Source organism: Blennius ocellaris (genome assembly GCF_963422515.1).
Source record: "Blennius ocellaris genome assembly, chromosome: 10".
In the NCBI taxonomy this organism is placed as follows: Eukaryota; Metazoa; Chordata; class Actinopteri; order Blenniiformes; family Blenniidae; genus Blennius; species Blennius ocellaris.
In genome coordinates this window covers 7519301-7663479 of record NC_137659.1, presented here as the reverse complement: position 1 = coordinate 7663479, position 144179 = coordinate 7519301, and the positions used below count along the sequence as shown (strand labels likewise).

The 144179-nt window shown below is 39.6% G+C and overlaps 1 protein-coding gene across 1 annotated transcript; it reads left to right on the top strand.

Moving 5' to 3' along the window:
• Positions 1 to 79295: 79295 nt before the first annotated feature.
• Positions 79296 to 136400, top strand: LOC308135903 (cadherin-12-like; the record flags this gene model as incomplete). Its single annotated transcript, XM_080504056.1, has 12 exons — positions 79296 to 79586; positions 95700 to 95824; positions 96851 to 97020; positions 101075 to 101194; positions 105365 to 105532; positions 105657 to 105844; positions 118352 to 118605; positions 120281 to 120417; positions 122542 to 122663; positions 123395 to 123509; positions 126054 to 126305; positions 135787 to 136400. The coding sequence occupies 12 exons, from the start codon at positions 79296 to 79298 to the stop codon at positions 136398 to 136400; spliced, it is 2556 nt and encodes an 851-aa protein (XP_080360182.1).
• Between the last annotated feature and the right edge of the window lie 7779 nt (positions 136401 to 144179).

Below are 144179 nucleotides of genomic sequence, written 5' to 3'. Positions count from 1 at the left end.
AGGCATTGTCTTTCCATGGAACACATCTAAAATAGTTAGTTCACGTGGTTGAAACTGCTACTGCTGTTGGAAACGGATCTACAATCGTAGAAATGAGAGGAAATAATCTGTGGGGGTGTTTCACAAGAGCTGTTTCTAACTTGTATTGAACATTTCATTGGTCCTCGCACCGCCCGAGAATACTGTTTGGCAATGTAGCCCACACTTTATTAAATCTGTGAGCTTTCCTACCCGTGCAGGCGCATTCGTGGCAATATAGATAATCAATAACAGAGCAGTCTTCTCCGTAACAGCCTTCCGTTTTAGAAATCCATCATCAGACGGCGAGACGGTACAGTCCTAGCTCATATCAGCTGCACAATGAATCGCTCAGCGAGGCTTCTTCAGGAGAGATTTATACCGAGGCTTTCACAGCCCCATCACTCACGATGCACTGTTTTGACTATCACACAGAGGTGGGAATAATCTTAAAAAGAAATGGTGGTAAATTGAACTGTCAAAGCCAGAATATGAGGGGTAACTTATCAAGCAGATGGAAATGCCAGGGAACTGTCTGCCACGTGAAAGTAGCACGGGCTCACCTGAAAAACATTGCGGCCCGCCGGCGCTGACTTGTTAGTCTTTATACATCTTGTTTCAGCTTGTTTCTTTTTTGGAACTATGAAACTATAATTCTCACTCAGAACAGTGGGAAAGAACGAAGTTGTCTGTGGTCTTCAGATATGGCTGACCCACAGTGGTTTTACAGCACACAGAGAGAAGCTGATCAGAAAAGACAAGGCTGACTTTCCACAAACAGAATCTCAGACTCACTCTAAATGAAACTCAAAAGAATGTGTTTGTTTAAAAAAAGAATGTAATGTTTGAAGGCAGTTTCCATCGCTCATCAGAGGCCGTGGGTACACTCGTGTTGCACCAACTTGTACCAACAATAATGATGCGAGTAACTGTGTTAGTGTTGAAAGACGATGGAGTTTGAGAGAAATGCTCACACTACTTACTTCCACACCCCCACACACAGTTGGTGTCCCGTACTTCACGTCTGAATCATCCTGCTTTTAGAAACCTACAAACACAAGTATTCTGCTATAGCTTGTCTGACCTGAGAAGACCGTCAAGTCTCAAGAAACTTATTATAGAAGCACAATGACATGTTCATATGTCTTTTTTAAAGGAGAAGTACATGCACTAACTTTTAGCTACTCTTCAATACTGAATACCGATAACAGTACTTATTAAATGCCATTAAGCCTAATTTACTCCATATGAGAACAATAACAAACAGCATCGAGCTAATTACCGATAATTTACAGTCTGCATCACCCCAGTCATTCTCTTTAATATTAAAGAATCTCAAAACTGCTGACATGGCTCATGCTCTCTTGTCTACCTGCTGCTGATTTTACTGATGGAAGTACGCCGCGTAATACTCGCCTGCTTGCATTAGGGTTCTTTAACAGATTATTCATCCAAAACAAATAGGGAGGAGCAGCTCCCTTGTGGTTTTCTTGATGTGTTGTCACTTTAAACATTAAACGTGAAAACGGGACCAAAATGAAGTCCAAGAGCATCAACATTTGAAGTGAAAATACTCCATCGTACTGCACTATCTCTATTTGTTTTTACCAGCTCTTAAAATAAGTGCCCAAAAATATCTCCCTGATGTGCAAAAACAGCCACCTTGAACCAACGCTTTTGCTTGAGCGTCACTTAGAGCTACACCTGCATTTGTTTTCTTGAAACTTTGCTCCAGTGACCATTGTTGGTTGTGGTGTCCTCCCCTCCCCATCGTGCCTCTTTAACCTCCAACCCTCCCCCATTGGTGCATCATCTTACACGGTCAGACGTCTCATCATCGGCTTGTCTCACCTGCTTTCTAGTCGGATTAGACAGCACATTGCGGGAAAGTGAAGCTGACAGCTCGAGTGGGGCGGATGAGATGAAAAGGGGGAAGAAAGAGCAGAGGGGTTACCAGTTCCGAAAATCCTGACTTCAATACCCCCTCCCACCACCACCACCACCAGACCTCCCCCCAAACCTGTTCATGCCTTCAATCTCCTGCCTGGTTTTCTTTTCATGCAGACCCTTTTTATTTGACATTCAGCTTTTCAAAGTGGAGAAATCTCGTGACAGGCCTCGTGAAAAGATGCTTTCATGTTTAAGGTGGATTTTCCCATTGAATGTTTTTTTTTTTTTTATGCTTGTACAAGAAAACATTTTTTTAAGAAGAGCACCTGGATTTAATTTTGTAAGCAAGAGGAGTGGTGCAGTCAAATACAGCAGCGCTCACATGTTCAATACGTGAAAACGAGAATCCATGTAGTTCATTATCAATTTACACGCCGTCAAAGAATAGACATTTTCACATTTCATTTTCAACCTTTCATTTGCGGCTTTCATCGGATCACATCTCTCTTTCCTATCTGCTTCTCATTGTTTGAAAACTGTGAAAGCTGCTAATTACCAAAGTAGAATCAGGCACCACTGAGCATGATGGATCAGCATCAGATTGGAGAGTAGCGATTTCTGAGAGCAAGCACAACCAATATGATGAAGATAAATCATAAAGGAATCTAACAGCAATTAAAACAAGCCTTTCCTCACTTGTGTAATCATTAACTTGTGATGAACCTCCCTGTTTTCTGCCGAATCTGCCTGCATTGGGCTTGCTTTGCCATATGCTCTCTTTTGGTCAGTAAGGGTCTTCTGCGTGTGTGTTAGTGCAGGTCATCTTACACAAAGAGACAATTTGAGTTTAAAAACGGAGGTGTGATATGATGTGATAATCATTTTTCAATGTTAACTGAGCTTTAGTCAAACAACCCTGACGACTTGAAAAATTATGGTTGACGACAACACGCTGAAAAATACACGTCTCACCCCTCTGTCAACCCATGAACTGATATTTGAAATGCATAGAGGGTAATGCAGTTGGTGTTTTTTCAGTTAAAATTATTTACCTTTATTGCTGCATCATTGAATGAATGCAGGCAAATGATTCTCAATGTGGAGCTTCAAAAATGATCCTAAATTCAAAAAAAATAAAAAATAAAAAAGGAAAAACCTACAAAGTTGGAGCTACAAATTAAAGGTTAAGAGCGAACAGAACGACTGCATGGTTCCATTACACTCATGGCCTAAATTTTTGGCATAAAAACTCCTCAATATAACATCTAATCACCATTGTAGAAATTGTCCTCTAAACAAGGCAATTTTTACTGGATTCAGCAACTGTTGGTCTGCTTTACTCCATCAACTCAATACAGCAAAACCCAGCCAGCAACATGTCGGAGAAACCAATGGTAGGCAGAGGGCAGATGGATTGACAGGGAGAACATTGTGAATGTGGCATTTACCTTAGTATGTTATCATCGTCATAAATGAGTATGATCATCCTTCTGGTCTGAGTGAACCTCATCCCACGGGACAAACTCCAACCATGTGACCACCAGCTGGTGGCTTCAGAGGAGAAAAGAGACCATCCCCTATCAATGAGTTTGGTTCCAGAGCCAATGCTCTGCATGGAGGTCAGCCCAACTATATTTAGCTGGTACTTCTCAGTCTCCCAGCTCTGGCTCCGGCTCCTTCCCCAGCTCCTTCCCCCCAGTGATGTGAGGTTCCACATCCAGACAGACAGTTTCTATTCCACGTGGCTTACCGCTCTCGTACTGCGTGGGCAATGCCCCACGACTCCATGTTAGACTTTGAGGGGTCGCAGGCCCTCATTCCCGTCACATGTGGCTTGTTTTCGGCCGGTGTCCAACTGGGATGCGTGGGCTACCCCACCATCATGTGCTGACTGGTCAACACCAATCCCAGGGCGGGATGAATATTTGAGAGAGAAACAAACAGGAAGTTAGACAACCAAGTTTGTATCAGAATATAAAGACGGTAAATCGTAGACAGATTTAGGTTGTCAAATACAAAACAAAGGATATACTCACGCCTGTGTAAGAATGCAAACATACACTGCAGCCATCGGGCGGACAGATGAGGTGTCAGAGCAATAACAAAGCAAGCCGGGTGAACAGGCAAACCATCGGACAGATGTTCACTTGGTGCTGCTGCTGAAATATTGGTATTGATTTACTCTCTTTGATCCACATCAAAGGTGCAGATCCAGCCAGACAGGACAGAAACAGAAATGCAATATTTTCTTGGCCTTTTCCCTCACCTCTCACTTTTTTTTTTGTTGGAAAAGAAAATGCCCCCACCTCGTTTCTTTTCCCTCCTTGACCCCGTTCCCACCCCCAGCCCCCATAAATTCCTCCATGAAAACATTAAGGATGTCATTGCATCAGCCTATTCCTGGATTTTTGTCTGCCAGGAAATACATGCAGTTAAAGAGGGAGGGAGAGGAGGGAAACACTGCTGTGAGCCAATTACAGTGGTAGACCGTGTTGTTAGTTTGTTTTGGTGCACACCTTACAGGAAGGGGGTTTTTGTGCGAGACAAGCTCAGTTATCAGTTATATTCAGGATGTGATTTTCTTGGTGAAAGAGAGGGAAATAACCCCTCTCTGGTCTATTCATCCCCTCTTCTGTTGTAGTGAGGGATAGCTTTTCTGATCAATAGCAGATCCATGGGAAATAATGACTGTTGGAAAACCATTAGAAAATGAATTTTGCATAACATGACCTGTTTAAATAGTAGTATGTGGCCCCTCCTCCGGCACAGAATTGCAGAGAAAGTCTTAAACCTCTATGTGAGCGGGCTGCAATGAATTGTGACCAGTGGGCAAAGGCAAAATAACTGAAAAAAATAGCAACAATTTTATTGTGGAATCCTATTGAATCGGTAGTGTCCTTTATGTCAAATATATTGGAAAAATGTTGCATGATCTCCATTTCTATCCTCTAACCCCAACTGGACCAGCAGAAACTTTCCACCGCTGAGTCTGGTTCTACACATTTCTTCCTGTTAAATACAAGTTGTTTTAATTTCTTCACTTGCTCATGTAAAATTGTTGGGGGGTTTTTCTCTGCAAAAGTGCTCTAGAAATAAAATAAAATTGAATTGATTCAGAAGAATACTCGGCCGCTTAAGAGTGAGTGGCCCATTTAGTAACCTTAAATGGTCTGACCCTTGATGAAGACATTGTATCTGTCATTCCTCAATATTGACAGTAGATGTTGGAATATACTGAAGCAATTAAATATCGTCAACTGACTTGTTAAAGTGGTTGCTTTCCATTCCAGTGCCATATTAAAATAGAGAAATACGTGTGTCCGTAATTGGGGTACTCATTAGAGAACATCTCAGATTCTCAATATAACATAGTTATCAGAGGGCCCTGGCTAGAAAACCTTACACCTGACACTATGAAAACATTTTATAGAAAAATCGAAAGCACTGAGTTGTGGTATTACTAAATCTCCTGGCCATGAAGGTTAATCAGAACAGTAAAAAAAGAAAGAAAAAGAGGCCATTGATGTTTATCTTTTCACAAAGCTTATGGGAAAATCTGAGTGTCAAAAAGAGCCTTCAAAAGCTTTTATTCAGCTTTTTGCCTCTCCAACCCCTGAAGGATAATTCATTGTATTTGTCTAAGATCTCACCAGACTACAGTCTGTACTCTGGAGACAGAAACCCAAGGGATTGTCGTTCTCTGAATGCTCCCACATTTTGATCCATATACCATATATTATTTGTCATGTTGGGTTCCCTTGTAGCACTCACTCAGTACCAAAGTAACTTTCAGTTGAATTTTGATAACTTCAAGTGTAAATCTGAGCTTTTTCTCAATTTTTCGATCCAAGTCCAGAGGGATGCCTGTCCTTCATGTTTAAGAAGTCTCCTATCCTCCAACACACCTAATTCAAACGAACGGCTCCTCATCAAACTCAGCAGTCGCCTGGGCTGCCCGTTCTGAGGAGGCATGTAATTTGTCAAATGCCCCTGGCTAACACTGTGGGAGCACAGCCATTACTGTGTGACAGCTGACAGCTGTGACGGCCAGCCGTGAATTATTTTGAACACCGGCAGAAAATAGGTGAGCTGGGCCTGACTCGTCATTCCACTTCATTAGCTGTTCCCTGCATTCCTGACAATAGTGTAAATATGATTGTCCTGTGGGGTGCAACTAATTAACTTGTGCTGCTGCCAGCATTTCTTTATGCTATTTGGCTATTACAAGCTTGTCAATTAGAGGCAGAGCAGGTTGGAGAACAAAAATATCGCTGGTTGTAACTCCATGCCCAGCTCGAAAACAGGAAAATGAAGTGGTAAAACGTTTAAAGCATTTTGATCTTTGGTGAGACATTTAGCCTACGTTTTCAGAAGCTGGTCGAAGATTTGTGCAACCTGTAATGATCTCCTTTCTGACTGTCTATCACTTCAATCTGACAGTGTGAACAAAAGAACTTAATATGCAACATTTTGTAGTATCCAAATAGCCAATTTATAATATGCTAGATTAGCGCAGAGGTTTTAAACTGACTGAAGTAATACTGAGGTTCTGCATTGCATTGGCAAGAAATAAAAAACCTGCTTATAGACACGTGCCTGCCGAACATACATGGATGTGACAGAATGCTCGATGTCCCCGAGACGACTTGGAGTTTGTTTCGTTTATACATAGCACTCTTCCTTTCTATCCGGATGAGATCACTACCTTACCATGGTGTGATAGTTTGTGTGTCTCTCGGACCTCTACAGATAAGTGGGCTGTAGCCAAACCCTATCTTCCTGGTGCGGTCACCCATTCCCAACAGATGGAAGCGTGGTGACCAGACGATCAGTTGGTGAGCTAATATTCCACTCCCGCAAAACTAATTATAGAAGCTGAAACTAATAGTCGGACACCCGGCCTACACCCTACGGTGGAGGAGCTCAAGGACAATATGTTAATTAAAACATTTCCTTTGTAGATAATTCTATACACAATTCTGTAATACAATTATCAGTGCTTGCTAAAAAGGCTTTATGAGACATAAAACTACATATCCTCCATTTTCCCTGAAATTAAATCATATTTATTCCTGAAATAGTATGCAATGACAAGTTGGAACAAATCTATAGAATCAGACTAAGCAGGCATTACTATTTACACTGTATTATTTCTTACTTAAACAATATAGAAATTGTGATCTTTGTTATTATGTACACCTACTATCATTACAGTTAGCTCTTCAAAGATTCTCATAGATGAAATTCTCAATTTCAAATGTGACATTGACCATCAAACATGCAGCATTGGCTCACCCACTTTTTGGTGTTTTGATTCAAAACTTCATACAGCCTTATATACATCACTGCAACATAATATGGGGCAACACATTCTCACCTTAAAAAAGCCGTATATTTTCCCTCTCAATTCAGACTCAGACTTCCTCCCTTTGTGCGAATTTCCCACCACCGTGACTGTCTTACTCACTCCTGACTGGTTTCACCTGTTCTCTCCGGCATATGTTTTTTGTTTTCATATGATTTTATTGTTTTAATATGTTTGTAACCTTGTATAGTTTTATGTGCAACAATGGATGGAAATTAACCTTGTGCTAAATCCAGCATATTTACAGTAACCTCATGAAGAGATGGCTTGTTCATTATTATGCACTGTCCCGGCAAAATAAAATAAATAAATGAAATAAATAGTCCTTGTCTAACTTTGGCTTGTTTTCCAGTTTGTCTTGTTCTGTCCAAAACTATAATGTTCCAGCCATTTTTCCATGTTTTTTCAAGCTTGTGTATTTTTAAATCTCCATTTGTTTTGGACTTGGTGCCAAATAAATTACTTTTGGATAAATCACTGTGAGTTATTAGTTGTGCATTTGCCTACTACCAGTTCTGTGTCATTACAGTGCCTTATCATAGTCACAGTTTAAGTCCCCCACTGGAGTAATTTTTCCACTGTCATAATCTTTCTGTGTACAGTTACCATCAGAAGACTTTTATAATGAACCAAACTTTTGTCAAAATCAATCAGAAACTGTGTGACCTCATTCTAGTCCACTAACAGAATCACAATCACGTTACGAGGAAGGTTCATTCGCTTTAGTATTGTGTGGAGATGATTGCCACTTGCTTATTACAGTTTGGAAGATCTAAACAGTTTGGTGAGTTGATTGATACTCCGCTATCCCTTTATCATTGTTATTGTACTCCATTTATGATTTTCAAGAATTTGATGCGATGTTTTGAATACAACTACCAATCTAATATGACTTGAATGCTGGGAATGATCTACAGTTGCCACCAGCAGAGCCAGGGACCTCCTGTGGCTATCCTGTTACCACCAGGCCCATGCCAAAGCTACAGCTACAGCCAGCGGCAGAGCTCCAGTTACAACAAGCAGCAGAGCAGAAAAACTGCAGCCAGTAGCAGGTCCAGGTGCCACCTGCGGCCACCAACAGGCCCGTGCCAAAGCTCCAGCTACATGCAGCAGCAGAGCTTGCCCAAAAACCTAGAGCAACAGATCTAGGTAAAACTAGCCGGTACCACCTGTGCCCACCACTGGCATCAGGCCAAAAATCCACAACCACTTACGTTACCCAGACTTCACCACCATCATTGACTGCTAATCTGAACAAAACTGAAAATATCTCCTCAGAGTCCCAATATGCCACCTGAATTAGATGAAAACTATTTGACAAAACTGACTATGTCATTTGTTTTATTTATTAAACATTCAGCTGTATGTGTAATCAGGCTGATAAAGAGGAAAGAGACTGATATTTAGAACTGACTTTCAATTTCACCGGTTTGTTAACAGTGTGCCGTAGTTCTGTTTTAAAGGTCAGCGAGAAAGAGGAAAACATTTATTTATTTTTTACACCATCAAATTGATCCGGTGTACAGAATAATAGTCATACTTGTGTGATTAGTGTGAACAATGACAAACCTTCTGAGCAGGGATTGTAATTTGAGTAATGTCTTGTTAAATCCGATTTTCGGCATCACTTAATAACTTAATTGAGGTCTGAGCCTGTGACTCAGGAGTTAATTATTTCATGATTACCTATTGTATACTCCCTTCTCACAAATGGAACAAAAATACAAATTTATAAAATATGAAGGAAAGAGGTTCATTTTGAGCAGGAGTGTGTAACAGCTTGTTTTATGGTTGAAGTTATGTACATCATATGTAGCCGATGGTGCAAGTATATTTAGGTATATCTGAATCCAGTAATGCTGTTGTGATGATGAACATTCATCTTCAAGTAAAGTGGAGACTTAGTTTTTATATAGTTAAAATGTATATTAACCCCCTAAATTGAAATAAATGTTTTTTTAAATCTAAATTACATTAAAATACAATAAGTTCAATTGTATTTATTTAGTGCAAAAATATTGTTCTCTGAAGGTACTTGCAGAGAAAACTCTTCCGCACGAGCAAGCTCGGGGGGGGGGGGGGGGCGACGTCTAAAGATAGTAATTATCCGAATTCAAATTGCTGGTTGATTGTTTTGTTGCTCTCTAAATTATCAACACTGTGTCCTTCTAAAAGACTAAACAAGTTGAAAATTCAAGGAGACTAATACCTTGGAAATACTTGCAAATGTACTCTTCAAAACAAACATCAAGATGACTGTGAAGCAACCAAGTCAAAATAAGAAAGTGAAGGTTAAAGAATTTTGAAGAGTTTTATCTGGGTGAGTCAGCCTTGCTTTTATAAAAGGTCTTAGAATAATACAAAGATTGCATTCAAGTCATCATTAACATGAAAAACATTAAATCTGAGTTTGTTCTCAACTCTGAGGTCAGCCTAATGAATCCAGCTACAATAAGTAGAAACTTAAACTGTCACATGAGCTTCTTCGCTGTGCAATAGATTTGGAAACACCCAAAAGACCTGATTTCTGTTTCTCTTCCAGAGTTCTCCTCATAACGACTTCGCCATTTACCTCAACTGAAGCGTCAACACATCTTTGGACATGATCCCAATTAAACGGCTCGAGGATGTTTTATTCTTAATGAAGAACATTAAGTTTGATCAGGCTATATGCATTAACACAGGCTGCATACCGCAGGGTTTGTGAGGCTGCTCTAATTAAAGCACTGCTAAAATGCTCACTCTATCTAACCTAATCTTTTTTTTTTTTCTTCAACAAAGCTGCTGCCTCTCAACTGTACCACCATGTATGTCAGAGTAGTTTGTTTGAAGATTGAAGAATAAAAACTGCAACCTTCCGATTGGGAGACGACCACTCTACCAACCAAGCCACGCCACATGGGACAAGGTGCTGGTTGAGTCTGCATTCTGTCAGGACGTGTGAGGATGGACTCAAGCGCAGACTCCCAACTTTCCATAAAAACAGAGTGTATTGTAGAAAAAAATTCCGGGAACACAAGAACCGCAGGGGAAACAGAAGTGACAAGATGAGACAACAGGGAGAGAGCGATTAAATGCACAGGACTGGGGCACCACAGGTGCTGCACATTAGCGCTGAGCAGCGGAAGAAGACGATAGGATAATTGAAAACGTGAGGTGAGACACACAGGGGCAGACAGACACAGAGACATGGCACAGGATCTGTGCGTGAGAGTGTGTGAGTCTGGGGCCCCAGTTACACAACCTTTCAAGTGAAAATACATTGTTTTGTGTTTTCATTTTAAAAAGTTTGTTTTTTACTGTGATTCTTAACTACAAAACTACCAAGACCCTGGAGAATATGGAATGGGAGTCATGACACCGCCATTGTTGTTACTGTCCACCTACTGATGCAATTTCAAAACAACTATTTATTATGGTCGTGATGTTCATGTGCAGGACCAGCGGTTCCGAATAGCTGCGTCTTCGTCCGTCTACACAGTGATGGAGTTTGAGCATTTTAGTAAAGTCCCACCTTGAGACCTGTTTTCAAAAAGTTGAGTTTTTAGTGACTCTGAAAATTTACGGCAAGTTTTGCATTCTCACCGGAAAACGTAAACATGACCCAAAATGTGAACTCCCAAAACTGTGATCGTCAAGTGGACTCAACACATCACCTGTTCTCTAACATGTATTTGCTGCACTTGTGCAAATCTTTCGCGTTTCTCCGTATCGGACCCCTCCCAATGCAAACAGAATCAGGTCAACTGGAGTTGTTTTTGTGTCTTGGAGGACTTTTTTTTGCCAGTTATTATTGTTGTATTTACGTTCGTCTATACTTTTCCAGACACAATGTTGGAGAAGTTACTATCTCACCAGAACAAGGTGTGAAGTTGAATATACGTTACTTGTACTTGTCTGCAGTAACAGAGGGCATCAGACAGCACTGGGAAGCAGTTGAAATCAGAACAGAGCATTGTCTCATCAAATAATGAAGGCTCATGCAGAAACAGTAAGCATCACCACACTGGTATTTTTATGTACCTTTTGGATGCCAAAAATTGTTATTTGACTCTTTTCACAGCGTCAACATTTCATCTTTTTCATACAAAGATGCTCATTTGGCTTTGTTGCTGCAGAGAAGAATCCTCAAGAGAGAACCCGGCAGAGTTTTGGCTCAGAGTGAGTCGCGAAACTATGTTAAAATAGAAATATGCACATTTGTAATAGTGGGGACAGAAAGTGAGAATGGAGTTGTCCAAATTCAATCGGAGTCCAGAAAACAAGAGGTGGGGTACTCGTGTGATGCAAAGACACTCCAATGCCATTTAAATTCCCAGCTGGTGTGGGCTTTTATAAAGTGTTAAGCGTATTTGAATGAACTGTGCAGTACAGCAAAGACTTCTATCTGTGTGCCCTGCACAGTTTGGCAGGAATATATTAGCATATATTATTTAGATATATAGGAAGTGTTTGAAGGTGCAGCATGTAAGATTTTAACAATGACGCGTTTGCCACTTTGTTGGTAGAACTCAGTTACTGTAGAGCCAAACCTCTCCTCATTCTGCCTCTCCGAATTCATAATCAGTTGGCTGTTGTTTTGACTGCGACATCTACCACTGTTGGCAATTAAGGCTTCTTCAATTATTGCTGAGGATGAACTCATTACTTCAGTGACTTTGTTGTACTGAGGTTTGGTTCAAAGTAGAGATGGGCAAATGAAGCTTCAAAGCAGATTCATGAACCACTTTCTATATGTTTTGAAGCCACTAGATGGCACTCTCTGTTCAATAAATGTTTGAAAACACACTTCATTGACAGTCTTTCAGCCTCTATCTTCAAACCAAGAGTGCCACCTGGTGGAGTCAGAAAATATAGAAAGTGGTTCATGAATCTGCTTTGAATCTTCATTTGCCCATCTCTAGTTCAAAGTCTTTTAACATTATGATCTTATTCTACAAAGTGATGAGGTGTTGTACAGTTCTGTCCGTCCTCAGTTTGAATCTTCGAAGTTTAGTCGCTTCTTTTTTAGTAAGTGCCAAAAGCTTCAGCCATTCTTGTGTTTACTTCAATCTCTCCTTGATCATACTTTCTGTTTTACAAGATCAGAAGCATTTGCATGGCCACTTTGTCATCTCTATGATAGATTTTTTTTTTTTCTGATTGATCAGATTGTTATGCATGTTTTAATATATCGAGAAAATCATCTCATCCGGTTAGTGGATCAATCCCAGGGTGCTTTGCATTGTTCCTATAAGTGCTGCTGCATCATTATTATTAGCCTTAGATATCAAAGTCTTCGAAATGAGGAATTTATAAATAATAATAATAATAATAATAATAATAATAAATGAAATAATTAGTTGAAGCTTAAGACATGAAACTTGATTTAATTGATGCAAAGTGAATGTATTCAACATGACTTCCTTGCAGTGGGACACACACGCTACTAAGCTCGTTTCATTCATTCATTCATTCATTGAGAGAAGTTTGCGATTGTTATGTCATCAAAGTTATTGTTGCTAAACAGATCATGATATAAGTGGTATGCACTCAAGAACCTCCATCCACAGCAAGCACCCAATGAGGTATATTGTTTTGATGCGTTTAATGTATATTGCAGTTGCAAAGAGAAATCTTGTATTGTTCTGTTTCTGCATGCTTATGTAGAGAATTGAACAATAAACCCCCGTTTCATTGACCAACCTGTGTTTGTGTTGTTGTGGAAAGAGCTGCAATGTAATTGGCTGTGACATGTGCTCATGATCCCACATCCAGTGTCACTCAGAATGTGGAATTTTTCATCTTGGCTAATTGACCTTGTTGTGTGCTTTATTTTTTCTTGTTGTTTTTCTTTAAACTGAGACTTAGCAGAAGAGTGTAAATGTCACTAATTTTACACTTCCATGCCTCTCGAGCATTTTAGCATTTAATCCACCAGATTGACAGCGATGGTCTGTAAACAACTTGAGATGTTGTAACGCCATTTTCCAACCACTTGTGCAATTTTTTATTTGCTTGTCATGTCAACACTGCTTCCATTTCTTTAAAAAAAAGGTACTGCTGCTGCTTTTCTTCTGTCTTCATCAATTTACAGGAGATCAGAAATAGAGACTCAATGCAAAAGAGATTGTACCCCAGTGGTAGAAACCTCAACATGATATCTGGAAGACTCATTGGCTCTGGAACTTTTTGTACATCTCACACATGGAACTATCATTAGCATGGATTAATAAACCAGGACAAACAACTGTATCGATGTGATACATATTACATCTGACTTGAAAGAATGTTGGTCAAAAGAAAACTGCTAAAGTGAGTTGTTGCTGGTAGGATGCTGTTGGAGTGAGGTTGAAAAACTTAATTGTAGGTTTCATTTTGGTGGCTTTCAGTCAACTTGTTATTGTTCTAATAAAAGAAAAGAAATGCTCAAAAAATGTGAAATGCAACAAATGTCAAAGTAAAGAACAAAAATGTCTATGTATATAGCATTCAATGCATGAATGGGCCTTGAAGCTGGATAAACATGTGTCCATTAATGGTTTCTGTTGATGGGAATAGACAACCCCTCGCTGTTGTTGTTGTTGTTGTTGTTGTTGTAGTAAGTAATTAAGTAAGTAAAATTTATTAATATGGACACTTATAAAAATCAAAAAGTACTTTACATCAATTAAACCAGACATGATAAACTCAGTAAAAACATAAGTATATCTATTGATATAAACACAGGACTTACAGCTAAGATAAAGACCAGTAAAAACATACATGAACAAAACAATAAAATAAATAGAATCAAGCGGCTACAGATCAACCAAAGGTCTGTCCGAATAAAAACATAGAGTCAACGCACTTCATAAAACCCGCTAGGGAAATTATTTTGACCGCATTTACCTCTTTCTAAGATGCAGGGTTCAGCCACATTCTGGCGCTCCAGGGAGCAGATGGAGGTCAAGTGTCTTGCCCAGCGAACGGCAGTGGTAACCTGTGTGGCCTCGAGACTGCATCCCCAGTCTCTAGGCCACTCACTGCCTCAAGTGACCTGTAAACCTTGTGAACACTTCAACAGCACCAAACCTCTCACGGACAGCAGATTCAATCCAGTAAAACCTTACAAAACACAAGGTGTTGATTCAGATCACTGATGTTGTGTTGCAGTATTTTCCAATCCCATATACGAGCTATTGGACATCTTGCATATTCAGACAGCTTCAATTATGAGACATCTGCAAGCACATCGTCAATAAATTGACCTGTGTCCGTTTTTTCCTTGTGGCGACAGAATGAGAGCCTCAGACTGGGTGAGCTTAAGAGAGGCTGCTGTGACAGTGCTTGACTGCCACCTGGTGGTCATGGGCAGGTAATGCAGCGACCAGTGTTCATTTGTTCTGACGATTGAGAAATGCATGTGATGCACTCTTTTAAGCACATTGTGTCCAAATGCATTTATTTGAAAGACAGCGTTTCAATTTGTTAACTGATGTAAATCATGCAAAGAAACGAACATCAGCGAGAGAGGGAGGCAGCATTTCCTAAAGAGGCTCTGCTCCTTTGGAGTGAGTAAAAACGCTCTTCTCCAGACATTCTATTATTCCTTCGCAGAGAACGCCACCACCTTTTCCATCACCTGCTGGTTCTACGCTATTAGTCTCCACAACAGAAAGTGCTTGCAGAGGACCGTTACTGTCTGTTCTAATATAATAGGACAAACTCTCAGAAGTCTGTCTGCAGTACAATCAAACCTCAAGGTTTAAACTAGTTTGACATTTGAGACTTTAATTTAGACTAGTTTAAGGTTTAATTTTAGACTAGTTTAAGATTTACTTTGAAACTTGTTTGAGTCTTTATTTTAGACGAGCTTAAGATTTGATTTGACACTAGTTTGAGACTTTATTACACCTTAAACTAGACTAAATTAAAGTCTCAAACGCATCTGAAATTAAACCTTAAACTAGTCTAAAACGAATTCTCACACTCGTCTAAAATCAAACCTTGAACTCGTCTAAAATGAAGTCTTGACCTCGTCTTAAATGTCAGGGCCCTGGCTCTCCAGGCCCGTGTGGGAAGGTGGGGTTTGTGTTTACCTCCAGTTGCTCCTCCATCTCTTCCTGTGTGTGCAGGTCACGCCCATGGTTTGGCCCCACCCCATGCCTCTGTCAGGCTGGCTGATAAAGCCCAAGTGGATTCAGCTGTGGGGGAGCTAATGAAGGCCACTGACAACTACTGAGAGCTGCTGCTGACTGCTTCCTGCTTGCCTGCCTGTGTTCTGACTCCACTACCACCAAAGCCCTTCTTTTTCCTTTAAATACTGTATATATTGTAAATAAACGGTGTTCACTCACCACCGTCACTGCAAGCGCCTTGCTTACTGTTGCTGACTTGAGCCAGTTGTGACAAAAATTGAACCTGAAGTGGTCTAAAAGGATCGAACTAGTCTAACATTAAACCTTAAACTAATCTAAAATCAAACCTTAAACTAGTCTGTTTAAGGTTTGATTTTGTTTAAGGTAACTTGAATTCTTCCATGTAGTAGAGACAATAGCTTCGCTTTCATACATGTGCTTTTTCCTCCGTTTTCTACCATGTGGCTTTGCCATGTATACACATACCTGGGTTTTTACAAAAACTTACATTTCCACCTCTCCCTTTAAAAAAAAAAAAAAATATATATATATATATAGCTTCATTTACATGTACCAGCATAAATGTCTTAAATATGTCCACCTTCCCTCCTTTAAATTCAAACAGAATACAAACAGAGACAGGAATCGTCATTTGTGGTGAGTTGTAGCTGCATTTATGTGTAAATGCACGGCCCAAACACAAAGAAATACCACCATTTTTTTTTTTTTAAGTACCCATGTATATGTATACGTGGCCTTTGTACACATAAACTGGGTGTGACCTTAACACTAATACCACCTAATGTCCTTAGATTCAACAATTCAATGAAGTCATAGTTGAAACTCATCATCAAGCCTGTTGAATTCATACACATTCACTTTTTTGGTGTCATTGACAAAGTCAGAATAAATTCCGAGTGAATATTATCAGTTTGTTCTGTTAAACTGGGATCAGTTCAAGGATCATCAAAAGATTCATTTCTTTACACCGCACTCAAAGTGTTGAGAATCAAATTACTTTCCTGCTCATTGCAGGAAAAGTAGACATCCGCCGTTGAATTGATTCTCAGCCAAATGCAACTAAAGTAGATACAATGAACAGAAAAACAGCCAAAGGTTAATTGTCTATCAATTACTTTAGAGTTTGAATCTCAGTAAGTCTGATTAAATAAGTAGATGGGAACACTATTGGAACACTTGTTCCACCTCCTGTAAGCAGCATCGCCACACCTTAATATCTTTCTGCAGAACATCTTATAGTAACAGGTGTTTATCTATATTATGCTCAATACAACACAGTCAAGAATCCACCCATTCTGATTCTATTTAATTGACCACCTCTGCATCTTTTTTTTTTTCGATTTGCTTCCTGCTCCGTGTAGTTGAGTCTGTGTTTGTCTATGTAGTGATGAATTGTATTAAGAGAGAATGTTTTTTAGAAGACTTCCTGAATGTCTGACTTTCTTGTTGCTTCAGTCATGCAATTACTATGTTTTTGATGCAGCACTGTTTGACAATTTTTTGAGAAACTGGCCATATTTACTCACTTTTGTATTTAAGAATACTTTAGAGTAATGTTTTTTCAAACATTCACCCACAATGCATCGAGTAACTCAGATTGATCCTCCACTGTTGCCAATTACACACATATGACAGAGAGACCAGAGGGAGTTTGAAATCAATCCAATGAGAAATACTTTGGATCTAATTTACATCACACTAATGAGGGAATATGTTTGATATTTGTGAATCCACACACATTTTCTAATATATTGATGGAGCATATTGATTTAAGTTTACAAACCTGAAAATGTCAATTATGCTTTAGCATCATTTTATGAAATCCTTTGATGATTTCATGCACAATTTCACTCAATACTGTTTTAGACTCTCTAAAATGTTATTTTTAAATGCAATCACGATAGTGACATGTTACCAACAAACTATATTAGGTTTTTAACCCTTTGTTTACCCAATCCAAACTCTTTCGCAGACATATTTCTCTCATCAATGTCAAAATGGACAAATATTCTAATTGCATTGTAACTGTACTGCATGAATATACCACTTCATGCACCCATCTCTCTCTCTCTCTCTCTCTCTCTCTCTCTCTCTCTCTGCAGTACTCCTACCATCTCAGTCGTGGCCACCAGATGGCAGACTGGCACATGTAAGCCTTGGCTTCTCAGTCATCTTTTCAGCAGCCACGTTCACACTGATTGTTTATTTCACGCTCGAGTTGAATTTGATCCACTGTCTCCTGAGAAAAAGACCAAAGCTGAATCGGGACAGATGTATTGGTTGTAACGGCAAATTCTTGGAGGAATGCAAAAAAAAAAAAAAAAATAGAAAAGAAAAGAAAAAAAAAATGCACACACAAAGATATGCTGATCCTCAGGGAAGTACGAGGATAATACCTGTACCCATAGGACTGTATCCAGTCATCCATGTATGTTCTACACCCGTTTATTCCAAGAAACCAGACTTTACTCACAGAAACATGACACTCAACCTCACAGACATCAATGAACTAAAAAAGAATGTCCTTGAATTGTGATAGGAAGACAGTGTACCTGGAGATAACTCAGGTTTGTATGCAGGTAAATGGAGAACGCTGTGTTTCCCCCATCATGGTTATTAAACAAAAATCATGACTATTCATGATCTATAAGTGCATTCATTTCAAACCAGACAGTTGCGGTCAATGGTAATGGTTTGTCGAGCTGCGAGAAGATTGAAATTATAAAAAACAAAAAGTTGTAAAAAGCAAATAATATCAGTGTTCTATCATCAATTCACCTAACAAATAATTCTCAGGACTTTTTCTTGTGGCTGCAGCCTGGAATCCAACTCACGTCCCCCTGTTGTGACAGCACCCTGCACTAAACCATCAGATCTTCATAATACTTACTTGAAATAAGACTATAAATGTTGTGACACAACAGTTTAAAAAGACTTATCGTTTCCAACGTGCACTTGATGAGGAGAGATGACGATCTGTCTGAGGAATGAGCTTCGACTTCATCATTAAGGAATGTCACTGTCTCACTTCAGCGCTCCTCGCTGCTGCGTGTGTGTGTGTGTGTGTGTGTGTGTGTGTGTGTGTGTGTGTGTGTGTGTGTGTGTGTGTGTGTGTGTGTGTGTGTGTGTGTGTGTGTGTGTGTGTGTGTTCAGCTTGAATTGTTTTTGCTTGCATAAATCAGCATATGATTTTCAACACTGCAAGTTCGTCAAGTGATTCAGTGAAGCATTCCTCCACACAGTGACAGGCTGAAGGTGGCCCCCTTGACCAGGGTAATTATCTCACTCATTTCTACGGTGTCACACCAACACATTCAGAAGGCATCTGCACTCAGTTCCCGAAGCTGACAAAACCCCTTACCAAGAGTACTACCGTCTGTCAATGATATCGTTTGTAAAAATTTAAGTAATTCCACTTACATGCATCATTGGGAAGGCGTTGTTGTGTCTAATATGACCTCGTAATTTAGTATCAGGTTAAAAAAGGTGCAGGTATTACCAGAAGCTTTATCTAGAATTATGGAGTGACTCCCAGTATGACATTGTGGTACAAAATAGAATTGCAGTTTAATTCAAATCAAAATGAAATTGTATGTCAATATTGCGTCAAATACAACTGAGTCATTTCAAGGCACTTCTCCAGAGAAAACAACAATTCCATATGAGCAGGAAGAGGAGCTGGTGGAAAAGAAAAACTCAATTTGAACCAAAGCACAAAGATTACTGCAGTCTGGAGTTCTTTGTGTTTTATTGTTTAATGTCTTCACATTATGCTGCAGCATTATTGGGCCAGTGATGCAGGTGAGAACTGAGAAGTTGGAAAAGTCCCAATGCCAAGTTTACGGTGTTCAAATGACAATGACATACAAGCAACATGGCTGCCACCTGCCAAGTAGTCCAGGGAACGACACAAACAAGGTTGTCTTCTCATACATCAACCACAAGGAGGATGAAACAAAGCTCAGGAGGTGCACTTTATTGTCACGCTACATTTATTCGTATTCGCTTTACTTGTTTTGTTAGTGATGATGCCCGTTACTATCAACCTTCATATAACGGCAAGTCTTTTCACTGAAGTGGTGAAAGGGAGTGCTATAAGTTGTCACTCACGAACACAAGCTAAACACAGGTGAAAATAATGTGTTTGTCCATGAAGTGGTTTTAAAGCACAACTTCAATAAACGTCAGTTACGTTTCTCAGGTTATAGAGCCATTAAACCAGCTGGGTCAAACACATTTGAGTTCAGGGGTCACATATGTACCAATATGTCTTCTTTCTTCCACAGCCTAAATGTATAAGAAGCAGCACCAACAATAACAGAACAAGGGGGGAGTTTTAAGGGAAAAAACAGATTTCAACTCTAATTGAGGAGAAGGAATTGATTATATCTGCTGTTTATGATTGAGGTGTCATTCATGCACATTCAAATCCCCTAAATCCTGCTTATGGGATTTGTTGAATCCCTGTTCAGCGACGCCTTCGGGGAAAAAACAAAACAAAAACAAAGCACATCTATGTACCAAGCAAAAAAATAACTCACAACAACACAAAAATGAAAGAACTGAAACTACTCAGATGTCGAACGGAGCCAGATCTCTTGTAGTTTCCTATAAGCAGCCTGTCATGTGAGAAATAATCCTAACCCTTGCGAATGGATGTGCCACCAGGCACTGCTGTATGTGTGTGTGTGTGTATATATATATATATACATACATACATATATATATATATATATATATATATATATACTTTTTTTAATACACCCCATGATGGGAGAAGATGAGTAAGGATGGATGTGTGATTGCACAGCTGTAAACACCGGCTGCATATAACAAGACAAGATAAATTCTTCACCTTCCTTTTCGTCCTTCATACTCCAGTGCATTTGTCTGCAGCCCTTAATCTCTGTATGTCTTTATTGGACCCCCCCCCACCACTGCGAGTGCACATGTGTACACAAACATGTGCCGTTTGGTCGACTCCTTTATGTACATGCTGCCTCTCACCAATGTGAGTGCTTGTATTTTTAGTGTTGGTGGTTCCAGTGGGAATCCAATTCTCGGCCCACTCAAAGTCTTGTTGTGTTCTTCAACCTACACAAGACCGTGCGGCAATGAATTATGAATATAGAGACAATGTGTATGTATGGAATCATGTAACATTGACAACATTTCTTTGCTCTGTGCCGGATCCCTCTAATGGCGTGTCTTACAGTGCACATGCAGCATTTCATATTATCTCCAGCATGCAGTCGGGTTAACAGCTTTCTCTGAATACAAATGACACAAGGGAATTGCTTTCTCTCTATTGTACTGGAAGGTCTTGTGATTTGGTGCTATAGGAATGAATGTGAACTGACTTGACAGAATCTGGTGAACCCAGCATACTAACACCTGAAATTAGGATGCAGAAAACCACTGAGCACAGTCACCGCATGGCTCAAAGTGCACCACTGAGCTGTTGTTTTCCTGGGCTGCACTTTTATGAATTCCTCAGCCGCTATAGTTTGCAAATTCCAGTGCATAACATCATCATTAAAAGTTCCCTTTGGTTTTCAGTCACTCGACACGACTACAGATCATGAGGAAGGGTTGAAATTGATTATTGGAAACAGGTGACGCACGTCCACACGAATCAGAAGTAGCCTAAAAGCAAACTTTAAGGTTCGACATCAGCAGGTCTGCAACTAAACTGCCAATTGTTCTCAGTGTTGTGGGGCTGTTTCTAGGTGCAGGGGATGTATGAGAGAATTTCCCATGATTGCCTAGAGCTATTATTTCATTAAAGTAGACACATTTACAGACTGTCCTTGTGGGTAACAAATGTCTTGGTTAATTAATACAAAAAAGATCAATGTGCACAGATATCAGTGACCAGAAAAAAATATAATGGGCAGTGAACGCTTCAGACAAGTAAAAGGCCTGAGGCAATGTACATTTATTTATACATCTATCACTCTGTCAATCCCTCCATCCATGATACAGCACAGTCCTTACTCATCATGATGTTATATTATCTCATGCCGGCAACACACTGTTCGATTTAAAAAAAAAAAAATTTTTTAGTTCACAGCTTGTGACATTGTATGATATGAATCTAACAAACTTTGGGCAAGGATAAAATGTCATAAAACAGGTGATGTGAGTTCGTTAATTATTCCCAGCCAGTGATCACGAGTTCTGTTAACAGCCCGTGGCACGCCCACCTGGAGACAAAAGAGAGGGAAAAAACTCAAAATCGGTGCAACAGTGCCCCTATGTGGCCGCTGCAGTGCAGTGCGTAACACACGATCGTTATCTATTGTCTGAGAAATCACAGTGTGTCGCGGGCATTGAGCTTTCCTAGTGTTCTTCTGGATATCATTATAAGATTTTTCCAAATTTCAATTTCATTACATGAGTATATAAGCACTATATGTTCTCATTGAGCTTGGCTACTTCTGCCAAGTCGCTAGACCCAATTTTCATTCAATTGAGGATTTCCCAGTGACCCCCTGGGGGCCAGTGAAGCTGAGCTTGAAGATCACATATAAGCACAGTCATGGAAGTCATGCTTTATAAAATAATGCATTACTGTGTTAGTAACACATCCTATAGTGAAATTAGTGGTTGTTTAATTAGTTTTGGCATATTTTCTCAGTTAACAATATTTGCCTCATCATGACCCACCCTGCTCTGCCTCTGATAGGTTCGTCAGCAGTCATGCTGTACTGTAATTATAGACATTAACCAATTAAATCACTGAATGCAGGGCTTACAAGCCAGTTAGAGGCAGAGTAGGGTTGACCATGGCCTCATCATCCTGGAGGGGAAAAAATGCAATCTGGCATACTGCTACTGCATACTTTTGAGTGGGGCATCATGGGAGATTTAATTAGAAGTGGAGGTACGGAATGCTGACTGAAAAAATAAAGTGGCTATATATGCTATATACCTGCGTATACTCTAGACTACACCACTGCCGCTAATCCAACATAGCAGTTTACCTTTGTGGAAGAATAGCTGTTAGTATTTCCCTGGAGCCCATTTTTCTGGAGGAGACTGATCCTGAACCAACAGCATCCAGTTTAATATAACAAACAATTATTGGGTTCTTTGCACAGTCATTTGCATTTATTATTGAATAAGTTATCGGTGCAGTGTTTTACTTGCAACTATTTGCTGAAATGAACGAAACAGTCATTATTGAATCACACAGCACTGACAGCAAATCTAATCTGTGGCTGTTATGCAATGATAACACTAATGATTTTTTTTTTTTTTAACCAGTCAATACACTTCTTTTGAAGAATCAATTATTAATATCTGTTAACTTGCTCAACGTTGCAAAAGACGAGGTCCAAAAAAAGTGAAATGGGCTTTGAAGGCAGTACTGTCTCCACTCAGTGAGATATCTGAGCTGCTGCATTAATATTTGAAACTGAGTACCTCCCAAACAGCATCAGGTTTCTTCTAAATGAGGCTCAAACTGTCAGTGCACCATGGCTGAAGAACTCACAGAGGATGAAAGTAGTGAATATGATGGGCTCTGGTTGTAAAGGTTCTATCACTTTAACTTAAATATCCCATGGTACCATATTCCTGTCAGCATTAGAAGTTAATTTAATTCCAAATTTGTTTGAGATATGTTTTGCATTTTATTGTAATTATGCACAATTAGCGTTACTGAAGGTAGGCTTGCATGTATGCATGTCTTCTCAGCCCACAACAAAAAATGTCAGTGTTTCAACATGTGCCCTTGTTGCTTCATTCCAAACTCAGGGATATTATGACTTACTATAAAACACAATGTAAGTTCTTTTCTTTCTTTTCTTTTTGTTTTTGTTTTTATGTGGAACAGATTGATCTGCCTTTGGACAATGCAAGCAGGAAAAAGACTTGTGCATTTAGACATTTTGAGATCGGATACAGGCCGGATTCATATATGGAAATACATTATGTATGTGTTGAGTAAGTGCCAATGCGACCACTGTGTAAGCAGAGCAATTGGATTTTCTTAATATTGCATCTCTAATGTCATCAAATCTGCATTTAATAAAGATCAAGCCTGGAGGCAATGCGACAGGAGAAACATCCTGCACAGTGGTCAGTAGAAGAGACTTCTCAGTCTTTAGGGAAAGAAGGAAATAATTGCTGTATATTGTAACGGCGGCTGTGGGACACTGATGTTGTGATGATGATGATGCCTATGAGTTCACCTTAATAAAGTCCAGATTATAATTTGTAACACGAAATCTCTTGTTGATACCTTTAAAGCATGCCCTGTCGGCACTACAACAAGCACAAGATGCAATTATGGCCCTTTTTGTCCTTCTCTGCCATAAAATCTATCCATAGCTTCTCAGATAGGGATTGCTTGAGAAGTCACCTGAAGTTTGTACACACTACAAGTATGTATGCACAATATTTCAGACGTTGTAGGTAAATGTAATTGCGAGAATTCGGCATGGATCACTTGATTAAAAGATATATGTAACTGCACGGTCAAAAAAATCCGATTTAGTCAACAAATTCGATCTGAGCATCAATACTTAAAGCATAAATAAAGCCTTTGTCTCTGAAATTGGATCCATGCATACTTTGTATGCCCCTGCTGAGATAATCAGGAAAAATATCTTTACAAATGCCTCAATGTGGGGGTCATGAATGGAATGAAAGTCCAGTTGTGTTGAAAATGATTTACAATCCTATGGATATAATATAAGGTACATTGACCCGTTGACATTTTCTAACTGTCAGAAAATGTATAGTTGGATTGGCAGATTGGCAGCCTTTCTTTGATTAAATATTATAATTTGATTATAATTTGATATTCGTAGGTATGCTAGTGAAGTATCCTATATCACTTTGAAAGGGTGATGGACTTCCATCCCCATAGTGATTAGTGTATTTCAGTTCTATTGGGGAATGTGTTCATCTGCTCTCAGACACAAAATTCTGACAAAACGTGATGCTGATCCGACTTCAGTATAATCAGCTAAAGTATTCTTAGATAAAGTCAGAGCTGTACAAGTTTTATGCATCCAAGTTCTCGTGTGAGCTGGAGACTTCTGCAAAAGATCAGACAGCACACAAATAAACCCTTCCTCACCTTTCGTCACCACTAATTGTATCGGTTTTTGAGCGTAACCCATCGAGGCTTGGCATCCTTTTGCCCTAAAGCCCTTCTGTAATTGGAGCGTGCTCTTATGTGAGCTGAGACCCTGGCGTGGAAACTCTTTCCTCAGCTCGTCTTGACTTGACGATAATGATGCAGAGTCATTACCCATCCTTCATGGCACCTTTTAGAGGATTTCACACACACTCAAGTATTTCAAAGGAGCTGCATCTTGAGAGGGCAGTGAACTGTGATGAATCCAGGCTTACACAGGCTAATTTATGAATGGAAATGTGAGTTATATTCTCTCTTCTTTTTTTTTTTTTGAGATGATTTAGTCACGTAATCAGAATGATTTGTCTCTTCCATCAAGGACATGAGAGCAAGATACTGTTCCCCATGAAACAGGAAAGTTATAAAGGAAACTTTACTCTGAATACACAAACTACAGTTACTACTACAATTAGGTGGCAGTGGATCGCTTGCTGGACTGGTTATCTCTCAGTCAGAAGGCTAGAGATTCAATTCCCCATCTCTCTAACTCCTCCTGTCCACATGCTCAAGTGTCATTGAGCGAGACAATAGCTGAACTGAATGTGTTGCATGGCATTGGGGTGAGTGCATGAGTGAATGGGTGAATGTGGTTACCAGTGTTAACTGCCTTAGGGAATCCTCAAGCTGTGCAAAAGCGCTATATAAATAAAATCTGTTTACCATTTTTATCAAACTGTGAGTGATGAGAAGGTTTTCACATAGGCTGTGTGACCATATGGCGTCTCGCTTAAACTCAATGCAAAGTGTAGATGCCGTTCTAGCAAATGCTTAATTTAATCTGCTTTGTATTTAAATGTGAGTAGGTGCCATCTCACAGGACAATCTATGAATAGAAGAAGGAGATGAGGGTGTAGCGCTTGCAGTTGCAGAGTTACTGGCTTCATTGGATTTTATTTTGTGCAACACGCAAACAACAAGCATGACAAGATTGCCCAGTCTTCACCAGCAGTGGCTCACAAAGGAAATAAAGCAGAGTAAATGGTCAATACACAACTGTACACAACCCTCATTGATTGAAGATAGAATACACAGTCATACCTTAACCAAGCAGGTTCGAACATCTTCAGAAGAACTGTAAACAATTCTGAATATATCAGTCCCGCTTTGTTTATCCTTGTTTTTTCTATGGTGGGACATTTTATAAGACTGTGGAACACATGTTCTGTCTGAAATGAATTGGTACTCTTTTGATTTTTTGTTGTTGATTGTCTCTGTTAATACAAGCAGCAAAGCAGACCAACAGCATATCTCCACCATGTTCACCAGTTAGTTGGCTTGACTTTTCTATTTCTGATTTAATTTGCTGGCCAATAAGCAAAACAATTCTCTCCTTTCTGTGTTGCTTTGTTGCCTTTCTGTGCTTTGTTTTCAGTAGTCCTGTCCTCTTTGACCTTTGCCCATGGTATCCTGCTTGGTTTAGTGTGTGGTGTATGATATAGACTGAAAGTGACACTCTTGCAGTGTTCCTGCTCAGCCTGAAGCTCGTTACATGTTCTGTGTGCTGTTTGGAAACTTTTTCTTTGAGCCACATCTCAAAGGAGATATGGCCCAGTTTCATCTTTTGTAGACCAGACCAGTAAAATAGTGAAAGAATCATCTTTAAAATTTCAACTTTAAAGTTTTTCTTTGTTGTGGCGTAAAGTATACATCATGCAAATGTCTGCATTTTTTCACAAAACCAAACAATTACTATTCAACCAATCACTACATTCTCAACCTAAAGGTATTTTTAATGATGAAAACCAAAGAGTTTTCAACCATTATGACATCATGTTAGTGTTGTAATACTCAAAATTAGTCTCAAGACCACAATTTCAAGGTCTTGGACTTGACTTGATCACAGGCTCTTAAAGTGTCATTCTTGTCTTGGTCTTTGGAGGTTCTGGTCTTGGTCTTGACACGGTCTTTGGCCTCGGTCAACACTACGTCATGAAGGTGATTGTGATGCTGACATAACAGTTCCTGCTGTAACTGAACCTGTTCTTGGAATACTGACAATAGATTGAATTTAGAGGTTTCAAATATAAAGCATGTGGGTCAAAACTGGCCTTTGAAAGTATCTAGTCTGGCCTGTGTGATTTATATAAATTTTTGTTTATTGAGGGCATGAACTTAACACATAACTGAGACCCAGAACTGAACAGTCAATGGTAGCAGTGGCTGTCGTTATCTCAGCAGTTGCCTTATTACGAGTAAAGTGGTTTTACCATGAAACTCAAACTGTCATAGAAAGATGCACTTTAAAGCTTTATGCTTTCACAACGTAGCTCCTTTTCTTTACTTTGATACTACTAATATTTTCTGGTCATTAGCCATTGGGGTCCCATCAAGGTCAAACTTGACTTTATGTGGCCGCTGAACTAAAATGAATTTGACAACCGTGACTAATAAATGGATTTTGGATTCTGTATCAATGGACGGTTTACAGACTCTTTTTCAGAGTGCCGTTTTTATACAGTTCAGCCAACAACTCACTGCTTCATAACTCAGCAGCTCCCAAGTGTTGGATTTGCTTCTCAAAAGATATATGACCTCGACAAATTACTGTATCCACCAAATGAAATCATAGGAAATCCTAGAAGCTTCTGAGAGGAGAGATTTTGCTCCTCTTTGATACTGATGAATCTGTTAAATGCTGTACTACCAAGGCTGAATGTGTCTTTCCTGAATGTTTTTACTTTCTCCTCCCTGTTGTGCATAGTCGTGCCAGAAATGATTATTTATGTACCCACATTACTGTGAGGGATTGATCTTTTGTAGGCCAATTCAGCTTTGGTTTTTGAAAATATAAATGAATACTTCTCTCAGCTGTGTTTGGATGCAAATTCACTGCTTTGCCAATCAAAACCCCCTTAATAAGTACATGATGCACTACACGATTCAACCAAAGTCATAAATGTTGTCTTTCTACTACATGAAAGGTACTTGAGCAGGCAGCGCGTATTCACTTTAAAATTTGGCTCTCATGGAGTAGTAGCAGCAAGAGAAATTTGTTGGGCGCAAACATTGTCAAGTCAATTAAAAGTCAAAGTGAGCTTTAGTGTCAATTTACATTTAAGACCTGCTTGCACTCCCAATGGTGTCAACATATATCACCGCCAAAAATAGAAAGAAAAAAAAAAAAGACAAAATGTGTTACATGCAACACAAGGCAGTCTTAGCATAGCTATAATTGTTAATGGAAAAGAAATGTGCATAAGACCAGGTCAGATGTTCAGTGGGATTTCAATCAGTGTCCACTGCAGAAGCAGAAAGTCATTTAGAGTGACTGGTGCCAGTGTGGTGGGCAATCGTTGTCTGTGTGTGTTGATGCATAAGCTTTGTTGTGTATAGTGCTTGTTATTCATCAAGCAAGACTACTGTGGTTATTTTAAAGAAGCGAATCGGTATTGAAAACAGACATTCTTTTGATAAAGTCCTTGGTTGTCGTTCAACGTTTGCATTTGCATTTGCAGTTGTCATTTTGCATTTGTCTTAATTTCTGCAGGCAATGGCTGGAAGGCTGAAGCGGAACACATACAACAGGCTACCTACAATACAGATCACACACATGTCCTGATGCCATGAAAAGGAATATGAAGAACAAGAAAAGGCCGTATTGTTGGAGGGAATGCTGGGCAAATAGAGATCACATGTCAAAAACATGAGAGCACGACTGCAGGAAAAAGATTTAGATTCAGACTGACAGGGTGACTGTATCAGACATGGGTCAACAGGACAACTACAGCTTCAAAAAAATGCTGCAACACTGGATCAAATACATAAAATGTCAAATGTAATGATTCGTAAAAGTCATTTTACAGCATTGCAACTTTCCATGTATCACAATGTGTGGATGTGTTGGTTGGTCCTGTCAGTCAATTGTGTGTCAGTGTGCTAATCATGACAGACATTTGTCAGCATGGCCAGTTTTTTTGTTTTTTTTATAATGGCAGCCAAGTTATGTAAACACTAAATGTACATTTGTGTATAAATACTCTGCAAAGGCATGGCACAGAAATTGGATCTAATGATGGTACCTCTAACATGTTTTCAAGTTAGAAGACTGGGAACATCACTGTGAACACGTGCAGTTGAATGTACAGAGAAGAACTCCAATTATTTTTCCTGAATGGTTGAATGACCAAAATGTGTGTAGATCACCATTTCGATTCCAATAAATGATTGTAGTATGTAATTTTTTAGTTGGGGTATCAAAATATACACTTCATGATAAATAGATCCGAACTGAGGCTTTCACTGAAAACTTTCTTCAATATTCAATAGGTAGACTGCTAAATAGACGTTTTAATTGTTTAGGGTTCGATTATTTTGTTCTCTTTGGTTGTGCATGTTCTCCTTGGTTACACTGTCCTCTTATCCAACAGCTTGAAGTTAAGCTATTCAACAAAATCAATTCAATTCAATTTGATTTCTATAGTGCAGACTACGACACAGTCATTTCACAGCAATCGGTGAGCAACATGGTCAGTTGTTCCTGCCTTTTCCACTTAATGAGCAAATCAGTCATTCAACTGACCCACATAATGCCGACAGCTCAGTTCATATGTCACCGCAACACCACAATGAGACATCTATGTGCTATTCCCTCCCCCCCCACCCCCCCCCCCCCACCCCCCCCCCCCCCCCCCCCCCACCCTGTAAGGTGGATGGTTGAGGTAATTGGATGGTACCTGTGGACGTCTTACTCGCCTATATAAGTCAACCAGGTCTCACTATCTGCCTCTTTCCTCTCAGGCGCTACACCTCACACATCTTTGCTGTTCAACCACACTGATCCATGCTCCACACTCACTCTGATTACATTTAACCACATTTCAGTTGTTAACACAGCCGCTTTAGTTAAGATTGCTGGCTGCCCTCCGTCACCAACTCAGAGCTAGTTTGTGACATTGTTCGTGTGAATAACGACAAAATAATGCCTGTAAATGAGAGCAACATTTAAAAAGGAGCTGACATTTATACAATGAAAACAAAGCATTATTTTAGCGCATGCACATTAACAGTGACTCAGTAAGCCCTGTAGAAATATATTGATTCAGCTTGAAGAGAAAAAGATTGCATGCGAAAAGTCAAAATCTCTCCTGGGAATCGGCAAAGGGGGATTTTGTCGAGCAAATAGGATGTGCAGTTCAAAGCACAGCGCTGAGTGCAAATACAGAGTCTGAAGAGGTGCTGTTGTCGCAAGTGGTCCCTGCCGGGGTGACAAACTGAGAACATCTAAGGGCTATGGTGCCGCCACTGCTTTAGGAAACCCTGTGGATCTTGTTAGGACAGAGGTGATGCGTAGAGAAACTCTAATTGGGACATCGCTGATGGGGAACAGGAACCTTTTTTGTTGTTAAAAGAAGAAGGAAGGGAAAAAAAGCTTGCTTTTCCTTGTTACCAGAAGAACAGACAACCCAAAGGTATGAAACAAGACGGCAATTGTTTTTTTTTTGTTTTTTTTTTAAAGAAAACGGTGGATCTGGAAGGACTGATGTGTGAGGCAGCTGAAAACGGCCCACATGAAAGATTCAGCTTCAAAAACACTTAATGGATTCTTCCCTCATTTATGTATTTTTCTTCCCGTAACTCGCACATCAAACATCTGCTTTGGTGTGTAAAAGAGAGGCCAACAATGAAGAGGCAACACTCAATTGTCACAATGTGTGCTGTCGATTTATCTCATAGGAACAAAGTGATCAAAGAGGTGCAGCAGAGTAGGTTGGGTGTGGAGTGGGAGAACATTTGCACACACTGGCTCTGCAGTAGCATATATGTCGAAAATCTAGTTCTTCCAAACTCACAATATCAAGTTAATGACAGTCACAGAAAACATTAAAATTGTACTAACCTGGGCCTCACACTTCTCATTATGACATATTTGGGAATTTTTTACTACTTTGCTGTGGTAAAGCTTTTTTTTTCCTAATGTGTACCAGTACACCGAAACAAAAAGTGTCAACTTATCTCATTACATGCAAACAAAACTAGTGTCATAATTAGAATTGGTTTTTGGATAAATATCTTATTTGTCTAAAGACATGACAACTATAAATATTTCAACAATAACATTGCTGATAAAAACCTGATGAAAGTCTGATAAAAAGTCACATCATCCACCGCCACTGGATAAAATTCAGTATGAAGACGGGAGAATCCTGTCAAACCGTGTCAAAGGTCCCATACAAAATTCTATAACAACAGAGAAAATATTTATTTAAAACAAACTAAAGTCAAAGTGAACTTAATTAAATTAGCTAATTCCTTGGATCTCCATCATTTGTGCATTGTACAGGTTGTCTGATATTCCTATTCTGCAAAGATTTCTGGAAAGTTCACGTCTGTTTGTCAACTTCTCACCATAACACAACAAAAATGTCCATGATAGTGACTTATTCTGACTTAGAGTTAAGGTTGGAATTAAAACTCATTATAATGGCTCCATATCAGTCATGATGATATTATGGCTGATTGGTGTATAATTTGACGACATGCCTTTCCTACAGTGTGCGTGTGTGCATGCGTACGTGCGTGCGTACATGCGAAAACCCATACACTCTATACTTTTTCCTCTATATGTCTGATGTATTTTCTTCATGACATTTGCCATTTCATTGTAAGATGCTCTGAGTCCGCTCCGAGTCAAACCTCCTAATCCTCTGCATCAATATTCGAAGGGCAGTCGTGAATATTAAGCCCCGTTGACAGACCAATACTTTTAAGTGAAAACGGACTACTTTTGCAGCATTTGGGTGCTCGCAACCACTGAGAACATAACCTTTGGAAAACGGTTACCAAGGTGAAACTCTTTATAAATGGGGGTAAACACAACTTTTCCCAAAATGCCGATTTTGTGCTTGAAAGGTTGTGTAAACTGCTAATCTAATGCTTTTGAAAAGATTAAACTATACAGTCGTATCTTGGTTGTTCCAGCCGAATCATTACATATGAATGAAATATGTAAATTAATAAGAGTCAGCAGCCATGACCGAGACAAACTGGACACATTGCGTCGTCTTTCTAACTCAAACATAATCCAGACATTTCAGTTTGCTTTCGCATCTGCATCACTGAGTTTTGCCCTGACAACCAAATCTCTTCACAGCAGGAGTCCAATATTGCAGTTTCCAGTCTGAATAGTTGTCATGTTGTAGGAAAATGGTTCAATTATACGATAAACAGAAATACCTTCAAAAACTCTTTGAGGTGCCATTGATTAAATGATTGCAACACCCTTTCAAGCACTCAATTAAATAAAGAAAGTATGAGTCTCACAGAAAAAAAAAATCAGAACATGGCACAAATTGTACTGCCTGAAGAAATATGATTTCAAGTCAAAAAGAACATAATCTGCCCTTGGCGGCATGCCATCTGTATCCAAGGACATCAGCACCCTCTTGGGGGAAAAAAAAAAGCGTCTTTCCATAGCAGCCTGCCTGCTCTCCTCATCCATTACGAAACTGTCAGAGACACCCAGCAGGGAGCACAACCCAAGTAGAACGGAACAGGGAGGTGAGCTGATTGGTGGAGACTGATGACTGGACTCTTCCTCTCATCAGAATGCCGATTTGACTTCCATCGCTTTAAATGTAAATGAGACAATGGGACTAATGAGGAGGGATTCCCACACATCATGTCATGAAGAGTTCAACCTCAGCTGGAAGTGGTTGTGCATGAAAACATCACTTTTATGACATTATCTGATAGATGAATATGTAATTTTAAACAAGTCAGTTTGTTCAAGTTATTCTTTGATTTTAATTTTTTTTTCTATTCGTAGTACTTGGAAATAATGTGAATCACTTGTGTCAAGACCTTTGGTAACATACTGCCTACATTAAAAAAAGAAAAAGTGTTAATTTGTGTAGAATTTATTGTGTGATCCTCCATAGCAGTTTCTGTGTGTGTGTGTGTGTGTGTGTGTGTGTGTGTGTGTGTGTGTGTGTGTGTGTGTGTGTGTGTGTGTGTGTGTGTGTCCCACTCCAGAAAATGAAACGTCCGCAGCGATTTATTCCATCCAACCACCATTATCTATCAAGATTAATACATGAAACACATGAAAAGAAGACGTCATCGCAAAGATCCCTGCTTATTGGCCAACGTGTTGCAGCCCATCCATATTCTCCAAACCACTCAGTAATGATGTGGTGAATCTATCATGTTCTATGCCTGCTTCATCTAGACTTCAGCTGTACGGCTGTCTTTATGAAGTTTTCCCAACTCATAATAAGAAGAAACAAATTTCACCCGCATGTCTCCATTATATTTCTCTTTTTTTCCAGATTAGTATTGAGTGAACTCGTGATGTACTCTAGACTGATCTGGGCACTTGGTATCGACCTTCTTAAACTATACAATATTGCACCAACTGTATCTATAAAGCATTTTAAAACAACCACAGTGGACTAAAGTGCTGTAAATGAAAAGTAAAAGCTCATAGTTCACATGTTACATAAAACAAATAAAAACAATGCAAATAAAACAAACACAGTTAAAACAGATCAGCAGGTTAGAAGCATGGGTAATACTGTATATATAAAGCATTAAAAAGATCAGTAAAACCATGTAGAATATAATATCAACAGCATCACATGGTGTTGAAGGCCAAAGAGAAAAGATGGGTTTTAAGATGGGGAAAGGGACCTGTCTATATAGAGGACTCAACATGTCTAAATTAAATAAATAAAAACATACATACATACATACATACATACATACATACATACATACATACATACATACATACATACATACATACATACATACATACATACATACATACATACATACAAAACATAATTCAATTCAATTCAACTTTAGATGTGTCATTAATTTATTGAAATACCACTTAATTTCATGTTAAAAAAATAAGCATATATAATTCTTTCACTATTTAATTAATTGTGTCATGGTCTGGTGTTGCACTGCTTCATACATTTACTTTATCTGTCAAATTTGCCCATCAAAGTCAAAGTGAGTAGTTGGAGCTGGTACAGACATGGTGAACTTATTCTGACACACTAGGTGGTGCTATATGTTAAAGTCTGTGCCCTACTCACAGTAAAACTTCATATGTGTCTTGTATCCACCAGGCAGGTATAGAGCTTTAATTCTTGACTTCTGCACATGAGGCTACATTCAGCTTAGTCAAATATCCTCGGCGTCACACACTTACATGTCCCAGCAACACACAATAAACAATAGTTCTAATTATTACAACTTGCCTCCAAGTTGGTTTGGATATTTTATTTAACAAAACTTTGTTGTAATGTGTTTTGGTGTCTGTAATTTTCCGTTTTTACCTCTTTTTTTTTCATGCAACTTGGTGCAAAACAAACAACGCTTGGTGCATTTGCGTCTTCTGTCCACGCTTCCTGAAACTCCTTTCAGCAGTATTGATCATGTAAAATGTAAATCCAACCGCTACGCCCACGACCCTTCAGCTGCTCTGGCCTCACTACTTTAATTCACTCTTGGCTTCTCACTCCTAATTCAGTCAGCAGTTCCTGCAATCAATTCTCAGCTGCTTCGCCAAGCCCTACTCAATCTCACAATTGTCTGTCGTGGATGACATTGCATTTTGTTGCAATGAAATGGTGAAAATATATCTTAACACTGAGGAATTTTCTGTGAAGAAGAGAGACCCAGCGGTAAAAATTCATATTGAATCCTTAAAAGCTTTTAGAAAAAGGAACGAGGTACTCAAATGTTCAAGTCAAATTATGAGTAATAGCTACAATCCCAAGGCTTGATTTTAAGCAATCAAATTATGTGTTACTCCCCATTTGAGTCAGCATTGAAAAGTATCCAGACCATTATCCTTCTATCTATCTTCCATGAAAATTGGAGCCAATCTCAGCTGAGTGGGCGAAGGCAGGATAGGTTGTCAGTCCATCACGGGAAAAGACAGAGACATGAGAGGTGAGTTTGATCACATGTTTTTGGACTGTTGGAGAAAACCAAAGTACCCACTAGAAACCTGCACACATGACATCTCAGCCTGGACTTCAAATGGGTATATTCTTGGGTTTTTCTCTTCTGTTTTTACATTTTGTAAGCAGAGGAGACAAACCTCTAGTAAATAATAACTTTCACTCATCAATCACATTATACTGCTTCAGCAGATTTAATGCGCTATAAATGACCCATCTCATCCCCCTGTATGTTCACAGAAAGACACAAGATACTGTGCTTGACAAAAACATAAAAGAAATATATTAAAGCAAGAAAGTAGGAATCTTAATCTTAAGTGATTAAATATAACTATATAGAGTAAGAAATACTTTAAAACTTCTCACATTATCCTTTTCATTGGATCGACTTTACTTTGCATTTTTTCCATATTGGTATTTGTCATCCCAAATCACCTACAAACATTAAGTCCTCTCATCAGAGAACTCCATATTTCACGCTGTTCCAGGGCACCTTTGCAAACAATGGACTCGCTCTGCGCATTCAACACAGAATTAACACTTTTCTACATGAGCATAAAAAGTGATTAACTTCATCACTTCAAAAATGAATCTTCAAATAATTTCATCAATCTTCAACTTATTTTAAACTTCACTTATAACAGCATTTTGTTTATCAGGAGAGGAGCCTATACACGTATGCTGTAAACATTCAAGAGCCTGCAAAGGTCTTTCTTTGTCAGTTTGGTCAAGTCAGTATCGGTATTCAATAAAAAAAGAAGAAAAATGTCTTTACATGTGAACCAGATGATGGTGTAGTAAATGTACATTATATTACAGAAGCACTCTTATATGTTAGAGTCAAGCACACACACTGCATTCATTGTTATGAATGAATCAGATTTACTACAAACTGTAGTGTTGTGTCAGCAAATGTTACGACTTCCTTTTTGAGAAATGATTTACCCTTATTAGATAACAGCCAACTTCTGAGCCAAATATCAATTAAAAAATGTTTTTTCAAGTTGTCACTTTTCATCATAATTCTGGCAGATAAGACATTTCTCCACAAAGCTAGATAGATAGATTGTCATTCAATACATATGCCCTTAGGCGCATACAAGAACGAATTGTTTCTGCACAAGGCTCAAAACTAGGCTTTTAAAAATGTCTAAAAAAAAAAAAGCAGGAACAGTAAAAATATAAATACACACAGTAAAAGGTATAAAAACACACAATAAAATGCCAACGATGCCAACGATGCATACGATGACGGAAATCGCCCTGGATTATAATTCTTGCACTGGACTATTGCATCATCCTCAGACCTGAACGCAGACTATTTGCAGTTCAATAGTCTTGTGGCCTGAAGAATGAAGCTGTTGCAGAACTTGGTTGTTCTACACTTCAGGCTGCGGTTCCTCCTCCCGAGAACTGGCCATGATGTGGGTGTTTTGCAGTCTCTGACAATGTTTTTAACTCGTGACAGACAGCATTTAACACCCGAGTCTTTGATGGAAGTAAGAGAAGTCCCAATGATCTTCTCTGCTGTCCTCACCGTTCTCTGGAGGCCCGTCCAGTCTGCAGCTGAACAGCTGCCACTGGTCAGTACACTGTCTATAGGTACACTCTCTACGGTGCTCCGATAGAAAGTGATGAGGATGCTGGCAGGCAGATGTGTGCTTCTCATACTGCAGAGGAAGTGTGAACACTGCTGCGCTCGCTTTGTCAGAGACAGGGTGTTCAGGGACCAGCATAGATTGTTAGTTATCTGCACTCCCCAGGAACTTGGTGCTTTCCACCACCTCCACTGCTGTGTTGGTAATAGTCATTGGAGAGCGGCAGGGTGAGCTTCTCCTGATGCCAACAATTACTTATTTTGTTTTGTCGACATTCATGACAAGATTGTTCCTCAGCCTGAAGCACAGAACTATAACATGCACCCATGACAACACAACATTTCCCACAATCCCTTGCACCGCCCCTCTGTCCACTAGGGTCACTACAATGTATTTATTTATTTATTTGATCTATTTTACATGTATTCTTTATATGTGGTGGACTGACCTTCTATTTTTTTTTGGTCTTTTGCCTAATTTGTAATGATACACAAAGTGAGCAGCACCGGTTTCATTATATAAACTGATAATAACAAATAAAGCTATCTATCTATCTATCTATCTATCTATCTATCTATCTATCTGTCTGTCGGTCGGTCGGTCGGTCGGTCGGTCGGTCGGTCGGTCGGTCGGTCGGTCGGTCGGTCGGTCGGTCGGTCGGTCGGTCGGTCGGTCGGTCGGTCGGTCAGTCAGTCAGTCAGTCAGTCAGTCAGTCAGTCAGTCAGTCAGTCAGTCTGTCTGTCTGTCTGTCTGTCTGTCTGTCTGTCTGTCTGTCTGTCTGTCTCTCTCTCTCTCTCTCTCTCTCTCTCTATCTATCTATGGTTTTTGTGCTTTCATTGTCCTCAGATTAAATGAGCTATATGGAGATTTACAGTCATTTCAGCTCATCTGTAACTCATCGAAAAGCTGTTGATTGAAAGATTTGGAATAAATATTTGTCTTACACTTGTCCTCTGCTCTTTCTTTCATGTTGTGCTCCTGCACCACAGCCAGAAAGCATATGGGTTTAAGGTTTAAGGTTTTCCTTTTGTTTTAGATCTGAGAGTGTGTATGGGTTTGCTGTTGTTGTTGTTGTTGTTGTTGTTGTTGTTGTTGTTGTTGTTGTTGTTGTTGTTGTTGTTTATGCCAGAGGGCTTTAGGGTGATCTTCTTTGCCTCAGACCAATATGAAATAAAGTAAGAAAAATGTAATGTAATGTTTTACATTATGCAGAATTTAACCAGATAGCTTTAAAATGTAAACATGAGGATTGAAACAAGAGCTGAACCACACATAAAATCTACATATACACAAGCGCATTAAAATGCCAGACACAACAATGTGCCAAACTATTGAGATACTACTATAATTCACCATGGTTACGGTAATGTATATGTTGGAAACTCAAAGAAGAAATCACAACAAAGACCTGAATAGGTCAAAATAGTCATCACAGCTTTACATCAATAGACAAGAATAGTCATATTTGAAGCTTTGTTGGTTGCTAAATTATATGTTGTCAGTAGAGAAAACACAAAAATTTGGAAAAATATGACCGACTGAGTGAGCAATCAGCATATTCTCTCTTTAATATGCAAGAAAAACTACAACACAAGACATGACCCACACAAACATATCACCGCCCTTTATTTTATTCAAACAGAAGAACAAATAAACAGCCAGATATATTAGTTATTTTACAATTTTGTTCATTGATATTTGACAGAAAACAACATTTTCACTGAAGAGAAGCTGTTGCTCTATGTTGGACTCTTGCCTTTTCATTTCAGTACATCCATTTTTTTTCCTGTGTAAATCCAGCCGGTGTTGTGAACTCGAGTCCACTTCTTTTCTTTCTTCTTTTTTCCAAGATGTACTATAATGATCCTTATCAGTCTGGGGTTGGCAGCTGCGTCTTACCTCTCACATAATCAAAGTTCTCTCCCCATGCACATGCATGAACACTCTATGAAAGTGAACTCCCTGGTAGTTTTGGTTCTGCATCTATTTCTTTGGCATCGGGGGAGCAATGCAGGAGTGTGCCCTTGTGTGAGCAAGAGAGAGTGACACTGGAAGAGCACTTTTGCACCTGTGACTCTCTGCAATATGCAGCAGTCTGCTTTTCTGTTACATACACAGACCAGCCACAACATTCCGGTCACTGACAGGTAAAGTGAATGAATGCGATCCTAATGGCACCAGTTAGTGGGTGGAATTTACTTGAGGGCACATATGTCTTTATGTCACAAGCTGAAGAATGTGGAAGCATAATGATTTGAACAGGAAAATAATGTGTTTGCAATGCAATGGTGATTATCTATCAGAAGTGGTCCACGGAAAAGTGTTGAACTTGCTCATGGATGGCCAAGACTCATGGATGAACCTTGGTTGGTCGCAGACAAGTCAGGATGCCATGCTGTCACATGGCCATAGCCAAGATATCAGACCATGGTGCAATAGAAACAGATCTGTTGCATCCATTTCCAAGTTTATTTCTAAAGCGCCAAATACACCATTCCTGTCATTCCAAGGTACAACCACAGACAAAAACTGCCACAATTCAACATGAGCTACCACAAGTGACAGTGGAAAGGCAAAAAATGCCTTTTAACAGGAAGAAACCTGCAGAAACAGGCTCAGAGGTGGAGACCTCTGAGTTGCAGTGTTGTGGAAACACAGCACTGCTAATATCTTGCCAGATACCAGAGCACATCTTCAGATGTTTTCGACTCAATATTTAGTGATATTGTTATAGTCACATGTATCTGATTTCAATTTGTTTTATAAACTGAAGCAAGTCTAGACCTTTCTGTTCTGTGATGCAGGAATGCACACAGCTGAGACAAAGAGGTCTTAAAAGCCGATACAAAAGAATGCATACCTAACAAAGACTGTGCCTGATTAGACCTTGTCTGAAGTTTGTGCGGGGGCAAACAGACGTGCCTGATTGGCGTCAGTCTGATTTGGCTCTGTTGGTCCTGCTTGAGTGGAAGATCCTACTTTTTTTTTTCTTTTTCTGAGAATTGTAGTTGCATTTATTCTAATTAAAATGTGATTAGGCAGCATGAGCAGAGACCAGTGTGTGGGTGGAGATTCTTTAAGGCCCACTGAATATTTCAGTTGGTACTGTTGATTTTATTCAAAGCTGTGCTAAGAAACGATAGCTCAGTGAAGTTAAATTTGAGTGTAGCTTTCAATTACCTGCCTATTTGTTTTAATAGTCACAACTTCAAGCAAACAGCATCTGATTTCAACCAGATCACCCATTATACCCAATTTTTCATACTTTTATTTTGTCAAACGCATTATAATGCATGTCATCAGACTGGGGGCTGTGTTGAAATGTGTCACATTTTGTCTGGTTAAACAATTGGTGGGGTGGTTCATTTAGAAGTGTTAATGATGCCATCACACTGGTGTGTGTGCACAACTGTGCAAAAAGTAGAGTTCAGTACGCTATACTCTGGTGTCGTTCAATCAAAGCCTGATGGAAGCGTGAAGACAGAGTGCGGAGCTGTCAGTAAGCCAAACACAAGAAGTGATGGACTTTAAAAGCTTTGCCTCTTTGCGGTTCATTGGGAGAAAAGCACTTTACAAGGGAATACCTGCTGCTGTTTAGACTGATTTATGTTTGACTTCTGAGCTGTTAAAAATTCCAGCACAATAATAGTACATGAATTGTATTGTGACTAGCCCAGAATGCAGCGATGTCAAAGTCATGCCACAGAATATAATTCATTTCAATCCATTTGTTTTCTTCCCAATTCAGTTTTGCTTTGATCTCCATTTCATCACCAGTCAACGTGGAAAGAATAGAATATATAATAAAGAAATAAATTAGTTGTTTTCATCCAGTGGTTTTAATTCAATTAATCAAGTTAAATCAATTATGTTTCAAAACCTGTAGTTGTTACTTTGAATGCTTGAAGTTAAAATGGCGGAGCAATACATGGGGGACTGGTCAAGCTAGAATAGTTTAACAGGAAGCAACATATGGCCATATGCTCAACAGTCAACTCAATGATCTTAAAGAGAAGAGGTGCCAGGTGAGGCAAGCAGTTCTTCAGCCTTATGGTAGGGAGCGCACGTGAGTCCTGAGACTTATATTCTGCAGTTTTACTGTCAAACTGTGGTGTTTCCTGGGTGACGCACATCTATCCGTCTGTCGAGTTATCTATCTGTTAAGAATGCTCATATGAGATCTGAAACAAAACATGTTAACTGCTGCTAAAGAAATAGTGAATAATCAATTCTTTATGCTTCATAAATATGTAAATCTAAAACTTCCTCACCATGAATTTCACATTTCACATGAAACATTGTGTAACTGGGGCCTCGATAATCATGATAAAATGGGAGAACAAAGCAAGTGACAAACAAATTCAAATGCACTTCAATCAGGTCACCTTTACAGAAGGCTTTTAGCTGACATAAACTATAGTAGATATCGAACTTTTTTTTCATTAACTCAAAAGCTGTCCTGTTGTTGTCAGACATGTACTTCATGTTCAACACTGGCGCACAGATGATTGTGGAAACTACACTGACTGTAAAATTACATAATGGCTTAAAGCTTCTGAATGGTTGGTTTAAGTCCATTCGAAGTCGATGATGAGGTAGTCAGAGTTTTCATGATTTCTATCATTTCAGATGTTCTCTATTTCTTCAGAAGGCTTTATATGTCACTGTCTGACAAATGTGACTTGGTCAGTCATGTGGAACAACCACTGATGTGTGTTTCTTTTCAACTGAGATCACTTGGAAAAGTAATAAACCTCACGGACTGAACGCCTTTAGGCAGCAGACCCATCTTTTTGCTATCCAGTCTTTTTTCTTTTTATCCTTTCGTACTTTTGTGTTTGTTAGCAAAAGCGTAACTTTTGTTTGAATTGGTGGATCCTTCTGAGCCTCTGTTACCAATTCATTACATACAATGGTGCAATAATAGAGATTTCTTGCTAAATACTTTGTGCCAACTCTTTTAGCACAGTCTGAATTTGCATAATTTATGTGAATTTAATTAAATTCTTTCTCTGTTTTACAGTATGACTTTACAGCGTGTAATGCCTCTGAGAGCTGATAATGTATAATTAGTAGAGTTTTCTCTTGGTGGTAGAGTTTTCTCTTGGTGGTGAATCAGGAGATGACAGGGTTAGTCTCAAGCTTTCCTTGGCTCTAGGATTGTCAAAATATGATTTGTATAGAGTATGCCAGAGTAAACCATAAACAGACACTACACAGCAGCAGACTCGCAGAACTGAGTGCTGCTTTCATTTTGAGGCTCTTGCTTTGGTATGTTGATGAGAGTGGATCTGTCTGCCAGCACTTGGCTTTAGTAGAATGTTTTTGCCCATCAAAGTAAGAAGAGGGGGTCCGCAGTCTTTCTCAGAAGCTCTTAGACGTATGACTGCAGTGTCTGGAAGTGTTGAGTCTTTATAGAACTAACATTGCACCTGTGCTTTACAAAAAAAAAAAAAAAAAAGCTCTTCCTCAAGTCTGTTTTGTAAGGCAATGAAAGGAAAGTGGTAACTATTTTAAATAATAAGAAATAGTATGCAAACCTGATTCATATATTATTAAGTCTTCAGATCTTTTATCTCCAAAAAAAAACCCTGACATGGCACACACCTATGAGACTGTTTTGGGATGTTTATAGTCAATGGTTCTATCCTGAAGGGATCCCAACCTTACCCTGGTGGGATTTTATGGTAGAGCTGTGTGTGGATGAGGGGAGCTCCAGGGGAGAGCTGGAGGAGGCGCGAGGGAGAGAGGTATCACAACACAACCATAGGGGACTAATTACCGCTCTCCCCTCTTCCATGATGGCATGCTGGGACATAAAAGAGAAAATGCTCAACGAATGAGGAGGAAGAACAACCTGAAAAGGCAATAAGGACGAACGAGTAATAAATTGTCAAAAATGAACTGTCTGTGTTAGACAACTTACAGTAGGAAGAGTCTAATGTTACTGACAGTTTGTGTGTCTCTCGGGACTCTCTATCGGCTGGAGTATTTCAATATCAGTCGAACGGTTGAGACCAGAGGAAGAGTGATCTGCTGGCCCTCCAGGTTGGGGGTTGTTTGTTGGGATAATTACCTCCTCCAAATAAACCTTCTGATTACAGAAACCAAAACTGGCATTGCCACTGCGCCCCCTACTGTGGGGATGTAGAGGTATAAGACATTAATGTCTGGTTGGATCAAAGTACAAAGCAAAGAAACTGCCGATAAAATTTCTGTGACCAAAAGTGTGTGAGAAGTTTGGACAGTGAAATGTAAGGAAGGATAGTTGATCTTCAAAGTCATGGATTTTTTAAAACAGGGCTTTCATGGATATAAATGCTCTCTTCAACCCATGTCAAAGATTCACCATTGAGGAGCTTCTTCCCTCAGGGTGTCCGCCCGCTGAACTGAAAAACATAGACCCGACAAATTGCCTTGTATATACTGTTTATTTGCACTTGTCTATGCATATTTATTTATCTATTTATCTTTTATTGTGTGCCTAAATTGTCTTATCTTTTTTTAAATTATTGTTAATGTCATATAGTGTGTTATTTTGTCTGCTATTATCATTATGTGTGTTGTATTTTTTATTTGTATTCTTCCATCCCATAAAAACTGTTGTTTTGGTGCGGAACGGGTACTTAAAACATTTCACTGCACATTATACTATGCTTGATTGTTGTTTGCGACAAATGAATAAATAAATCACTTGATTCACATTCAGTGGTGAGGACCCACGTATTCTGACAAATCGAGTGTCTGTGTTTTTATGTAATTTGCGAAAGCAAAACTTTACATTTGCCTTTGTAGAAAATGTTCAGTGGGTGTGAAATACATTATGTTGTATGTAACCACTCCAAGGTGCTTTTCTATGTTTGAGCTTATCTAAACAATGGGCGAGTTCAAGCTGAGGCATGTCGGCAAAACAGACATGCATTATCACACTTACACATCTGTTCTGAATTTGAGATGGATTGAAAGAGAAAACCTGTATAACACTGCCAGTGGTGCAGCAGCGGTTCTACAATAATGCTATACGTATTAGACGGTGGATTTTGTAAGGTGTTTTTTTTGTCGTCTGTTAAGGTATGTGTTCAGACTTGTACAGTACATGTATTGAATGCTTCCCACTTTTCGTTCATGTATTATGTGGGAAAGGGGTACAACTTATGGGAACTGGTGGATTTTGTATGTTTTTCTGTTGTCTCTTATTTCAAAATGGAGATGGACTCCAAAAAAGCTCCATGTTTCAGCTGACATCACGCAAAGCAATACAGAATCCACCGGTTGGATCTGCACAGGTGAAACAATTCCATAAAAAGGTCCCATCCAAGAAGTTGCAATGTTTTCATCGTCATGAAATATAAACAAAAATAAAGTATTTTGACAGAACACAAAATATTGAAGAACCTAAGTAAACAGCATCAAAATCCATGGATGCCTTGTGAGTATGAGGCAAGTGTTTTTCAAATAGAAACTGACATCAGCAGAACATCACTTGGCATGCAGGAGAGAAGACTCACACATCATGACACCATAAACACATCAACATCAGGGAGGTCAAACAATGTTCTGCATTCCTGCTTCTTTTCATTTTCTGGTTTTAATCTAGAAAAAAAAAAAAAAGATTAAGAAAAAAGATTATTGAAATTTGTGGTTGCAGCACACAGACAATGGTTTACAGAAATACAAACTTCCTGCTATTCGGGTGTATTGTTTATATATAGCGCAGCAGGGGGGGGGCTGAAGACCACAGCTTTTAAACAGGATTTACTTCTTGCGCAGAGCTTTCGCTGTATTTTCAAAATATTATTAAAGCTGTTTCTTACCGTTGTCCTTGAAAAGGAATGTTCTAAACTGACAATTATTCTTGAAGTGTTGCGCTATTGACCAATAGTTTTTTTTTCCACAGTGTTTCATATCTATTTGTGTTTACTTCTGAAAGACTCCATCATTATGGGATGTTCCGTTAATCACCTTTGCACTAAAATGGTAAATATAAACAAAGTATTCATCTTGCATGTATATTTGCTTGTATGAAACAAAAATGACCCTATAAAGATGAGTAAAGCAAAACACAAGTGCACACACTCCTGGTGTTGTCATGGTGATCAAGGCACATCATCTCTCTCGGACAGAGAGTGATGATCACACGGATTCTTGAATGGATAAAATCAGGTAAAATTTGTAGGAGGAATAGTGACAAAGTGCGATTCTCTTCCTCTTTATATTGTTTCCATGCAGAAAGCCACTGAATAAAAATAAAATGACATAAATGCTCCAACAACAAAAGGTAAAAGTTGAACAACTTCGTCTCCACTTCAAAAGACTCAAGAACAGACGCGACTGATGAAATGTGAATCTGTGTGGGAGTTCAAGGTGCCAAAAAATAAGACATTACTCTGTCTGGTGCGATGAGGAGTTGAATCATAACAGCTTAGAGGGCGTGTTTACCTCCAATACACGGCTGTCTTTGCAACAAAGCACAATAACAGAGCCCAGAAAGCTCTTCCATCAGGATGACACTGTACCTGCCGGGAGGACACTTCAGGTCAAGAGGCCGAGACGTACAAATACAGTGCAAGACAAGCTGGGAGGGAGGCTTGAAGGCTTAGGCACCGGAAAAGTCATATTTGGAGAAGCAGATATGTGGAGGAAAAAAAAAAGTGATGACTCTCTCGAGGATTTACCAGTCAGAAAAAGTACAATGTCTAACCTGAGAAAGAAGCATTTTTTTCTCTCTTTTTCCCCGAGGTCCAATTAAATCTTCGTTCAGTGTGACCAATTATATTTGAGGCAAATTCATTGTGAACAAACTGATACTGATGCAGATTTTCACTTTCATTATGACAATGTTGACCAACAATTGAACAGTAATTTTCATCATGGAGACATTCCACCTCTTTGAAAGTCATGCGACCAATCTACAATCTGTCACAATTATAATCTTTTTACAATTCCCAGTGTTAAGTGTTTTCTCCTGTCTTTTGTCATTTGGATATGCTGTTAAATGTTTTTATTCTATTTTCATCAGTAATGTGTGTCATTTCCAGACTGTGATTATTGTTATTTGAAGCGACTGGTTCCTGTATCATGATCGTAGATCTACTTCATCAGTGTGTAACATTTAGTTCTCTTCACTCGTTCATGCAGTGTGTTAAAAACTGTGATCTGGACATTGATTGCATGTAATTAATCAGCTCAACAATCTATTTTTCCCCTTGGAATGGCAAATTGTGAATTCTCTATTTGGACCTATGAAGTGCTTTCACAGATCTAAAAGGATTTAATTAAATATTTGGCGAGAGAATATACAAGGTCAAAATACAATGGATATCAGAGGGACATATACTGAAGTTGTATGTCAGGTGTGTTATAATGGAAGTTCCCTTTGTGTACCTCGGGAGACCTATATTTCTGACTTGAATCATGGATATATAAATTAGTGCCGGCAATAAATATCACTCATTTTTAATATTAATCTCGCTTCATTAAGCATGAGCAAACAACCTCAAGAAAGAAGGGAATATGTGCAGATATGCACATAGCCAGCCAAAGTCTCCAAGAGGCACTAAGCAAAACATGATTTTTGGGGCCCTACATTAATGTCGATAATACTGATCAATAATCATTCACGCACCTACTATAAACTTATTTCATTTTATATTTCTTTATTACAAGTACACTTGTAAAACTCGATGTGAGACTTCCTGTTGTTAGATGGTAATCCACTGTGATAACGGTCATGGACACAGATTTGCAAATTAGCAGATTACAATTAATATTTGGCAAAATTCAAACTTCCCCTATTGTCTGCACTTTTGTTTACAGCCATTTACAGTTTATGATCTAAAATGGTAGGACATTTTCTAATGCTGTCAAAAATAACGCGTAAATTTAATTAATTGATTTGAAGCGTTTCATTCGTAAAAATAAGAAACAAAAACAAAACAAAAAACAAACAGAAAAAACATAATTAACCTTGTTTTGTTTACTTCCGGGTTTTTTTTTTTTTAACTCTTACCGGAGAAGCAGCATGTGTGAAACGTGTCTGGATGCAGCACCGTGACTACAGAGGAGCATAGTACCAAGTGGAATAATATCAAGTCATTAGTATTACTTTGTAAAGCCAAGTTTAACGACCACAAAAGTAATTCTGGAGCAAAACAGCAGATTACCATATTGGATGACCAGAAGCAACCATACTTGCAGGTAAAATATTAATTTCTCCTTTCTCTCTTTGGCTCTCCGCTATACTGTGTGTGTGTGTGTGTGTGTGTGTGTGTGTGTGTGTGTGTGTGTGTGTGTGTGTGTGTGTGTGTGTGTGTGTGTGCGTATTACAGTATATTATTGCCACTTTGTTCATGTAATAAGTTGTTTCTATAAATACTAAAATTCTCAAAGTGGTGGACCTGCACTCTAACGAAATGACCGGTTTAACGTTTATAATTCTATGACGTGGAACTGAGATGAGTTGGATTGCTATTGTACAGATGCATAGATCTGTACAATCTTCAGTAATGGCTCCAGCTGTATAAAAAGTCCAGTTTAGCCACAAAGCGGCCACAAAGTGGCCAAACTGTTCATGGAAATGGCAGAAATGCTGAAAACAATATAGTGAGCATGCCAGGCCATGAGTTGGTGCTGCTGGTTTCCACACACAAACACATGGGCACAGAGAACAATAACTACACAGATATTTGTACGAGCAGATGACCAAGTTGGATTGTTATTAACGGCAACTGTCAACTATAAAACCATCATGTCCCAGAATAATACGGACTGGGAGTCATGACACTCTGGAGGCAAGCATTGTTTGTTATTTCAGATCAGGACACATATATGTGTAGTGTTTGATTGGCATGAAATCTTGTTGCTTTGCAATCTTAACTGCATGCAATTTTCAAGACATAGAAAGCAGCAGTTCTTACATTGTGTATACAAAGACTTACCATTCCTGTTGCTAAGTAACAGGTGGTGACAGTGCTCTCACATCAATCTAAAGCAGTGGCTACAGCCGAAGGTAATGTTCTCACAGTGCACACAGGTGAGTGTGTTGCAAGGTCACATCTGAGATGCACCGAGACACCTGACAGATGGGTGAGGACACACAAACACACAACCTGGGCAATAAAGTGCATCAGCGCAAATGACAGAGGTGCTGTCCTCGCCGCATTTACAGCTTTCAAACACCTCACACAGCGAGGCTTCTGAACCCCACACCACAAATTCTCAGCTATTCAGCTGACAGTCCAGTGCTGCATTCATTTTGGCCGCAGTCGTACCGGATGGGCTTTTTACGGCTTTTATCACGCTCCTTTAAAAACAACCTGGAGAACCTCAAGCAATCGTTGAAAAGTGTCCATTGCTTTGAAATTTAAAGGCTGTTGTTGATACTGTGTTCTGAAAAATCAGTGGCTGGGTAGGGAATTTCTCAATCTTATTCATTTGAATCTTATTCAACACTTTTCATCCAATAAAACCGTACCTCAAAGGCTCTGTTCTCACTAAAGCGTTCCATGTGAAGTCGCATCGTTTCTGCATTTTCAATTTTGTAAACATTTTGTGTTTACATGGCAAACTTTTGAAAACAATGTCCATGTACACAGCAATGTCACTGAAAACAACGTAGTCGCTTTATTTCAAGAACATATAAGGATTTAAATGGATCATACATAAATGCATTTTGTATTTATTTATTTATCAATTTTCTCACTTGTTTCAGCAAAATTATGGCCACGTGATGCTCAAAACCACAAATTCACATTTTCTTGTGTCATTCATGGAATTTTTTTTTTTTTATAGCTTACTGACACACACACACACACACACACACACACACACACACACACACACACACACACACACACACACACACACACACACACACACACACACACACACACACACACACACATATACATACAGACATACTCACTCCGATTAAGCCCACCATGTGTTTGAAGGATTAGGTTGTGCATCTCTGAAGGGGCACGCCATACCATCTGTCAGGGGCTGGCTAAAGAACACACACACACACACACACACACACACACACACACACACACACACACACACACACACACACACACACACACACACACACACACACACACTCAGACGCGCACAGCTGAGTCTGATTAAATTCACTTGGCTGCAGACCACCTCAACCACCTCAACTGGCCCTGCAGGGATGGTAAAACAACAATGGGATGCGCAGCTTTGCTCTGGATTGTGTGTTAAGTGCTCAACAGATACGTTGTAGTTGTGGATGGCGTTTGCAAACAGAGACACACAACTGCAGGGACTTTGCAGTAAGGCTTAGAGTGTGATCTACAGGCCGCTTTTAATTCATTTACGCTGATGGAGTAAAGAGGGTATTTGATTTACAAATGCTTTTCAGAGATGTTTTATACAATAACCCACTATGCCGCAGCATGACTTAATATATACCTCGTGGGATTTTCCTTGTTTTGATTTTTTTTTCTTTGCTTCGGTCAGAGTGTGTGATTGTGCAGCGAACATGTTAATATGGCCGTGTTTGATTTAAAAGCCAGTAAATCATTCTTGCACAAAGACTATTAGCTCACAAGCCTCTTTTTCACACAGGGTTTTGGTCCCAATTAAAAATAGGGATTAGTCTTAATTAGAAGCAAAAACAGTGCAAAGCTTGGGTGGAAAAAATTAGAGAGTATTAACTCACAAACCCCTAAAATGTTGTAGGGGTCTGACTTGTTTCCTCCTCATTTCTAAGAAAGCAAATGTTTCTTAACACCCTCCATGTTGTGGGTCACAATTCAGCCACGTAGTCTTCTACACTGTATGAATAAAGAAATGGCAAGCTTTTTGTTTTTTTGTTGTTGTTTTTTTTCCTCTTGATTTGATTGTAGCTAGCTAGACCTTTGTTCCCAGGAGCCTCATTTATTCCTCTGTCAGCTTCTTTCCTGCTGATGATAACGCAGATAGTAAATTACCTCAGTAGCCAGCAACAAGTTTCAAAACAGCTGAGACTAAAGGCAACTAAAGTTGCAAAACACTGAACTGATGGGGCAGCTCACAATATGGCTAAGGCCCCATAGACGTTGTCTTCAAGGAAATGGAGAACATTCTTTTACTTTTTTGAATTATTTTGAATCCATAAGTGCAACACGATGGTAATAAATAGTTCTTCTGCACCTGCGCGAGTAGATGGACAATAACAATGTTTGCCTCAATAGTAACATGACTCCCATTCCAGATTCTCCTGGGTAGTTTTATAGTTGAGAGTCTCCCATAATAGAAATCCAAGTTTGTCTCTCCGAACGAATGGACTGGTACTTACCACTGCTAATGTTTATAGTGAGCGAATGAGAGTCTCCTGTAATATCAGTCCAACTTTGACTTTGACGTCCGTCAATACAAATATCTGTGTGCTCATTGTTCATGTTTACAGTGTATCGTTCTCTACGGCGTGTGTGTGGTTTCATTAGAAAAACAAACAGTGCCCACTAGTGGCCCTACATGAAAACGTCATTTTCAGCATTTCAGCCCTTTAAACTGACACCATTCTCAAAATGTTGTTGTGTAAAAGTGAAACTTTTCTGACACAAAAATGCAAAAATTATACATTTTCACTCAAAACATTGTCATGTAATTGGGGCCCGAGATCAACGGATGCACACTTCAGACACAACTCCACGCAACAGAAAGAATGTCCACATAAAAGTTATGAGCCCTTTACACTTGTCACAGCGTCCTATCCATTATGCAAATGAGGTTGGATGTTTTATGGTTCTGTCATGTGCAGGTTTTTATACTTTGTACACGTGCTGGTCACACCTGCAGCCTTAACTTGTTTGGAAAAAGTCAAAGCGAGTGCATGGGCATCCATCAGTCCAACCTCTGCAGCTGAACTCTTCACCTGCCCATGTACAGGAAACGCTCCTTCATGAAAAGCCTTTCTACAGTGACCATTCATTACATGCGGGTTGCCTTCCTTTTTTTTGAGTAATTGCTTCACAGTAAGTAAGCCTTTTTTTTGTATATTTCTAGAGGTGTTCGGTCCTTTGGGACTCATCAGGCAACATGCAGCTCCGGCTATCAAAGGCAGTGACCCGGCGCTCTGGAACAGCTGTCCTGCTTTGTACGGCTCCATGTGTTGATCGATCACTCCACAGAAACGGAGCCAGCTGGAACCAAGAGGACCTGCCACAAGCTTCTTTCCAACACGTGAGAAAGTCTGCATAAAGTAGCCGTCAAGCTGTTTCAATGTGTTTCCCGTGATTTAATGGTTGACAAAGTAATTTTGATGACTGAGATTTTGAAGCTGTTTGATCAGGAATGTAATGAGAGTGGTGGTGGTGGGGGGTGCACAGGCATTATGCAGAGGTTATTTAATTCATTCTAATGCAGCTCATGAAAATGATAAGAGAAAATGCATTAATAAATTTAAATCTATTAACATTACAGTATGTAAGACATGAGTATTCCCACTCTTCTCTGGGTTGTAGTAGTTGGTCGATCTTTCATGCCAATTGTTGGTAGTAACTACAACATCCATCATATGTTTTTTTTTTAAGTGTCAGAAAGCATGCCAGTATCAACACATTGTCCCAAGTTCATAACAATGGTTCTTTGAACCATTATACATACAATCAGAAAATGATGTAGTTACCATGCTAGGCCACGAGTTGGTGATGTTGGTACCTTTTACGTTTGTGCCAAAGACATTGATATTGGAGAGCACACAGACATTCAAATGGAAAGACAAGGAAGTTGAATTGCTATTCCAGCTGACTCTGAACTATAAAACTATCAAGCCCCAGGAGAATATGGAATATGCACATAGCGGTGTTTCAGAAAAGCTGCGATTCCCCAGTTTCCATTGAGACAAAGTCAAATTATTTACAAGTTCCCCTGTGGAAGTTGTTTTCAAAATTTTCATTTTCAGTGGCTCTGTGCACCGTTGTCACATCAACGGTGCATCAACAAAGGTTTTCGGCTTGCACTGGTCAGACGTTCCAAACGCATTTCAGTTCAGGGTCAACCTGCTTTGATCTCATTTGGGTTGGACCAGTGAAAGTATAGTAACCAATACATCCTGACAACTTCTGAGTTTTCCCTTAGTTTTAGTTGAAATAAAACGCATGCAAATCTTGAAAGTGTTCACATTTGACACAAGCATTTTTTTTAAATTTAAAATGTAATGCCTTTTGTCTCTAATATTGTTACTTTTCAAATCAAAGGATTACTACAGGCTTTGTTATCCATATATCATACCTTGATGCTAGTGCTATTTTGTTTATATTGAGAACTGCAGTCCCTTTTATTGACAGATCAAACCTTTAGTTTCTTTCAATTTACATTGAGCAGTCATTACACGGGCCGGATTGGCCCTTCTGGTGGACCGCATGTTTGAAACCCCTGAACCAAGGTGAATTTGCAGCTTGGAGCCTTGCTTGTACGAGGGCATACTCGCTAAGTGGCAGATTCTCTGCAGAGATAACAAAGCTGCTTCAGCTTTAAGTCAAACTAGGTGGAAGATGAGAAGAAATGAATAAATGAAAATCATTACTGAATAATTAAGCAAGCAAGTAAGTCGGTAAATAAGTAAACAAATAAAATCCAGTAAATAAGAGAGCAGTGTGTTGTGAGAATGCTGTAATGGATAATTACTTTTAGGAATTGATTTATAACTTGGAACTCAATGGAAGACAGGTGATTCCAAAGTCAAGAAACCCATTTTTAAGTAAATAATGACGATACTCTTGTGAATATCCCCTCAACCATTGCGCTTTAGAGACACAAACAAAGACTCTGCTGCAGAGGCTGAAAAACTAACAATTTTTTGCTCCTCGATTTTTGGCACTCTTCTTTGCAACAAGCAAAGTGTTTGTGTCCATCTGTGAACAAAACCCTGTATTTGTACTATTACTCAAATTGCCCTCATGTATAATAATAGTTATTATGTTTGACATTTGCAAAATCTTATATGTTGGGCCCTGATTCCATGCTGCGCCAATTTCGTGTTGGTATTAAATTGTGAACACGTGGCCTAAAAACGTGACAGACTCCTCAAAATAGATACATTCAGTGGTTTTCAATTTTTGTTTCGAGAAAATGTGAAAAGGAGAGAGAAAAGTGTGTTGTAGTCATACAGAGAGGGTTTAGGAAAGAAACGTGAAAAGATTGTGTGGTACTTTTCATAATTTAGCAAACATGAAATAAAAGGTTGCTGAACGTGTCTTTGACTACATGCCGTCAAATACCAGCAGCAGTTCATATGTGTATGCAGCGCCTGATACCTGTTATGTGACAGTGATGTATGTGGCACTCCCTCTCCCTTGAAATGACTCTGAGATTCATATTTTTTCAAATTTGGTTTTTGTATTTAAGTCCAGCTTTGCAATACCAACTTCCACCACAAGCTGGTGTTTTGAGTAGGGTTTATTCTTTTCAAGAGAATAAGTAACAGATTTGTACGTTAATGTATGATTTAGGAGCAGTGGTGGGCATGAGGCAAAAGAAAGAAACTTGGGATTGGGAGGTTGCGAGATTGAAACCCATAGCAGACATGTCCCAAGTGTGGTTCCCTGACCTAGGCCTTCATCAGCTGTCAAGAGTATTGTACCGTACTCCAAAGTACTTCTATGGACTCAAGGTGAAGCTAGCCATTTACTTAACTGGACACAACAGTGACTCACCAACACCAATGTGGCATCGCTTGAATTTTACATACTGGCCCTTTAATACATTAGTATGGACAATGTGATGGATGTGGATATATATAATGGTTTGTGGATTGATTTCAGCCGTCATTGCAGAACTAGATGAATGTAATTTTAAGCTTGACAGTAATTATTGCAATAATAAAATCACTAGTTCTTGAAGTTGCCCAAATCAATATTTTCTCTTAAAATGTATATTTGTCCTTTTCACCTGCCTCTGACTCTGTCTCCATTTTGAAAAAAAACAAAACAAAAAAAACAACAGCAAACAGGAGGGAGCCAGGCAGATAAGGGAGAGACAAAGTGGAGGTAGCACAGAAAGAGAGGGAGGGACACTACGGTTGTCCATCAACCAGATAAAAGGAGACAGGGAAAGAGAGTCAGACAGAAAAATGGCAGGAGCGATACAAAAGTGAGTTGGGAGCGTTTGCATGCGGGTCAGTCGACAAGGAGAGACGACATTCGTCAAGATTGCGTCAAAAATGCAAGAGCTGCCTCTTTGTTTGATTTGCAGATACATTAAAGACACACATGGAATGGCTCTGATCTCCACGCAGCTTGACAGGTGATCACTGTCGAGAAGTGACACACACACACACGCACACACACACACACACACACACACACAAAACGGCTCAACCCGACTCCTCCCTGCAAACACACCACCACCAACACAGCATCTAATCACATGTTAAGTCGGTAATTAGTGCAGATAGGGGCCAGATGCAGGGCTTTGTGGCACCACAGACCCCTGTAGTGTCAAGCTTTAGCGTTAAGATATATGGGGGTTTGGGGGGGGGGGGGGTAATCTGTGATCTGTGTGTGCACCTGCTACAAGTTATGCTTTTGCATGCTTCAGCCTCGGAAGGATGTTTTGGTAACTTCACTCATGCTCATGTTTGTTGAAGTGCAAAACAAGATGTCTTTAGTTGCGTGTGCCTCTGTGTTCCCCTGCACAACTGCACTCCCTGCTAAAGCCATCCAGTGTTTGTGCTAATATTCATGCAGGAGCGCTGCTTGTGCACTCGGCTGTCATGGCAAGAATTACTTCCAAGGGTGTGCTTCTTGTCGGGGGAAAAAAAATGCACCCTCTAATGTAAATCATTCAATCTTCAGTTAATCAAATGTTTTAATGTGAGACTACAGTCCAAGTCATAATTGGGATGAGTTTTGGCAATTACAAGTTGTGATGGAGTTAAATTTTGCAGGGAAATTAATGTAAACTAATATGTGTGCCTTCTTGTTTACATACTTTACAGGGATCCTATCGGCATTCGACCCAACTTGCAGGGACCGTATTGTTGTATGGACAAAGTTATTCCATATTTTTAGAGTTACGATCATGTATAAATGTGTGAAGGTCAAGATGATTGTTAAACTGCTTGTTAAGGGGAAGGTTAAGAACAAGCAGAAGATTTAAGAATTGCATGATGGGAGTAAGTTGGCACTGTGTGTGTGTGTGTGTGTGTGTGTGTGTGTGTGTGTGTGTGTGTGTGTGTGTGTGCGTGCGTGCGTGCGTGCGTGCGTGCGTGCGTGCGTGCGTGCGTGCGTGTGTGATTAAGTGCTGGTGAGGAGCTCAGGGGAGATGCAGTCAGATAGCGTCTTTGCCACAATGCAGTGAAAAAACAGCCAGCAGAGAGAAATAGACCATTTGCCTGGAAACCTCCCGACTGATACTCTGTCAACAAACTCTGAACTATCTTTTACCAGGAGGGATAAGAGAGGGGAGGGTGGGCGAGGTGGAGAGTGTGGGAAGGAGGAGGGGCGGAGAAGATGGGGTTGGGGGATGGAAGTAGAGGAGGAGGAGGAGGAGGAGGAGGGAGCAAGGGAATAAGATAAAGTGAGAGGGAAAGGAGGAGGCAGAGGGAGATGCTCTGCTGGAGCAGAGAAAAATAAGAAGTTGGTGACATTTTCGACAACAAGCTGAGCAGATAGAAAAACAGCAACAGGAACAGACAGTGAGAATACATCACATTAATAATATATTATATCTTAACCATGATTTGCCTTGACGATCTGCTTGCAGTCATTTCTATTACCTCAAAAGGCCAATGCAATATTGTAATAGTTACAGTATTCTCCACTGAAATGAGACGACTGGTATCGCTGTGTACACTGGCGTACAATTTTGGAGTAATGAAACGGTTGGACATTCCCAGCATCTTGATCTGTGTGGATACTCCTGGTCCCAGAGGAAACTGTCCTGTCTGCACGGTTTTGATGCCTTCCTGCACCAACGCAGATGTAACGAGAGGCTTGCAATCAGGGCTTCTGCGGAGCTTTATGATGACACATTCAGGTGTGTTGAGGCTGAAAGAGATTGAAAGCATTAGGATTGTGGACCTCCAGGACGAGGAGCGGCTCCCTCTGATCTAGAGTGATGCAGCATGAGACAAATAGCCTTGATCATTTTCAAACCACTGAAATTCTCGGAATGCTGGGTAGCACCTCTGGATCAAAGACCCGAGTTTCAGCACTGAAAATTCAGTTATGTAGAATTAAACAAGACTTTCCATTTTGGATTCAGTTCATCTTATTATGTTTATCGAAAGAAACTGTCTTCATTAGGCTTTTTTTTTTGCCGTGGAAGATCTATATATAGACTTCTAAACTGAGACTTTTGTTTTGTGGAGATTATTTTATGTTGGGCAATAGTAGAATTTTTCGCCTTTTACTGACATTACCAGCTTTGGCTTTGTCGATGGAGGTTTGATTCCCTTCCCTTGAGCAAGACACTGAACCCCCAATTGCTCCCAAAGCATGGACGCAGTGCCTTGAATGGCACCCGCCGCTTGTCGGTGTGTGAATGTGTGTGTGAATAGGAGTATGTGATTAAGAAAAGCGTATTGGGACTGCTCAAGCAGTAGAAAAGCACTATGAAAGCAAAATTCATATACCACATTGGAATGTCACGATAAAGACAACAGTTATCTTAAGAACATTTAGACATTTTTATTTTTGGTCAAAAATCTATTTAAACATTTTCTGAATAACAAAGAACACTGATATACAGTCTATACAATACAAGTACAAGAACATTATAAACCATGTTCAAGATGGGCTTTGCATCTACTTCCATGGGTGGTCTTCAAGTTAATTATCTACCCACATGTTTACTGTGTGCACCAATCTGTAAACACCTATTGTTATCACTTGGTTATCCTCACCTGCAATTTGCTTGCTGGGTGACATCACTAAGGTTAAAATAGAAGAAAATAATCATTGTATCTCCAAGCCTGGCAAAAAAGACAAACCGTACTCACACAAAAACTGTTTAGTTTAAATCATTGCTCACAAAAATATTATTAATTTCTATGCTTGTTGTTTTTATGTATTTAGACATGTACTTGTTTTTCTATTTCCACATTTGATAAATGCTGCTCATGATTATTAGGTTATATAACTTTTAATGTCTTTCAATGTTGTGAATACACAAATAACAACAATATAATCAGCTAAGTTGTGTCTGTCTGACCAGATTCCTCACTGCTTGCATAGAGCGTCTAATTGTTGTGCTTTGCACTTGAACCCCAATGTAGTGGTCATCCAAACAGTCTCAAATTATCCACAATACTACCACTTACGCTCTTCATTTTTCGTTGCCTTCATACTGTTATTCACTTTCTGTCTTTCCATTAATCTTTTAAGGAATTCATCAGTTACCCAGTGCTGCCTGACATGTTTGCTCTGACCTGTAACCTTCTGGATTGGCCCCATAAAATACTCTGAACTTTTTACCCCTCTATCAGCAAAACATCGCCATTATTACAAACAATACCCAAGTCAGAGCTGTAAAAATACAATTAAATGTTTGATTTCCCATGTTTGCTTTAGATTTGTATAAACCTAGTTTTACTATGTGATATTAGGTGCTCCTATTAGACATACTGGAGATCAAGTTGGGAAACAATGAAAAAGGCAGCCAGGGGTATTCTAATTGTTAAATGCCCAAACTGAAGAAAGGAGAGACTATTCAAATGGCTGAACTACCAATCTGGTGGCACCCTCACCATCTTGTGAAGAAAACTATTTCCTTTGAAAACAAAGTTGGCCGAGAAGGTTATGACTTTGCGTGCATGTGTTTATTAATTTTTTTCATTGGTCTGTATGTCTGTCTGTAAGTAAGTATATATTATACCACCTTTTCAGGGGTGATTTTTCGTCATCCAAGAAATAATCATTGGCCATATGATGTCGGGACATTAATGGATAACCATTTCCAATTAAATCCCCTAAAAAAGCGAAACATTTTCCCATACAGAGCAAATGAGAGAGGCACCTCCTGGAGGAGACCAAAGGAGATCAGCATCTGTTGCCTTGGAGATGCTCCCTGCTCAGTGTTTCACACAGAGACGCAGCTACCTGACCTACCTAGTTAGCATTGATACAAGCTAACGGCTATCATGCTTGCGATGCTACCTCGGTTCCGCAAACAAATATATGGTATTGGCGAAGGTATGTGCGCTACCGAGTGCCCATTCTAGTTTCATCATGTTGTCACCATGATCTCATTACTAAGAGTTCACAATCTTCGGTGAGAGTTAGGATGTGACCCAGGTGATCAACAGAGACGTTGGCTTACTTTCTCTTCACTCATTACATTTGGAGCATATTTTGTGCTTCCCATTCTGTTCAAAAGCATCAATATTGCATATGGTGGTACCCACATTCTCTTATTCATGTCTTCTCCTACATGCTTTGTGTTGCTAACATCTGGAAAACATCACTGTGAGGGAATCAAATGTAATTCAAATGTCAGTCTCATGCTCCATTGTCCTCTCGCATGTGAACAAGAGTTGACCTACCTCAACTCTTTCAGAGTGAGCAGCAATAATCCCCTGCAGCCCAAAGCGTGGACGCGTCGACTCTCATCTGAGCAATTTCTATGCTGATTGCACAACACCCCAGTGCATGTTAAAGGTCACGGGCTTTGTTTTACCATCCTGAGGCACACGACCTGAGGTGCAAGTCCATTTTGGTGTGTCCGAAGGGGAACAAATCAAAATGTATGATCCCAGCCCTTGCACTGTGGTGCTTTGATACCTTAAGGGCAGATTTGTGTAAAACAAATCTTACCCTGGAAAAGTGAGAGCAACTGATGTGCTCAGAGTGGAGGTGAAGCAGATAAACCATGTCCGTGTGAAAGCTCACCTGGATGAGTCAAATAAAACTGGGCAAGCTCATCAACTTGTCAAATTTCGGACACACCTTGGACAAGGAAAGAAAAAAAGCTTTTGCCTATCACATTGCGCCAGCTGTAAGATGCAGCATGTACTGTTAATAGACCAAACACTACTCAGATCCTAAATTAAGAGACAAATTCATTAACCTCCCAAACATAATACAATAGTATCCACTGATGAGGTTCTGTCACAAATATAGATAAGGATCTTAGGGACTGTTACCACAAATAAAATATACTGCTGCTGCACTTTTCTCAAAGCACAAATACGAAATGTAAACTGGGTGAGACGATTCCCTTGGAAATTTAAAAAGTATTTTTGCATTGCTTCTCCTCAGATGGTATGTTTTCAAAGATTGCTCAGAGACTTCCTTCCAGCGCCATAGCAAAATGTGTCCAGGAAACAGCTCACGGTGTGATTCCTCAGTAAGTGGAACACACCCTTCACCTACTGCCTTTGAAATTGGGAAGCGCTATCGTGTTTTGGTGGTCCCCAGAGTCCGTGCAGCATTGATGAAGCATGTGAGTCAAGGCATCCAAACGATGCTCAGAACTATCAGCATCCCAGTGTGAACCTCATCTTCACCTGTCACCCTGCCTCTAAGGAATTTTCCTCAACTACCTCAGGGAAGGATGCTTTTCATCTCTGCATCCCAGATTATTATTTTTTAAATGATTTAACATTACCAACCTGGCAAAGGTCCTGCCAATCAGGTGAAGCTGACTTGGTATGGAGAGTGGAGCAATGGATAGATATACAGCAAGGGACACGGACAGAGATGGAGTGGGAAATGAGGGGGGAGGGGGTGGGGGGGGGTGGGGTGGGGGGGGGGGGTCAAGTGATGTGTGAGCGAGAAAGGCTGAGAGAGGGAGGGAGGGACTTAGAGGGAAAAAGAGAGATAGAGAACTGCGAGGCTACACAGAGAGGAGAGAAGGGAAGCGAGAGGGAGGGGGGAAAGGCAGATAGAGGAAGCTTTTAGTTCAACAGGGCGAAGTACCAGCGAGAGGCGAATCGCCACAGAGTGAGTTGCGTGAAATATTTGGACTTAAATGACTTGGCGGCACCACAGAGGGACACTGGGAGGCTTTATGCGAGGTAACTGTTCTGCTTTTCACTCCTGAAGCTGCTCATTGATGAGAAAACATACAAAAAAGGCAACGGTTCCACACGTGAATTATCCAATGAAGTTTCTATAGATCTTGTCAGTCTGAAGGGTTTATTTGCTCGTGCTGCCGAGTATCAGGGATATTCCCTGAAGTATTTAACGTGGGAGGTGGGACAGTAAACCAGCTGGGGAGCTCTCCAGGCTCCCTTAAATCAATTAAAGAAGTGACAGCTACAGTAGGAGAGCTGCAACCAGGACATGTTGCGCATTCTTAAACAGCAAAGGCTGATCACTTTCTGTAGAAGAACCAGACAGGTCAGTCAAAGGGCTTTGATCACGGTACTATTGAATGACTGAACGGCATACACTTAGCAGGTTAAAAGGGTACGCTAAGAGGGTTAACAGATTGGCTGGTGAAGCGCTGACACATTGCCCAACTAAATCTTGCACATGTTGGGGCAGTTCCTTTTAAAGTCACTTTTGTGTTTCTTTTATTGTCTGAAACATTGATGATTAGTTACAACCAAAGTAAAAAAAAAAAAAAAAAGAATATCTACAAGCTTGTTTAATAAATGAATTATTTTTATATATCCTGTTTGTATTTCTTGGTTGTTAATATTCTTCGTAGTTATCTTACTTAAACAAACAGAAGCACAAAGTGAATCAGGATGCACTGCAATCATTGAACTGTTACATTCAATAATTGATGACTATAACATTGCATCACTCCCGTAAGATGACTCACGGAGGAGATATGTTATTCTCTGCACAGAATGGTGGTAAATGTCAAAGTAACTGTCGAATGTAACTTGCCTCTGAAGAGGACATTACATCCTCACATATTTTTTGATGCAGTTAGTAATGTTATTCAGCTGAGGGGGGGTGGAAGAAGTAAAGTATGCAGGATTGCTGACTGGGGACAGTTTGTTAGTATTCATGAGAAAATAATTATCACCCAAACCGACACAAGTGTTTAGCAGCAGTAAATATTTATTCTACGTACACACGCAACTCTAATTCTGCGGATGTCTGAGCAATCTGAATAATGTAAAGATGAACAGAATACAAAGATGTGGAAATTGTGTTTTCCTTTTATTTCATTTCTATCAGTCAAATGTAATCTGCTCGTTTAGAAGAGAATCTTCACCTTTGTGTTGCAGCATCTGTTTTTTTTTTTTAACTTAAACTCTGTAAATGTTTGGGAACTGAGACCGAAAGGAAAAAGTCAATGATGATAATTCGTTTCTTGCGTGGGGTAGGATTTAATCTTCTCAAAAGTGCAGTGGATTCTCACTGCTGTTTTTGTCTTGCAGTGAATCAAATATTCACAGCACGTGAAAGCTGTAGACTGCAGGCAGGTCACAACACACTCTTTAACGATGGAGCCACGTTTGTAGAATACATACAGAATGTGGTTTTAAAATATCTTGTTGAAAGTAAAAAGTGTGTATTCTGTGGCCACATACATGTTTGTAACATTTTTGTTTTGTTTTGCATGGGGTTTAGACAGAATGAACAGTGTTAAGGGGGACATTAGATCAGTGGTTACTGTTTTCTTGAGGGATCCATATTTTTACCATTGTAATTTCACTATATGTGAAATAGCTTCTTTCTTATATTCTCTAATGATAAGTTCTTTTTCTGTGACTATAGACTGGGTTAATGCGGCGTCTTGGGGTGTTTGTTGCACTGTAGCTGCTTCTGCTTGCAGTGTCAAACTTACATTTACCAGTTTTTAACCACAAAAGATGCATTCAAATCTAATCCTATTAATTAACTATCAAAATCACTTCTAATCATGACATTCGTAAAAAAAAAACCTCATGTAGACAGTTTGGTGGTAAAGAGAGTAAGAGAGACTGAGATGGACTGATTATGTGTGATTGCTCTGTAGAGAAAGAAAAAAAAACCTACTGTGCTGGAAGCAAAGAGGGGGAAGGGAAGACCTGCAAGTTTCACAAATGTAATGAAAATGGAAATGTCTTTATCTACATATCAAAGACAGTCGCTTGTTTGTCTTTCTGAGGGTTGGATTGAGGCCCACATTACACAATGATTTTAAGTGAAAATGGAAAACTTTTGGTGCATCTTGGGTGTTTGTTTACTAAACAACGTCGCCCAGAGTCAATGAAAAAGCAACATTATGCAACAATAGGTTTTGCCTTAAAATGTTTCGTTGTCAAGTCATTCACTGCAAACAAACAGTTTTACGTTTTAAGCAGCTAGTTTGTTTCACTCTTTCCAAGGAAGCTGCATCTGTTGTCTCAGGGTCACCGGCTTTTTGTTCAAACTGTACGAATGCTCCACATGATTTATCATTGAGAATCTTTTATAGAATACTCTGTTATTATGATTGTTTACAATCTTGGGGTGCTTTTCTCCTTGGAGCATTTGGACACAAACCATTAAATTTTTTTTCTGGGATGCTGAGGCAAAATGCCAAAGAGATTAGAGAGCCTGTTGTAAATTCACTGAGGGTTTGATGTTGGTTGGACTTGAAAACATTGGCCCAGTGTTACTTTCCGAAAAGATCTCTAATCGACACTTCTGTAGTGAAACTGTTTGGAAAAAAATGTATGTTACAGTAAACCTTTAGTTGTTTTTCTGCAATAATGGAGTGTTATGTTATTTCATACAACTGAAATGCAATGATTGCTATGATCAGCCAGTACTTTAATGTCAGACTTTTCTCTCTTTGTTTGTTTTCTTTGGATTTTTGTCAGAGTCAATTTAGACATTCATGGTATTCTCAGTTTCATATATTCAACAGTTTCAACATATGATGCACTTGTTAATGATCCTTTAAAAGTGAGCTAAAGTACACAAGATTTGCAGTGAGCATTTATGGTCTTTTAATCCTTTTACAGGAAGAACCAAGCATTGTTGCAATTACATTTGTACATTTGTGTGTATATATTTCGATAACAATACAATGATTCTAGTATATCATTCTAGTATATTATTCAAAAAATCTTCAATCTTCAATCTACACTGGTAGGGGTCATCAACCACTTGGAATGGAGAAATATGTAATATGTAATAAGCACTGTACTGCTACAGCGATGCACTCTTAATTCTAATTATCTGCATACGCTAAGAGATTTTGACAATTTGTCACAGAAGCAATCATCCCTATATGTGTAGAACAGCTGCTCATCAGCTGTCACCTTAAATTAAAATAACAACTAAAAGCCTCTCAATGTAGTGTTTGAGCAGAGTACCAAGTTACATGTCCACCACAAGTTGAGAAATATTCATTCTCATCATCGGAAGTTGAAAAATTCCTTAATTACAAAAAAGAATCAAATTTGTCTTTGTGAGTATGAGAGAACATCTGGGATTTCTTATGACCAGATCATCTTAACCCTGCTTGGGACAAACTTCCTCTTGCATTGCATTTTCTTCATTCGTGACTCTGAGCTTATAGCCATGCTCTCTGTTTTCGTCTCAACACCCACGGCGAAATACCTTTATTAGTGCTTTCGCCTAAAAAAAAAAGGAAAAAAATATACTTGACTTACTCTTTCAGAAAGAAGAATGCAACCAATTTGCATCCAATGCAACAGAGGCCTGCAACCCATACCAACCACGCACTGGCCAGTCGTCACCTGCAAGGAACACATGCCAGGCAGATACGTTCTTTTGAAGCTCCTTTCTAGAAAGCCACAACGAAATAAATTACTATAAAGGTGGAAAGAAAACAAATTACATCTCAATTTGTAAAACCATTTGACTGGATATGTTAGCTACAACAGCAATGTGGGATATGCACTTCATTATTTTCAACACTTGTGGGGATAAAAGGATTAAATATACTTATCAAGTGAGTTGGACCAAACAAATCAAATGTATTTAAATCCAGTTAAAGTAGAGATGTCAATTCTCATGCATCTCATGTGAGACACTATAAACACACTGATGCTATGCAATGTTTCTCCTTGAGGACTCCTGCAGGTCCTTGTCTAGTAAGTCCAAATAAGTTGTTGGCTTGATGTCCCATTTTGCTCATCAGTCAAGAGTTCTAAGGCAGTACAATGCGCTACTTTGAGGGACTTTGACAAGTATGTCCGATCTCTCTGGAATTGCAACTTTTAAGAGGTGCGCCTGGTTTGCAATTTCTATCAAATATAGAAAAATGTGGGAAATTGATGAACCAGCGACAGGCTGAACCATGTGTCTTTGATGTAAGTTGGGAGTGAAGACAAACACATGTAATCCAGCTCCAAAAGAGTGCTGGAAAAGAGAGTGAAAAGTGATCCGAAAACACACTTTATTGCTGCAAAGCAGTGGACCCATCACAATGCTAACTGACATTCTGCTGGGAGATCTCCCATCCATATGGATGTTACACTGACATATACACCTCCATAATGATGCTTTAGACTATGTATTGGGACATCATGGAAACAGAATGGATGGCAATGACCTTTTTTCTTTTTTCGCTGGATATACACCCTGCCATTATGGAGAAAGGCTTCAGGAATTAGTTAAAGAACTTCACAATCTATTTGAAATGTTACCTTGGTCTCCAAGGCCCCATGATCTCAACATGTGTGGTGAATGCTCAACAATCATACAGGCTCAGCCTCAGAAATTGAGGGTCATAATACCATCTCAGCTCACATAATGGCACCAGATACACAGGCTTATCTGTAAGAGTTGTGGAGTCCTTGCCTTGATGGATCATGGCTGTTTGGGCAGTACAATTGCACAGATGATTAGGCTGCTTGTATAATGTTATGGCTGACTATCATGGTTGTAGCCACTACATGATTATAGGGAATTATGAAAACTCCAAATGCCAAAAAACAAACAGTATAGAGATTTAAATGAATGTCAATGTGATGCACCTAGATGCCAGATTTGTCTAAAAATACAGATGTGATGAAACATATTGTTAAATTTTACCCAAACACAAAATCTCAAGGAGCACGTTCTCCTCACTGTGGAATTCTACAACCTTTGCCAGGTGTGAACACAACTGCTAGTTCAGTAGTGTTTAGCCTCCTGTGAGAGGGGAACACTAATGTGTTATTTCATCATGGAATTAATTATGTTAGACAAAGATGTAACGGAGTGTGGCCACATGTGCAAATTCACCTTCAGCAGAAATATCACAGTCTCAGGAGGAGGTCTCTGTCACAAGACATACATGTACCTTTACTGGTTATGTCCTGAAGCACCAATGGTTGATTAGAGTAAAGATGTGATTCACGACCTGGGAAAAGACTTGTATGTAGAAAAGGTGGGAGCTTATCTTAGGAAACACTCATTTGGAGCCCCAGAGTGCAAATCCCCATTAGCTATCCTATATTCCAGTTCTATTATTTAAAATACGCCTTAATTAAGTCACAAATCACTGTAACACCATTACCTTTGGATGTAAAACACTACAAGATGTTTACTATAATAAACACTGTTAGAACAACTGAGATTTCTATAACTTTTTTTTAAATCTTTGCAGGACATAAAAACAGCTGTGGAACTTCTGCCTCTTTGCGGTTGTTAGTTTACTGGAGGAAGAGAGTCTTGTTAGTTATTACCTCGGCTCAGTTGGGAGAATCACTATTGATTTAGAATATTCAAGTGTGAGACTTCCTTGAGTCACCACTGTCAGAAGGGTCAAACTGCTCTGATGTTAGATGAGTTTATGAGGCATCATAAAGTCTGATTTGTGGATGTCCCCTGACTTCAGGTGCCATGGGGAATTGTTTTTCTCTGTATAACATGAAGAAAGACCAGAAATGGCAGAGTTCTGCTCAGGCCTGCTGCCTTCGTCTCAGTCAGCTGACTTGAGCTTGTATTTTTTGCAACTCTAAAGAAACCAAAATGTGTCGAAACTCTGACTCCCCATCTTTGTCATTAAATTCCACAACTGTTGTGATTTAATTAACAGTTTGACCTCCTCTCTTGTTCATATGTCAAAATGTCTTTGAACAAGTCATCTGTCCATCTTCCACGCCACCAATTTAAGTATCCATCTTTTATACACCACTGAAATTGGATGCTTTTTCCAGTTCAGGTAGCAGGAGGCAATCCCAGTTGACTGTGTGACGGCGGGGTATATCTCCAACACGTTTCTAGTCTTAAGATGTTGAACCACACATTGCTCCCAGTGGCTGTCACCCTCTTGCATGGCAGCTATCTCCATTGGTAGTTGGCAATTGTAGCGCTCAATAAATCATGACACTGATAGTCAGACGCCAACTATTTTTGAGGATCACTAATTTCAGCCGTCATTTTCATTTCAAAGGAGCAGCATGACTTCACATGCACAGAATACACTGCAGCGGATGTGTATGCGTCAAGAAATGTCAGAAAAAGGAGGAGAAATGTTGATGTTCTGTAGACCAACAATTCTAACTTGTCACTTTGACATCTCAGGAGACTCGGAGCTGTCCAGAGTTTACCTTCAAGTGGTCCTTTTATTACTTCTGCTCTGTAACCTTGCAAAAGGCTTGAATTACAAGCCCTGAGGCAACTGGAAAGAAGCATAACTCAACCATTTGGAAGGATCATTAAATGTGCCCAGACATAAATATTAGCCTTTATGTACATCATCCTCATCTTCTTCTCCATTTACATTTGGAAAAGTTAGAAATCCTCAGTAGACTTTTTTTCCCCCAAAAGTGACATCTGTGGAAGTTCATGAAACTCATGACAGTGTGAAGATTATGTATTTGCAGTCCGTAATGAACATTAGCTTACCTTATAAAGAGCTGACTGCTTCATGCTGTAATTGGTTTATAAATCTATTTCACTGAACAACAGGTGTTGTGTTGAGTTGCATATGGCTGCAGACAGACTTTATTATCCTCTGATTAATTAAAACAGAACAAAGGAATTGTGTGAGACAACCATGTGACATTGAAATAATTAAATTCCATGTGTGAATCAATCATTACACTGACCAGTGACACTGTTATTTAATTGTTCGTTTGTTTTGTTTGAATAACTCCACTCCTTTTTAATAATAAGAATCTTGCACAACATTGGATAAAACACACTAGTATGTGTTCAATTATACATCTCTGTATTTCTTTTAAATAAAACTACTCCACGATTATAAACTGTTAATTGTGAAATTTGTAAGATTTTGTTACACTGAGAGTAAATTTATAAGTGTTAATGTTCATAGTGTATTGTTCTCTGTGCACGTGTTTAGTTTCATTACTTAAGTGGCCCAACCTGAAAACTACATCATTTTCAGAATGTTTTTGTGTGAACAAGGCCTTAGTTTGAATCAAAATGTCAATATTGCAACTTGGATAAATGAGCTTGTTGTGTTTCATTTATGCAACAATACATGTCTCTCGAATAAAATGTCGATTCAGCACAAGCAACAAACACATCAATTTACACACCAATGTTGGACACATAAGAGTCATATTAAAGAATGTGACTGTAAAGCATAGGTTCAGGAGGTGTTTGCCCTTAACATTATCACAAACCACCGTCAACACTCCTATAGAAACAGGAAGGCCTAAAAAAAGAAATCTATTACAAATCAAGGAGTCAACCCATTGAGGGAAACCATGAATACATAAATAAATCTCATTTTATCTATAGTCCATATAAAATTGCTTTTTGACATTGTGAAGGAAGTGCTGGCGAAAGGTGGAGCTGAGTGCTGTGGACAGTCGCAGTGTGGCTCTAACTGGGGCTGCCCGCCTTGTTCCACCTCAGTGGAAGATAGATGACTTCTGGGTTTTCTGGGATTTGCACCTGTTTCTCCTCCTCGTTTGCTCGGCTTTCTCCCTCTCACCCCCCCATCAGTCCCACTGCACACTGCTTGCTCTCTCATCTGCTTCCTCAGTGGCTTAATTGTTTGTTTGTTTACTTTCTAATGGAGTTGAGATTTGTTTTGGAACGAATGACAAATGCATCTTTGTACAAACAACTCAAAAGGTTTGTTTGAATTGAATGGAAGTAATTGGTAGAAAAGTTCAACTTGCATGCTTGGAAGCACTGGAAGCTTTTAAAACTAAAATTATTGATGGGGAAATGGGACACACATTTACAAGCATTAGTATGGCACCTTTGCAGCAGTTCAATGTAATTTTGCAAATAAAAAAATAAAATAAAAAAAAACAACCCCAAATAACAGTGGCATTCATTTAAAAAAAAGATTATTTCTTCTTTTTTTTTTTTATAACCATGCTTAGATGATCATATTCTTTTATGATCATCTAATCCATTGGTGTCAAACATAAGGCCTGTGGGCCAAAACCAGGCCACAAGAATCTTGAGTCCCGGGCACCAAACCACCATGAAAATTGAAAACATGTACAAGAAAATAGATTTTCTTAAAAACAAAATGCTCAAGGGACACACCACTGAGACACGATGCTGCCATGAAACCTAGCTACCTTGTTGCTAGCAGACTAGCCTCAAAGCAATGTTGTCAGGATGATTTAAAAAAAAAAAATCATTTTTTTTTACATTTCACTGCAGTTTGCACCAGAAGGTTTCATTAAAATTGGCTTTGTGTCAGTATTGTAGTCATTTTCTGTAGTCAAAAAGACATTTTCATCACATATACTCTGACACCCCTGCTCTAATCCATTACTTTTTAAAGTGTGGAAGGATAAGCCCACCTATTTAAGACTTTGAATCACATTGTGAGCCCCTGAATTTGTAGGCCTCACATTGTTTGTCCCACAAGCATATAGTACACTTTGATTTTTTTTGAATGGAGGACTTTTCCGATTATTGGTGAGAGCGGTTGAGCTTCATAGGCAATAAAAAGCACGAGCCTTCTCTGGCCACTTTGATCCCTGTACTGTCCCACACTGTCTTGTCACTGTCACACTTGTGGTTTTCAGCAAAAGTGTACATTTTAATCTTAATTTGTCTCAACTACACCTACATTAAATTAGTGTCTCAAAAAACAGATTTATTGTTGATTTTAAAGAAACCATACTGGGGGGGAAAAAAATCATCCGCTTGACTTCAGATGACAGAAATTCCCACCACAGCTTGAGACATTAACAGAACCCTTATTTTGAAGGTTTGAAAACGTCTTAGAAGAGCCTGACACATACTGTAAGCATGAACCAAATTGTAAACATATGAGAGTTAACAGAGTTCACCTTTGGTCAGTTGATGTTTGAGTGGCCACATGTGCCACACTCTAATATCTTTGACATTTCGCAGTCAGCCATCAAATGCTAATGAAATCCTTTCTGCGCGAGCGAGAATTCTTAGAGAAACTCATTACCACACATGTTACTGTTATTGAGAATGTAACATAAGATGGAAGAAATGCAATACCTGTGGTCTTTGACTGCTGTTGAACAGACATAACTAAAAGGAGAACAAATGTAGAAACAGAAGCTGGGCAAATGTCGAGACTTCGATGACTTTGATTTGATTTGAGACCTCCTGTTGTTGTGGGGTGTTCTCAGTCTGCAGCGGTCAGTATCTATCCAAGGAAGTGCAATAAATCAAAAGTAGTGAACGCAGTCTTTTGGGGTCAAGTCTCTCTGGTGTGCATGGAGGTCCCATTGTGCTTTGTGTACTGACGTTGAAGAATCACTGTGATGTCTATGTGGTTGGTGCAGCAAAATCAAAGGTCCAACACAAGCCTGTGCAGGTGGTCATAATGTCATGATGGATTTGGACCAACAACTGTATCGCTCATCCCTTTTTTTAATTATTGCTTTTGTTTTTAAAGTGCAACACCGCTAACCCCAACTGGTCTTGTAATGAATAAAACATGTCTTATCTGAAGGGCACAGCCACTGCACATCAGCGCCCTGTTATACACATGAGCGTCATTAAATGGCAGAGGACCAAATTGTTTCTCCTCACTTCTTTTGCTAATTTTTATTAACTGTACAATTTGATTCTGATGGCCTATTTGCAACTCGATTATCTAAATCTCTTTAAGGCAGCATTATAGAGAGTGCTAGAGATGTCAAGAACAATGCTTATGACCTTTAAACAATTTCCTAACTGACAAGAATCTTTTCAATTTATTTCTGTGTGTATGTGTGTATTATAAGTACCTACTATAACATCAGTTCAAGCCCTGTGTACATTTTCAAGCATGGCTCACTAAAACCTTTGTAATGTTTGCTCTTAATTCAATAAGTTCATGGTGTCTATCACTGGTTTCTGTTGTCCTTGTCATGAGGGGACAACGGGAAAACAACACCTAGAGTGTGCATGAGTGTTGCTCAGCTATAGGTAAAATAATAAAATACAAAAGAACTCCCAGTAGAGGCTTTTGGTGGAACTTGGTACCAATTCATGACAACATCATCTCCTGCTGGCCACACAGCATGTTTGAGCTGGTATTTGTTTATACTACCTGTCCAACAACATCTGCAGTCGTGTCTTAGTAACAGCAGGTGGTAACCTACATGCAAAGAGATGTTGCTTTTCTAGAAAATAAGTGCCTGATGTTGCAGTAGTGCGAAACACAACGGTGTGTGAGGATGTGTTAAACTGTGTGCACCATCTAAATATAGTCTGGGATGAAATATGCAACAAAGATCACAAAGCATCTGCGATTTCTGGGGAGACTCTTACTTTATGTCAACGCTCATTTATGCACGGGCATGCACGCTCATACACACATGCACAATTTTCCCTTTGTCTTGTATTCTTGCTAAAAAGTTTTTAAAAAATGCTGTTGTGGCTTCGTAGGCGGCTGCTGAGCTTGACTTACTGTGACTGCTGTCTGGGTCTTTAAAGATCACAACAGTGAAAGTGGGCCTCGATACCCCTGCTAACGCAACACTGCAGCCACACTCAGACCCTGACATCAACTATTACACACAGGTATTTATGGTTTATTACAATATCACGGGAAGAACAGAATAACTTGCAGAATGTTAACTTAATTCATTTCATTTTTCTTGCAAGGATTTACAGAAAGGTGATGTTGCATGGAAACTGACACAAAGCTTTTCATAATCCTCCAAACAAAGTAACAGTTTCATATGATTTTATTTTATGTTTTCATGATGAGTCAGGGCCAATACCAATTATTTTTCATCAGAATTTTGAGAAGTTGAGAAGAAATTCCATAAGCAAGAGAAGTTCTTGACAAATCTGTTAATAAATATACTAAATCATTTCATAATGTACAACAAAATGGAATTAATTACATTTAAATTAAATATTATAATCAAAATAAAATCAACCAACCAACCATTGTTGGGTCTTTCAAACTTGTGGACATAAAAAATGATGAAGCAGAAGAAACACATGCAAGGGCTGGGGTGATGAACAATTTAATGACATGAACAAGTGATATTCCAAAGCAAAATACTTCAAAGAGCAGAAATGAAGATCTAAATAAAAAGAGGTGAAAATAAAAGATGTTTAGTCATTCACAGAGTGATGTTTAACAGAGGTGCATTGCTCGTGCAGTGTGAGACAGTAAGAAGTCATGTGATGTGGGTCCCTGCAGCAGAAACTGGCTCTTGGGATGTAAATTAAAAGAAAAAAAAACACGCAAGATGCTGGGAAAGACAAGCAGGTGCCCCTGTGAGAAAGCATTTTAAATCCACCTGAGTTGGCAGTACTCCCACGTACGACAAGAGGTTGGGAACATGGACGAGTTACGGCTGTAGTGGTTTCAGAAGCATAATCTCATCAATGGGAGGAGTTTGGAGAGGTCCTGGACAGGGAATTTCAGTAATCCTTAAAAAGGATCTGGGGCATCATCTAGTGGCTCAGATGGGGTCAGAGGAGTCTTGCTCAAGCTGTGTTCAATATGCATGTACACATGCCTCCCTGATGGAGAATTCTGAGGTGTCATCATTGGTCATCGAGATTTTCATAAAATCCTCAGTATCTTATTGAACTTTGGTACAGTACCTTTGGGTTGACTGACTGGGGTGTTGGTCTAATTTTGACATTGGTGTACATTAGTGCATGTCAACCATCGGGATATAACACTTCTTATCCTCCACAAAACAGTCTATGCCAGGGTTCTCGAGGGGAGACTCTGTCTCTGCAGATTTCATCCTGACCATGAAACACTGGACCAGCTCTTCAGCCTCTCACAGAGTATCGAGAAAGCATGGGTGTTTGACACCCTGTCCACATGTCTTTTGTAGACTTGTAAAAAGCCTACAACCTTATCCCCAGAGATTTTGGAGGTGCTTAGGGAGTATGGAATACTTGGATCTCTCGTATGGGATACTGGGTCCTTTTACTTTTGGTGGTCAAACTGTGTCCCTGTACTTGGTATAAGTTGAGGCGGGTGCTTGACTCCACCAAGGTTGTACTTTGCGTCTCCTTTTGGTTGTGATCTGGACAGGCGGGTCGATGCACAACAAAGCCAGGAGGGGGGTATAATGTAAGGAGAGCTGATGGTGTCTTCTCTGCTTTTTGTGGTTGGAACCATCACATAGGGGTCTCAGGAAACACCATCTTAAAATGTCAGTGGTTTTCCTATGAAAAGGATGATATGGTAATGGAGGAGTATCTTCCCCAGGTGGAAGAGCCCCTATATGGACTAAGTGATAGCAGCCATGGATGGATGGAAATACAAGAGCAAAAATGTGTAGGAATATAGTTAAGCAACCTCATTACAGCTTCTTCTATACTTCTCTGTATGCCTATCTTGTCTCTCCAGTAATCATCTTTGTTTTTCTTTGGATATTTCTTGTGTCTTCACAGCAACCTCTTTGCTCCTCTTTGTTGCGATCTTATATCTCCACAAGTACCCTCCTCTGCTGTGAGCCCACCTTCTTATCTGCTCTTCTATTTGCTGACTTTTTGTCTCTCCAACAACCTCTGCGTTTTCGAGCAAAGACCTTGCATTACCAAAGGGAACTCTCCACAGCTAGCTCTTTGCTCTGAAGTGTGAAGTGAACACTGCTGGAGTCAAAGTGTGTAATTGCATGCATGTTGGTGTGATGGGGTAGTGTAAGGAACAGGCAATGGGAAAGATAAGGATTGGTTTTTAAATCAGCTGCAGTGCATAGTAATGCATCAAGCGCAGATATACGACAACCACTTTGTGATCTACAGTATGTTCTGCATAATGAGGGACGGTCAAAGAAAAAAAATGAAGGTCAGCTGGTGACATGGCAACATCATAAATCAAGTTGCAGCAAGATGAACTAGGAGCAGCCTATTTTTGAATGAGAGTAGAAAGTAATAATAGGAATCAAAGGGCAGTTGTAGTTGTAAGTATCTTGTTTAGTCGCAATTCATCAATTCTGATTGTGCATTTAAAAGTGAATCACCCGATACATTTTTCATAGGCAATGAAGACATTACGTTATGATGTCCAAATGTATTTCATCTGACATATTTTGGTGTTAATGGGGTGATTTGCAGACTGATCAGTCAACACTGACAGTTTTATAGTCGTCTATCAGAGCTACACCATGGCACTCAATTCTGAGTCATTCCTCTACAATGTCCATTAAGGTTTCCAGATGCTTTCACTGCAAGGGGATTGCAGGAGTGTGCAACCACACTGTGAAGAAGAAAAAGGAGCAAACATGTAAAGAGCCAAAAATAAAAGCGCACAGCCAGTTGCTAAAGTGCTTAGCTAAACTCATAAACCACCAGACAATGTATTCAAGTTCTTTCACGTCACATAAACGATACATTGGACATGTCAAGGACTACAAAACTAAACATGAAGTCCAGAGCTCTATCTGACCACCCCACACGAGCACACTCTGGCCCTTCATTGTCCGGTTCTTCCACACTTAGTAATTTTTAACTTCACGAATCCAGGGCTCCATGTTTAAAAGCCGATCGAGCCTAAAGAAACACTCCTGTTTGCTTGTGATGTCACTCGTGTTTTTACCTCATCACCTGCAACATACATGTGAACATAATGAGCTGGCACCTTAGCATGCTATATGCAGGATCTTAGCAAATCGGAATTAGTGTTGTACCTAAATATGGAATTAGTGCTACCAGCTTCAAGATATGTCCACATTCTATTAAGTCTCGGAACAGTTCTCTGAGTGCCTTGATGATAATTTCCCTTTTCATACTCTTGGTAGACAGGCCAACCTTTTTTTCCTTTGCTCTTTCCTTGGCGGTACCTTTAATTCGCCATTGGCTAATAAGGTAGTTAGAGGTAAGTGGTGCATGGAATATTGCAGGAGACACCTGTCCGTTTGACTGAGAGGTTTCACTTCAGAAAAGTCCAAGCAGCTTACGCCGACTGGCGTTTCCGCAGTACATTCATGCCCAGTCAGCACACCTCAGTAAACAAGGCAGCTCTGCAAGTATCTTCATCAGCCTCTCCAGACTGTTGTCAGGGCTGAAGTGTGTGTGTGCGTGTGTGTGTGATGTATTGAGGTTATTTTCCTTATTTACATTCAGGTTTTTTTCTCTCCTTCATTTGCATATAACAAGAACACTGCAAATGTTCTTGTTAGTCAGACTAACCCCAAAAACTTTCACCAGACTGTTGCATGAAGCTCCAGCTTCAAAAATGTTGGGTAGATGTGATTGATGTGGATAAAAACAGGATCAAATGATCTCACAACTCTCATAAAACCATATATTTTATCCACTTTAGAACATATAAATGAATAATACATAGCTGTGTAGAAGTTGGATGGATGGATGAATGGATGGATGGATGGATGGATGGATGGACTACAAAAACATTGCAGCCAGGCACAGCTCCTAAATTTACAACACAGTGGAAAATAACATATATTCACTTAAATTAAATCGAACACTGAGCTATGCCGTTATTTTCTACTACTCAAAAATGTATGTAATTGAAGTTTTTTATGCTGTATCTGTTATTTTAGATCATAATCCAGGAAAATCAGACACCTTAAACTATTACAATTCTTCACAACATCAAAATATTTTCACCAGAATGTATACATATCACAATTCATATTAAAAAAATTCTTAAACCGCTTGAGTTGTATGTGTATAGAAACAATACGAAAATGAACATTTCAATACGATTCACATCTTTATCATCATGTAGCACCTCTTCTCACAACAATATGACTGTGAATATCTTGACATGACTCTAATTTTTTAAAGGAGGAAACAATTAATTGCATTGCACAATATATCAGAAAATGATCGTCAATACAGATATCACAAGAGGCTGTTTGAGTGATGTTTCCATATACTGACTTACTTATTCCTCTTCAGTCCTGATGGAACGAGCACTCATCTGACCCCATTTCAACAAGGTGCAGTTGCAACACAAGTTTCAGTTTCTGTAATACTCCAATTTAGAGGAGCGGATCATTAGCCCATCAACCAACCACCAGCCTGGAGGGCCTGGTGATCACTCTTCATCTGTTTGGCATGGGCGGCCCTCCCAGGAGTACAATACTCCTACGGCCATAGTTCTTCAAGTCCTGGAGACACACTTCTGTCTCAAGTTCTACTAAAGACTTTACAAGTCTCTTGTAGGTATTAAATGTGTCTTGTGTGACTGGTAGGCGACTCTATAAAGTTTAGAGCTGTCTGTTCCGCCTGGGTGATTCAGGAGAGTTTATACCTGAAAGAGAGATGAAACACTAAAGTGCTGCGCTGTATTTCAGCATTTGGACCGCGAGGCAGAGAAATCAATAGTAAACTAAGAACAGACGAATCAACAGGGGATGCTCGCAGGCTCAGTCGCAACGAAAAGCATTCAACGAAAAGCGTTCAACGAAAATCCATCTGACAAGTGCCCACAGAGAGCGGCTTTCCTCCTACAGTCCACCACGAGATGTGGACAGCCACACAAACAAGGATGTTACTGCTCGAAAGATGGAGATGAGAGGATCCTATGTGATGGCACACATGAGGAAGACTCCACTGCAATATGTTAGGGGAAGTGTAATTGTGGTGCAGGCAATAGCACTCCACGCCTGAACGTTCCAGTTCACAGACATAAGCAACAGCGAAGCACCTCTCCACATTGATTTCCCTTTAAACGTTATTGTAATACTCTGTCAGGTTATGTGCATGACTGGGCTAAAGGCTCTCCAGCGAATAGATTCACTCTCACACAAACACACCCACCCACTTCACTACACAAAAAACCTCCCATGAGACCTTTTTTTTTTGCTATCATCGTGTTTCTTTTCAGGGTGCACTGATCCGTGGCCACATGGCGGGAGCACCGGAGTGTTCCTCATGACCTGCAGAGAAATGAGTGATTCGTTCAGCTAAATAAGTTGCATTTTTCAACCCATTCTTCTTCATTTCAAGCTCATTTCGCCCACCTGACATACTAACAATACTGCTACACAAAAAGAAAGCACGGTCTCCGAGACACAATCAACTCTGTGGAGACGAATCAACTGCAAATCGCATCAGATATCTACAGCTTGTGGCAGCTGCTAGTTTAAACCAGTGGTTTTCAAAGTGGGGGAAGCCTTTTTCCAGTTAGTTTTTCCTGGCTTCATATTGTTGAGAGGCAATCATGATATGGATCTAATTCATATATATATATATAGTTTTGAAGATGATTCATATATAATAAAATGTATTGTATATTGCAATTGCAAAGTGATAATTGGAAGAGTTGAAAACTATGGTATAAATGACCAAATATTTAAATTTAGGAGCATCTAAATGAGCATAGAAAAATGTGTAGCTATCACATTGCTGAAACATTACATTTGGTAACAACATTTATTTGGGGGGGTGAAAAAAGTATGAGCAGATAGAGCTTTTTATCTCATACTCTAATAATCTATGCTCTCAACTGTTGTTGTCAATCTTGTTTTAGTTCAGGGGCCGCATGCGGTCCAATATTGAGCTTCAAATTCAAATTCAAAGGTATTTTCTTTGTTGTGGGGCACATACATGATAACAATGCCAATATTCTCACAAAACCAAGCCATTACTAGTGACTCAACATTAAGCCAATTTTAATTAAACCTTTTTTGTACAAAATACAGTTAAATGTTCCACAAAAACTCTCCTCCTACAGCTGTTGCATATTTTTAACAACTCACTCTGATAGCATGGCTTTGAGGCATATGCCTTCCAGTGGAAACCTTATCGTACAGCTTGTGTTTGCTGAGTAGTGCAAAAAAGATTCTCAGTGCATCCTGAAAATATGTTAATCAATTCTTTGGTGCACTTTTCAGACTTTCACAAAGTCCCAGTTTGCTTTTAATTTTGATTGATTGATTAATTGAATAGTGCAATGTATCGTTCACATTATCACAAAGTCTTAGAAGTCTTAGAAATCTTCATAACACTAATCACCCTGTAGTTTTTATCTATCCAGTTTTCTGTTGTAGTCTCTCTTTTCTTGCATTGTTTGTGCAGATTTATTTGCTTGAATAAACCAAGACATTGGATACCTTTCGTGAAAAGAATTGGATATTGCAAGCCTCCTATGGTTAAAACAACCCGATACTTGCATTGCAACACATTGACTGAGCTGTCAGTGATGGGTGGGTCAGTCTGAAGCCTCATTCACTCATGAGATTCAGCTGAAGATAGTGAGGAGGAAATAAGTGAAATGGTGCACACATGTTGTTTTGGTCAGTTTGAGGTAATCAGACATCACTAAAATTGGATTTTATTTTTACTGCTTGTTCTCCACTGAAAGTGATGTAATTTGCAGCAGTCGTGGCCTTAAAAGGACATTTAAGGACTCGTAACATCTGCTACTCTACCCAAAGCTATGAAATCCTCTGAGGTTTTTCCGCTGTGTTGATCTTGGTATTACATAAATGCAATACTATTATTATGTACTGACCCTTATACATCATGGACAAAGTGTGTGGTTTACCCTTAAATGATTGCACGTTATTTGTCATCATAAATACTTCTTAACACTTGGTGTTCTCCTTGTCTTAATCCATTAGGGTGTCAATGAAAGCTTTCTGACACTGGGTCGTCCCCACCTGGCATTAACATGTGTTTACGGTGAGCAGATCACATGTGGCGAGTCCTGATGCAGACTGTCTACACTTGTCCGTATCTTGCATTTTGGGCAAACCACTTAAGTTTGACACAGTAACTTCCTCAGAATGGCGATAAGACTCATCCAGCGTGTGCTGGATGGTATCCTCTGCCCAGGCCGCTGCTGTGTCGGTGCCAAGGCCTCTGCAGACCCCTGGGCACAGGCATCCATGTTCTTTTCGATAGTTTCTTTAGAAAGTTAAAAAGACTATTTAACCGGTGCGTTCTTGAAAACATGGCACACACTGAAGATATTTACATAGGATGCATTTTCCTGCAGTGCATGTTAATGGCTTATATGAACAGGCCCACTGTGTCCAACATTCTCATACGCAACCACGTTTTTAATACAGCAGAAATCAAATATAGAAACGTAGCATTAATTGGAGCTGTTGCTGGTGCAGGTAGAACCTGCTCATGGGACATGGATTACCAGAATTGAAAGAGTGAACAATACTTCTTTTTTAATTACATTGAAGTTCTGTGAGATGTGGGCCCTCAGAGTCACAACTTGTCAGTGGAATGAGAATCCTATTCAATACAGTGCCCCCTCAGTCTGCTGAAAGTTGCACAAATGATGAGGTCTGTAAGGGGAAATTCATCAACTCCTGCACGTGCATCAGCTGTCACTCTAATCCACTAAGGCTGCCAACTTCCCCGGCTAAAGCCTTTTTCTAATTAGAGTCCTGCGATCTGATTTGGGATTGTTGCTGTTTTGGCCTGATGAGTCGGTGACAGTGATGGCAGCCGCTCAGACCCAGCAAGTGCTTCGCAACACCTCCAGATGTCCAGCATACATTAGAGTGGTGTCAAAAGAACGAGCGTTGCGTAGAATACTTCCTGGAGTGGCTGCATAATGAGATCACATGAACGGCTTTCTTGCTTCAGTCAAGCTGGTGGGATCTAATGAAGTTATAGACCTCTGTTAGAATTTTCTATTCTATAGGAAGTTTTAATCTTAAACATTCATCTATTATTGATCTCTCTATTATCGTCCATCGGTTCATCCTTCTACCCATTTTTTTCTCGACTTTATTGAATTTTTGATCAAGTTAACGAGGGGAAAATAACAGTGTATTAGTCACAGAACAAGGGGATTCAGGCCTCATCAGCATGACAATTTTAGAAAAGTTTGGCATTTACATAGCAACGCTTTGAAAATGAGGTCTGTTTATACAGGAATGGTAGTAATGCAACACAAAAAATGGATGTTGGCATGTCAGGCCATGAATTGGTGCTGTTGTTTGTTTTTTCCATTTTAACATGAAAATGAGTATCAAATACATTTTAAATAATACTATAAAGTTATCTGTCTTGTGATTTATGTAGAAAGAAAAAGCACCAGATGAACAAACACATGCCCGGACGAACATGAAGGCTTCACAGAAAAAGAAACAACTGAATCAATATATATGGACAGAATTTCAAGAAGCATAATGGAATGAGCAAAATTTTAAATTGTGCTTTAGGATTTGAAAGGCTTTATAAATGTGTTCTTTTTTCTTTTTTAATACAATTAAAAACATTGCAGCAATAGTACAAAGACAAGGCTCAACCACTTCCAAACCTATCTGACAACAGGTGCTACTAAACAGATGTGTTTGGAGTTCAAACACTTCAAAGATCAAGATGAGATATAAATATCACCAAAATTTGATCTCAAAGTTGTGAGCTGATGGAATCCTATAATATACTGGGCAACCATGGGGAAAAAAAGTTTTTAAACCTTCAACGTTTGGCCTACTTGGGTCTATATTTCTATATTTGTACTGTGTAGTTTGAAGAACTGATGCATCACATATGAAAAGAACTTTTCAAACAGGCATCAAATTCAATCTTAGCTCAATACTACGACTAACTGCTATAGGTTTTTTTTTTTTAACAAAACAGCGGCTTCAAATGTTTGCTCTTCTTTTATATTTTGATTATATTGACATTGTACAAAACTTTTCAGCCATTCTGAAAAATTCTAAGACAAATTTAATGAACATCTGCGTGTTCTCTCTATGATTTCTTTCAGGTATTTGTGGTGAGAATCAAAACAAAAGAAGTCCTGATTCCTTTACAAGCAAGCTGATCTGACGGAACTGATGACAACCAAAGACAATTCACTTTCAATCTCTTTGAGGAAATCAAGAAGTCTCCGATACTGAAGATGACGATTTTCAGCAACTCCTGTCCTGCAGTGTAATAGCAGATTACGTTTGGAATCACGTTGGAATACTACCACAGAGTTTGATGCTGACTGGAAGAGCAGATCCGGCTTTGGATGTATGTTTTTTTCCACCCTGGAAATATACTACTTTTGAACTTTTTCACAATTTTTTTTTTCTTTTAAAAAAAACCACGTATTTAACTTATTTCACGGCACTCCCTGATGATCACAAGGAAATATGTCACGATATTTGTGGTGGGCTCCTGTTTGCTATGGGACTACAGCTTCCAAATCTCACCGCAGACGAACAGCGAGACGGTGACGTCGTCCAGGGCAGCGACGGGAAGCCAGAGAATGAGGCAGTTTTTGGTTAGAGCAACGTCATCAGAGGGCGGGACGAGGCTAATGAGACATGGAAGGTCAAGAGTTCAGCGGATCAAAAGAGGCTGGGTGTGGAACCAGTTTTTCGTCCTGGAGGAGTATATGGGGTCTGAACCACAGTATGTTGGGAAGGTAAAGTAAATTTGAATTATTTTGCGATAACAATGTTTCAGTCTTATCAGTGGGGTTGTGGTCCCAGGAGATGTGGATATACTTCTGATTTTTACCTTCTTTTAAAGCAGCCAGAACGCCTTTTTTTTTTTTTAAAGAACCGGTGGCATGAAAGACAACTATTTAGCGGAAGTCCGTACATAGTCACATCATTTCGTATAATTTACCAGTTAATGATATTCACTCGTGAGCCCTCATGCTGCACAGTCCACCAATTAAATCAGTAACTGCAAAAAGCACGAGCCAATGAGAGGTAGAGGAGGGTGTGCCATTACTTCATCACCCAATCTATACTGCGAAGTGGTGCATCAGTACTGAGTCAAATAAAGGCCCTGTTTACATGACATTTTCAGTTGAAAATAGACGAGTAGATAAGCAATAACAACAATGGCGGCCTCCAGAGTGTCATGACTCACAGTCCATAGGCTCCTGTGACTTGGTAGTTTTATAGTTGAGTCACTGTGATAGAAATCCCACTTCGTGTAATGGCCATATACATTGTTAATGTTTATAGTGCATAATTTTCTGCACAAATGTGTGTGCGTGTAGTTTCATTACAAAAACTACCAACAGCGCCAACTCATGCCCTGGCATGCCAACTACATCATTTTCAAAGTTTCTGTTGCTTCCATGGTAACAGACAAGCTTTTCCCTTGAAACAATGTTAGTTAAATGGGTACAAAGTTGCCCTTTCCATCAAGTCTTGTCAAACCAAGTTTTACAATGAGAAGATATTCTGTTGTCCTTCATTGACTTGAGTTTGTCGTTGTCAAACAAATAAGAAACAACCAATTCAGAATATGAAAGTTGGCACAATGTGCCCCATCTTCACAGCAATAAACATGAAAAAAAAAACTGAAATATGAAATGATCTTCACTGAGATGGCTCTGATAAAAACAATCGAAACACGGAGTGAAGTGGTGAAGTCTCCAGTTTGTCTCCTTGATGAAAATAATGATCAGAACCTTTGACACACTGGGAGCTGCTCTGCAGTCTGTGAATGAGAAGTCAAATAAACTTGGCAGAGCCAATTAAAGCTGTACTTGGTGCTAGATTGAGGTCAGATATTGGACTTAGGTCAGCCTATAGCTCAAGAACTAGCAGGGCCATGTTTTCAACTCATTCGACAACCTTCAACACTCAATGAGCCATTTGGACTCGGTTCCCACTGAACAGAACACACTGGGACCCATTTTACAAAATCTGACAATGTTTGCGTTGTTCATGATCACATCTTGTGGAGATGTTACTGTTATTGTGCTCAGAACCATTTCCTCAGCTTGCTTCTGTGACTTTTATTGACAGACTTTATGAACATCTTTTTAGGATTTTAAATCTTATCTGAATGTTTTTTTTTGTTGCTCTACTTCATTCCATAGCTGTGACTTTGTGATACACTTCCTAAATTGTGTTTTTCTTGGTTCTCTTTGTGTTTTTATCCAATCATTTCATGGAGGAACAAGCACACACATTATCCAGCGGATTGCTCTCATGTAAACAGGCCGTAATGAATGCAAAACAATTTGTGCATGCCACTCATGGTATTGTTGCTACTCGATCACCCACAACACATATGCACACTGAAAGCACAATATATTAGTGTGGAAAATGCCATTTGGCAGGCTTTACAAAGGCTCCACTTTTGCCCACCATAATTAAACCATTCTAAATTAATGTTTTAGCTAGACTCAACCCCACTTTCACAAGTTTTATCTTCAGTGACCTCAATGTTGGCTTGGCAGTGGTTTCCGAGGGTTCGGGGTCAAACTAAGAACTGAGTTCTGACACCTCCCGCTCCGCTTTGTAGTCTCAGTCTCCTCTCTACAGAGTCTGTCTCCAGGATCGATGGCTGGGCTGCTTCGTAATTGAAGACAACATCCAAGAAGAGGGAGCAAGGCAGGGGAGCTGATAAAATAACAAGTGAAATTACTTCACTTTCAGCAAAAGGCTTAGGAGAACCCCAGATGCCCACAATGACCCTTAACCTTCAGTGTGCGTGGCCATTCTACGTGCATGGCCACTCTACTAGATCATATCTGAAGCTAGAAGAGTGAAGATGATCCTCTTTATTGTCTGTAATTACATCTTCTCTTAAAACTCCTCCTGTCAAACACCAAAGTTCATTTTGGTCCGCTTTTAAACAAAACCTGCAACTGCTCATGCAGCTGATAAAAAAAAAAGCACATTCACACTCCTGATAAAAAAAGTAATGGCCTCGCTGAATACTGAATATTGCTCTCATCTGTTTGGTTTGACAGCAGGGTTATGGACAAGAAGACAGGAGTAATGTGATGTGGCTGGTGAATAGACATACCAGACAGGGTTATTGACTAGAAGTTATGCTATCCTGTTATGAGTGATTGATGAATACAATGAACACTTCATCCATTTCTAAGCACTGCTGTTTGCTTGCTTCTGATGTATCAAATAGCTCGAGCCGGTTTTAAGAAAATTTAGGTAATCAAATGAGTGTTTTTAAAGGCTCTGGTGAAGAAAATGTCCTCGCACTTCATCAGTTATCGTTGGCCACATTTACACGACAGAAACGTTTTTTCCACAAGATCTACCAAGTACCAGGAGCCTGGGAGTCATGACACTCTGTGGGCTGCTATTGTCATTATTGTTCATCTATTCATGCATGTGTAGAACTACTACAGCCGTGGTGCACAAGCAAAATAGTTTTAGAATCGTTTTTTTTTTTTTTTTTTAAACATCCACCTTGCAAAAGTTGTATTTTCAGTAGCTTCGAGCACCATTGTCATGTAAAATGACCCTCAAAATGTGAAGAAAGTGATCCATTTTCATGTGCAAACATCTTGTAAATGCAAAGTAAAAGTTTTAGGGTATTAGCATGTGTAAAACAACTATTATTGTCCTTATTTTATCCCGAAAAAATGATGCAGTTGATGTAAATATACAAGAAAAAACAGGATTGTGACACACTGTCGGAGTTTATAACAAACAAGGACAGTCAGTAGCTATTCAAAGTAGCATCTGTATGCCTGAACCATATATATATTTCAGCACTCATTTGAGAATTTAACACAATTACTGCTGTGTCAATCAAAATCAAGGATTTGTATGGCTGTCAGTCTCAACCTGGAACACTGGTATGACTTATTGTGTGACTTAGGTTTAGGTTTTCCTGGAGGACGATGGAATTATAATTGTGCCACAATCCTGAGTGTGCAGTTTGAAATGTTGAGCACAGAAAAAACGTAATCTGAGTAAACAAAAAATCTATTCCTCCTGGCCTGACTGCCACAAATGCGCAAAAAACCCCCCAACTCTAAACGCCAATCAAAGACTCGCACAGAGTCATTCTGATTAGCATATTCTATCCAATCATGTTGCAATTTCGGCCACGTCTTGGAAGTGCTGTGAAAGACAGAAACCTAAATTAAATGTTAAATGTCAATGATTTTATTATTGAATTGAATAAAATAAGGGACGCATCAAAAATGTGTTGTAATCCGGTATAAACGGCAAAGTATTTGTTTGAATTATGGTTCAATATGCTGTTAACATTAACAATGCTGACATTTATATGGACAGATGAGGAAGTTGAACTGCTATTACGGGGACTCTCCAACCATAAACCATCGTTTCCACTGTGCAGTATGTGACCGTATGGCACTGTACAGTAAGGCACGGAGACCCAAATCTGTTGTGCAATCCCACCGCAGAGAGTACTGTTAAGATGTAGGCGGAGTCGTGAGCAAGGTGTAATGACACAATGTATGTGACCTCATTACACAACAGTAAACGAGGGACCAACATGGAGCACATTTGTTGCAGCACCGCTCAAGTGCCCTTCCGAGCAAAGCCGTGAGCCTCCATTCTCTGTGACAGCTTGGAAAACTTTCTCATTCTGAACAGCAGCATCCAGCTCCCACTGAACCGCCTCCTCTCACAGAGAAGAGCGTCTGCAACTCATGAGAAGACCAGGGTGCTGTGTAGTGCGCTGACACTTCAATAAACTGCATTTATTGACCAGTGTGTGCAAAGCAACAACGGGAGGGCTTAAATATTTAAATATTGTGAGCTTGTCGCCAATGACATTGGTTGGTTAAAGTGTTCCTTTATCCCAGAAAATATCCAGACATTGCACACATTAACTCTACTTCTTCTGACTTTGTGCTCTTGTTGGCTTCTCCAATAAGAAGGTAGCTGGCTGCACACCTTTAAACACAAACGATTTCTTGGCTCACGAATCCATAAACAATTCCCTGCTGCACTCTCACCATCAGCAGTCTGTTAGCGACCGCCAGGCACAGCATAATAATCCAGTCTGTAATCAGCTCTTTATAGCCAAGGTCCTGTCTAGAGACACACAAAATGTTGACTGGGTCGTCTTCAGTTGTGATGGGGCAATGTTTTAAGATATACTTAGAAGTAAATGGCTCTGATTTAATGTTTTCCAAACTACTGAAATGTTAGAAAAATATGTAGTATTTTTCTGGATAGTTCCTCCTTTACATTTTAATATCACTGTTCGAAGGCCAAGCAACTGACTTCTTATTGTCAGGAAAATTGTCGATGTGGTCAAAAACACATTTTTAATTGAAGCACCTGCAGGCTGTTTGATAGACATCATTCTATTTATTGACATTTCTGCTAAGTAGTAGTTGCTGATGAAGACAGTGCTCATATGTTTTCAAGTTCTGCAGCAGCCAGAAAGCAAACATTGAAACTCGGGTTACAGAGTCACACTGAACGTGTTTGGCTCCGCTGGTGAGTAGCCAGAGAGGACTTGTGCCTGAGGACGCCTGATTAATCTGCTGTTGGTGCTAATAGTATGGTCACAGCTTGATTATCACCGGAGGAGGCAGCCAGTGGGGAACCAAATGACCCCATGCCATGAGGAGTCGCAGCCGGAGCTTTTAGTGCCCAAAGCCTCAAGTTGGATCTGTGAGGGCAAGTCTTAAAGGCTTAAAGCAGGGCGTCAGTGCTGCGTGGCTCAAAAGAGCTCCAATACACATCTTATCAATTACCAATTAACCCTAAGAGGCAAGGGGGGCACACAAATGAAGGACATGTTTGGTTGCTAGTGTGTACTGTCTGCTTGTCGTAAATCCCCCAATCCTCCGAACCATTCAAGTGCAAGAATGTCTTACGTTGTAGAGTGTACATAATCAAGTTTGTTCTATCAGTGCCTCATTTCTCCGGGTGCAATATATTGTTTTGGATTTTGTCATCACTGGTACGTCATAAGATTATGACCAAATACCTCATACTGTTTGGTTTGTTATTTACTTAACAAACTAAGATTTATTGGATCACTGGTAGAGTGGTCATCTCCCAATCGGAAGGTTATAGATTCAATTTCCATCTCCACATGTCTACATGTCGAAGTGTCCTGCGGCAAGATACTGAACCCCAAATTGCTCCCATTGATATAGCGCCTTGCATGACTTTGCACAGCCTCCATTTTTGTGTGTGAATGGGTGAATGTGATGAACGATGTAAAGCGCTATGGGACTGCTCACACATTTAAAAAGCACCATATATAAGCACTTTATTGGTTGTGTGTTATACGACATCCGGCCTCATAATAAATATGAGCGTACCAACTAGCAAAGAATAGCATCTGAACTATTGAGAAGGAAGTAGAGGGGCACATGCTCAGGAAACCCCAAGACTATATGACAAGACTGTCTAGAAGACTACAAGACTGTATCTGTGAATCCACAAGGGGCAAGAGAAAATGGGGCCACACCAAACTGAACTGGAAATGATCAGTGGAACGGGAATTACGTCAAAACTGGGTCAGACTGGCCAGATTAGCTCAAAATTGTTCAGAGTGGGGTGTTTCTGTGGAATTCCTATCGTCTTTTTCGGGGTGATGAGGTTAACTCACATTCTGACACCTGTCAGACCCAGCATTTGCCCTCTCAAGCAGTTTGAGGTGCAGTTGCTCATCTGTTGGATCAGACAGTATGAGCCGGCTGTCACTCCCCACCCGCATCAGTGAAACTTGGCCATGCATGACTCTGTGCCTGGTTCTTCACTTTTCCTCCTGTGGCCCAATTTTGATAGATGTTGACCATTGCAGACGTGAAACAGCCCACAAAAACTCACTTGAAAAGTTATGATTGCTCATTTTTCCTTTTTTGGATACATGAACATTGAGGACTGAAGTACCTAATATGTCACCAACTAACAGACACCATGATGAAGAGATAATATAGTTTATTATTATTATTATTTGAGTCTGACCAGTGTATGTGGTTTAAAGTGACCTAGTGAAACCTAAGTTCTTATCACAATGGGCTACAATAGATATTTGTAATTACAAAGGTTCTTCTGAAATATCTGGAAAACATTTGCAGAGGTTTCGAAATTTTTGTTTCATCAATTTTAAGTTTCAGGAACTTACAGCACTCTTCGAATTTCAGTTGTCAAATGTTGTGCAAATCTGAAATGTGTATTATTTGAGTGTCATGTGTGGGTTTGGGGTGTCTTAATGCAATCAAAGAGTTTGTGTGACATTGTTGCAACATTCTCTACACAAACCAGTTTTTCGGTGGAATTCCAGGTGAAAAATATTGGGAAATTGTGTATTTTCCTCACATTTTTGTGTTTCCAGATGGTCACAGTGTGGCGCTCTTCTGTGAAAAGATGTAGAATGCAAGAAAACCCCACAACAATACAAAAACAAAATATAATCAGGTAAAACTATAATATATATGAAGCACAAACAGGTCAAAATCAATGCGCCTCTGGAATGCACACGGTGTAAAATACAGCAAGTGTGGGAAAGTGATCATCTGCCCATACAAATGTCTGTGTACTGACCATTATTAAGTTTTAATTTGTTTTCTGCTTGCATGTACGTGTCAACTTGTGGCCTGACTAACTACATTGTTGTCAATGTTTCTGTCATTTCCGTGTAACGGACATTATTTTCGAAATGCTAACATGTAAATGAAATCACAAAATCTTTTCACTCGAATCATCATTGCCGTGTAAATGGGGACTAAGAGTCTGGGCAATCTTGACCTGTCACCGACTGACAGCATCTGAGGCATTATAAATTTTTTTGTAATGCAGGTCTACACTTATTTGTCAGAGGGTGTTCTTTACCTTGTTTCTGTACTGGTGTGGATTAATGTCAGGGTCATTTAACAGAGTCACTCCATTGCCTTTCCTATCATAAACACAACATCTGCTCTTCAGCCAGTGCCTCCCCATGGATTGATCTGTTGCTGGAAATATAGAGCGTGCTCCAAGGGGAGAAAGCTTTGAAGGTGAAGGAGTGAAGAAGACTGTTAGGTTCTGCATAAGTGGTGGAACTCACCAAGTCGCTCTTCCACTGCATGAACACCTCTGCGGGAAGCGCTACTTTACCCAGCACAGCACGGACACACACACCGTGGAAAAGACATCTGCCTGCTGACACTCAGCTGAGCTCAGGTCGAGGTTGGATTTCTCTCGGCCCCGGTCATCCGTGACAAATATGGCCATATTTTCCAGAGTGCAAAGCTTGCAAAACAGTGTGTGTATGAGTGTGTACAACTGCTTTGTCCCTATTGTGGAGTCTTTACTTTCTGAAGTCATTGTAGCTGAAACGATTTGGGATTAGTTCTGCAATCTGAGGAGAAGTGTGCTGAATGTGACTTCTTCTGTGTTGCTCGTTCTTTTTTTTTGGGGGGGGGGGGTCATTGTGAGGCAACACAAAATACAAACAGCAGTTGTCAAATATTGAAATGCTGCTAGTGAAAAATTCATGTTGTATAAAGCTGTAAATATGAACTAACCCACAGGTGTGTGCAATTGGAGGCATGGGAATGTTTTGTAACATCCAATACCTCCAAAATAGGTCCAGTGTAGAAATTGTTAAAAAAAAATAAATAAAGATAAAAATATGGGCATGACATGAACAAATGAAATAACTATTGAATTGAAAATCTTCCAAAAGTAACATCAAATCAAATGATGTGGTCTGAAGGCAGCCTATTTTAGCAGCTGGATGTTTTACTTTTGGAGCGATTCTGTTATATGTGTAGAATGTGTACTGCTGGGGGAAAAAAGGCTAGATATTTCCATGTTATTGTACATTATTATTACATTAGTGAATAGAAAGTTTGCCAGCAGGGTGCTTTTGTATTTTATCTTGTATTGTCAGGAAGGATGGTTGTAAAACATCAATGATGACAATGACAAAGAAACAATTTTCACGAGGGATGCACTGATACTGATACCAGCATTGGGTATTGGGTCCAGTATTGCACAAAGAACTTGCAAAAGATCAGCGTTACAACCCAGCGAGCACTACGTGAGTACAACATCAGCAACTTAATCACCAGTGACATTCAGACCATCAGAGTTAGCCCAATATTGCTCAATAGTTTAACTGCTCAGTGCATCCAGGACAACTTTACTCTGAGCCATGCCACATGCTACATGCTAAACAGTTTCAGAGCTTATACACGAGTGACTCTACATGCTAATTGTATGGCTAACAGCGATCTGGGTCTGCATTCATCTCTAATTTAAGCCCTTTTTCAAATTGAAAATGGTATAGAAACAACACATTAATTGTTAAGTCCCAGAAACGTTTGTACTTTCTCCGGCTCAGCGCAAACAGCGTTTTGTTGCTATCACCATTTTTTCTTTGCATCGCCGGGTTTTTCATTATGTTTGGAAATATAGTGAGGTATAGCTGTATCACAGCAATTTTTATTTCTTTTTGTAATCCACACCTTCGGCAGCCTTTATTATTGCAGCCGTCTCTGCTCTCTTGGAAACGATCACAGGCATCCAAATGGAAACCTTTTTTCAAATGAACTGAGAGTACTCTGTCGATACTTCATATTCTCTCTTTGAATTAAAATGCAACACAAGTTTATTTAAAAAAGAATCATTTTACCATATGAATCATAAAAATAGAGGTGTCAAAATATTTGGATATCCCATGAAAATGTTTTGGGGGGATTGAAGAAATTCCATAATCATCAGTTAAAGTGACTTCAACACTTGATTGTATAATAAGGCTACAAAGTGGAAAAAGAATTACAGCTACATCTGTTCAGGCAAATGGAGTTAAACTGGCTTTGGTTCTTTATCTCCTTCAGTGTGACTGATGTGACCACAGTAATTGCTCTCCGGTGTGAACTCCGAGATCAGCGGTGCTCACACAGAGTATTGAGCTGTGAGTCAACTTTTTGGCTGCCCTCCAATGCGAGACAGGCACAGGAATCGCAGGTAAATAAATCCCAGGTGTGCTCGCAGAAGATGCCATGAGTAAAACCCAAGCAGTCGTGTCGCCATTGTAACAATCAGCGACTCCTCCCTGTAGCCTCACCGCTTTGTCGTGAATTTTATGGTGCCGAAAACAGTTGTTGAGGTGCTTTAAGGCCCCATTTACAAGTGAAAATGAAAAACTTTCATTGCATTTTGGATGTCTGTTCAGATGACACCGACACTTGGAACTGCTGAAAACACAACTTTTTGAAAATTGCTTCCAAGGTGGAACTTTTTCGAAATGGTCAGACGCAACGCTGCTGGTGGGCATTCGCACCACGGCCTTAGTAAATAGTTCTTCTGTACATGTGCAAGTAGTTAAACAATAACAACAATGTCCACAGTGTTGTGTGGATTTGCTGCAATCTGACTTGAATCATCAGTCAAAATCAGCAGATGTAGTGTTTAACTTGGAAATGAAGAGCCTCACCACTACGACAGTTGGGAGTACCTCTCAGCGTGTTATTAAGTTAGAGGAACCTTAAAGGAACTGCAGGTTGAATATGAACACGCTAACAAGATTAGTGGTTAGCGCTCTCATGTGTCACGGGGATAAAATTCCGAGTTCAAGTCCGGCCAGTTTGGAATCAACACAGCCCTCCTGCACACATGCAAGCCCGTGTTTTTCTTTCCTCATTCATTCTTGTTTGATGAAGCTGTATAGAAGATGGATGAAGAGATGGATGACCTTTGGAGGGGTTGCTGCATGGTGGAGACACCAGCTGTCGTTATGTTTGCAGCTTCATTTCATTTTGGTTTGTCAGGGTCACCTCCTCTGTGCACATAACCCTCGCTTATATGTATTCCGTTTTTGGTTTCAAGGTATGGTGTGAGTCCTTAATCTGTTGTATGAGTTATATTCTTCCTATTCATATTTGTTAAAATGTTCACAGCTGGATAGAGGATAGAAATTATGTTCTTTTGTGTTTTTTGTATATATCTGAAGAAAACCATCTGGGCATAAATCCACTTCATGACGACAAGACCAACGCTCCCAAAATGGCGCTAAGCCTCTCTGTATAAGGGTGCTTGGGTTGACTGAAAATGGCGTTTATGCTGTTTCCATGAAAAACAGACATCATTTTTGATATGCCACCATGTAAACACAAAACCTTTCTAAACGAAAATGCAAAAAGATGTTTTCATTTGAAGCATTGTTGTGTAAACAGGGTCTAATTCTCTGTCCCGCTAACAGCTGACTTTCAGAATCAGTCAAAGCTTTTGTCTCAACAGTTACTACAACAGTTATTTCATTAAATGTTTTTGTAATTGATAAATGCCTAATTAATCCTGAACTATCTCAAGCTAAATATGTCCGCCTTGACAAAACATTTGAAATTGTCATGTAAACGAGGCCGAAGTTAAAGTTTGGTGTAATTTTGTTCTTTTGTATTTTTTCACAAAGATGGCCTGGTTTAAAACTTGCTTTTGTTTCCTGTTTAACGCCATTTTTTTGATAAGTTTAACAAGTCAACCCTTTGATTGCAGCTTAATGCACGTTTGTTACTCTTGTCATCTCTCACGTTAATCTGCAATTAAGATTGTCTTTCAACGTCTAATGGATGCATTTAAATAATTCACTCTCTGAAGTAGCATCCCTATTTAAGCTCGGTGACATTCCTATGAGTCATGATCTAACCAATGAAAGCTTCAGTTATGCTTCAGTGCATGTTGTGGCTCTCAAATCCTTTTGAGGTGTGGATATATGACATTATTGTCCTCATTATATATGTCTGCCCAACCTTTGCTGTGGTACTTCCACCCGTCACTGAAGAGCAATGCTCCCAAGATAATATGGTCACCAAAAGATACTCATAAATAGAAAACAAACAAGATTTCCCTCCCTTGCCCGCCCTTTTTAGGACACCCATTCCGACAACGATGGGTGCGCCTAAGATGTGTGATACAGTTAAAGATGAATGGAGACCTTTTTTTCGTCACTGCAATAAAGAGAAACCTCAGTAATGAAACCAACCCGGAGACTCTGCATGTCATTATGGTTATGAATGGCTCGTGAAAAGAAGACAAGTCTGAGTAATTAACGTCTGAGATAGAGTGATGTAAGTAGGTGTAATGATGAGACTGGTGAGAGAGAAGCTTAATTAGCTGCTAAAGCTGCTGTCAGTGTTGATATTATCATTTATTAATGCAATGATCCTCAATCAGTCAAAATGATGTTCCGATCATCTGCATGTTCAAAGAGCTGGTATTTGGAGGGCTTTGTTTTTACACATCTTTAATAAGGGATTACATCCTTTTTTTTTTGTCTCCTGCTGCTCATTTTGCATCCCAATGAAATGCCTGTGCAGTCATTTTACACTTCTTTCATCACCTTCTGGTCATTTGTGGCCATCTCTTCTTCTTGTCGAGCTCATTTTGGATCCATTTTTTTACGTTTCTTCATCACATTGCTTATATATCAGTCTCTTATGGTAATCAAAGTTGTATACATTCTTCTTTGGGATTTATGTCGACTTGACGAGGCTGTTGTTTTATCTCCTCTTGTTCACTTTGTGTTTTCTGATCACTTTTTTTTTGTGGTGTGGTATTTTTTCATTTCTTGTCTGCTAGTGCTCATTCTGCATCCCTTTGTTGTTGTAGTTTGGCATCATTTCATGCTTGTCGGATGTGTTATGTTGTTTTCTATATCTTCTGGTGAATTTACATCCTTCTTTGTAACAATTTCCGGTCATGTAGTTCTCATTTTGCTTCCCCTTTTTAGTACTTACAAGCATTTGATCTTTTTTCGTTGTTTGTTGTCATTTTAGATATGTTTGTTGATATTTAAGTATCTCTGCTTCCTCTTTTTCACCTTCTGCTCACTTTGCATCCCTTCATTTGCTTTTCATTGTGTATGTTTTGTTGTGTATGTTACTGGATGCGTCACATTGTTGTTGTTGTTTTTCTTTGCTTGATTGGATTTTAGCCATGTTTTTCAGTTCAGTTTGAATCCTTGATGTTGGTTTGACATTTCTATAACAATCATAGTTAATTTTATTTTTTATAAGTGTGTGTATTTTGCATGCCATTACAGATGTCTATTTTGTATTACTTTGTTTCTATATGGAGTTTGCATGAGGTTCGATGGGACATGTCATGAGGTTCATGTCAGTTTCTCTCTTTGCTCTGAAATGATCTATGAGGAAAATAGAGTCACTCGAGGTTAGACAAGACTCATATTATCCACTTGAGTACAAATACAGATAGTAAGATTACTTCTGTAAAGAAGGAAGTCCTGCATCAACCGAGTTACTCAAAATCTAGACTGCTTTTACGGAACCTCAAACCCTTTTTGGGGGAATTGGTTGTATATGAACACACACATTTGCAGACCTGCATGTAATGTACAGTAACCTATGTTTGTAAAACTCTGATTCCATGATGTATCCAACTATTTAAACATAATTAACAACACTTAATAATGGTAACTCCCGAGTCTTTGTTGCTTTTTTTTGTCATTCATAGGTAATGCTGTATGTTCATTTCACATCTTTTTCATATTTCCCTTGTACTTGTTAGGTATTTTATATTTGTATGATATTTTTACATATTTTATCTTGGGATAGTATTCAAGCAATCTTGTTTTAGGTTTCTTTCTTTTTCTACTTCATTCTGAATGTATGTTTTGCCTTCCCACTTAACATTTAACCCATAGAATGAAATTTCACTGCCAAAAAAAAAAAAATCCTTCCTTCAATTTCAAAATACAATGCAAGCACACAGGTTGCGGACACTAAATAAATGGGTCACTCTCAACAAACAAAAACCCACAGTGCAGTGGCACATCTGCATCGTAAACTCTCCAAATAAATCCCACAGATCCTCCTTCAGTTTACTGATGCCGGTTCACTAATGACTCGGATTTGCCTCATGGACAGGTAATGAGGCCATCCATAATTTAAGTCCTTTGGCAATAGAAGAACCAGTGAGACAGATGGCAATTAAAGTTGGAGGGTTATGTTGTTGTTTAGCTGATCTGTATTAATAGAGAAAAGGGGCACAAACAGATCAGTTGGGGTTGAATGTGTTCACAATGTGGGGAGTAGTAGGATGTCCTTCCTGTATGAGTAAACATGTGTGCTACACTGTTTAATTTTAATGTCCAAATGAATCAACCTGTACTTTTGTTCTGAAATGAAAAGGGGAAGCAGTGATGTTGGCCCTATATATATATATATATATAACTTTCATTCTGCAGTCGCTCTTTTCCAAACCCACTTTTGCTTTTTTCATGGTAAACAATCAGCAAATCTAAAAAAAATCCTTTATTAATTGTCCATGTAAAAATACTGAATGTATGTCCCAGCAATAAGCTGTCTGACAGCTTTTGCAGAGAAATAATTTATGATGCCAATACATCTTCATTTATTTTGCGCCATTTACAACAAACGAAAGATAGTAAAGTCAAAATATAAAACAACACTTAAATGTAGTATGATTAATGTAAGGATGCCTTCATATGGACTTTTTTTTTTACACAATTACACAATAGTCAAAAAAAAAATTAGTTTGACATTAAAACTAAAATATGTACATTATTGCAAATGTGCACCGACTCGTGAAATATTTATGCAGCCATGATGCGCATGTGCATTCGAAGCATTATTTGCTGTCTGCGTGAAGATTTTTTTTCAAAAAGTTCCACCCGGGGAACTATTATTGCGTTCGCGGTGGCTCCAACCACCATCGTGTTTTAAACCGACTCCCAAAATGCAACAAAGTATTTATTTCCGCTTGAAAACATTTCTCATGTTAGCCTTGGCCTCACAACACCAACAGAAGTGGGATGAAAACTTCAACTTGATGAAACAAACCTTCAGACCTCAACTCTCTGAAAGTCTCTGCTGCTCCCTCAATGCTGCTGCAGGTTTTATGTTCATGTTCGAGAGGTAACTAACTGCACGGGAGAAGCGGCACTGAGCTCTGGACACTGATGAAGAGAGTCATCCAACCCCCCAGTGAGGAATGCACTTTCGAACTTTTCCAAAGTCTTTAGGCTGTTATGTTCAACTTGGTCACCACAGTGAACTTGCACAGTGTCCAGTACCTTGAAGAACCCTGCCCTGGAGTGATCCACGTCTTCCATGTTGCACTTCAATGGAGTCGATACAATTTGTAGAGCCATCCAATGCTGCGGGTTTCTCAAAGTGCGAGGCATCACTTTTCATTTAGTTTTTTCCTGAAAAGACCTCACACAGTCTACTCTAGTCTGCATACCAAACACAGTCTCACAGTGAACAACTGGGGTATTAAAGCTTTTACTTTTAGGAAAGAGGCAACACCTGTTCACTGCATTTACCAGTGGATACACCTTTTTTTTTTTAGATTCTCAGGATTGTAATTGAATGAGTCAATGGGCTCTGAGTACACACAATATATTTTAGGGACTAAACACCTGATTATACTTGTAAACTAATCAAAACTAAAATTTCCGTTTTGCTGACAGACAAAGTATTGACAAGTAACATCTCTCGTTCAAAGTGGTTGAGTGGTTGTTATTAATCTCTTGATTGACCGTTTAAAAGGCCTTTTTGGTGAGATGTTTAATCAGGAAGCCTTTAACTTGGGTGTCCAATTTACGGCCAGAAGTGGACAACAACGTCCAATCCGGTCCACAAGATGAAATTTTCCAACATGTCAGAATGCATGACATTAGCTGCAATGTATTAATTTGACCACCAGGGGCACACAGTTGTATAACTTATCTTCTTTCAACTTTAGTGTGTATTGTGTAATGAGTCAGTTCAGGGAATGGAATAGTAAACAAATGTAGAAATGTGTCGACATTAAAGACAAGTTCTAGAATTTGGCAAGTTATTCTGACTATAATATGAATGAGCTGCATTTTGTAGTTCCAGCTATATGTGACCAAATGTTTTGTCGACACCAGTCTGTCTTTATACCAAAGACAATAAACTTCCATCCAGAAGCTTGTAATTGTTGCTGTAGCAGTTTCTCGGGGACATCTTGCCTATTGAAGTGATTTGTGCACAATATAACCGATGGATATCGTTGAATACCACACTGTGTTCCTGTTTAAAAGCACAAACATTGATACTAACAAGAGACTCAACTTCTTCTGAATGGAAGAAGCAGAAATGCTCTGATAGCTGAGTTAAGACCACAGGCTAATATGACAGGCTAATATCTTTTTTTTTATGCATGAAACTCCACTCGTGTCCTAAAATCTCAGTCACGCATGTACTTGAGAAAAAACATTACGCTTTCAAATATATATTAAATACTGAATATTTCAGGAGCTATTAGCTAATGTTGGACCGTGTCACTGTGATTTAACTGCACTTCAGTATGGTCGGCTGCATGTTGCTGGCCTGCAGATAGTCTTCCTATAGGTCTTGTTAGCTTCCTGGCCATCATTTCATTTGGACTTGGATAAATATTGACATATTTATTTCATCCAACAGGTTGGATTGTGGTTGGTTGGTTGATCTCAACATACCAACATTTTTTAAGTAAAAATTGTCACGTGGATAAAATCTAATAATGAAGTTATAAATCAATATTGACATGCACAAGAAGTTGTTTTTTAATTCTATAAGCAATCAAGCAACGGAGATCTGAATAAAACTTTAAATTGCCTTTACTCATGGAACCTGTTTTACTGCATGAGAAGTCTTGACATGATTTTGATTGATCGGTCACATTTACCCATTGGCGACCATGCTAGCTGCGATCACATCACCTGTCACTATTCAGCAATGGCCAATCACTAACGTAGTCTGGAAACTTTAACGGCGTAAACCTCCCGTCAATTAACAAAAACATTGCCATGCTTTGTAGTTATTGTTCATTTTCCCGTCCCACAGCTGCACACGGACATGGACCATGGAGACAGTGGGGTGAAGTACACTCTGTCAGGAGAAGGAGCCGGGTCTATCTTCACCATTGATGAAATTACAGGAGATATACATGCACTGGTGGGACTCGACAGGTCAGTATGCACACTAATGCAGCAGCAATGCCTGAAGTGAATCTCTTCTGGAGAGATTATAGGTATCAGATGCACGGATGCATCAGCTTTGGGAACAAAGGGTCTAACTGTAACACCATTACGTTTGTCAAGAAAGTGCCAGTAACTGATGAATTTGTAATAGTGTCACAATTATTAAAGCTTCAGTGAGCTTGCCATTACCTTTTTCCATTTATGAAAATAGCTACAGTGCTGCTATAGTCTGTCATCGTGCTCAGTCATCAGGTATACTTAGCATTAAACGGCCGTTTCACTCCTGGATGTCTCCTGAGAGCAAAATGAAAGACGCCACACTGGAAGTCACGTTAGTATTAGCCTATATTCACATTGTATTTTGAAATCAACAGTCAGTCTTCAACCATTGCATCTGTTACACTTATACTTTTAAACTATAGATTATTCCTGCAGTTACATGAACACACAACACCTCTCTGCTTTCTCTCAGTAGAGGTTGCAATTATGGATACTAACCCTTCTTCCTCCTTTGTTAGGGTGAATTTCTCTTCAAAAACATAAATGCCACAGTGGCTAAGGCACTGTTCATGTTTCACGTTTATGATGAGTTATTTTTCGTGTAATCACATCCACTCCTGTCGTAGGCTGCAATTCAGCTTGCGTTTTCCATTTGAAATCTGCACACAGCAAACTTCATGTTGTGACTTTATGTTTATTACATTCGTGTTGTACAGTGTGGCTTTAAATACGTTTGTGTATGCTTGTGTATATACGTATGTATGTTTCACACCTCAAATGTCTTCTCTGGGATATTAAAGTTCATCTTGATGTGGTCTTAAGCTGGTTTAGATTCATAAAAGCTTCTAAAAAAAAAAGTCTAGTTTTGTTTGTTACTGGCTTTTATCTTTCTAAAGGATTAATGAGTGGAAAATATTTCCTTAATTTCTGCTTGCTTGATTAACTTGATGGACTTTGATCTTATTCTTCTTGTTTTGAGAAGCATCAAGGACTCCCTGTTTTTGTTTTTCGCAGGGAAGAGAAGTCCTACTACACCTTGAAGGCCCAAGCTGTCGACATTCAGACAGGCGTCCCACTGGAGCCGGAGTCAGAGTTCATCATCAAGGTACAGGACATCAACGACAACGAGCCACGATTCCTTGATGGACCGTACAGTGCCAGCGTTCCAGAGATGTCCCCAACAGGTGAAACTTCCAAATGCTGAGATTCATTAAAAAAAACAAAAAAAAACGACTTAGTATTCCAAGAATTAGGCACTGCCTTATAACAGTGGAGTCATAAACATTGACCTCTTAACAGATTTCTCAGGAATAGCAGACATAACACAACACTCAGACCCGAGCTGAGATATCGGTGATGCTGACATAAAAGATGGCAAAGTAGCATTAGCCTCAATGTCATGCTGTCAGGGTGAGTTTGTAAAAACATGCATTATGCAGCAGCTATAAGAGAATGTTCACTGTATTTTGCATCTGAAGGTTTCACTAAATTTGGCTTTATGTTGAGATTGTAGTCATTTTCAGTTGTAATTGTTTGTTTTTTCTGAAAATATAGGCATTTTCCTCATGGTCATGCTGTGTCTCACGAAAGAAAAACTTTAAAGTTTAAATTTAAAGGCTTTTTCAGTACTATATTACTCGTCCAGCCCACTCAAGATGAGATCGGACTGTATGTGGCTCCTGAACTGAAGTGCGTTTGACATCCCTGAAATATAATAAATACAAATAAATAACCATAACTGATGAGTGTTTAGATCATGGATCAATGTCTTCAGCTTGTTATGCAATAAAGAAATCCACTTTTACTAACTTTTTGAAAGCATGTTTTCAGATATTAATGCCAATCAATTAGACCATAGAAGTATCACAAAATAAAACAAAACGAAGATTAAAACTTGAATAGCTCAATCATCAAAACTTTATACATTATAAAATTGAATGATTGCCTCAGGATCTTCACCCAATTGAACTTATCTCATTTACTGTGAGATAAAGGAAGTTCACCCATGTTACTGCTGGTTTTTTCCCCAACTTTCTATCTTTTCATCGTGTCGTGGTTAAAAGAAGTAAGGAGCCCGTTTTGAGAATAAGTGTACTAATGTAAATATGCATATATTTATGTTCAAATGTTGGGCATAAAATTTAATTATTAAATTATTTATTACAATTACAATACAATTAAATGTATTTCTGAGTGAAACAGTCTAATGGAATCATGAATGAATGAACAAAGTGACAGTAACAAACCAAAACATCAAACTAAGGTAAAGTTTCATTCAAGTTAAAGATATTAAAGATATTTTTATGTATTTTGCAGTAATCTAAGACTCTCAGTGGGGCGTCAGGTTCTGATCACGATGGCTCAAGGCAGCACCTCCAGATGTTTTTTTCTCTCCTTTGGGTATCAACTAAAAAAGAAACACCAAAGGATGCTTCTATGAATACTTACAAGCCTGGTGCAAGATTATGTAGTGACTCCTAAAGTCTCAAAATCTTTAGGTGCCATTTAGCTGGTACACTCATGAAATAATGCTTCTCTACTCTGTCCTCGAGCCTGTGAGCATCATGTGAAGCTGAGAAGGTATAAGATGCAGATTCATGATCAAGCTGCAGCTTTTTGTCATGTTATTTTGAGTTTAAAGGTGTGGAGTTTTTTTTAAATGTGCTCAAGTGAAAATATTGTTACGTAGTAATATATAGGGATCCAGAAATTTCTTGGATATGTTTACACAACATTGGATTCGGTTGAAAACAGAAAACCTTTGTTGTGTTTTGGGCGTCTGTTTACATGACAACAGAGCTTGGAGCCACTTTGAAAACTGCTCCCATAGTGGACCTTTTTTCAAAATACTCTGACTGGGGATTAGGATTACTATTGCAACAATACATTATCAGCAGGGTAAAAGTAACCTGTCTTCACCATGGTCTAATCCCAGCTCACATTCCCTATAAGTGGGTGAACAATCCAACGCTTGGTGAATTCTGTTTCACAATGATAGGAAGAGCCGACAAGGATCAAAAAGCGACGACGCTATAATTGGGGGCAAACGCAACTTTTTGGAAAATCTCGGGCTCTGCCTTTGTGTAGACAGCAGAAATGCTGCTACTGCACATAGTTGTTCTGGGCATGTACAAGTCCTCACAATATCTTTTTCAAAATGTCGCCGTGTAAATGGTGTATATGGATATCCGTTTCAAAACATTGCTTTGTATATGGACATTGGTTTCAAAACATTTGTGTAAATGGAGCAGTGAAATACTTGGAGTGAAACGTAATTCAGCAGTGTGTAATTGTTCTGTCACCTTGTTTACATCATCAGATGCAATGAAACATAACCTACTGAGATTAGAAGTAAATGAATCCTTGTAAACAGCACTACCTGTGACCTTGAACACATTTCTTTACATCAGGCAGAGAGCCATTTGTGCAACACTGAACGTAAATCAATAGAGAACATGATAAAGTGAATGTGAGTGGAAGCAGCAGATTTTTTTTCCCCCGACTTGATCCATGTGTGCAGTCATGTGGTTGACTGGCTTTGATAGATTGGTCACACAGAGTCAGGTGACTGAGCCTCACGTCAATGTCTCTCCATCAGAGCAATATAAATTTTTTCAAAACAACTTACTCAAGTAAACATAGTAAACTATCCTTCCTGAACTTCAAACTGCTCCCATTGCACAGATTGAGCGCTGTAATACCTTGGTTTAAGGGCAGTGGTGGCCTTGATGTTAGAGAGGTGGACGTGGGATCATAAGTTTGAAGTTTCGGTCACCACTGTGAGTCCCATCATCCATTAAACCATCCATCTTCTCGCCAGCTTATCCAGTTAGTGGGATACACGCTGGACAGGCCATAATGTAGCCGCACCTCAACACCCTAGAAATGGAATGGAAAAGGGGAAAAGGAATTTCCGCAAGGGGATTAACAATGTTTGATTCATTTAGTTAGTTCAGTATTAAATAAAGTTGACTTGACTTGATGTATGCATAGATGTTCTAGGGTTTTTATTAGTCTGGTTGGGAATAATCAGAAAATAATTTATCTTGTCAAGGGAACAGCCAGTGGTGAAGCCACATGCATTAAAGGAGCAAGATCTTCTGAAATATGTGACCAAGTCCAGTTGACCTGATTTAAAATCACTGAACTGTTTACGCTATGAAAAAGAGAGCTTTGCCAAGGCTCAAGGGTACAAAGATTACTACCTTGAAACACTGGCTGGTCTTTTTTATCCCAAACCATCCATCTATTTGTCTAAAAAACATATACGTATCTGGAGGAACGATGAATTCCTAGTGAATGTTAGCTTCAGGACTGACTTTTCCTTTTCCTTACTCAGCAACGGAGAAACAAAGCGCACACAGCTGGCTTGTGACTTGATTTATATGCTATTAAGTGCAGTGGAAGCAGAACATTTACTGGCACTTGATATCTCTTGCGTTGCATTTCAGTCTGCGCTAATCTGTAACTTCTTACTATGTTGTAGGATCAATGTGCTGTCCGGTTTGTGGCCGAAGTAAAACTGACCTGCAATCCAAACACACTCATTCACTAAGCCTGTTTTCATTGTGTTGGTTGGGAAGTTTCACTTTGCAGTCTGCTCTGGCATGCTAACATGTAGCAGTGGCACCTGCGCTGGCACCACCACGCACACTTTACTAAGCCATACTTAGTGGCCCATCTGTCTGCTAAATACCATTACTGAGAGGTAATTTAACAGTCAAGGTCTTTAGGCTTTAAGCTCTTAATGCTGCAGTTTGGGCCCAAAGTACTTTGTGAAAGCAGAGGCTTGACTCGAGCAAATACAGAAATGGCACAGCAGATTAACAAACTGCATACATTCATGCGATAATGCAGGGTTTTGAAAAAGATGCGTTTTTGTCCCCCTGGGTCTGAGCATTTTCAAAAGGTTCCATTTTCAGTCACCGAGCACCGTTGTGTATGTAAATGTACACCCAAAACACAAAAAAGCACCTAAATATAATTCAGCATCTTGGATTACTATGTGATTTTGCAGGATGATTGTTTTTGCAGTTTTTGAAAATACTGTTATTTTTGTTTGTATCTATATTTTAAGCCACACATTTGCCTCAATGGTAATTATGTAGCATTGCCAAATATTCCAATGCTCAGCAAGATGATTAACATTTTGCCATTCATTTTGCCCCAACAAACTGAAAAGAACTTTTCTGAAAATGTCTTAAATTCCTGTCTTTTTTCATGGTTTCACTTCTCCAGGAACCTATGTAACCCAGGTGGCTGCTACCGATGCGGATGACCCCACGTACGGCAACAGCGCCCGCATCGTGTACAGCATCTTACAGGGCCAGCCCTACTTCTCTGTGGACCCCAAGACCGGTGAGTTCACACTGCAACTTTTCAACAAGAGGACATTCTTTCCCAACCAAGAATTATTCATACATTGGGATTAAAAGAGGAATGACTTTTTCATGAACCCACATCACACGCTCCCAGGTGCATTCACTCCCCATTAGGGAGCGTAAAATCCGCCCGGTCATGACTCAGCGAGGGGTTTGGTCCTGCTCTACACCTGCATAATAAAAAAAGCCCCACACATTCACACACGGATGTTCGGCCCTTTGATAGACATCTCAGCTGACAGGTAATTACTCTGAGCACGGAGTGCCATGTTTAATTTTCACGCCGAGGAACAGAGCACCTCACAATCCCGCCTCTGTGAATGAGGACTGATAAGATTGAAAGTCTTGAAACAGCGGGTTGGGTTTTACCAGGAGAAAAAATGCAAACTCGCACAAGTTTGGGGCTCTTCAGTAAGTACAGTAACTCTCTTCACGTTTTGTGACCATCAGGAGTCACTGAAGCAACAAGAAAACCATTATAACCTTTGCGTTGTGTTAATATTTCGAAGTACAAGCTATTTTAAGGTGGTCAGACATGAATTTGAGCCGTGGTTCATCGATAGGAAATAGTTCCTTTAAGATGCAGCATCATTCTGTACACATAGGTCAGCGTACAGAAGACATCAAATTTTAAGTTATGGCTCAGTTTGTCAATCATTAAATGGTTTTCAGCATTTTTCAAGAGTCTATACAGGACCTAGTAAATGTGTTTATTAACATCCAATAAAGACTATTTAAGCTTTGTGGCAAGATGATAAAAAGTTATTAACAATTTACTCCTTCTCAACGTCTGAAAGGCTTAGCTTCTCTGAGGAATTATTTGTTGAATTGCGCCATGTAAGACATACAATTAAAACTACAACACCCATATGATTATAATGGATTCAGCGAAAGCTCTGATTCCAAAACATACCTTTCATGAAAACCTGTGTATAAACCTGATCTGGCACTTTGAGGATTCAGAGAGACCTGGACTTCTTTCTGTAACCAGTCCCGGAGTATTTAGCTGTCGTACACTGGTTTTGTTTGTAAGAATGCCTGCCGTGTACTCTCCATGTTTATCATGCACAGTTTACCATGTTATCTAACTCTTTTCAGAAGCGAAGGATGGCTTTTGAAAGTGTCAGAACTCCTCATCGTATCATTAAGGGTCACCCAGCCAGCCTTCAAAGATTTATAAATAGAGATACTCTGAGACAGCTCACAAAGACACTCTCCATCAATCCAGCCAATTAGAAGCATCAGGTTTTGAACCGTTCTACACAACCTTGTTTATCAATGATAAAATATTCAAAATGCAACATTTACTGCTCAGACCTTTTAATTTTTGGCTTGTTTCCAAAAAAACCCTCTGTTTTTAGAACTCAACCCACCATGGTAAGAATGAAAAAAACTCACATCAGGATGTATGTTGCTAATGGTTATGATTTTAGTATAGTTACAAAGACAATGTCAATGGTATAATACAATTACACCATTTGGTTGATTTACCAACCTACAAATTCTGATGTGACAGACTTCAGTGGTAAATGTTACTAGTGGAATTATACAACCTGAGATGCTCGAGGTCTTGTGTAACTCTTTGTGATACCTGTCAAACATTTTCTCAGCCTGGTTTTCAATTTGGCACAGTGCTGAAAGAGGCCACTTTTATGAAATGATACAATTGTGCTCAGTGTTTAGATAGATGGCACATGTCAAAAGCAGCTTCCTACACTTGCTTGCCATTTTTCATAGTGCATTCTGGTGTTATTTCCTCCCAAAGTAAACAATAAACACACTTCAGTTAGATGGACGTGCTCATCATAGACGTGTTTTGTAGAAAGGGGCGTGCATTGACATCATGGCCAGTCTGTGGCAACAACTGCCTGCACTATCCCCAGTTTCCTAATGATTTTATTCAAGCAAATGCAACAGATGGGCCTTATGTTCAACACCCCATCTAAATATGTCCACTCCCTCAGAGAGTACCATAACAAAATGCTCACTTACAGATTATCAGTGAGACTTTCAGGAGGACGCAACCCTTTTTTCTTCCATGCACCCTGATGAATAACCACTTTCTCAAAGTGTTTCACTGTAGCAGCACCAGGCAATCGGAGACCACCGTTCGAGAGATTCCCAACACGTCATAGCAGTCTCTGTGGGACTGAAGTTGTGTGGCCGCTATTGATATTATTGATCAAATTTCAAGAGTCTCTCCTGCCATACAGCCCCCATGTAGCCACTGGAAAGCGACAAGGAAGGTGGCCCCATTGGGGCACTCCCAACATGTTGTTATTGTTAAGTGCCTTAGAGTATAAATGGGTTCCAACATTTTGTCCATGTCGGCTGTTTGTTGGGGCCCCCTTCCAGCTCATGGCTCAAGGCAATTACATCCCTTTTCACATTTAGCTGAAAAGTACATGCAAAGACCTGGTTTACTTTCACATTTAAAAGCATCTTTTTTTTATGTGAAACCTCCAATATGGTGCGTAAACACGTAGATAATCTAGGTTACATAAGCGCCACAGCATATTAAAAGCAGATGCTCAACAACAAAAAAAGTATCATCTTGAATCTGCAGCTAAATTAAAAGCTTCTCAGCTCCTTTCAGGTGTAAGTCTCTTTTGATCATGAATCTTGGGTCACCAGCTGTCACAAACCTGTTTATTTCACACCGCATAAAGCTCGGATCAAAGTCTCTCAGCTATGACGTTTATTTGCTTCTGTCGCAACCGTGTAGATTTTGTTTAGCCCCCCCCCCCTTTCTCTCACACTGACCCAGTTTGCTGCAGGAAGAGAACAGCACTGCTGTATAATGGATTGCTTTACTTAACCAGCTTTGCAAGTGTGGCAGTAGCAGTTACATAAAGGAAATCACCTCCACACTCGCGTTGCTTTATCAGGGGGTGGATGCTGCTGAGGGACACCTTTCAAGCTGTTATAGTGAAATATGCAACAGCCTTCCAACTTCTGTCAATCTGTTTTAAATCTTATTTTATTTTTGTCAAAGCCCCAGCATTATTTTTTTCATGCTGCTCACACATCTGGCAAATTTAACAAATCACATTGTTGTGAGTAAAATGTATTCTCAAGGTATATAAAAAAAGATTTTATAAAATACATTAAGGGAAATGGTAGTACATATAGTACATTCTTTTTCTTAATTTTTTTTTCTTCGATTTCATTTTTGTCAAGTCATAACTGAATGCAAGGGAACTTAAAAGTGTAAAAGAGGCCTGACTGCAGTGCTTTTTTTTCTACCATCCGTGGTATTCACTTTATGATAATGTATATCTATTGGTCAACCATCACTGTTACTTTCATATTCCATTTAAACTCTATAATCACAAACTAGCCAATCAAATCATCGTTTGAGCCACACACAAAAACCTAAAGACTTATTGAACACAACTGTCGCGCTAAAGTGGGTCGAAGTGGCTGTTCTCTGCAGGCAAATTGCACTGCGAGCCTCGATCAGGAGGAAGGTAATTAGCTGCTCTGCTGCAAAATCACCTTCATAATGGAACCATTGTGGTTCCATTATGAAGGTGATTTTGCGGAACTTTTTTTTTTTTCATTTCACTCCCAGAACAACTCAAATATGACTCTTACAAAACAAAAGCAACAAATGTGTATTAGTCACCATAGCAGAAAGTCCCCCTTTTTTAAAGGGGTATTACTGTAAACATCAAGATGTGGTTCCAAAAGTAATTGATCAGATCAGAAACAATTTTAGTTTGGCTTAAAATGTCACTATGTAGTTATAATACACACATCCATCCATTACTCTGGGATTTAGGTTCATCGTGGAAAAAGATCCCATTTTATTAATTGTATTTCTATAATATCCTAATACATATTTCATATACTGACATGGTGTATTCTATGTATCTAGGAAGATATAATGCAAACCGTAATTTTACCCTTTGACGGCGGTAACTGCAAAGTGTTAATTCTACTTTAATCTCTACATTAAGTTCAGTCCAGACTAAAAGCTGCTAAAAGAGCAGCAGGGGGCATTCAGACCTAATCTATCAGGTAAAGTACTGGCATATGCAAGTCCAATTACTGAGATGAGAAACTTTTGTGTTGTTCTTCAAATGGATGGGAGAGATTTATCAGTTCACCCTTCAGCATCTCTTCCAAATCCTTCTTTGCTCAGGTGTCATAAGGACGGCTCTGGCTAACATGGACCGTGAGGTGAAAGAGGAGTACCAGGTTCTTCTCCAGGCCAAGGACATGGGAGGTCAGCTGGGGGGGCTGGCCTCCACAACCACCATCAACATCACCCTCAGTGACGTCAACGACAATCCTCCTCGCTTTGCCAAGAGTAAGTAGTCCTCAACAATGACGCCTGATGAGTTGTTTGCCATTTGTGATGTGAAATGAAAAACAAATTTCTTGGTTTTCCTATTAAATTCATTCAATAAATAATGGTCTTTTCCTTCTCACAGGTATTTTCCATCTTCGGATACCTGAGGCGGCATCAGTGGGTTCAGCTGTGGGTCGGATTCGGGCCCACGACCTGGATGCGGGCAGCAACGCATGGGTGGATTACGCCATTGTTCCAGGAGATGAGGGCAACATGTTTGACATCATTTCTCATGACCAAAGCCAAGAGGGGGTGGTCCTCTTGAAAAAGGTAAAGTCACTTCATTTTAGCTACCAAACAAAACTCAGGTTATTTATTCAAGGTTCCTGTCTTAGGCTACGTTCACACTGCAGCTCTTGATGCTCAATCCCGATTTGTTTATGCGTGACCATTCACATTACATTGTAAACGCCACCTCTATTAGACTGCCGTGTAAACCTGATCGGGCCAGATTGTTTAATTTGCCATTGTTGGGCTTTAGTATGCTTTGTCATAATACTTCAAATTGTAGAAAATTCTTCAGATTGCTCACATGTGCAGAATTATTTGCAGATACACACAACCTGTTGATACATTTATATATATATATATTTTTTTTTTCCTTCCACCTCCATGCTAGAAATCAGTTACCAGTGCAATGGGAAACAATGTCATATGTAGCGTATTGCAGTCAATATTGTATTCACATCCACATGTGCTCGTCTGAGCTCTTTGTTTCTTTGAGAGTTTCTCTAAAAAGGCACCTTCATTCTGACCTAGTTGACCTAGTTTCGCTTGAGAATGAGAGCCAATGTGGACAGACTGACTTGTTGAATGTTGTTGAGCATGGTGTTTTTTTGTCTTGGATGATGTGGCTTTGAATTTCTTGTAATCCGATTGCATTATTTTTATTTGGCCATGAACTCCTCTACCAGCTCTACCTCTAGCTGTAACTCTTCCTGTGCTCACCGATGGCCTTTTTTTGGTGGTTTTTTTACAGCGCTTACTTCCTGACTAAAGTAGTAACGATTAAACAATGAGGTGTTTGGCCAGGTGCCATAAATATTGTCTCGTAGCTCATGTGGTCTCATTTTAAATGTCAGTATTTTCAAATGGCAAACTTGGGAGTTTATGTCAGATTGTTGTGTTTTATGCAGAGAACCGTGATCAGTACATGTTTAAAAAGTGCCATTTTCAATTGTAAAGCGTGTGTAAAGCAGAAAATGTGTTTGGAGTTTTGGAGACTTGAGAAGAGGTTTTGCTCTGTGTGTCTCAGTTTAAATAATTGTGTTTGGCATGTCATTTTAGTGTGTTAGTAAATGGAAAAAAAATGTAATAGAGCACCATTCAAACGCAAGGCGATTCAAAGGGCTTTACAAAGAAATGAAAGAAATACATAGACGCTTTACAAAAAGATAAACGAAATCTATTAATAAAAGGAAAACATTAAATCTTTAAAATAAATATATTAAGCCAGGTACTGAAGCCCACTATCACTTCAAAAATGAATCTGCAATTAGTTTGAAGGAGCAATTTTCAAGTCAGTCACCATTTAAACGAGAGTTGTGGAGATCAGAAACAGCATAAAAAGCTGAATAAATAAAGTAAGAGTTTCATTAAGAAAAAGTCGTGATTTACAGGTGAGGAGCGTAGGAACTAAAAGCTGCTTCACTTTGTTTGCTTCTAGGAACCCTAAGTAACCATGTTCTTTCTTTCTTATTCTACAAGTAAATCTGAGGTGTATTTAGGCCCGAGACCATTCATAACTTCATAGACCTGAAGTCAATCCTTTGCCCGTGCAGAGATTTGAGCTCAGGTGTAATGTGCTCCACCCTCTTTGTGTTGGTGAGGACTTTGGCTGCCACATTTCTGTTAATGAGACCTGTAAACACATCGTTAAAACCTACTGAAAATAAATGTATGAATAACATCCAATGAATATTGTTGGATTGGCTACTTCAATTCTTCGTAATTCTATTCAAGGTTATTATAGCACTAATTTACCCTCTCGATATAGAAATGTGTTTGACACCTCGAAAGCAAAGTATAATGTTTGTTCTCATATACATTTTAAAATTGCTCGAGCCATATGTAGCAACTTGAAATGTAATGTCAAGCTGCTTTCCATTAATAATAGTTTGTCATCACTCCACAAAGAAGATGGGAAACTTGGCATCGATTCAAATTATTTTCTCTGAAACAGTTTTCTCCAAACGTAAAAGACAGATATTGACTCTGGTTTTGACTCATATTGTTGTACAAAATGTTACGACCAGAACTTGTGTCCCACTGATGTAAATTTGCTGTAAGATCATTGAAATGTGGAGCCCTGACAGCATGAATATTTTGTAGTGTTGCTTCGAGTAATTTCCATGGTAAATTTTACACACTGTGCCTTTGAAAGGTGAGTTTTCTGCTGAGAGCAGCAAGTTCCTGATATATATATTTTTTTTAAATAAAGAAGGAAGTGGTATTCTCTGTTCTCACTCACCATATCACACACTTAATCTGGGTGTAACACATGATGGGATCTCACCAAAGGCACATTTTGCAAACAGCAGCATCTCTCCAGTCTAATGACGAGCCGTCCGTGATCTGAGTGTGGGAGGATTGTGCTGATCTGGCCGCGATCCCAATCATTCTGCCTCTTAACCTAACACTGAACCAAAGCTATTAGATGGATAGCACTTTACACACACACACACATACTACCTCGCACATACACACACAACAGTTTTCATTTTGCTTTGTCAGCAGCTGGATTCCCGTGGTCACAAAGGCTCTGTGGTACATGGTGGTTGGTTTGGTGGGATGCGAGTGGAAGACGAAACAAAGGAGGCGAGGGTGGAGACGATGACTGGAGAACTGAGAAGCCGTCGACACATTCCCCTGGTGGATCTTTACATTCAAGCCAGGCTGATTGAAATGCCTTCAAAAGGTTTTAACGAGAAACTAGCTCTTCAAGAAGAAGTCATGTTAGGACGGGAGTAAACTTAAATTTTGTTAAAAGGCTCCGACGAAAGGGATTTCGCCCCGTATCGCGTTCACATGCACGCCGACAGAGAAACACACACTCGAGCACACAGCGGCACATGTCACATCACATCAAGCGGTTGATCATCAGACAGCCGTGCAGGCTTTCATTCGAGACCGTCCTCTAAGTCTGAAAAGACTTGACAGCCACTTTCACAGCACGGAGAGCGACGCCTCTTCTTTTAGAAATGAGATAAGCCACAAATCCGTGGCTCTCGGTGCCGACAATGTTTTTTTCTTTCATTCCATTGTTCTAAAACAAAGAGGCAGTTGTAGAGCTGTGTGGAGAAGTTGACTTTTCATTACAAAACATTTTACCAAACTCATCTTCAGAACACTGAACTGCATACGCTGTCCGAGGGACGAATGGAGCTGCAGCTAATGTGAAGTTATTCTGTTAGAGTGATTTCAGATTTTAAAAAAACATCACGTCAACTCTGCAAAACTTAAACATCAACATTTTAACAAACCAACATGTATCTGGATAGTTATGAAGAGAGCTATAACCTGACTAAATCTCATTCTGTGTTCTCATTCTGTGAGCATCAGATGACCATGGATGAAAACACAGCAAACCAATAAACATTCTGCCTCAGGCCTGCTGCCAAACAGAGGCATAAAACCAGAGTTTACTGCACACCACACACGTGGAGTGAATATACTGCTGTATGTTAAATATCGTTGTCAGGTTCTGTGTACTTTGGGAGATTGCTCATTTGTGCTGACATGAGGATACCACTGGAAAAAGTGCTGAGCAGGTCTGGAGACATCAGCTTCAACTTCACCCATAACCAACATAAGGTAATGAATTAAGTGATGTGAAAGAGGTTAAATAAAAGCAGAAAACTGGACTTCCAGACTTCCCACACATATTGCTTTATTCATTCAATCTAAGTGGACCATGCATGGGTGAAGGCATGCTACACCCTCAGTGTGTCCCACACAAGGAAAAGATGCAAATTCCACACAGAAAGGTTCCCAAGTCCAACCTAAACTCGAACCATCATCAGAAAAGTGGAGGCCATCATGTACAAGTGCATGTAGGATCCTGAGTCACATTCTAGTGAATATAATCTCTCCAAAGAAAAATCTCTTCCTAAAGTCTGTTCTAAAAGTAGCCCAACTCAAGTGAGCTGCATCTGATATTTTTAAATGACAATATCTTAAAAATAAAATTATGAAATATGTTTATTATACATCACATTTAGATAGGTTTAGTTAAAATGATAATTTTTTTCTATGGCGCATTGTTTTCATTGTTCTGTTTTTGCTGAGATCGAGAGAAATGAAGTGTTGAATATTGATATTATCTATTTCCCACCTTGTTAAGAAATCCTTAACGTGATCAGTGATTTGACATAGATGAGGATCAATAATAATTATATACAACTAAAGGCAAACTGAGAACACGTGCTAATTCAGAGGAGTGTGTCAAACTGGAAGCACTTTTGTATAACTCAGTATCTATGAAGTAGCTCTGCTCTGTAGAATGTATTTGCTGATCATGACGAATAATAGGTGGTAAGTGTGAGAGAGAGGATGTATTTCATTTTGATTTTGTGCAAGTCTTGAGGTTCAAGGAGCCAGAACAGTGACCTGTCTGCTGTGGGATCCAAACCAGGAAATTCCGGCTTTTCTTCCCGAACCTGCAAGCATTCACTGCCTCCAACTTTTTAAAAACTTGAATCAACGGCAATTCCTTTTTAGATCTTTTTTTTTTTTTTTTAGATGGCAGACTGTGATGTCAAAAAAAAAAAGTTAAATAATGAGCTTAAATTTGACACTTTGTTGAGTTTTCTCCCTGGAGTTTGATTGTCGAAACGCATAACAAAAACCACATCACTTCAGAGGATTCATATTTCTAGTACATTCAGTATAGAAGGTCCCGTGTGTGTGTGTGTGTGTGTGTGTGCACCTGTTCAAGTTGTCAGTCTCAACCCGATATTGGTGATCCTGGGAATTGTAGCATATGAAATTGCTAAAAGAAATTTTAAATAGCAACAGACAAAACAAACCACAAAGGAGATCTCTGATGCGTCTTCCCTCCGGACGTTTTATTTTCGAGGAAGTAAAGTCACAACAGGATTACAGAATGAGGACAAGCAGCATTTTCATGTGCACTGAACTGTTGAGGAACTTGTCATTTTAGAGTTTGTTTATTGTTCAAAAGCAAAATGTTAAGCCGATTCAGAATCATGAGCCCTCTCTGGTTGACATGCTCTGTGTGTGTTTTGCAGACTCCAAATTTTGTATTTATTTTTTTTATGTGGGAATAATTATGAGCAGTGTTTGGGTTTTAGGGGATTGGGAGCGTTTTCATCAGGTTTACATTCTATATTAAAATATGGCTCAAGATGCAAAAGACAAAAGTTGGATGTAATCTTCCCCTTTTGATGAGTGTGGAATCCCAATCAAGAGAAAATGGTATAATTTGTATAACTTAAAAATACTCCAGAGAGAAAAATGGACTCAATCAGAACTAATCAGGAGAAGCAGTAGGAAATGGATGAGACCAGGCCAAGCATAAAGAGACACAATATATCATACTAACACTCAAGACACATACCTTGCTTTGGGAATCACTCAAGAAAAATGGAATTTATGTGACCGTGGCCCCATTTATATGAAGCTTTGTGGGAAAACAGATTGTTTTTGTTTCAGAAAGATTTGGAATCAAACTACACACATGTATGATTGGGAGTCAGGCCACCATTGCTATTGTCCAGCGACTCGCGCATGTGGAGAAGAACTATTTACTATGACCATGGTGCATCAGAACAGAGTCTGATCATTTTCAAGTTCCACCATCCTAGCCGTTTTCAAAATGTTGTGTTTGTATTGGCTTCGAGCACCACTGTTAAAAGTGTCTAAAAGGACACTTAAAACAGAGTATTTTCACTTGAAAACCTTGTTGTGTATAAGAGGCCTTATTTAAAATGATTACAGAATATTGTTAACCAATTATGTACATTGTCATTTACATTGTGAGTTCAATATCTCGAAGTAGTTAAACCAGGTCAACTGAACTTGGTCAAATTTCTAAAAAATAATCAAGTCATTCTTCTATTCCTATGTAACTTAAGTGATGTACTGCATAGATTGACATTTTCTGAATTATTTGATCTGAAGACAGAACCACTTCAAGTAGGCGATTTCATAGGAGTTTCGGTATATCTTTGTTTGACATCTTTCTCAAACTTCAGAAATGAGTGGCAGAACAGCATTTTGGAAACCAGTATGTAGGTACAGCTGGTCGAGCTGTTGGTCTTTCTTTCTCAGTTGAGGTGTCTTGATCTCCCACACAGGGGAAGCCTTGTGTATTTGTTTAAGTGTCCGTCCCTACAGAGACCTCACATGGCTGCAGTCAACATCACAAAATGACAAAAATCAAGGAGGAAAGGAAGGTTGAAACGGGATCAAAACAAAATATAAGGCGCCCCACCAAACTGCTCAACCGTGGCCAACCCTTTATTTTATCATCCAAACCTCATAGAAGAATAATAGCTGCTGCAGAGAATTTCAAAGTGTAGTGAGGAGGCAGGACCCAAATAAAGCTCTGACTCTTCAAGGTTGGGGTGAAACAGATGACACAGACCAGCAGAGGGGCAAACACTGTCCTCTGTGTTTAAAATTGAGAACAGCCTTTTAGGGCTAGAAGCTATTTTTGGTCTATTTGTTAACCATTTTCTTCTAGAGGACAATAGGGAGAGCATGGTGAGAGCCAGGGTGGCTTTGGCCTTCATTTGTAGTCAATCAGGGTCAATTTGTTTAGTTAGGATTAAATCAGGATCAGGATGTAATAGAGCAGACCAATCACAGCCCTTGTAGTCTGTGTCGCGTTGATGCCGAGTTAGAACTCTTTGGAGGTGCACGTTGAGCTACGCAGCACTTCTGCTTTGGCACTACTGTAATTTGCACACTGTGCAATGTCATGTACGGGGCCAGATCAACCCTCTAATGGGCTGGTTTTGGCCCACGGGTCATATGTTTGACACCTCTGATTCAAGAGAACAGTGCAGCCCAGGTTCGAGTTTATTTGGCATAACTGGAGCAAGTGGCACAATGATGGTACTCAGTGATGTCCACAGGGTTTTGTGACTACAGACTCACAGTTACATAAACATTCACAAACAAGCAGGCCAGGAAGAGTTGCGACAACGACTTGCACTTTCATGCAATCCTGCCGTTACTCTATCCTACGATGTCTCTGTTTGGACTGAAGAAGGCTGATCAAACAGTTTTCACAAAGGCTTGATTGATTTTAAGAATCACAAAAGATCTGCCATATTTATCTTTCATAACTCAGGGACAGATTCATAATTCAGACTCTGGTCTTTTTTGTTGAGCAGACAATATTTTGTTATTTATCCAACCTCTCCCCCTTGAGCAAAAGCTTCCTGCTGGAGAAGCGATATTGCTCAGTTCGAAAAGCTATTTTTCGAAATCCCTGCTGCAATGAAAATTGCATTTGTTTTCTCAAACCTGCCTGCTTTTCTAAATGTATCTCAAACAGTATCTAATTTATCGTCGTGTCATAAAACCAGTGAACTGGAGCCGCTGAGGGAAACATTGCAAGGGCCTCTGGGGGTTCAAGGACTTGTAAACACTGCAGTCTAAACCTAACATTTCACAGAAATGAATTTTGTTTTGGGATGTGCATTTTAATAATATGCAGTGTTTTCAGCGCTGATTGTTAATAACAATGCTTTCAGCTAAAATAATTCCTTCCTTTGAAGATCAGAATAGGACCGTGCCGATATTGCATCTGATTTAAACAGATCAGGTTTGTCTGGTCAGGTTGGGACCAGACAGGTCTGGTCCGGACACACAATACTCTCTCTCTCCTTTAGGGCCCTTTTATACTTTTCCCAAAGTTTTTCAGTAGAATAAACTTAAAACTGTTGTTGCATTTTGGATGTCTGTTTACATAACAATGGTGATTAGAATCTCTGATAAGGCAACTTTTACTGCTGTAATTGTTATGTATAGCACTGTTTACTCACAAATAATCTCAGGGGAACAGTATGATGCTTTGTACAAGGGAAAATGTTGCAGGATTATTGTATAAAGGCAGTTTTACAATGATACACAGGGGATCAGTCCAGTTTTGTAGACAAGTGCAACAAATATGGCACTGAGACTTGCTAGAGTATATAGAGATGGGTTGTATGCAGTTTTTCAGGAATTTTCATGCAAAGTTTCCAGGCAGTTTTGGAAAAACACCGGCAAACAGTATACTTTTGACACTTAAAGGAAATTAGCTTTGGAGATATGAAACCACATGCTGTATGCAGTTTTAATGTGGTATCGAAGCAAATGTGCCGCCCTGTCTTTGCAAGTAATTATAGAAAAAGCCACGTCAGTGTTTTGAGGTGAAGAGTGCAAGGAATTTTATCAGGATATACAACATGTACACCCATTTTACATACATAAACCAATGTTGTGCAAGTTTATTTGAAGAGATACACACATTGATGCTTGTCCAGGTTATGCAAGTATTTACACACAAATTTCCAATATAGCATGTCTTTACATTTGAATTTAACTTTCTCTCTAAAACAAAGCCGAAAAGGTTATACTTTCCAAAACAGCCTCTAGATATCTTTCACGACTCTTGGCAGTCAATAATGTGTCCTTTTCTGTTTGTTGAAGGAATACAAATCCAAAAAGTGGTAAATTAATTGGGCTGGGAATAGTCTTATCAAACCTGGCGTTATATTGATGTTAACACGAGACTGAACCATGTCAATTGGTTAAATTACGCTTCAACACACCTTTTATTTTCAATTAGTCTCAAGTAGACCTGAACAGTTATTTTATCAGTGACAATAACAGCAACAGTTCCCCATGCTCTCACCCTTCAGCGTGACTGTCTGGTCTTACCTTACTTCCTCCGAACTTTTCTCCTGTCTGTCGAGATACCAATCAGTTAAATCCTCACTGCCAATCAGCCCCTTTGCCCTCTTGTCACCAACTGAGTGAAGTCCAGGGAGGAGTTATATTGATCTGTAACAGGTTTTCAATCTCCCACCTATTTTCAATCAGGTAGTGTTGGGTACAACAACTCACTTTCTTTTGTAAATAGGCTGTCTGACTTCATATTGAGACACAGACATTCTTCTAATCTAAGAGGATTTGGTGACAGTAATGAGTTCAGAAGGGCACAATGGGAGATATTGAATAAGAGGCAACGGAGGAGTCAGCTTGTGATTTATCCCCATTAACTCAACATCAGTGTTAGTGTATGATTATTAATCAAGTCGGCATGTTCTCTCTGTGCATGTGTGGGATTTCCCAACATGCTATAAGCTTCTTCAGACTGTCCAAAGACATGTTTGAGGTGATCTGGTGTCTATCGATTGTTAGTGGCAGTGAATGAGTGTGTGTTTGTATTTGCCCTGTGATGAATTGGTGACTGGTTCTGGTTATACACTGCCATTCACCCATTATTTGCAGGGTTCCTCTCTCACCCCATGGATTCCCGAGTCAGATAGATATAGAACAAATGATGGTATCTGTTTAGATGTGGAACAGTTTCCAACTTGGCAGGATGTTATGCAGTCACATGGATGCACACATTTCTTTGCATGGATTTATAAAAGAAGCTTATTACCAGTTTGCTGTTGGTTGTTTGTTGATGGGAAACGAGAAAATGTTTCATTCCCACAAGGTCAGGTAGAAGTCGTGGGTGAGCATCATGATGACATTCTGTACATGTGATAGTGTTGCCAAGAGATTACATTTTGTGTGTGTCATTTGATGCTTTTTCGATCAGCATTCGGTTTCTCTCCAGTTGCATTCGGTACAAATCAGTGGAAACACGGTTGTTCAAGTCCGTCCTGCTGCTTGCCGCAGGTAGGAGCTCCGGCAGCCTGGAAAAACTCCAGCAAGATTTACAGCGAGGGGCACACCAGTGGAGTTGGAGAATGAGAATTTCAGTAGCACAACATAAGCTCAGTTTGATTTATATATACATGACTGTGTCTTGGTACATTGTGCAGCTGCATTTCCATATCAAAGTGGCTGTCAACTGCGTCCCTCCCCAAAACCCACTGTGCATTCATAAACAGATAAGCAAGGGAGGGGGGGGGGAATGGAAATCGACCCTCCTCAGTGTCCAAATCAATCAGCAAGCGGAGCTTTCTTCAGGCTGACTGGACATCAATAACAAAATGTGCAGCTTTTGAAGTCTCTACTGTGACAAGTCGGTTACATGGAGATCCAGCTGTGGTTGCTACGCAACAATAAAGCAGGTGACCATGGCATCATGCTGAGGAAAAATGTAAATATTGAACTTTTGGTGGATGGACTGCAGGTGTCCTGAGGTAAATCACAGCATAATTCCACCAGTAACTCATCATTAACTGAAATAATCACAGTGCGAGGGGTCATGTTACCTGTTGTCAGTATCAGAATAGCAGTGCTGTTACTACTTCACTAAACTCCTGCTTGGTGGAAGAGGACAGCCTCGATATTATTGAACTGATTCCGTCGTTATCATAGCGACCTAAAAGATGTAAGTAATGTTGCCATTATCCTGTATTCACAGTAGGAGGATAGAAAGAGGATGCTTATTTCTTCAATTGTTTCAGTCAAAAGATTTCAGCTTTCCTGGGTTAATTAATCAACCGACTGTGAAATAGTTCAGTGCCAATAGAAAAAGGCCATTTTGTTCTGGGGGTGTTTACAAGACAATGGTTATTGGAACCTCAGATACATTTCTGAAAACTGGCTCCATGTCGACGGAGGAAAATCTTTTCTGAAGTGCTGCTTCTGCACCAGCGCACCGCGGCTGTAGTAAATAGTTCTTCTGTACATGTTTGAGTAGATCGACATTCACAATGCTTGCGTCCAAATTGTCATGACTCCCAGTCCATATTCTCCTGGGACTTGGTACTTTTATAGTTCAGAGTTACAGTCATAACATTCCACCTTCATTGTGTACTCCCATCGTTGTTTGTGCGTATCGTTCTCTGTGCACATGTTTGTTGTTTCATTACAAAAACAACCAACAGCACCCACTAGTGGCCAAACATCCTAACTACAGTATTTGCGCCATTTGTGTGGAAAGGCAACACTTTTCTGAAATGAAAAGTTAAAAATTATGCCTCAGAAGTCTTGAGTTGGATTGGATTATGATGCTGGGAAAACCAGCTCAGTTCAGTTTTGTTCGCATTCAGTATAGTGAGAATTGAAGAAATAAAAAGTGTCATGTTAAAAGAGTTTGTATTGGATGCCGTCTTTTGTCCTCCCTCTGTGCCAGTTACAGCACTTTTACCATACTGTGTCTGTGTTTTATTTACCCCCCTGCACTGCCACAAGATGGAATTCATGACTTTTCAAAATATCGCAACGGGGGTTTGAAATTTGCCTCATGAATTTTGTTGAACATTTGAACATACTCCCGAAATTCATACAAGGATTCAGTTTCCACATAATCGTCACAGATTTCTCAAATCTCTCTGTTTATGTTTGCAAGATTGGAAAGTGCCCAAAATAAGGAATTATATTTCAGCCCATCTTGAACCAGCTTCTGCTGGTTTTTTTGTTTGTTTTTTTTTCTAATTCTAATTAATCACATGACAAAAATGTGGAATTTTATCTGGCGCTAATGTTGAGTGAGTGTTTATTCACAGAAATTCCAAACAATGTCTTTCTGGACTCCTAATTTTAATCTGGACAGTCCCCTGGGAAAATTCACTGAGAGAGAATACGAGCCTTATCTTTTAATTGTGACTACCATCTCTCCATATGAGATTGAATTCTCAGTTATGTGACGGCGTCTGTGACAGTTACAAGATCCTTATCTCATGATTGTGTGTTATTACAAAAGCTGCAAGATCCCTGCGTGTCAGCTCCAAAATAATGTGGTGTTTTCAGTAGTGCGACATGTACATGATTTTTATCATATCCCTTTAGAGCATCTATGCCTGTTTCATTTTCCTAATTTCATGGGTTTGATCTAATTAGATCGCTCTAAACTTAGACCAGGATGCAGCGCAGCACACAGAAAAACCAGCTTACACTTGATGAAAAGTGATTATAACGTGGGGGCGGTAGCTCATTTTGGCCTTGGGGGCTGAACAGCTGCTGATTTGGACCACAGTGTGAACTGCATGTGACCACAGTGTGAAACGAATGTGGGAAATGTGTCAGACAAATGCGTACTTACGCTCAAATGTTGTCCTTTATCAATGATCTCATGCAACAGATTAGAAATGGCACTTTAAGTCACTAAGCTGTGTTCGAAAGGCTTCAGTCAGCGCCAGTAGGTGGTCTCTCCTCTATCGGATTATGGTGCCAAGAAAACCAAATCGAGTTGGCTCTGGTTTGTATGTCAAGTTTACAGAGCCATGTTTGAGCCATTATAGTGTTGTGTCGCATTGAAATAATGTGAACACGTGGGCGAGAGAACATTCAGTCTTGATCAGAAAGCGCAATTTAAAAAGCAATTAAATGTCCATTTCTCTAATTGTAGATATAGACTTTACTGACAGAACCAACGTTTCATTTATCAGCTGAATTGTGCTAAAAGAAAAACCAAGCAGATGTATGGGTATTTACTGTTAAGTCAGGCAATATTGTTAAGAGACATTTAAGTCAATATAACTGCAATTTAAGTCAAAATAACTGGAAACTGATGTTCCATTCCATTATATGCAAAGAGAACAACAAAACAAACAATAATGGATTTGGTTTCTTTTTATTTTTCTTTCTTTCATTGGCCAGATTATTAATGCGTCTTCCACTTGTATGTCTCTACAGACTCTCGACTACGAGACCAAGAAATCCTACACTTTCAAGGTGGAGGCGTCCAACGCACAGCTGGACCCCCGATTCCTCCACCTGGGGCCCTTCAAGGACTCAGTGACGGTCAAAGTAAATGTCCTGGATGTGGACGAGCCCCCCGTCTTCACCAAGCCCTCCTACTCCATGGAGGTGTACGAGGACACTCCGCCCGGGAGCATCATTGGTTCGGTGACCGCTCACGACCTGGATGCCAGCAGCAGCGCCGTGAGGTAACTCCACATTTGCTAACCAAAGGGAAAAGACCCGACGGCAAAAATGTTGTTAGGGTAAAGTTGACATGGCTGTACCTTGTTTGTCAAAGTATTTGAAGAAGGTCCAGTTTATATGACATCTCAAGTTACAACGCCTCATTTTTGTTTCAGAAAAGTGTTGTTTCCCCCGTTTAGATGACGATTGAGTCCAAGCATTTTCGAAAAGTTCCTTTCTTTCTGAGGCTCTGTTATTTTGTAAACAGATCCCCAACAATCAATGAAAGTTTTGTGTTTCAACTTGAATTTGTTGTGGTGTAAACAGGCCACCAGGCCCAGTCCACACAGAAAGGGTTTTTTTATTTGTCAGATAGGGCTTCTGTCCACACGAAGCTGGTGATTTTGGAAACGGAAATGGATTTTCAGAGGAGATAAATCTGAAAACTTCACCATCCTTACAGTGCAAACATTGATATCACAGCTTCACCTCTCCCTTACCTGACCAGTGATGACTCCCTCGCCCATCAGTATCTGGACTTTAACTTCCTCATGTGTGTCTTATCTGTTTTGGGTGTATTTTCTGTGGCGGAGTAGAAAACTTTTTGTAAACTTATGGATGAGGTCTAAGTATCCCAGCTATTCTAGAAAGGCATTAAAGGTTAGTAAGAGTCTACTGCAATATGTACTGTCATAAGCATTTGCGTGGTTCTGATTTTGTTATGAACTGTCCAACATATCTTTTAAAAATAGCAGAGTTTGCTGATGTGAATCACATTCTTTCGCTTGAATTTGGAACCAAAATTCCTCTCGTAGTTGTGGCTTGTCTTGAAACTCTCAATTTAGCGTCTGTCAATTAAAAGGCGTGAGGAACTTTTCAGTGATGTTTCACCAGGACTTTGTGCCACATTCAGTGTGATTCAAAGTCATTTGGCTATTTGTGCATTTCCCTGTGTGAGTTTGGACTTATTCCATCCATGTTACACCGGGCTGTTAGAAGATTCCCAAATTAGTGAGACGTAAACCTCATGTGCCAGCATGGTTCTATTTCAACTGTCCTCACAACTTTGTGAGAAAAAGCAACTGAAGCTGTTTGCTGGTTTTAATCAGCTCTCCTGTGACAAGTTTTGTTTGAATTGGGCTGAATAACAAGACTCCATTTACACGACGATGTTTCAAGTGAAAAACGCCATAAACATTAACAATGGAGAATACACGGACAGACAACAAAGTTGGACTGCTATTCCATTGACTGTCAGTGTCAACTATACAACTACCAACATTGTTGTTATTGCCCAACTACTCGCACATGTGGGGAAGAACTATTTACTACATTTGTGGTGCAGAAGCAATGAGACAGATTTTCATAACATTACGTTTTCGCCCGTTTCGATGGAGACTTCAGTCGCTCGTGTGGAAGAAATGTTTACTCCGGCAATGGTTCGCATGTACAGTAAAACGTTTCAAAAAAGTCAGGAGTGTTTTCAAAAAATTGTTATTTTCAGCAGCTCCAAGCACCATTGTCGTGTAAATATACACCCAAAATGCTACAAAGGTTTTCCATTTTCACTTGAAAACATTGCGGTTTACACAGGGTCCAAGATGAGGTTTCAAGAGTTTTCTATAGTGACGCAGGAGACACCATCACTGTGACTTGATTGGGGCGGTTTCTTTTTTTTGTTTTGTATTATCCATCCAGGTATTCCCTGCAATGGCAGACGGAGTCTGACAGCTGCTTCGACATCGACACTGTGGAGGGGATTATCTCGACTAATGAGTACCTGGACAGAGAGACGGCGGTTCAGCACAACATCACAGTGATAGCAACTAAACTCAGTAAGTATACTTATGCAGCGCATCAATAATCTGTGACTATCTTTATACCTGAAGGGAAACTTACAACAGGCTAACTGTATAACGAGCAGCAAACATCTGATCTCACCTTTCAAATTCCATGTAAATTAAGTTGTTGTTTTTCTTTTCATTGTTATTATTATTATTATTAGTTGAAAACGGTTATGGAGGATCCACATGCAATGGGAAAAGTCAGGAGACAAAGTAACTTAAAGTTAAAAGTCAGGTGAAATTAAGTGATGTTGGTGCAAAGTTTCAATCAGTGTCAAAAGTTTAAATTCAATTTACGTCAATGTTAAAGGGGTAAAATGAGCTTGTGACAGACGTTTGCCTGCAACTCCAGTTTTTATTGTTGGTTTTATGAGGCCCACCATAATAGTTTAAAAACAGTTTCTTGTTTAAATTTTTTTAAGGAAAAAAAAACATAATGAAAGAGACAACTAAAGTAATGAAAAGATTGTCAATTAACAATGACGACATATATACAGCTGGCCTCATGCTCTTGCATGACTTGTCTTTTATTTTCATATAGTCCATGCTCTGATACAATTTGACCCCTGAAATCTCTCTCTCGTTCTCTCTCTCTCTCTCTCTCTCTCTCTCTCTCTCTCTCTCTCTCTCTCTCTCTCTCTCTCTCTCTCAGCAAGGATTATGTTGTCATTGGATGTCTATCTGCCTCCATCTAGTGGTTGATGCTGATATGACAGCAGGGTTCAACTGTCTTTATGTTCAAATAGATTAATTTTGGAATTATAAACTGATATTAGTTCAAATGAAATTAAATATGCAATGATTGGCATTTCCAGATCATTTATAAAGACAAAGTTTGTAAATTCTTAGGTGTACTTATATCCGTATGTTTCTGGATATATTTGTTTTCTGTTATAAGATTTGTTTTTTGACACACGGTTTGTGTTATCAAACGTTGTGTATTTAGCCTTGCCGTTGTTCCATTTCTTATTTCACATGGGGTTTTTTTCACTATGTTTTCTCAGTTTTTTAATTTAAATTACTATTTTTTTCAATTATATCAATGCACCATAAACCTCAGTTTCATCTTACATAAGAAGAGAAATGTTATTTCATTGCCATAGTGCTACGTGTTATGAGTTTGTGGCGCTCTGGAGGAAGAGCACAGCAAAATGTTTCTAAAACAAAAACAAAAATAAGAAGCATTTCCATTTGAATAAATGCTGTGTTATTGGAGAGAAGATTAGAAAAATGAGTCACATCAGGAAGGATAATTAGCCATAAACTGACTAAAAGGACGGTCTGAAGTGAAAACATTTACAGTTCCTTGTAGGCATGCACAAACCAAAAACACATTACAGGTCTATATTGTTACACAGGCACACATCTCATTGTGCACACACTTTGAAGATGCACAAATGTAAGTACAAACGTAAGTACATTCAGAAAAACTAATTCTCAAATGAATTATGAGCAGCTTTTCCATCCAATTGACTTTTGTAGCCTCAATTCAAAACAAGTATGTTTGTGCAAAACAAACATACTTAACACACTCACAGAGAGAGAGAGAGAGAGAGAGAGAGAGAGAGTAATTTAACGTTATGCATGTAGAGGGCGCCCTTTCCAAGACTCACAGTACTTCAAGAAGGTTCCATCAATGATTGTGTGAAGTACTGAATCAAAATCCTTGTTCCTTTGCTATGTGTTTTGTCCACATAGCAATAGAAATTGGATGTATGTTTTCTTTTTCAAGATACTGCCAAGGATGAATGAATGTTTAAGATTAGGGCCCCCAGTATAGAGCCAATGGGGCACACCACTGCTGAACAGTGATGGATTTTAAGACAAAATTTTAGCTAAACTGATACAACTATTGTTGTTTTCCATCTCTCCTGATTAAGGTCAGTATTTACTTTAATCTGTAATCGCACTGCCCAAATAGCTAATGTGTGCAAATATTGCAGGTCATGCCGCAAACATTGCAAATAATGATTTCATGGCAGATATTACAGATATATACTGTATATCTGTGTGCCTTATCAGATGAGAAGTTGGTTTCACTGAACACTGAACACTGCCGCCGTTATTTCAGCACTGAGTGTATAATCACCTGCTTCTTCCTGTTGATCTTTCTAGATAACCCTCTGCTATCCAGCAAAGTGGTGGTGACCGTCAATGTCTTGGATGTCAACGAGTTTCCCCCTGAGCTGGAAGTTCCTTCGGATATCTTTGTCTGCGAAAACTCAAGAATCGGACAGGTGAGCCCGACTCAATCTGCTTGGTAGAATCATGAGGATTTTTCAGAAAGGCCAAACACTAACAATGGCATTCTCACTCATATTGGTTGTCACAGCACTGGCATGAGACAGGTATGAAAAGTTATTCTCAATTGCTTATGTGTTGCTTCGACTCTCAGCCTCCATTGCTTAAACTTTAAACTATGTCAATGCAACTCTTCTGCTTTGTTAAATGTTTGACTTTGCTTTTTCTCCTGTATGCGACAACCTGACAAATAGGGAGCAGTACGTTGCTAGAAATGTTTACGATTCTCACAGATCAAAGATTAAATATGGTGTGCCACAAGGATCGATTTAATGGCATCTTCTTTTTGTGATTTTTATAAATGATTTTGCATCGTTATCTGATTCAACCTTCCCAATTTGATCTGCACACAACAATCATTTTGTCATATCACACTCTGACTTTGCTTTTCTTGAAAAAAAAAGGCCAATAATCAATGATGTTGAACTTCAACTGATTTCTTTCACACACACACACACCCCTCCCCCAGATAAGGATAAGTGGACAGACAAGGAGGACATTGAGTGTGTGTGGTTCAACTTACACAACTGTCATTCACCAGTTTTTCAGTTTAAAACATGAACGTCTCAAAATAAAGAAAAGGAGGACAAATAACTTACTTTTGTTGACTTGTTCGACAAGTTTGGATCGAGGATGCTGACCAGATTGTCTCCATCTTCTCGACAAGGTGATCCAGACGGTCAGCGCTGTGGACAAGGACATGCCCCCTGTTGGTCAGAGGTTTTTCTTCAAATCCCCCAAAGAGCTCCGCAACAGAAACTTCACTGTTCGAGATTTCGGAAGTAAGTCAATCGGGAAGCAAAAAAAAAAAAAAAAAAAAAAAGGGTGATTCGCACTGACATTCAGGTCATTGACTGTAGTGTAACGTTGAGATGGTTTCAGTTATGTTAACCCACTATTATGATGCAATTAGAAACTAATGTATGCATTAACCAAACACACACACACACACACACACACACTCACACATATATATATATATATATGGTTGTGAGAAGTTGTGAGATTAACTGCAATATATTCATTTGACCACCAGGGGGCACACATTAGTCTGTATCATATGATGCGTCAGTTCAGTGATCAAGATTAATACACAGATGTATAAATGTGTCGACATTAATGACAATGTCTCGTATTTGACAAGTTATTTTGACCATAATATGCTATTTTTCTGAGTCGCCATTGTTGAATTTGCATTTCTTTTATTCAAATTTCAGGTTTATCAAGTGTTGTAAACTGATAATTCATTACATGTAAATAGTTTGTCGGATAAAAACAGAAACACAGATTTACAGTTGTAGTTATTTCTGGATTACGATGCTATTATTTACTGGTCCGGATCAAATTGTGCTGTATGTGGCCCCTGAAGTAAAATAAGTTTGACACCCCTGACCTAGAGGTTTGTGAAGCGAGCTTGTGAACCGATATTCACAGGTTTGAATCCCACAGCTGGCAGATTACCACTGAGGGTCACTGAGCAAGGCTGTTGACCCCCATCTGCTCCTTGGGCGTTCTGCAGTAGCGGCCCACTGCTCATCGTGACGAGTTAAATGCAAATCACACATTTTGCTGGATATCTACTGTACGCTGTCTTAAGTATTGAACTGAAACAAGAAAAAAGAAAAAAAAACATACAACCTCTGGCATTTAACTTGTGAGACGTGGAACTGCGTTACAAAGAAAATTCCTTTCTATTCACCATGACTTCTTTTCTACGGACGACATTTCCAGATCTGTCAGTCCTCGTCATCGCTCACTGCAGATGAATGTAGCACACCCCCAGTGGGACACATGTTCCTGTCACCTGCCAAGCTCAGAGTCCTGGGATTATATCATTAGGCACTTTGTGCTTTGTGCAGGACTCGCTCTCGGCCAGTAGGAGGTAGTGGCGCAGCGTCATGGCTTCCCGGCTTAATGCTTAGCTTCACTCAGTCGCTGATGTTAGCTGACAGGCAGAAACGAACTTCACTCCCCACCTCCACCCCCCACCACCATCACCACTCTGTTAGGAGGAGTCAAACACAGGGTCTTCCCGGGTCTCTGCCTCACGTTGGCATCTGGAAAAACAAACCCACCACAGAGAAATGATTAGAGGCCTGAAAACATCTCATCATGGGATCACCCTTGATGAATCCTTTTCCACCTTATAAATGAATTGATGAGATTAAAATATAAAATGCTCACAAACATATCCTCCCAGACTGACTCCCTGTGCGTGTGTGTGTGCGTGTGTGTCTCTCAAATGTAACAATGAAATGATCTGCTTTAAGACACCCTCTCCTGACATTCTCACTTTTCTCGTGCAACACCTCACCAATGGCCCGTTATGTTATTTGGATGCATTTGTACCTTCACAGTGAGCATCACGTCTGATAGAGTGAGACACAAAGGCTGCCTGCAGCCACCACGGGGAACTGGAGCGTGTGTGTGTGTGTGTGTTTGTGTGTTGTGTGTGTGTGTGTGTGTGTGTGTGTGTGTGTGTGTGTGTGTGTGTGTGTGTGTGTGTGTGTGTGTGTGTGTGTGTGTGTGTGTGTGTGTGTGTGTGTGTGTGTGTGTGTGAACAGGAACAAGGTGCCTTAATGGTCTCTACCTTGTCGGGCTTCATCTGCGTCTAAGAAGGAGAGAATGGATCTTTTCTGACACACCCACACACACACACACATACACGCACCCACACATACACGCACACACACACACACACACACACTCACACACAGGCCTGTCGCATTGACATAATGGATTTCCCGCTGCCATAGCTTAACCCTCACCATCATAGGTCAGGCTGTAATGATAAACAAACTGAAAAGGTAACCTAAACCCCCAAACCAAATTCTAACCCTAACATCTCGGTCAAACTTTCCTAAATTTTGTCCGTGCAAGCTATAGTTGATTCTGAGCTACAGATGTGTTTGCACGACAGGAGCATACAACCATTAATTTCTGGATCTGTCAGAAAGTTGTTATTTATATTTGATTATTATCTCTCGAGATTCAGAACAGCAATATCTTTTTTTTTCTGAAGCCACCATCCCCACACATTGTTTTGACTAATTGTCCCATTCAACCTTCTCAAATCAATTGAGTCAGTTTAACTGGATTCGGTCATATGTCACGGAAGACCTTTCGCTCGTACATTAAATGACTTCATCAGTTCATTCTGAAGAGTCTGACTAATCAAAGGGACGAAGCATTCTCCAAGACATTTGATCGAGTGCAGTTGACCTGATTCAATTGATTATGAGATGCCGCCCATGTTGACAGATTGCAATACCAGGTGTTACCTTGCAGTTTTGTTGAGAGGCATGACGACATCTTCTGCTCTCCAGATAACACAGCTGGCATTGTGACCCGGCGCCTGGGCTTTCAGCGGCGACTGCAGGACATGTATGTGCTTCCGGTGGTGGTTGAAGACAGCGGTTATCCGGCGCAGAGCAGCACGACCACCCTGACCATCCGAGTGTGTTCCTGCGAGACCGGAGGCTCACTGCTCACCTGCTCAGCCGAGGCCATCTTCCTGCCTGTGGGCCTCAGTACTGGAGCTCTGATGGCCATCCTCCTGTGTGTAGCTTTGCTGATTGGTAAGCTCGCCCTATTTCTAACCTTGGAAAATCCATACGTTACCAAGTGTATATGCTCAAAGTAAGGTTGTTTTTTTTTTGTTTTCCACAAACCCCAGACCCTGGGTGAAAATTGATTTCTAAAGCTGTTTTCGAAAAGCTGTGGTTTCAGTGGCTCTGACCATTATTGACGCGTAAACAGAGCCCCAAAACACAACAGTTTTGCATTTTTTTACTTGGGGAAAACATTGTCATGTGAAAGGGGACTGAGTATCTTGTTAAATCAGGAGTCTGTGCAGTCTGTGGTTTGATTGGAGTCCAATAGAATTGTGGTTGCAGCACCAAAGACAGGATGTGACACAGCTTCAGCGTTCATCAGAGGGTCTCCTGCTGCTGTTTTGACTCCTATACATTACATTTTAGAGGCTGCCTAAGAATTCCAAACTGGTAAAAAAAAAATCAGACATAGGTTTTAATGTTTTGTAATACCAGAATATACTTCAATGTTGAATTGTGTTATATTTAAAAAAAAAAAAAAACAGTTTAGAGATGCTGACTACAATTCTGGCCTGAACAAAGAAATCAAACCACTGCTTTCAAACCAAACTGAGTGATTGTTTTATTTTATCCACAAGCTGTGCTTATTGTCTGTTTTTTATATTATGTGCTCACTGTTGTAGATTTTTTTTTTTTAATACATATATGCGCAACCCAGCACAACACCTAACAAATAAGATGATTATTGTAATTATATTTACATGGCTGGCCTTTCTGCAAATTGCATCCTTGTTATACATAATGAGCCTCAATCATGTTTAGTGCTGCTGAACCACCCCGTTTTAATGAAAATGTATTGATGTTTTGCACTTTGCAGACTATCATCCAAAAATAAAGTGGCATGTACTTCATTTATAGAATATGTGATTCACATGAGGCTGAAAAGAAAAAAGGTGAATCCTGGATTAGCACACAAGTCAGACTGATCCATACGTTAAGGGCACTGAGGCACATGCTCTACTCAGCCAGTAAATTATAAAATGTGATTTACATTGCAAAACACCCTCGGGGACTTTCCTTTCTGAAGCCTCATTACCTTTGTTAACACCGCACTTATGTCGTTTGGCAAATCAGTTAATAATTACCATGATTTATTTATAAAGATATCACCTTTCTTCTTTAGTTTATTACCACTGGTATTCAGCTAAATTGTAAAGAAATGTTTTAAACTTGAAGTCCTTTGGAGGTTTAATGCTGGTTTTTAATGGCGGGCTCAAAGAAGCCCAGGATCGTTACATATACGGTAATCTATTTAAAGGCTGACTTTGTCAGTCTGTCACACTTTTGTCATTTTCATTGACGTTAAAGCACCTCAGAACTGCTGCCATCGTTCATCCTCTCTTGTCTACCTGCTGCTCACGTTGGTGACACATAATGTCACATATCACTCTCAATGCCTGATACTGGTGTCAGTATCTGTGCATCCCTACTTATGTGTATTTGCTCCAACCTCAATCTTCCTCTCACTTCTCAGAGAACTTGTAGAGCAATTTTATTGAGGGAATATGTTTTGCTGTACTGCTGATGAAGAAGGCGATATCGCATTTCTCCACATTTCTAGAGGAGAGTGAGAGGCTTGGATATACTGGATGTAGCCTATGTGGATTCCTCGTATCCTGTCTTTAAATTCTTCACCAATTTTTCCACAACTGTCAACACAATGTGAAATGATTAAAGACATTTGAAATGAAGTCCTTTGTGCACATGAAATATGTGACAGCTTCATTCCTTTTGATCCAAGTATATACTTTAAAATGTAGAGTTAGAGTTAGTTTCTTAAAAAAACCCAAAAGAAAACACAAAACCAATTACACGCTGTGGGTTGAATGTGGGCAGTTGGATTGTGTGTTGAGGACTGATGCAGAACAAGGTAGACAGTGAAGAGTTACACGAGAGGGATGATGCAAAACTCACAGCTGGGGTTCAAAACAAGGTCGGTACCAGACGAGACAAAACAAGAAGAGGGTTTTACAGATGGGAAGAGGCTGGCACAAAGGACCTGACTGGCTAAAGCAGCACATCAGACTGAAGGCAACCGACAGAAGACAACAGAAAGTGTGTTGATCCTGATGAGAAACAGCTGAAACACATTAGCAGAGGGAGAAACGTGAAGCACATGAAGAAAAGTAAACACTCAACGATCTTGACGTTATCAGTAAAACCCAGAACACAAACTCAGAAAGAGGTGGATGTGGAGACAGTTTTTTAGCTAGTGTACGTAGAATTTTGAGAAGGTATTATTTCAATATCGCTAACTGTGACACAATGATTCTAATATTAATTGGATAGGCTTCTGAATCCAAATGCTTTTTCACCATAATTCTGGAGAAGCAATAAAGAGCATGTTAATCCAAAATTATAATTTTTTTTTTTAGTTGTTTAGTTCTATTTTGATTTTAGTTAAAAAAAAAAATTTAATTAAGGATTACTTTTGTAACATATCTAATAATATCTCCTCCTCCTGCATCCTGACTCCATTTTCACCCATGTGTCATTGGTGTCTTTTCTCTTTTTATTTGTCTTTGTTCTTACCCAGTATAGTTTTCTTCCTTTTAACCCTACTTAGTATCGGTCATTTTCTCAAATTTAGCAATACCTGCTGTTTAATAGTGAATTTTCTGACAGAATAGACCAAGAGGGCTTTAAATCTATGTCACCACCTTGCAGCGTTCACCTTTAAGCCTGCAGTGTCCATTTTCCAACCACTGACTGTCCCTGCTGTGTCTTCTTCTACTGTTGCAATGAGGAAACAAGCTGCTAGAGCAGAGGTGTCAAACTTATTTTAGTCCAGGCGTTGCATACAGCCCAATGACATCCTGAGTGGGACGGACTGCTAAAATATAGCCATAATAACCTCGAAATGTTCACGTTTTTGCGGTTTTCAATGTTGTGGCGTCAAGTACAAGTGCAAAACTCAATTTTTTTGGCCAAAATTCTGTGAAATCTAAAAAAAATAAAACAAAACAACTATTGCATTCATTCGCCGTGCGGTGTTGCTTCCACTATACTCTTTAACAAAGGTTTTTTTTTAAATCAAGTAATTTCTATCATTTGCTTGGTGGTTTGGATTAGATTGGAGCCTCTTTTGGGCCCCTTATGTTCGACACAAACTCACTAGAACTTGTTGCATAACGACAAATGACAATTATTGTTTATTGTATAATTGTATTGTATAATTTATTGTTTAAAGAGTGTCCATGTTTGGACACCAGGGGGCCTCAGGTACTCATCCCCAGCCTCTGATTAGTTAATCAGTTATTCCCATATTTCGTTTTTTTCCCTTCCTCCTATCATCTGATTTGGTTTCGGCTCGCCATACCAAGAGTTTGTTACATAACCACCTGTCCAGTTTCAGTGAGAGCAGGCAGGGGTCACGTGTGTGCACACTTCCCATTGTGCGCAGGCACATACCTCGCTCTTCAGGCACGTGTGCACCCGGCCGTTCCATTACGCACGAATTGAGAGCAGTGTGAAAGCCGCTCTTGTTCCTGCCATCTCGACTGATTCGGCCCAGTTCTGACAGATGCATGTCGGTGTCTTCCTCCGTGCTCTGATGGCATGCCGGAGAAGAAAAGCAGGCCCCCTAGGGCATTCTGCCGTCTTTGTTGGTGTCCTCCATAAAGCAGCGGAATAACTAAAAAGAGGTTATAAAAGGAGGAGAGTGGAGGAGGGGGCTAATATCTGCCTACATGTAACTGTAATCCAATTTAATTTTTCAAGCCTGATGGAAAGAGACATCGAAATGTGGACGAACCCTCGCTCAAACTTGTACTCAGATTGAAGTTTTTTTTCACTGTAAATTAGGGAGTAAGAAGGATTTCTGCAAGTGTCAGGGACTTGGTTTTTAGACTGAAGCGAGTCTGTCTTCAAAACGTCTCATTTCGGCTCGTTACATGTGATGAAAGAAGCCTCTTCTAGCCTGCCTTCATGTTTGTAAGCTGATTTGTGAAAGCTGAGTGCATCAGTCTCTTCATTCAGTGATGCAATTTGACCTGGCAAGTAAAAAAAAAAAAAAAAAAACATTTTATTCAGGCGCTCAACATGTAATAGAAAGTTTCTTACACCAGTAAAGAACTGGAACAAGCTTTAAAAATATAACGTCTGACCATTTGCCACCATCTCCTTTCAGAAAAAATGTTGGCTTCAGTTTGAAAGGCCAGTCACTTGGTGGTAGGTTGAACTTTACTAAAAAGGACAACATGAAACTGAAATATACAACACAACTGCACTTCTTCAGCTCTATGCAGCAACCTTATTTTCTATAAGGAGGTAATAGAAGTCAACTTCAGATGCTTTAAATGCTTTTAACTATCAAAATGTCCTCTGACGCTGCCCTGCTGATGAAAAAAAATACCTTTAACAGGAAGTGGGAACTATGCACTCACTGGCTATAATCTTGGTGTCACTGATCCCATTTTGAGTCCTTTTGATTTTGCTTCTTATTGACATACCACCATCGGAGAGCTGCCCCTCCATAATGCAAATCCATGCCTGCTGTTGAACTTAGTGTTTAAATGTGGGTTATTCTACTTGGAATATCCAACATTATATGATATATTAAACTTATAAAGGAGTGTACATTTCCAACAACTCAAAAACCTGCCTTTGACAATACAATGTAATGCAGCTGAGAAAAGTGCTTTGTTCTGTAATTGACTGCAAATGAAACAATGTAGGAGTGCTTTTACTTGGATACACATTTTCTGGACGGCCTGAAATACATTTTGTTTTATCCCAACACTGCAGTGAGTTAAAAATTCAACACCAGAAACTGCTGATAATATTTCATGCTGATGTCAGTGTTAAGAAAACAACAAACAAAGCTACCTAAGCACACCGGAGTCCAATCCAGCGTTACTCAAGAGAGTGGAAAACCTCCTTCAGCCACTGTACCCACTACCAACACCCACATTACTCACTTATGGAGGGAATAATAAAGTGGTATGTTTCTGTAACACTGCTTTAACCTGTAATGAGCTATGAGCTATGAGATTGAAATTGCAGTTACATTTACTGAGGTTTTTACAGAGTTTTGTTACAGTTGTACAATTGTATCTCTCTTTTGTGCTCTTTGCACTGATTGCTAGTAGTACTTAGTGGAACATGTTCAAAATAGGTTTCAAACAGGTTCAAAACATTCTCTAAACTTTATCTAAACAAGTTCAAAACAGTTTCAAAACAGGCTCCTAACATGATGTAAAAAGGATCAGAACAGGTTCAAAACAGACTGAGAACAGGTTCAAAACAGGCTCCGAATTCTCTATGTGACATCTTAAATGCAACATTTCTAATAGCACCAAACAAAAACACAAGATCTTTGATACACTTCTTTCTAAAGTGCTACTCGTGATCAATTCAGTCTTTAAACAATGAAACATACACTTTTCATGTGCATTCGGAAAAACAAATCCCCCAAGAACATTTTAATGATGACATCTCTTTAATTCAATATCTCCATATGGCTGTATGGAGAATTAAGAAAAAAAACAACTTTCTTTTTTTAATATGAATATATTGTAATTGTATTGTTGGGGTATTATTATTTTTTCATTCCTCTGTTTCTGTAAGTTTGAAGGGGCATATCTTCCTGTGATGTAGGTAGTCTGACGCACAGAGAAGAACAATACCAGTTTGAGGGAATCCGGTCATGGTCAATATTAATTAAATCTCACTGTTTCTACAAACATTGGTGTATAAAACAGCTTTTCCAAAGACACAGGAGTGGTGTGTTGCCAAAGAAGGTTCTCTTTGAAGAAGAAACGATGGAAGAATGCCACTGTGCGGGCTGATAAAAGCCAGAACAATAGAGGAGATTTTAGAAAGCCTCGTGTCCTCTTGAGGGTTTGCTCTTTGGCAAGGCATCCCCTATTGTTTTATTAACTTGCTGTTTGCTCTCATTACCTTTAAGGCTAAAATGCAAACTCATTGGGAAGAGAACTAGGTCAAAAAGAAGGGGAGGACCAAGACAAGATAACAGCATATTATACTTATTTAAGCACTGGAGTTTGGACGAATGAATGCATTTGTTCAAACAAGGCGGGAAAAAAAAAGAAAATCCTCATTTATGCAAGGATTGAAAAGCTGAGGGACTCCTGACGTAGGTAGTTTGAGTGGAGTAGCTCTGTGTGTAAAAGCCCATTGTCACATTTGGTTTTCTGTCAAGATTTTGTCCCAAAATTACAGAGGTCGTCTCTAAAACCTAATATATATGTGTGTGTGTGTGTGTGTGTGTGTGTGTGTGTGTGTGTGTGTGTGTGTGTGTGTGTGTGTGTGTGTGTGTGTGTGTGTGTGTATATATGAAAGATGAAAAGTTTATCCGTGTCTGTTTTAGCAATGTATCGTTCTGTTTCATTTGTTTTTTGTTTTTTTTAAACGTTAAACTTGGATGTCTTAAAGCCATTCAGGATCTACTGCATCAACAACAATAGGGAAAACCTATAGTTTGGTGATGCAAATTCTTCAATATAGTCAATCTGTTTGCAGTGCAGTACTTGGCATCAGATGATTTGTGGTTTATGATGACTTTTTAACACTTCCTGGTGCCGGGGTGGACAATTAATCAGCCCAAGCTACGGCTACTGCGGAGGGCTGAGTCATCGTGTCTACTGAAATGAGCTCAATATATAAACAATTCTTTTTGACATGCACTATGTTACATGGTTTTGATAAACTACCTTTCCAACTCTGCAGCATTTAATTTCTTTTTTCCCCCCGATAATAGCGATTCACATCTTAATCTTTCAACACAGCAGAGATACTGTAAGCACACAGGTACGCACACAAATTGCCTTACCTGTAAAATAAGAAAAGAAAAGACAAGAAAATGCATCATGTTCGTTCAGTTTTATTTGGTTCATTTTATTCCTCATCATCTCAAAGAGATATTCGTTTGGGTTAGTACAAAGGGAACACAACTATGAAAATGCTTTTAAGACATTAAGTATAATTAGAACAAACTGTTGTGGGCAGATAACACAGTAATGTTAACCCAATAGGATACATGACGTTTTATAACAGGTCCATTAGTCTTATGAGGTTAACAGGCCTTAATTGACATGATTACAACGATAAATTACACATCAGGGGTTTTTGGTCTCGGGTTAAAAACGAACAGAATTTAATTGATAAGAAGTCAAGTATTTTGTGGATCTGTTTGTTTACTCAAACATCGTCCTTACAATCATATATGTGGCTCTTTACCAGGGTGTCCTGGTCTTGGAGAGCAGCAGAGTTAGATTTTTTTTAATCTAACTAGCAAAGCTATATTTTAAAGCCGGAAGACTAAATTATCTTCATATTGACGTGTAAACATGTTTTGTAGTTCCAGACAAATTGTATGTGTTTGACAACGCTACAAATATGGACAGACTCTTGTACTAACCACAATCTTTTTCCAAAGTTGTGCTGAAGTCGTTGCACTATTCTCATCTTTACCTCTGCTTCTCTCACCATTGGGCATCACACCATTGGGGTTTACCTCAGCCTTATTCATGACCTATAACACATTTTGTTTTCCTCATCCTCACCCTTATGATCTACAACCAACACCCCAAACTTAATAATGTAACCCGAAGTGTAAAAACCTTCAGGCTTCAGCCCGAACCTTCAAAGTTAAGGCAACTTTTTTGCTTTTTGCATTTTTTAACATGAAAATTAAATCCAAGTAAAGTGAACTTTGTGTTTTTTCCTTGACGCGACAAAAATGCAAAAATGCTTCTTATTTGATGTCAGTTCTGTCTCAAGTAGTATTTGCATGTTTGTGTCAATATAAATTATCTTTTTAATTACCTTGACACCCTACGTTAAGTCTATTTCTTATAAATACCTGTGGATATGATTAAAGCTTCAGCTTCTTCTGCTCTATTCAATGATTTGTCCATCCAGTTTTAACTCTGATATAACTCTTTGTGCAGTTTTATCTGAGCATTTCAGTTACTGTATGCTGTTGGACTGCTTGTCCTTGCTTGTGACAGATGTTTGGCCGAGTTTAACATGAACACTAACATTCAGTTAATTTACTGACTTCCTTCACCTGAATGTCTTGGTCATCCCAGTCATGCTGCAAAGGCTCGTATTAAGAAGGCAACTGCAAGTTGTGTTATTAAAGACCTCTTTAACTGACTCAAGGATTCTTTCCTCGTGAAAGACTTCACAAGGTTTCCACACCAGTAAAAATTGAGAAAACCTTTTTTTTTCCTTTTTTTTTTTAATCTAGACCTTGTATTTCATTAAGGCTTAACAAGAATTTTCTTTTTCTTTTTCAATTTGGTAAAATATAAACGTTGTGCTCCCCGAGGCTGAATGTATGCTAACATACCTTTGATAGATGTTGTGATCGAACATGAAGTGCACCTCCGTCAGCTTGTGATATGTTGTTAAGCAGTCAGTATTAGCTCTCAGTGAGCTCACTCATTATGCATGTTGTTCGACTGAATGAGGTCAAGATGAGACGATTTCTCACTTTGTGATTTGGGACAGAGAGGCCTGAACTTTTGCACCACAAAAACTTTCTTCTTTTTTTTTTTCCTCCCTGAAGACTCCACTGTGGGCCCTGCTTCTTATAATAGAAGACAGAAATTATTCATGTCGATGACAAAGACAAAAAAAAAAAGCTGTGTTGTAAAGCACAAAAAAGAGCACAAAGCCAAACCAAAACACAGCAATCTTGAGTCAAAATATAAACACTTGAAACTTTCAGAAGACTTTTGGTGTGTGTTTGATGCTAACAAGGCTGCAATCAAATCAAGCTGCAGCAGTGGCGGCATTAGAAAGTAAAGGAGGCTTCAAAGGCCCCTCACAGTCATCGATCGCCTGGTTAAAGCAGCCGCCTTTGTTTTCCCGCTGGTATTGATTATAGCGCAGGAGACAGGACAAACGGTGGACAAACAAATTTGCCTGTTATCAAAATTGGGAGAGACAGTGACAGAGTGAACAAATTAAAAGTGTGGAAATGAAGCAGGACAGAAAGAACAGTGAGCTGTATGTCATTTTAACCCGCCTGTGGTCAAAGCAGATATTATGTAAAACAGCTTGTTTTGTTTTTTAAAGGATTTTTTAGACTCAGAGCACTTAAGATCTGGGTCCCATCCAGCCCTGTGTCTTTCTGTATGGAGTTAGCATGTCATCCAGTTCAAGTTTATTCGTATAGCACCAAATGCAATATATTCATTTCAAAGCACTTTTACAGAGAAAATTCCACCTGAGCAATCATAGGAGACAGTGCAAAGAACAAAAATATTTTTTTTAACAGTAACAAACCTGCAGAATCAGACTCAGAGGTGAAGGCTTGAGGGTTAGGACAGAGACAGATGTGATGGGAGCAGGCGGCTCAGAACAAAAACTTCCATTTCCTCTGTAGGCAAGAAAAGAGGATTCAAGGTATGTGGGTGTGAAAATAAACAACAAGCTGACTAATCCATTGTATCAATGTTTTTGTGTTTTGCAGTGATGTCAGCATTATACATGGGTCAAAGGCGCCACAAAGAGAAAGACACTCTGATGACATCGAAAGAGGACATCCGGGATAACGTCATTCACTACGACGATGAGGGCGGCGGTGAGGCGGACACTCACGCGTTCGACATGGGCACGCTGCGCAACACGCACCCGCAGACCACCAGTTCCCACAGCAGTACCGCCAAGAAAGAGAAAAATGGCTATGGCGAAGGTGTTCTGCCGCACCTGAGCAGCCGCTGCGACAAGGTCCGTTCGCCCGACATTCATCTGCAGACGGCCAGAATCATCACCGCCATCAGCGGCAAGGCCCCGGCTTCTTCCGTGGGCCGAGTGACTGAGGGTGATGCCGAAAAGATCAGGGAGTTCATCGAGCACCGGCTGGAGGAGAGCCAGCAGGGCTACGCTGCGCCACCTTACGACTCATTGGCAACCTACGCTTATGAGGGCGATGGCTCTGTGGCCGGCTCCCTCAGTTCCATTGAAGAGTCGTTTGTCATTGACGATTCTGGGGAGTTCAGCTCGCTAGGTGACTGGGGGCAGCCGTTCAAGACCCTTGCTAGCATCCTTGAGAGACGGCCTCCAACTCTATCTGAGGAGAGTTGAGAAAACGAAGAGACTTTAGTTGACCACGCGGGGGATTAGCTTACTTTTCTAGACATGTTTTTGTACTGTGACAGGCACTGGTTAGGATGACGTGAGGACTTTTAGAGCGTTGTTTGCGTAAAGGTACAGTTGTGAGCTGGTGAGCAAGAGAGCAGGATGTCCAGTTACAGAAGGGTGAAGAGTAAACCTGATAGCTCCTCAAAGTGCCTGAGGTACTATATGTTTACATGTACTTTAATTTGTGTTACTTAATAAAAAAGAAAAAAAAAGAAATATCTTCAAATGATGTTTGGACTTCTATCTGATGTTTTGACTTCTATGTAAGTTCCTTCTTGGCATTCTATGAGTGCAAGTTAATTTTTTTTTACAGGATATTGAATCAATCAAAGGATCTTGTAGTAATGGAGACTTGCTAATGATTATCACCTGCACAAGTATCGGCATAAATAACTGGAATATAATTGGAAATAAGAGCAACGAAATAACAGCTCCAAACTTCATGTGATCTTTAGATTAGCTCTAGAACAGAGCATATAGAGCTTAATTGAAACTTTAGCGTTGGGTGCAGTGACTTAAAGCACACCAACGCTGGACTCTAAATGCAAAAAACGATGTGTTTTCACTTGAAAAGTTGTTGTGTAAACAGGGTGTGAATTCCCTCGTTGGTGTGCAGTGTATCTGCCTGTGGTCGATGGTGACCTGTCCAGGGTGTACCTTGCATCAGCCTGATGTAAACGGACCTTGGTTCCAGTGTCCTGGGACCCTGAAATAGATACAGCTGTATAAATGAGGAATGGACATGAATAGTAATATTATGACTCCAGGGCTGTAACTGATCTGCTCTGATCTCATTTTCTTAATCTAACAATAAAGTGCTCAAACTTTTTAGATTTTCACCTTGTCCTCTCTATCCAATGCAGGTGATACCAGAGGACTAGTGAAGGCCTGATACACTTTGGACAGATCACCAGTGCAACTTACCAAGGTTAAGAGGAAAACACCTATGCAAGTACAGAGAAAGCATGCAAATTCCAATTCCATTGTCCTTTATGCTATTGAGTTAAATGTATGACTTCAATGATTTGCTCTGTTCTTAAAGTACATTACATTACTTTTTGAATACGAGTTATAATCAATACATGTTCAAGAGTAAATAAGTTTACAGTCAGTTGACTTCAGTTGAAGTTCTGACAAAAAAAACACAATTAGACCTACCACCTCAGCGTAAGGTACACAAAATGTGTCCAGGAACAAATGATTTCTTAGTCACTGCAAGTAGTTTGTCTTGGCTGCTTTGAGGCGCTCTCACTGGACTTTGCTTCTCACAAAATTGATTAGAAGAGTAATTTAAGAAAAATATGTCTTTCGCCTCCTCACACTTATATTCCAGCTCATTGCCTTCAGAGGTGATTCGTCTGAAACCTTTGAGACAGGCCATCAGGAGGAAATGCATTGAATAAGTGTGTGAAACTCGCATCAGAGTGCGGACATTACTCTGAGGCAAATACAAACAGTTAAACAGTTGTGGGAGCATTTTATTTGTCCCTCGGAAATTGGCAAATCAATATCTGTCTATGTGCATCGAATCCATCTTCTCCTCCCGCAGCTGCTGTGATGGAAAATAGATTTTGTTGATTGGTACGCTGTAACAGATTGCCTGAGACAGTGGGGATGACCTTCACTCTATCAAGCCCCGATCTCAGCTGACAATGGGGAGCTCCAGCACGGCGGGGTCACTCCACTCCTGAGTTCATTTTGATCTAGAGAGTAAATGACGCCTGCGCAATGATCGCCCCAATCACAAGCAGCCGGGACAGAGAGGAGATTGATGTTGGGAAAGCGCAGCACCTTTGGGAGTCACGCTGAAAATGGAAAATCAATTTCCCAGCTGACTTCATTTAGGTGTCCACGAAGCACAGGAACCTCGGAAACTCTTGGATGACAAGGTGGGTGACGATGCAAAGCCAACACTGCAAAAACTTTTAATCTTACCTGTGTTTTTTCTCCGGCCGTGTCTACACATTGTCGAGTATTTCCAAAAACAGATATTTCCACCTGTACGTTTTGTAAAAAATAATCTTCATTCATACAAACCCACACAAAAACTTGGCTAAGAGCTACTATACACAACCTATAGGGGGCAGTGTAACAAGAAGTATGCAGCCAATAGCTCATCAGAATCTTTGAAAGAAATCCAGCATAAGTTTCACACAAATGAAAACCTAGCGCCAACATGTGAATGCTAATTTGTGAGATCCATTAGCAATGCTGTTACAAGGTCATGGTTTTGCCGATTGCTAATGACAGTATTCTATATTGTTTTCAGTTTCACAGATTAAACCAGTTGAATTTCACAATAGCCAACCGAAATTATTCTCGATTTATTTAGCTGGATGGATTGCTAGTTTCAGCAGCTCACGAGACCTTCACATTGCTGATGATGCCAATGACGCTTCAGTGGCATTCTCGATCGTTAATCTCTGTCTCCTTCTGTCTAAATGCAAACGCAGGCGAAGACAGAGTTTTTCCAAATCTCCACTTTGGCTAGAGTTTTCAGAGATAATCCTTTTTGGCGACTTGTAGCTTCATTTACATGGAAACAAAAGTCGCAAGTTAATTGTCAACATTTTTCAAACACCTCACATATTAGGGCTGGTGTTGAACCCAAAAGCAGACTCACACCAGGTGGCTGAGTTTTTACAGAGTTTATCAAAAAAGGCCTAAGCAGAGGCAACAAAACACACAATCCAGGAGCAAAGTCAACGATCAGAAGCAGAGTTCATAAACCAGAGCACAGTAAACACGAGAGGAAAGTACAGAAGATTCACTGCACTCTACTGTGCATCATGTCCTTTCCCCTGATCCAAAGTAAAGTCCGCTGGATGATGAATCCTGAATCATGAATCCTGATCATGAATTCTGATGCATTCACATTGTCCGTGAGCTGGATCTTAGTTCACTTGCAAGTGAACTGAGACCCCCGTTTTCACGCGGACCAAAGTTCACCTCTTCGGTCTCAACCAGAGTTCTGGTGAGCTCAGCGTACCCTGAAACAAACTCTGGTTCAGACCAAACACTGCTGGTGTGAAAACATAAAACTCAAAATTGTTGTTGGAACGCACAAAAAAAGGAAATATGCGGCTGCACATGAATGGATGACTATAGAATCAACTCTCTGCTATTTCCACTTCAAACTGAATGCACAAAATAAGTACCATTATGAGCACGTCATTCATCATCCAAATCCCCACCAGGTGAACTACAATGATGAACAATGATTTATTTAGTTAAGGTCTCAACTACATCTGAATGCACACTGTCTGCCCAATGACTAAAGAATACGTTTTCATCCACAGAACTTCTATCACATCCTGCAGGTACAGAAGATACAAACACAACGGGTGTCTTGATGCTTTCTAATGGACTTTTTTTTTAAACTTTAGAACAAGGTACCTCATGCTGCACCTCGTCATGATGCGGATTCAATCTGCTATAAGTCTGTTGTGCTTGAATTAGTTGCAGAGCTGATAGATTCGATCTGTATGCGTACGAGTACATGTGCCCCAAAGGCATTACATCCCATCTTCAAAATCTTAATTCAAAGTTTTCCTGCCCCTGAATGTTGTTCTGTAAGAACTTCTTGGGGATGAAACCTCACTGATCAAATATGGGACTTCCATAAATGCTTGCACTCACGCACACACACACCCAAGCATGATGTAGCAACAAGAAAAATATACGACAAAAAAGTCAACCAGGTGCCTCAATTTTTAGCAACAGTAAGAAGAATTTGTTCGGAAGACAACACAGGAAATATGATGATGATTATCCAAAATCTGAATTCCCATTGTTTGGTTACTATGCTCCACTGCTATAATGTTTTCAATCAAAAGAACAAAGACAAAGACTGTTTTGGAAGGAGTGAATGGTTACAGATAAGAAAAAAAATCTAAATCTGGAAGAAGAAAAAAAATCTAAATCTGAGGTTTTGCTCTGAAATTGCCAAGGCAACCGTTGCAGTGTGTCACAGGGTTTTTGCCTTTACGGAAGCAGGTAAACCATTATTTGACCCAACAATTTCTTATGATGTTGTTCATGTTTGTAGATGATTTTAGGTAGAAATCAGTCTGGTTTCTCTGCCTTTGAGAAAATAATATGCCACAGGCAGCAGCAATAGCTGTGGCATTAGTCTGATAAAGAAGCTCTCACAGCAGATACCTTTTGATCGTCTGGTTACAACAGCTGCCTTTGTTTATCCTCCCCCTCGCATTGATCACCAAAGCAATGGACAAGAGTGAGCGCCCCAGCTGAGGGCACATAAATCTGCCCATTATCAACAGGGGGTCTTCCTCTCCAGTATTTTTTCTGCTTCTTTGCAGCTGTTTTGTGGCTGTTTGAATAAGGAGCCACCGATTCCCCTGCATCGAAAGCCATTAACACTGAAGCTGTTTGTGGACACACACTCCTGCAAATCCTACAGCTGCCACGTTGAATCTCCAATTGACTTTCCCTGCTCTACTTCTGTTAAATCTCTCCTTTTGTATTTATCTCCCACTCAGTTTGCACATGGCTTACTTTTTGAGCCCTTGAGCAAATGCAAAGGTAGGGTGATTAATTAAATTCCGTGGAGATTTGCTGCCAGGGAAGTCAGGAGACGGTGATGAATATAAGTGACGGTGTAATTCAGAGGGGTGTTATCCCACAGGAGGGAATGGGGGAGGCTTGTTTGGGACATAAGAAAAAGAGGCACTGAAAGAATTTGGGCCAATGTGCAGTGGATGCATAACCAATGGAGGGAAATGACAAAGATGATAGTGCCTTAGGGAGGGAGAGCAGCAGAGAGAGAACAATGCTACAGTAGGATTAATGCATTACCCACTTTTTACTCTTAAAGATACAGTATTCAGTGTTGAGTCGCTGTAGCCTTCAGTCTGTCAGCAATCTGGTTCTCAGTATTTGGTTTAATTGGATTAGTAGTTACAAGGAGCTTTAATGATTTTTGTTTGTGATCTCCAGAGCGGCATGCTGTTGATTTGATATGATTAATACTCGTCTTGATTAATGTTCAAGCTCATAGCTTTTCTGTATGTGTTTGCCTATTTTTATTGGGTACTCATGTTCCCCATCACAGTCCAAAGACATGCATTTTAGGTTCTTTGGTGATGCTAAATTGCAAAAAAAGCGCAGGAGCAAAAAAATGTAGGTGTTACTTTTCATTTATCAATTGCAAGCAGAGTTTGACTCCATCTAAAGGGTTGTGTATTTAAAAATGAGTGTTTGTTATATTGCACACATGCTGGAAGAAGGTCTACTGATACACAGAGGATTACGACTGACGATCCATTCAGCCTTCATGAATACAGAGTTGTGGGTGTGTGCAGATCTAAGCACTGGCAACAGTCAATGCAAGTATATTAATATGGTCTACTGTGTGATTTGTGAACTCTGAAAATAAATTACATAATAAATGGGCTTAGCCTTCAGCAGAGGTGCTGCTGCTTTTGACTCAGTACGACCTTTATTTGCAGACTTCATGATATCATGTGTTTTTGTATTGTACCTCAAGTTCCAACTTTGGGGCTAATCTTCTCTTAGCTTTTTGCAGCACTCTGGCCCATCACTTCATTCAGACTACAAGCAAAGGAAACTGGTACTGATTTCCAATTGTGTAAACGGGGCCTAGAGTATAAAAAGTCCATCCAGCCGTCCATCCATCCATCCATCCATCCAGATAGAGAGCAAGGAAGACCGATACAATCTCTCCAGCAAGTCCTGTGCTTGTAAACCAAGAAGCGTCCGAGCCAGATGAACTACCTCAATTGGCTGCTACCAATGTTGTGGCTCGACTTTGAGTCTCTCACTGATGGCTGAAGTCCTCACTCGATCACGAAGAGTGACAACCACCACCCTGCATAGAAAAATTATTCAAGCCGGTTGTGTCCACATTCTTATTCTTTTGGTCATGACCACATAGTGAGGGTGGGGACATAGACTGACCCGGAAACAGAGAACTTTGCTTTACAGCTCAGCTCTTCACCACAACAATCTGGTGCAGTGATTGAATTAAATATGTTTAGCTGCCTTTCCGAAACTGGCCGATCTCAGTCCCTCCACACATCACTTGTGAATAAGAATCCAAGATACAGGAAGGGACACAGTCCAGGAAGACACAACACCCTAATTTATATGCTCTGGTTTGCACGTGATATCACTCATGGTGTTATTCTTTGTAGATCACAAACAAATAAAAATGCACAGAAACTGAAAGTGCAATCCATTGAATGAGCATGCAAATTAGCACACTTGTATGCAAGACCTTTCGTAAATCAGAACCAAAGCTCGACTCATCACCTGATCTACTACACACAAACACACACTGAGGATTGCTGTTGACTGATGGACAACATAATAAATGCAATCCCTTTGGCATCTTTGCCTTTGTGGATAAAAGGACTTTCCGATTAAATACTGGGAAATACTGGGAGGAGTGTTTGAGGGTAGATTCATTCGCAACACACGATTGAAAAGCACATGCAAATTGTCTCAGCTATACTGTATTAGACAAGAAGTAAAACATCTCTGTGTAATTTCAACATAAAATTGGAATGTTAATGGTTCCTTACTTTTGCACTATGGATCAACAACAGTGAGGCTCTCACTGGCAGCCCAGGTCGGCTTTTAACCATTTACCACAGTTTGTTTGCAACCTTATTTACTAATAATTAGCTTCCCTGAAATGCCTTTAATGCATGTGATGACGACAATGCACACTGACCACAGAAGCATAGGCTGTAGCAGTTTGGATATTGTAGAGGACTTTAATAGCACTATATTTAGTGAACGCAGCATGATCACCAGCCTTCTAAATTGGTGTGGTAGCAGCACTTTCCTACCTCCCAGGCAGCACCACTTCCATAATGAATCAGCTTTGCAAAAGGAAAGCACAAAAGCTGCAGCTTCTCTTTGCACTTGGAATGATTCAATGGTCAAAATGGGAACTCTATTTATTAACAAATGACTTGGAATTGGATGTCGGAACAGAGGTGTCTTTTTTTTTGTTTTGTTGTTGTTTTAATGATAGTTACCATGCCATACCAATGTAAGAAGTTAAAAGCTCTGAGGAAATGTTGATTAACATTTTAAGATAACTTGACACAACAGTGTTATCAGTCAGTGGCAATCAGCTGAACTTCTACGTTCTAGTATAATTAATATTTTCTGTTATGAGATATGCACTCATATACTAAAGCACAACGTGCTAGAGAAGCACCAATACCACTTTTTTGTTTTGCCTAATTCATACGCCATAAGTAAACAGATGCTCACTGGTAATGAACACATCAGTCATACATCAATCATGTGTAGTATGTAGCATCACTGGCGTGTGAGCCCCAAAACTCTAGCATGCAACATTTAAGCGAATGAGTGACATCGAGCTAACACTGCTGGTCCAAATGTCCAAATGTGTCTCCTGATAATATACAGTCGTCTTGTCTTCTCTTGTTGACTTGCTGCTGACATTGCTGATGGATTTCATCACACAATACTCACACCATGCAGTATCGGCCCCAATACCTGACACTGCTCACTTCGGTCCCAATGACCGTTTCCCTTCTACACTAATGCCAAATTATGAAACAACAAACTATACTTGTAAAGTACAAAGATGCTTTAGTCAAAATCGACAGGGAGAAAGCGCCAATGGTTAGTGTGTGAATGAAAACTGCTTGTATGGGCAAACAGCCAAATGAAGCCAAATGAAGTTCGCTGTTTACCAAA